The sequence below is a fragment of the Salvelinus fontinalis genome, chromosome 7 (assembly GCF_029448725.1).
Source record: "Salvelinus fontinalis isolate EN_2023a chromosome 7, ASM2944872v1, whole genome shotgun sequence".
NCBI classification, from domain to species: Eukaryota; Metazoa; Chordata; class Actinopteri; order Salmoniformes; family Salmonidae; genus Salvelinus; species Salvelinus fontinalis.
This window is the reverse complement of record NC_074671.1, coordinates 59,294,826-59,421,702: the sequence shown is the minus strand read 5'-3', so window position 1 is coordinate 59,421,702 and position 126,877 is coordinate 59,294,826. Positions and strand designations below refer to the sequence as shown.

The 126,877-nt window shown below is 44.0% G+C and overlaps 4 protein-coding genes across 4 annotated transcripts in view; 2 read left to right on the top strand and 2 right to left on the bottom strand.

The window, feature by feature from the left end:
* The window catches only part of LOC129859912 (sodium/potassium-transporting ATPase subunit beta-233-like), a 10,087-nt gene extending 1,828 nt beyond the window's left edge, over positions 1 to 8,259 (top strand). Inside the window, exons 2-6 of the mRNA XM_055930145.1 lie at positions 3,474 to 3,602; positions 5,521 to 5,676; positions 6,018 to 6,202; positions 6,453 to 6,536; positions 6,805 to 8,259. Coding sequence (XP_055786120.1) covers positions 3,474 to 3,602; positions 5,521 to 5,676; positions 6,018 to 6,202; positions 6,453 to 6,536; positions 6,805 to 7,065 — 815 coding nt within the window. The 3' untranslated portion in view covers positions 7,066 to 8,259. The remainder of the gene's footprint in view (positions 1 to 3,473; positions 3,603 to 5,520; positions 5,677 to 6,017; positions 6,203 to 6,452; positions 6,537 to 6,804) is intronic.
* Positions 8,260 to 57,016: 48,757 nt separating this feature from the next.
* Positions 57,017 to 88,213, bottom strand: tmem131 (transmembrane protein 131). Its single transcript, XM_055930144.1, has 35 exons — positions 88,010 to 88,213; positions 86,759 to 86,820; positions 85,490 to 85,530; positions 79,679 to 79,747; positions 77,407 to 77,527; positions 76,381 to 76,497; positions 75,871 to 76,074; positions 75,509 to 75,659; positions 75,252 to 75,308; positions 74,938 to 75,108; positions 74,712 to 74,820; positions 74,395 to 74,548; positions 73,994 to 74,164; positions 73,400 to 73,510; positions 73,048 to 73,182; positions 72,498 to 72,602; positions 72,135 to 72,221; positions 71,791 to 72,019; positions 71,435 to 71,688; positions 70,249 to 70,358; positions 70,007 to 70,073; positions 69,745 to 69,899; positions 67,239 to 67,381; positions 66,752 to 66,938; positions 66,432 to 66,617; positions 66,007 to 66,165; positions 65,443 to 65,852; positions 64,967 to 65,246; positions 64,337 to 64,476; positions 63,984 to 64,148; positions 63,511 to 63,790; positions 63,139 to 63,263; positions 61,093 to 61,284; positions 58,878 to 59,038; positions 57,017 to 58,101 (listed from the first exon to the last, which is right to left on the bottom strand). Exons 1-35 carry the CDS (start codon positions 88,131 to 88,133, stop codon positions 57,811 to 57,813), a joined length of 5,523 nt encoding a protein of 1,840 aa, XP_055786119.1. The 5' UTR covers positions 88,134 to 88,213; the 3' UTR covers positions 57,017 to 57,810.
* A 9,132-nt stretch (positions 88,214 to 97,345) lies between these two features.
* LOC129859910 (cyclic nucleotide-gated channel cone photoreceptor subunit alpha-like) lies at positions 97,346 to 100,085 on the top strand. The gene is made up of 4 exons (XM_055930143.1): positions 97,346 to 97,750; positions 97,858 to 97,959; positions 98,039 to 98,145; positions 98,248 to 100,085. The coding sequence occupies exons 2-4, from the start codon at positions 97,892 to 97,894 to the stop codon at positions 99,600 to 99,602; spliced, it is 1,530 nt and encodes a 509-aa protein (XP_055786118.1). The 5' UTR covers positions 97,346 to 97,750; positions 97,858 to 97,891; the 3' UTR covers positions 99,603 to 100,085.
* A 1,810-nt stretch (positions 100,086 to 101,895) lies between these two features.
* LOC129859909 (ubiquitin-protein ligase E3A-like) lies at positions 101,896 to 109,483 on the bottom strand. The gene is given in 13 exon segments (XM_055930142.1): positions 101,896 to 103,809; positions 104,060 to 104,203; positions 104,398 to 104,471; positions 104,566 to 104,721; positions 104,891 to 105,055; positions 105,294 to 105,499; positions 105,686 to 105,830; positions 106,005 to 106,571; positions 106,699 to 107,375; positions 107,562 to 107,800; positions 108,383 to 108,427; positions 109,152 to 109,183; positions 109,185 to 109,483. Coding segments are annotated over 13 exon segments (2,616 nt in total). The 5' UTR covers positions 109,230 to 109,483; the 3' UTR covers positions 101,896 to 103,688.
* Between the last annotated feature and the right edge of the window lie 17,394 nt (positions 109,484 to 126,877).

Below are 126,877 nucleotides of genomic sequence, written 5' to 3'. Positions count from 1 at the left end.
GTAATTGATTGAAAGGGAACTGCTGTCTCCTATAAGATGTGACCTTTTGACATTGTCTGATGCAGCACTAGGCCTATACAGTACTAGCTCTGCAGGTCTAGTGGGTTGGGGGACCACTAGGCCTATACAGTACTATTTCTGATGGCTGGTGGGGGCGGCAGGGTTGGGGGTGACTTGAGGAGATTCTAATACTGTACTAGTACTATGGCTGGACTCGGGGCGGCAGGTAACCTAGCGGTTAAGAGCGTGCGGACAGTAACCGAAGGTTGCTGGTTCAAATCCCGAGCCGACTACGTAAAAATCTGTCAATGTGCCCTTGAGCAGGGCACTTAACCCTAATTGCTCCCGTAAGTCGCTCTGTATAAGCGCCTCTGCTAAATGACTAAAATGCACTGTACCTGCAGGGCTGGCTTAATGCAGGGGCTTACCGGGGCTGAAGTCCCTGGGCCCAAGCCCGTGGGGGGGCCCAAGAGGAAGCAAAATAATATTAAATTGTTTTACAAAAAATAATATTAAAAGATATATGTGTGTGTGTATATCTTTTTACTGCCAACCACAGAACTCAAGAGCCCGCTCTCAATGAGTGTAGACAGACTGCTGCTGCCTGCTGCCGCTCTACTAATCATCAGATGGTGGGAGGAGACGCGGTATGGGGCCCACGTGGGTAACTGGGGGGGGGGGGGGGGGTAACTGATTAATACAAATAAACTGCATAATAAATAAATGTGATTGGTCAATTGTGAGCCAGGGGCAGGGTCCAAGATGCTTTAAAAAACATTTATTTGTATAATAAAAAATCCAACCAAAGGAGCCCCACACTCAATGTTTGAAATCCACCAGAGAGCATAATTTAGCCCCAGAAAATGTATAGTTTATTAAAAAAACAACTGTGGATTATGTTTTAGCACGAGCACAGACCACAATAAAGGAAACGCCAACATAAAGGGTGTTGGGTCACCACAAGCTGCCAGAGCAGATTCAATGCGCCTTGGCATAGATTCTACAAGTGGACCTAAACCATTCCAGGATTATTATTTTTTTTTAATGTAGGTTGCAGGGACGTTCTGTGAATGCTCTATGGTTCCCTGAAAGTTTTCCTGGAAGGTTTTATTAATGTTCTGAGAATGTTATTGGAAGGTAATTAAATAATGTTCTAAGAACATGTTTCAATAACTGTTTCGAACTCCAAACACAGATGGACACATGTAAATTCATTTTCTTAGGCATTAATCATTCAAACGCATAACTTTTATTTTTTATTGTGGCACGGTGTCAGTGAGATTTGATACTATGATCTTCTGTTTTCTATCCATGGAATTAGACCACTGCGCCACCAGGATGCAGCTAGCATGCATTTTCTTTTTTTTACTCATACAAAGTTGTTCACTTTAGTCTATTTAAACAAACCTCCATTTTATAGGAAGCGAGCACTCATTTAAGACCAGGTGTGGCCAATTAGTGAGCGTGATCAACACACTTAACAAGATAGAGGATAGTTTTGGTGATGCTGAGAATGGAATGTATGTTTTTTTTATTTTTAAATAACTTTCTTAGAATGTTTACTAATGTTGCCTTAATGTGCCGAGAACATGACTTAACATAGAACTGAGGAAACCTGTAGAAAACGTTTTATTCACTTTTATAAGTACTTACATTTCCACAGAAGAACGTTGTTTCTGGAAGCTGCGATATGTAACTTTTTAGGCGACCTGACCAAATTCACATAGATCTGTCATTCTCATTGAAAGCAAGTGTAAGATGTGGTATATCTGTTCCATGTGCGCTATTTCTATGCTTTCTGTTTTTAAGTTTTGTTTTGCTGAAAATATAGTCTTTTTGGTTCTGGAAAATCTATTTCAGTTGTTTAGATGGTACAATGATTCTCTACACTATGCTTGCTTGTTTTTGAGAACATTACTTTTAATAGAACCACGAGGAAAAGTTAAACTGAGGTACTGAAATTCCCACCTAAGAAACATATGGTTCTCAGAATGTTATGTACTAGCAGGGTATCCTGCACCATTCCCAGAATGTTGTGGGAAGGTTGTATGCAAAATAACCATAGCACATCCACACTCTGACCAAGCTCTTAGAAACATACTGTATGGTTCTCAGAACGTTATGTGCCAGCTGGGTAGTATCTAGGTTTTGTATAAAAGCTGAGCACACAGACTGCCCCCATTGTTATTGGGACCTGAATGTATTCATTTATTGGTCTTATTTGCAATGTGGGCACTATTTTTAGAGGAACCTAGTCTCTTGTGACAGGCCTAACAATTAAAGCTGAGTAGCTGGCTTGAGATTTGTTTCTGGGTGCTGAGTTTAAGAGAAACTAAAAGTGATTTGACAATTTTATTTACTCTGAAGCCTGAAGTTGTTGTTCTCCTGGCTACTACTGTATGATCTACTGGTTACACTTCATTTTCCTGCCCTCAGTGAAGAGGCAAGACAATGTCTACTCTTATAGGTGGATTACTATTTGGAACAGTAGCTTTGTGGTTAGGTCACCTCCTGCTCCCTCCATATGAGACACGGGTTTCTCTGTCTGCATGCATTCTACCTGTATAGGTATCACTGAGCCCAGGGGTGCATCCCAAATGTTCCCCTATATCGTACACTTCTTTTGACCATGGGGAATAGGGTGCCATTTGGGACTCATTCCAGTTATGGATAGTATGTGTACAGACCAGGAAGCTTAGAGTAGAAAACCAGGTGGGCTTGGATTAGTAGTAGAGCCAGCCAATCTATTTATCCAATTTTTAATATGTTTGATAGTGTTGTGGTGCAATGGGCAATGACTGGGCAGTCTATTGAGGTTTGACGATAGGATAGACACGCATGAGATTGAATTGGAACACTGAGAAAACACTCGTCTGACGACACAATAGGCAGACTTGCTGTTTCTCTTTCTTAAGCTGTACCCTTCTTGCCTCACTTTGTGGTGCAAGACATTGCTTGTGTATTTATATTAAAATGGTATGCATTTTAAGTCCCCAACTACACAAACACTACAGTCAAAAATGAAAGTGGGGATCCACAGTCTACATGTCTGTGGTGTTTGGTGTACTGTACACACTGGCTCTGCAGGGCTGGTTAGGGTGGCAGGCTGGTTAGGGTGGCAGGCTGGTTAGGGTGGCAGGGTTGGGTTGACTTGAGCAGATTTTTAACTACTGCAGCAATACTACGGTTGGACTTGGGACTTCATTATGGGGAATGTTCATTGTTTTTCAGAGCAGATTTAACATTCTACAATTGCGGAATGCTGGAGTTCTGTATGTGGCTTTTTGTGTGACTCAATTGAATGAGTGGAAATGGACCTTGTCAGCAACATAACAACCAAATCTTAATTTCATGGCATCACTGGTGTTTGTAGTTTTTTTTAATAAGAAGGGGAAAAAGGCGTATGTCACAATCATCTGTCCTCCACATCTTTAGCATGATGATGACCCATTTCTCTCCCTCTTCTTTTACAGTTAAAATTCTAGGGTTCTACTTAATCTTCTATGCTTTTCTGGCTGGAGTATTCATCGGCACCATCCAGGCCTTGCTTCTCACCCTCAGTAACTACAAACCCACCTGGCAAGACAGAGTTGCTCCCCCAGGTAAGGTATCACTGAACACTAGACACTGAGCCACTACTGCTGCCTGGGGATAAGAGATGGTGTCCAACCACAGTGGCTTTGACTGAAATGGCACCCTATTCCCTACCCACTGGTCAAAAGTAGTGCACTATGTAGGGAATAGGATGCAATTTGGGCTGCAGACAGAGTCTAACATGCATGTTTGTATATCTCAGAGGGGTGGGTTATGTCTGTCAAACATCCTCTTATTGAATTTCACACTTTAACTCGTTAAGGGAGTCCCACTGCGAGATATCAGCTGAATTGACATTAGCACTATATGGGCCAGAGAGCAGGCCGGCATTTTGAGGGCAGACACAGAGGACTCTTGCCTTTCAAGTAAACGGTGGGTGTTATCCATGCATGCAGCATGTGGAACTATTTTGTTACTGGTTCAGTGTCTATTGCCCTGGCTCATTTAGGCTAGCTTGTACAGTAGTATGCTTACGTCCAATAACAAACTGGTGAAATTAGATTTTTGGCAAAGATGTACAGAAGTGCTTCTGTCAAAATGAACTCTGGTCTAGTAGTCAAGGATTCAGTTCACGTGTTATTCCAGTTACTGCAATCCTACTGTTTAAATGCTCATGTCGTATTGGACATTTTGGTGTAGGTAGTGGGTCAGTCAAGTGTCGCAATTAATTCCTCTAAAGGCCTCCTACATGGGCGGAGACCTCTCTTCCCAATTTGTTAGGGAGTGTAGTGTTTAAAGAACGAGAACTGTTCCCGTTCCCCATTATTGGACGTTGCATTTTTCATGTCTTTCTCCACAGCTTCCTTTTTCTGAGCGGTTTAGTCAGTTTCACTGGAGTCTGTTCTGATCACGTGGGTGTGAAATGGAGGGAGAAGTGCTAATCGTGAACTTTACAGTGTGGTCTCCTAACGGAGCTCTCTCCTGATGTCTTTGACTAGAGTTAAAACAGACCGTGAAGTTCTGGTAGTCATTGCTTGCTTCCTTTACAAGTGAGAGCTCTGTGGTAAACTGTCAACGGCAGATGCTATTCTCTACTTTATTTTCTCCCCTTACACAACACAACCCAATCCCCCAGCACCAGTGCCCTTCCACAGAGCATTAACCCTTTCCTGTTGGTGTTTTCAACCATGACATTGTCGAAGACATGTAAGCTGCATTTGAATTAGGTCTAAAGCCAGTATCCCAGCCCAGTCATTTGTCTGTCCGGGTATATATAGCCATGATCTGCTCAGGGAACCTCCATGAGGAGAGGTAGCTAGGCATTGATAGTGCGTTACTTTCCACAGGAGGCCTGATAACTGGGCCAGGTCGTCACAACCAAGAGGACACCTGATGGCTCTAACAAGCAGAAAGAGAAGAGTCAGACTATTTCTTTATCTCACAAGCTGACAGAGGAGAGAAGCGTTACACTCTTCAGACTCCTCACCTCACTCAGTCCAGTTAGAGTTCTCTTCAGTTTTCTGGCCATGAAATATGAAACTTAGTGTGTGGGCTGGGATGGGCTGGTTGTAAATAAGGAAGTAGAAGAGAATAGGGGTGGACGTGTTTTAGATCTTGTGCCGTAGCGTAGAGACAGTTGTCTTTTGTTTGAAATGGGCTTTTCCCTTTTACTGACCCGTCTTTCCTGCTAAGAACAATGACAGGGATTCACCTTGTCTTCCTCTTCAAGACTGTTTTCCAAAGTGTGGACTCTTCAATGGATGACTGCCTCACTGAAAGACTTCATTAGAAAGCAAATTACACTGACTGTTCTAAACTGGTTTCATACTCAGTAAGGTTATCTCTAACTGCAGTACTATTGTGAGTTAGTGTGAATAGAATGGTCAGAAGTCCACTGAAACATTATTGTCCTATTATAAAAGTGTGTATTGCTAATAGTACTTTACTTCTGTAACATTGAAACTGATGGTGACTGTCTGTTCTCAGGCCTATCACACACCCCACGCTCCGACAAATCCGAGATCGCCTTCAACTTGAATGATGTGGAGACCTACTTGGCTTACACTAAGGCCATGCGAGAGTTCCTGGTGATGTACGACGACGACAAACAGCGGGACCAGATGAAATACGAGGATTGTGGAGGTACAGGAAGTGTTCCATTCCGCTCTCTACCCCCTCCCCCTAGCTCCTAGTCCTACCCCCTGCCATGACACAGACCTAAGAGGTGCTCTGTGTGGTGGAAGCCCTACTTGGATGGAGGTGGTACCATCATCTTCTAGCCTTTTGCTTATTGAATCCTTTCTGACGTTCTAACATCAGGTGGGATAGGAACTAAGTGGCCAGGACATGGAATGGAATTGTGTATTGGCTTCTTCAGAGAAGGTGTTTTTTTTTGTAATTTGTTTTTGATGAATTAGTTGAAGCGAGCAGCTGTGGCTTCCTGTGCTCAGTTGTTTATTTGTGATTTCTCCTCCTGCCTTCAGAGCAACCGGATGACTATAAGAACCGTGGCGACCTGGAGAGTGATGTGGGGATCAGGAAGGCCTGTCGCTTCCAGAGGAGCTGGCTTGGGCCTTGCTCCGGCATGGACGACAGAGACTTCGGCTTCAAGGAAGGAAAACCCTGCCTGATCGTCAAGCTCAACAGGATCGTCAACTTCAGGCCAAGGGTAAATATCCTCAGGACATAGCTTTCAGGCCTTATCAACCAGGACATATGAAAAGTTGACCTCGGGTACAAACTGGTCACTTTGATATTTCCAGTGGCCCCTGGTTGTTAGTTTATGCATATTTCCCCCAAAGTAGTAGTACATTATTGAATACAAAATCTACATAAACTTTCTTAGGTAGAAGTGTTACTGTTTTTAGCAGATTGTTTTGCCTCTTCGCTCACTGTGTACCTGTCCTCCATTCTTTCAGCCCCCCAGCTCCAATGAAAGCATCCCTGAGGGAGCCCAGACCAAGGTCCAGCCCAACGTCATGCCCATCTTCTGCACCAACAAGGTACAGTACGCCAGACATAGAATTAGATGGAACCACATCGAATCACAATTGATCATTCCAATGTTGGTTGACAGTAGTCAGTAAAGCAACATTGAAGCCTAAGGGAATGTTCATTCTAGCAATTCTATAATTGCTTTCGAGGAATAGTCCCCATTCTGTCACTAAACCAGCTATTGTAAATGTGTTTCTGGGTGAAGGTCAGACGTCAGAATGACCAAAAATAGCACCGCCTTTCTCCTTTTGACTCTCTCACCCAATCTCTTTGCAGAGAGAGGAGGACGCCGGTAAGATCGGTGAGGTGAAGTACTACGGCATTGGTGACGGTTTCCCCCTCCAGTATTACCCCTACTACGGCAAGCTGCTTCACCCCCAGTACCTGCAACCCCTAGTGGCCCTCCAGTTCGTCAACCTCACCATGAACACCGAGCTGCGCATTGAGTGCAGAGCCTACGGAGAGAACATTGGCTACAGCGAGAAGGACAAGTTCCAAGGAAAATTTGATGTTAAATTCACTGTCACCAACTTATGACCACAGTTAGGTTCATAGCACTTTTTCTCTCCAGCCCCCTCTCCCTCCCCAACCATTTCTCAAAAGTAACAAAATAATTTAGGAAAGGGAGTTGGGGTGGAAATAGGAAGTTAAGTAAAAAAAAAAATCACAACTAGTCTTGAACAAAACTCCTAACATACGGGACGACACTTCATCTGTCTGCTTTACACTGGCTTCTCTGCTTCTGTCTAGGGTTAGAATGTAAGTCGCAGGAGGAGTAGCAATAGCATAAAGTATTTATTCTACTGTAAATGAAGAATATTCCTTGAGCCATGGGGACATGTTTCATTTATGACTGTAAATTGTAATTCCACTACTGATGTGTAGCGAGCAGTGTTTTGTCCCCCTCCGTATTGCTGCCTTGTGTGGTTTCTATACATATTTTTGGAGTGTACAGTGCAGTAGTCGCATACATTGGTCCTTTCCAAGCCATGTTGTAACCTGTTTACTTATGTGAGCAAGCTTTAGCAGTCCAAGATGTGTATATACTATATATGAATACTTAATCATTTAAAAATATTGACACGGTACTCTCTGATCTCTTCTGACCCGTGTGAGGGGAAGGCTGCACTCCAGGGAACTAGGCCTACTCTTTCCTTATTTTTGCCTTTTATCTGATTGATTGTGGGAGAATTTTTACATCGCTTTTCTTTTAGAATCCCTTAAATGTGGGATAAGGGTTTTATTACGCTATTGTTTCAGGCTTTTACTTCCTTTCGTTCTGTTTGATTCACTCTTAATGTCGAGTTGTGTCTCTGCGTTGTTAGGCTACTTTTGCCTTTTGTACGGCAACGGTGCTAACTCTGCTTTTTAAAGATGATTGTTTTGCTCAATTACGTCACGTAATCTCACAACGTGGTGTAATTTTCTGATGAATGTTTCAGCCATTTTACATGGTGGAAGGAGTTTTATATTTATGCGGTTGTACTTTTTTTATTTAATTTTTTTCTGCAGAAAAGTGTAATGTATAAATACAATACCAAAGTCACTGGTCCAAGTTGAGAATCTTATCAGAAGCAGTGCTGTACCCCGTGTTGTTAGGATTTCTTGTCGATGTTAAGTGCTGAACGTCAATGTCTAACATCAGTCACGTTATCAGGAGTTCTCATCCGCTCTTGTCATTTATTTAATCCCAGTAAGAAAAAAAACTGAAATAAAATGATGAAAACACAACTTTCTTTATTCCAGTTTCTCTCAAACAAGACCAATACCCCGCTGTAAGGACACACCGCTCTAGTCTAAAGTGGAGTCCTCTCCTTGTCTCATTTCCTTTCAATAAGCACTGATCTGAAAGAACAGGACAGGTAAAAGGACAAACCCCTACCTATAAGCTCTGCTTTATTGCTGTGACTTTCCCTGTCATTTCAGATCAGTGACAATGGAAATGGAACCACATCAGACCGTTGTATTCCTAGTCTTTGATTGTTCACTGAAACATTCTGGTCGTATCTAGTGTTCAGAGAATAGTGAGGATTGGCAAGGAAAGGGTTGTTTGTTTATGCATTTTGAACCCTGCAAAAACACTTGTTAGATTTGAAAAGCCCTTAATTAAAAGGAGACCATCTTCATCCAAACGGACTCCTTATCAACTCTAACCAGATGCTTACAGATCAAGGAGGAATAAGTGCTGCCAAACCAGCTCCCCTTGGTGCATCTGCCCGTCCTCTGTTTTCCTACAGCTACTGACTGTCAAGGTCAACTCGGTGCATTTCAAAAGATTTGATTTGACCAGCTCTTTTTTTTTTTTTCAACAATGTGACAATAGAGAAACCGCTTGTCAAATGATTATTTTTTTTATTACATTGACGGCTTGGAAAAAACTACAAACCACCTAGAAATCAAGGATGTTACAGAGAGCTGTCAATGCTACATAAAGGATATTATATGGGTTTTTTAGCTACTAGCCTCAGTTGCCATGGTTACCACAGCTCATCTCCTGAGAGACTACTGCCATGCTTATCGCAGCTCATCTCCTGAGAGTCTACTGTCATGGCTACCACAGCTCAGCTAGCCTCCAGGCTTGTGACACATCACCTGGGTGACTCTGACCATGCTGCTCGTTCTTCAAAAAATATAAAGTTTTATTTAACCAGGCAAGTCAGTTAAGAACAAATTCTTATTTACAATGACAGCCTACCCCAGCCAAACCCTAAACCAGACAACACTGGGCCAATTGGCTACCAATCACGGTGAAACAGCCTGGAATCGAACCCGGCTCTGCAGTGACGCCTCTAGCACTGAGATGCAGTGCCTTAGACCGCTGCACCACTCGGGAGCCCATGTGGAAAGGACTAGTCCTTGATCATGACTCTCAGGTCTGTTTCTTTACACATAAGAGTCATTGGACGAAGGCATCTTCTGTATTGGGGAGTTTTAAGAGCCCCAACACTCGGTCTGAACATTAACATTCATCAGGACCTCATCTTTCATATCAGCAAGAAATCATTTTATTAAAACAACGTTCCAACCATTATTATGAGCCGACCTCCCCTCAGCAGCCTACTGTGATGTACAGTAATTCAATATTTTGTATTTGTGAAATTAGTAAGTAAATGGCTTAATGTTTCTAGAACCGGATCGCTATCACATTTAAATTGAATATTTGGCTGTTTTGAGCCAGTCTAGCTCAGAAGATAACAGAAGGTCATTGGACCTGAAGTAGGCTCCTTAAGAGTTCATCTTGGACTGCAGTAAGGCGAGCTTTCAACTGAGGGCTCTATTCAATATGGAAAGCTGAAGCGTTATTGAATCCGCGATAGAAATGTGAAGGTCATTTCCGATTGAGCCTACGTGCAGCGTTTCCCGACAATGCAGTCTCCGCTAAAGCGGGACCATTGCCTTTAAATTTTAATCACGCTACAAAGCTGCACTTTGCGGACTGACTAGGGCCCTGATACAGTTTGGCTCTGGTTCTAGTTTTATCAGAAGGGATATAGCTTGTCTTAAATAAACATTAAGGTTGTTGTGAGCAATCGTCAAGTCAAGTACAACACAGTAATCTGAGGGATGACAGCCATATTGAGTAGCTGAAGTGGTTCCTTCCTCAGGACTACCTGCCTCATTTGTCAGTTACTCCACCACCGCAGGTTCCTCCTCTTGGAGTTTGTCTCTAACACACGCAGCAGCTGAAACTTAATCCCAGCAACTCGATTTGGGTTTTCCATCAGAAAGGCTTTTATGAATGGGAGCCCTGTGTGTTTGCCACCGGGACCTCAAATAAGGAGGAGTGGAGTGACGGTGCATTTTCCAACCGTCTCAGTAGTGCTGTGACAGGGCCAGGGTGAGGGTGTCCAGGCAGCGTAGACTGACTGGTGGACTGACTGCCTGTTTGCATCTGAAATTGTACCCTACTACCTATATAGTGCACTACCCCTGGTCAAAAGTAGTGCACTGTATAGGGTATAGGTTATCATTTTTAACATAGTCCCTGACCGCATGTTGAGACCTGGCTAGCTTCCCTTTCTGTAATTACATTAAGTAGCCGGGGTGACCAGGACAGGAAAGGCAGCGGCCCAACAGTGGGGTTCTGTTTCAGGCTCCTGTATGGGGATACATCACGAGACAGAGACATATCTTGTGACTGGTGGCGGGAGCAGGCGCTAGCCTCGGGGGCATGGCGGACGGAGGTCCCAGCACAGTGTCAGCCAACTAGGCAACGGGCAGGCGGGCAGGCAGGTGATAGCTTAATGAGACTGTGTGTGAGATGAGTGGCCGGGGAACCTGTTGTGGGCCAGGAGCCAGGGCACTACAGAGAGGAGTGGCCTTTAGAGGACACTGGGAGAAGAGCAGAGGGCACAGAGGACAGAGCCATGACAGACAACACTAGAGTTTAGCTAACCTGAGGCCCATGGTCTTGGGTTGGGAAACTTTCTGGATTTTCATTCCACCACAACACAACACACCCTCTCTCTAACACCACAACACACACTCTCTCTAACCTCATCACAACACACACTCTCTCTATCCTCATCACAACACACACTCTCTAACCTCATCACAACACGCACTCTCTTTAACATCATTATCACAGCACACATACTATTCACTGATGCACATACAGTAGGCTACAGCACTTGTAAATACACACACACACACACACACACACACACACACACACACACACACACACACACACACACACACACACACACACACACACACACACACACACACACACACACACACACACACACACACACACACACACACACACACACACACACACATCTCAGTACACACAAACACCTCTCAGTATCCACACACACATCTCTCAGTGCAGTGTTTCTGATGTTGAACCTGACTCCAGGGGCCCATATCTGGCTGATTATTGCTACCGTATTGCGTCTGTCTATCATCATGACTTATTCATTGACTGCTACACTGAGACCTGGTCCCCAGAGAGAACTGAGAACGGCAGACATATGCAGCAGCAGCACTGGATTCACTTTCTCACCTGGCTCTACTCCCTGTTTCTAGACTACTGACTCAAAGACTATGGGGTGGTGGAAACCTTTACACACTGATAGACAACTGACAATCATCATTACTGTACAACCATCCTAGGTTCTATTGAGACAGAGAGCACTGTCTGCATTGAAAGGCTCGGCCTCGTTCCCACAACTTGGTTTTAAGTACTGCGCTTTGTGTTTCAAAGGAAGGTGTTCTGTGCCAGAGAAAGAGAGAGAGAAAGAAGCCCAGTTGATACCTGGTTCTAACATGCACCCTTTGTCCTGATCTTGTCCACATTCTGATTGTACCCACATTTTTAGATCGTAGTCAGACACGCATTGTTTCAGGATATTAATCAAGTGTAAACAGATCTAGCTGGTCAAACCATTTACACCGGCCATCATTACACCGGCCTATCTGGCACCAGCTAATCTGGCCACAATGCGGACACAGTGGACAGAAAAGAGACACATTTTAATACAATGTGTAGACGCGACAAACCTTGATCAGATAGTGATTGGATCACATTGATCAGATCACGAAACTCACATGTTAGCGCAAGATGTGAACGAGGCTATTCAGAGAGAGAAAGAGAGAAGGAGAGGTTAAGAGAGAGAGAAGGAGTCTTATAAAGAGTTGGGGTCTTATGCGTAAAATGAAGCAGAGAGAGAGGGAAAATAGAGAGAGCATGAGAGAGTAAATAAGAGGGAGGTCTATTACAAGAGAGTGTAATGGCACATAGGCCTACATTTCATCACAACACTGACAGCTAGGACACCTTGAAGAGAGAGGACATTGACATCAACAGACGAGGCCCCATGTACCTGCAAGTCAATACCCTACTACCGTTACGTAAGAACTGCATCCCTGCAGAGAGAGTTGAGAGGAGGGGCTGCAAAAGGAGTACACACAACCTGATTGGCCGAGAAGATGAGAGTTGTGGGGTCTCTGGGAAGACCACCTTCACACTGAGGTGTCATCAGTGTTCACCAGGTGCTGAAGGGTTTTCAGATTTTCTGTCTGAGCTTCAAATTAGCGTCCTTCTCAGGTTAGTATGTAACAAATACTGGAGGAGGAACAGAACAGTCCCACGTAATAACCTGTTAGGGACATGCCTATGTCATGAAGTGGTTTGTCAAATGTGTACAGAATGGTGTAAACGTATAAGTGGAGAATAGACACTCATTTTCTGGGGTAGGATGGGTTTTACACTGTAGGTTCACACATGGAGCATTTATGGAGAGAGAAGCATTATTGTATCTACTAGCTAGCTCTAGTTTGGGAAAGGTAGAAGAGTGGGTCTGTGTGTCCCATCCCTCAGCGAAGCCTGAAACCAGGAGAGGAGAAGAGCAGCCCGCCTCCCCACAGACCTATCAGACAGGAGCTAAATAGGCGCCATGGCAACAGGCCAGGCTGGCTGCACACATGCCACATAAGGGTGAATGTGCTACACTGGTTCCCTCCCACCTATCCCCCCTCACGCATAGCCCCTAGACCTACTCCCGGCCTCCCAGCTTCGGGGATGGGTCTCCTACAGCATCACTGGTCATGTGACCTCCTACAGGTGCTAGTAGTAGCAACATGGCTGGGAGATCTCTGCGGTCCCTGGCCGTCACAGGAGGGGGGGGGGGGGGGATGTCTGATGACATCACTGGGCTCGGCAGGGGAGAGGCTCCACCTGATTGGCCAATTGGCTTTTATCACATCTGAGCAGAGCTAAGAATAAAGCCAGCCAGGGAGCATGATAATAACACGGATGCTCCTCAGAGTCTGCATAGAAGAGAGGCAATGTTGGCTGACATGAGATGGTTGGAGGGGGGTAGGGGACGGAATGTTTAAAATAGGATGAAGCGTTACGTGGCAACAAGCAATCTCAGTTTTAGAGTGGTACTTAAGGGGGCTTAGAGCTTTGAGAGTGAAGGCTGGTAGAGATACATGCACACATGAATTGTATTTGATAGAGAGTAAACGTCCAGCTGCAAGACATCTCAAGGTGAAACATAAACCGCCCTTGTGTCAGCTTGGCCCAGGAGTATGACAAAGTTGCCACTATATGCTGATGTAAGGACAGTTTCACATCTCCCTCCCTAGTGATTAAGGTCAGGTTTGGGGGGAGACTAAACTGATTTCAGACCTGTGCCTATGGGGACCTTCCAACTGGAAATCCTGCTGCTCTTTGTATCCTATAGATGCTGCTGTGGCTTGGAATCCTAGAAGTGTCAGAACTGGGGCTTGGATTCCCAGTAGTGTTAGACCTGGGGCCTATCCGGCATGTTGACGGACAGCGGATGGACAGGGGGCAGCTGTGAGTCGTTGCTGCACTACTTTGTGGTGAGAAAAATCCCTCCTGGGTGTAGATACAAACAGTAAACCACACTAAAAGTGAGAACTCCCACACCAAGATTATCCCAGTGTGTTATTTGACAAACCCATAAAGAGGACTAAAATGACATCCATGCCATAATGGAGAAAGCTAGTGGGGGTATTGTTGTTTTATGTATTTATAGTTTTATTGTATCTGTAGTTTTATGATATCATGTGTTTCGTGAAGAGGGAACTTGAGGAAGCCACATGAGAGCTGTTCTGTGAGGAAAAGGGTGGATTGGAGCAGTGTGACCTCTGTGTGTAGTAGGAAGAACTAATCTATGAAATACAGCTAAACAGAAGAGATAACCAGAATAAGGTCATCCCTGCTGATTAGAGGTTATCATGTGACCCACAGACATGATGATAGCCCATCTTCAGTTGGTTGGAAGGGAAGGGGGAAGGGCAGAGCGGGAGATGTACTGTCTGTTACCGTAGAACCTGTACAATGTTAACAAGCTGTCAGTTTCAAATAAGATGGGGGGGGGGGGGGGGGGGGGGGGGGTGGTGAAGAACTACCTCTACAGCAGAGCAGTTGAGTTTCCCCTAGCTAGCTGCAAAAAAAACTGTGTCACAAACACGCACCCAATGCCAAGTGCTATGTGACAGAAGTCATTTTAGAACACCCCGAAATGAAACACCATCAGGATGATAGCAATCATTGTCGCCCTGGCAACTATCTCCATGATCCCTGGTTAGACGGCATAGTGTTTCACTTTACAGATAGTGCCCTGGAGGACGTCCATGTAACCTAAGTACAGATATAAGATCTTCATTTGATCACCCTGTTGTTGCAGGAAATGTACTACAGCAGGAAATGCAACTTGTAGTGTATTCAAGGTTTTAAAAGGACTCTAAAGTCTGTAATTTCCACTTTAAATGTCTGACTTGATTTGCCCTAACTAAAAATGTATCAACCCTTTCAAAAATGTCCATTAATTATAATCCACACAATAATTCACATTTCCTGTTGCTGCAGGATTATTTCCCTGCTGTTAGAAACTGGTCAAATGAAGATCTAACATCTGTAGCCTACTGTGTGAGGTTGTTTTTGTACATTGATGGTGTTCTTCCATCAAGGCTTTCTCAACATGTCGCCCTTCAACCCCTATATAAATCTATACGGTGGCTGTGTACAGTAGATACAATGAAAATGTAAGCTAACTTTCCTGGCCTAGTGTTTAGAGTCATATCTAAGCTACAGCTCTCTAGTGGGCCTGTGGTTACTGGTGTTGATGCAAAGCTTTGGCTTGTTTCGGAGGAGTCAAATTAAGCTGTTGCAGTTTTGTGGTTCTTGAAACCACCAGTTGGTTTATTTCCCTCACCACTCCCTTCCTATAAGTCCTTCAAATGTAACTTGTATATCCAATTCAGAGGAGTTTTAATTACAACTCGTTTCTCAAGCACTCATTTCGAAACCAGTCATTTGATTTTAACAGAGGGATTTTTAGACTCAAATGCTATTTCAGAATCCCTGTTTTTATTCCTTCCAGTCCGTCACCCGATCGCTTGGTGTTTAGTTGTTGTTGGTGGGGGCATTGCTCTGGTCTGGCGTCTGCAGGGATAAAGCCTTTATTGTGCCCTATAAGGAGGAGTTGGAAAATCCCTCAGGTCAATCTGCACTGGCCCGTAGCTGTCCCATTCTGCTCCAAACAAAAGCAGGGATTAGGAACTCAACACAAACCCTGTGATCAACAAGGAGGGAACTACCCAGAGCAGATCGGAGGGGTATACTACAAAGCAAGATCATGTCCGTACTGTGAGACGCCGAAGACAGCGCTACAGGGAGACAGGATGGACAGCTGGTTGTCAGACCCTGTGTAACTACACCTGCACAGGATCAGTACATCCGAACATCACACCTGCGGGACAGGTACAGGATTGCAACAATAACTGCCCGAGTTACACCAGGAACGCACAATCCCTCCATCAGTGCTCAGACTGTCCGCAATAGGCTGAGAGAGGCTGGACTGAGGGCTTGTAGGCCTATTGTAAGGCAGGTCCTCACCAGACATCACCGTCGCCTATGGGCACAAACCCACCATCACTGGACCAGATAGGACTGGAAAAAAGTGCTTTTCACTGACGAGTCACAGTTTTGTCTCATCAGGGGTGATGGTCGGATTTGCGTTTATCGTCGAAGGAATGAGCGTTACACCGAGGCCTGTACTCTGGAGTGGGACCGATTTGGAGGTGGAGGGTCCGTCATGGTCTGGGGCGATGTGTCACAGCATCATCGGACTGAGCTTGTTGTCATTGCAGGCAATCTCAACGCTGTGAGTTACAGGGAAGACATCCTCCTCCCTCATGTGGTACCCTTCCTGCAGGCTCATCCTGACATGACCCTCCAGCATGACAATGCCACCAGCCATACTGCTCGTTCTGTGCATGATTTCCTGCAAGACAGGAATGTCAGTGTTCTGCCATGGCCAGCGAAGAGCCCGGATCTCTATCCCATTGAGCACGTCTGGGACCTGTTGGATCGGAGGGTGAGGGCTAGGGCCAGGGCCATTCCCCCCAGAAATGTCCGGGAACTTGCAGGTGCCTTGGTGGAAGAGTGGGGTAACATCTCACAGCAAGAACTGGCAAATCTGGTGCAGTCCATGAGGAGATGCACTGCAGTACCTAATGCAGCTGGTGGCCACACCAGATACTGACTGTTACTTTTGATTTTGACCCCCCCTCCCTTTGTTCAAGGACACATTATTACATTTCTGTTAGTTACATGTCTGTGGAGCTTGTTCAGTTTATGTCTCAGTTGTTGAATCTTATGTTCATACAAATACTTACACATGTTAAGTTTGCTGAAAATAAACACAGTTGACAGTGTGAGGACGTTTCTTTTTTTGCTGAGTTTATATACAAATATTTTTTTTATATACTTTCCTTTATTAATCCCCACTAACCCTACCACCCCTCCCCTAATCGGAGTAAACTAATGAATAACAAAACTTTGGCTTCTACTTCCAGCTTATGCAAACTATATACATTTTACAGACACAATCTATTTTACAATAGTTATATTTATATTATACTACCCTCAACCTCATCTATATCTGATGTCCATCCAGTTTGATTTCTATTTGCCATACATTTTTTACTGTTATGTTTAACATAAGTTCTGAATCTATATACATTTTACAGACAGTATATTTTACATGTTATCTTGTTATTAGTCCCACCCTCCAGCTCCATTCAACCCCTCCCATCTATCTCTTAACACCATCCATATTGGATATCTATTTGCCATATATGTTTCAACTGTGCTGTGATGTTTCACATTCTCAGAGTTTCTCCAGATTGTAAATTAGAGATAGCATTTTTTGCTAAAAGTATTATCTTATTGAGCAATTGACTATGTGTAATGAACACGAAGGGAGACGGAGCTGGTTTCAAGCGCAGGGCGCAGCAGGTGTTTATTGTAAAGGACCACAGGAGGAGGCAGGTAGCTGTGTCCAGGGGCAGGCAGAAGGTCATACACAGGGGGTCCAAAAAAGCAACAGTACAGGCAGGGAAAGGGCTAGTAACTTTGTCCGGGAGATCAGGCAGTAGGTTGATAACAGGAAATCCGATAGGCTAAAGTACAGGCAGGGAATAGGCAAAAGGCATTGTTAGTGAGGCAGGCAAAAACTATCATACACGGGAGGAGTAAAATACGGAAAACCCAGCGCTTCGAACCGCCGTGTATCACAAAACAAACAATACCTCACAATGATGGGGTGCAAAGAACTGAACTAAATAGGTGTGATAATGACATACAGGTGTGTGAACAGGTGATCAGAATTCAGATGATTGGTATCTGGAGAGTGAGTGGCGTTCAGGGGACCTACGTGTTTGAGAGTGTGAGTTGGAAGCAGACGTTACGCTATGACTTTTCAAATCACCCAGTAGCTCACCCAGTAGTGTTGTCTGTAGAGTTAGCTCCAGGTAAATGTTGCAATTCTTTAGCCATTCCTGGACCTGTGACCAAAAACAAGCTACGTATGGACAGTACCAGAATAAATGATCTAATGACTCTGCCTCCTCGCAGCAAAATCTGCAGAGCTGGGAAGGTTGTATCCCCCATATATATAACATTATATTGGTTGCAAGAATTTTGTATAATTTAAATAAACATTTCTACGTTTTGAATACGGCGTCGTTTTGCGTATCAGATCATGAACCATGTGCCATGGAATCGGTACATCGAAAATCCCTTTTGCAATCTATATGGCAGTTCTTTTTTTGGTCCTTAAATGAAACTGGTATACTTTTTTATTTATCACAATTTTCTTTAACCAATTTTGTTTTTTAATGCAGAGCTGAAAGACAAGTTCCTTTTCCCCCCTTCCACTTACATCTTCCATTTTTTGCGGTAATGCTGCAATTAGGTTTGGTGGACAGAGACTAGGTTTGGTGGATAGACAAGACAGGGAATCAAGATTGATGCAGCAGGGTTCTCATCGTGCTCTCTTTACAGTCCAGCATATTGGCAATTTGCGCTAGTAATATTCTATGACACAGCTCAGTGAGTATGACAGCTTGTCCTGGACAGACTCGTCTTCTCAGAGATATTAGAGCAGAAAATACATCCTGCTAGTCTGTCTCCCTGCTGCTGGACGTTTCAAATAATGACCCATAAACGTCATATCTCAGGAAATGTCACAGATATAATCGTTAGACAATATAAAGGCAAACAAATGTTTCTCTGAAGGAACATCTGACAATATGCTGGATAGCTTTACCAATTGTGCCAGTAACCAAAAGGTTGTCATTCTGCCCCTGAGCAAGGCAGTTAACCCACTGTTCCCCGTGCTCCGAAGACATGGATGTCAATTATGGCAGCCCCCAGTGTAACGGATGTGAAATGGCTAGCTAGTTAGCGGTGGTACGCGCTAATAGTGTTACAATCGGTTAAGTCACTCGCTTTGAGACCTTGAAGTAGTGGTTGCTCTTGCTCTGCAAGGGCCGCGGCTTTTGTGGAGCGATGGGTAACGACGCTTCGTGGGTGTCAATTGTTGATGGTTCGCGCCCGTGTCGGGGCGAGGGGACAGACTAAAGTCAAACTGTTACACCCGCACCTCTCTGATTCAGAGAGGAAGACATTTCAGTTGAATGCATTCAGTTGTACAACTGACTAGGTATCCCCCTTTCCCAATTCACACACTGGGCACATACAGCTGCCTGCTTCAATCGGTAATGCAGCACCTCCTGAAACATAATCTAGTCTCTACTGGGATGGACTTATCTGATGATGTCATGAGGTTTCTGATTAAGTTCCACAGGTCATTTTAATGGTCATTTAGATTCCTTATAGGATGTTTCAAACCTTGTGATGTGGGCTCCAGCTTCAAGCCCACATTGACTTGAAGCACCTTGGCTCAGAGCAAAGCATCGTAGATGGCAACCATAAGTGGGTAAATCCTGTGTGGAGATAATCACTGTATGACAAAAATAAATAATGGAAACGTATGTAGCTCGACATGGCTGCTACAAATCCAGCTCTCATAAATCCACTTGCAGCACAGCAGGGAAGGGCAGATACATTACATTAGACTCTAGTTGTGGATTAGTCTAGAAAAGGGCTTAAGCAACAGGAATGGGGAAAGTGAGAGGTTTCAGATGTGTTACAAAGAGATTTGGGAACTTGAAGGGTAATCTTCACCCAGAACCACATTTTGCGTCCATGCTAGCCAGCTACTCGATTTATGTCAAAAGATGGTACACATAGCCCATATAGGTACACATAGCCCATATGGGACCAGGTAAGGCTCTTGTCAAAAGCAGTACACCCAACAGTAAGGAAGCGGGTGTCATTGGGATTTAAAAGTGGTGTCATATCACCAGATTTGGTTTCCCATTTCAACAGTGGATATTCAAATCTATGAACTGGTTCTCTTCTTTTCTCTGCAGCAAGTGGAACAGAAGACTGAGGGGAAGGAGACATCACGCAGACACATCCAAGATCCCAATGGAGCGGAGAGGTCAGCACTATCGACACAGACTCATCCAAGATCCCAACGGAGCGGAGAGGTCAGCACTATAGACCCAGACTCATCCAAGATCCCAACGGAGCAGAGAGGTCAGCACTATTGACACAGACTCATCCAAGATCCCAACGGAGCGGAGAGGTCAGCACTATTGACACAGACTCATCCAAGATCCCAACGGAGCAGAGAGGTCAGCACTATAGACCCAGACTCATCCAAGATCCCAATGGAGCGGAGAGGTCAGCACTATAGACCCAGACTCATCCAAGATCCTAACGGAGCAGAGAGGTCAGCACTATTGACCCAGACTCATCCAAGATCCCAATGGAGCGGAGAGGTCAGCACTATAGACCCAGACTCATCCAAGATCCCAACGGAGCGGAGAGGTCAGCACTATTGACACAGACTCATCCAAGATCCCAACGGAGCAGAGAGGTCAGCACTATTGACACAGACTCATCCAAGATCCCAACGGAGCAGAGAGGTCAGCACTATTGATACAGACTCATCCAAGATCCCAACGGAGCAAGAGGTCAGCACTATTGACACAGACTTATCCAAGATCCTAACGGAGTAGAGAGCTCAGCACTATTGATACTGCAGCTCCTCTAATGCGCTGAGCATAAGCTGACCTCCAATGATTTCACTTTGCTATTCTTAGAGCTGCTGCATTGTCCTCAATTCACACCGAGGAAAGTACAAGTGAGATAAAGGAATCATGCCTATCCTCTTGAGGATGGTTTCTTAAACCATGAGTGGACCCAAAGTGGCCCTGGGCATCTGAGGTGAGTCGCGAGTTACAGGAATAATCTATAATCACACACTATTTGTATATCTCTTCTTAATTTAGGTCATTGGAGAACGATTAGGGTCACAGGGGACGGTCATTTTGGGTCACAAGTTTAAAAATTTAGAAACCCCTGCTCTAGTGTAGTAATAGTAACCTATTCGAACAGATAGTAAATTGACAGAGGAAGTAGGCCTTAGCCCCTCTCTGCATCCCCACTCATATGGCATCATATCATATCCCTTTAATCAAACACAGGATACAGTGTCCAATGCACATCCAGTGATCTAAATATGCTCAGCATGAGGACAGGAGCACCAGAACTATTTTTGTAAGAAATTATTCCCTGGCATCCCAGCTGCTGCTAAGCTTTACAGTACTGGATCAACAAAGAGATGTCTCCCTGCCACTGCCACTCCCTACCGCCAGCATCCCTAGTCCACCTTCATGTGTCCTTCCTCTCCTCTGCTACTTCCTCCTCCCATCTCATTCAGCGTTGCTGCGGTGATGTCGTCATTCCCTGCTCCAGCCGAGCCAGAGATTTTGTCCTGAGCTCTCATCACATGGGCCTCACCACTGCACCCCCCCCCCCCCCCCCCCCCCCCGCCGCCGCCGCAGGTAGCTCAGGTTGCTAGGAGACGCTTTCCCTGGCTGCCTAGCAACAGATAAACATTGTGTTTCTTCCTCTGATGGATGAGGCAGGACTGCTTTAACACCTTCACTTTGGCTGCTCACCCACCCTCTGGACAGTGCAGTGGGACTCTGGACAGTGCAGTGGGACTCCGGGCAGTGACGTGGGACTCTGGGCAGTGACGTGGGACTCTGAACAGCAAGTCTATAATGACACTTTTGGTCATTTAGAATGATGATAATGGACTTAATTTACAGGACATTAAACTGTCTGTTCAAGCTTGGTACTTAATGTAATTTCCAATTGAAATAATTTTAAAAAGTAGAAGTGACATTCAATTTAATGGGAGGTAATCAAAAAATATATAAAAAGTTTCATTAAATGTAACCATGTTTGAACTTCCAGGAAATGTTCTGTTAAAGGAATGAAATACTAAGAAAATAGTTGTTTTGTAAAATTCCTTAAATGTTTTGACAATGTTGCAGAACCAAGCAACTGTCCTGCACCATTCCCAGAAAGTTGTTAGGTTGTTTACAAAATAATCAGAGCACAACCTCACTCTCACCAAGCTCTAAGAAACATATGGTTCTCAGAAAGTTATGTGCTAGCTGGGTAATGTATTTCGAAATGTGACTTAGTTGGAGTCAGAAACATACTAAAGTACTGTTGTGTGTGTGTAGGCACGTCAAGAGAACTCTGTAGATCTAGTGGCCTGATGAGTCCTAGTGGTTGGGGCAGCAGAGCAGAGAGCCCATTAAACAAACAGACTACTCATCCATCCCACAGAATATGAGGAGAACCACACACACTGAAGCCTTCAGTGTACTGCCACACACCCCCACAGGTCAAGCTGGATATCAGGGAAGAGTAGAGCACTTACCTCGTCTTCTCCAGACAGAGATGGTACCCAGCCACTGAGACCTTCTATAAATAAACTCTGCTGAAGAGCTGTGTGAGTCAAATCCACTTCTGCCCAGCGGGTGTAAGCACTGTGTAGCTCTTCAACTTTCCACCAAAACTTTGTTGAGTTGAGGTGCTGAGTTCTGCTCCATCTTTCTGATGACGTACTACAACAAGACTAGCAAGGTAAAGATATCTTTCTGATGACGTACTACAACAAGACTAGCAAGGTAAAGATATCTTTCTGATGACGTACTACAACAAGACTAGCAAGGTAAAGATATCTTTCTGATGACGTACTACAACAAGACTAGCAAGGTAAAGATATCTTTCTGATGACGTACTACAACAAGACTAGCAAGGTAAAGATATCTTTCTGATGACGTACTACAACAAGACTAGCAAGGTAAAGATATCTTTCTGATGACGTACTACAACAAGACTAGCAAGGTAAAGATATCTTTCTGATGACGTACTACAACAAGACTAGCAAGGTAAAGATATCTTTCTGATGACGTACTACAACAAGACTAGCAAGGTAAAGATATCTTTCTGATGACGTACTACAACAAGACTAGCAAGGTAAAGATATCTTTCTGATGACGTACTACAACAAGACTAGCAAGGTAAAGATATCTTTCTGATGACGTACTACAACAAGACTAGCAAGGTAAAGATATCTTTCTGATGACGTACTACAACAAGACTAGCAAGGTAAAGATATCTTTCTGATGACGTACTACAACAAGACTAGCAAGGTAAAGATATCTTTCTGATGACGTACTACAACAAGACTAGCAAGGTAAAGATATCTTTCTGATGACGTACTACAACAAGACTAGCAAGGTAAAGATATCTTTCTGATGACGTACTACAACAAGACTAGCAAGGTAAAGATATCTTTCTGATGACGTACTACAACAAGACTAGCAAGGTAAAGATATCTTTCTGATGACGTACTACAACAAGACTAGCAAGGTAAAGATATCTTTCTGATGACGTACTACAACAAGACTAGCAAGGTAAAGATATCTTTCTGATGACGTACTACAACAAGACTAGCAAGGTAAAGATATCTTTCTGATGACGTACTACAACAAGACTAGCAAGGTAAAGATATCTTTCTGATGACGTACTACAACAAGACTAGCAAGGTAAAGATATCTTTCTGATGACGTACTACAACAAGACTAGCAAGGTAAAGATATCTTTCTGATGACGTACTACAACAAGACTAGCAAGGTAAAGATATCTTTCTGATGACGTACTACAACAAGACTAGCAAGGTAAAGATATCTTTCTGATGACGTACTACAACAAGACTAGCAAGGTAAAGATATCTTTCTGATGACGTACTACAACAAGACTAGCAAGGTAAAGATATCTTTCTGATGACGTACTACAACAAGACTAGCAAGGTAAAGATATCTTTCTGATGACGTACTACAACAAGACTAGCAAGGTAAAGATATCTTTCTGATGACGTACTACAACAAGACTAGCAAGGTAAAGATATCTTTCTAAGACCTTTCCAAAGCTTTGCATCTAGAAGCTCGCAAACATACCGGCCTTCAATTTGAATTTTCTGCTTCAAGTTTGGTATTTCTTTAGCTGATAAGCAATAGCTTTGAACAGACAATGATTGTGTCCCAGACACTAATCTATGTATCTATAGTTCAAGTAATGCAGCAGCAATTATTAAAATGATTACAAAATCCAACATTATCACAGCCTCTAGACGTTTCTACTAAACAGCTCAATGACAGCCCATAACCATCACATATATGATCCCAGTGACCTGTGTGTGTGTGTACCTTGCCCTCCACTGCACTGTGACAGACACTACCCAGCTGCTGTAGCTTTAAAGTTCATAGGAGACAGATCTCATCAGAAGAGGACAGAACGGTGGCGGCCTGGCAGGACGGGGTCATGTGTTTAGCACACACACACACACTACACACACACACACTCCACAAACACTGTCCTGTCTCCTCAGTGTCTCGCGGTCATAGCTATACACTGGATTTGGGATTTCACAGGTCGCTGGCCTCGTGGTATGCTCCGAGGCGGGGGGGGGGGGGGGGGGATCAGGTCTCAGGGATTTGGAACAATCCGAAAGGGACGTGGGTCAAAAAAACTCTGTGGCTTTAGCACGTAAGTGACGCACATCGGCATAAACACACACACACACACACACACACACACAGAATAACAATAGGATATTCTGGGCCAGTAGTGACATAACTACGGTATGCTGTGCTGTGCTGTTGATTGGGAGCTAACATAATGAGAACATCTCTAATGTCTTGTATGCATCAGAGTATGAAAATCACCATAGCATCATATTATATACAGTGGGATCACAGGACCAATTAACGGAGAGCAATAAGAACACAGGACCAATAAACAGAGAGCTATAAGAACACAGGACCAACTAACAGAGAGCAATAAGAACACAGAACCAATAAACAGAGAGCAATAAGAACACAGGACCAATTAACGGAGAGCTATAAGAACACAGAACCAATAAACAGAGAGCTATAAGAACACAGGACCAACTAACAGAGAGCTAGAAGAACACAGAACCAATAAACAGAGAGCTATAAGAACACAGGACCAACTAACAGAGAGCTAGAAGAACACAGAACCAATAAACAGAGAGCAATAAGAACACAGGACCAACTAACAGAGAGCTATAAGAACACAGAACCAATAAACAGAGAGCTATAAGAACGCAGGACCAATTAACAGAGAGCTATTAGAACCAGTGGTGGAAAAAGTACTCAATTGTCATACTTGAGTAAAAGTAAAGATACCTTAGTAGAAAATAACTCAAGTAAAAGTGAAAGTCACCCAGTAAAATACTACTTGAGTAAAAGTCTAAAAATATTTGGTTTGAAATATACTTAAGTATCAAAAAGCAAAAGTATAAATCTCGATTTTCTTGTTTTTAAAATGTATTGATAGCCAGGGGTACACTTCAACACTCAGACATAATTTACAAACAAACCATTTGTGTTTAGTGAGTCCGCCAGATCAGAAGCAGTAAGGATGTTCTCTTGTTAAGTGCGTGAATTGGACCATTTTCCTGTCCTGCTAAGCATCCAAAATGTAACGAGTACTTTTGTGAGTCAGGGAAAATGTATGGAGTAAAAAGTACATTATTTTCTTTACGAATTTAGTGAAGTAAATGTAAAAGTTGTCAAACATATCAATAGTAAAGTACAGACACCCCAAAAAACTACTTAAGTAGTACTTTAAAGTATTTTTACTCAAGTACTTTACACCGCTGATAAGAACACAGGACCAACTAACAGAGAGCAATAAGAACACAGGACTAACTAACAGAGCACTATAAAAACACAGGACCAACTAACAGAGCACTATAAAAACACAGGACCAACTAACAGAGCACTATAAGAACACAGGACCAACTAACAGAGCACTATAAGAACACAGGACCAACTAACAGAGAGCAATAAGAACACAGGACCAAGTAGCCTGTGATACGTTCAAATTCCTCTAATATATTTCCAACACACACACACACACACACACGTGTTAACAGTACAGACACACACACACACACACACGTGTTAACAGTACAGACACACATACAAGACAGACACATTGTCTCAAACACACATGATTACTCAGCACTTCCTTTAGATGTATTTTTTCTGACGGCTCATAATCACACTGATTTCACAGCAAAAGCTTTGGGGCAGCACTTTGCCTTTCCTGCTCTGGCTAGCGTTGTGTAACCGTACTGCAAAGTCACTGCAATGTCGCAGGAAAATGCTGATGCCAGTAGCCTACCTCTCTTCCTCTCTCTCTCGCAGAATTCTTGAAACACACAACCTCCAGGCTGAACGCAACTGTCAGTCATTCAACAAGGAGAGAGAGAAGAGAGAACATGGCTCTGATGTGATCTCAGAGATCCGGGACCTTTCCCGAGTCCTCTTTCAGGAACAGTGTGCTGAAAACTCAGACAGGTAAATGACAAAGATATGAACTCTGCATGGTCCGTCAGTGCCTAGTGCTGGTCGACTCTGCACCGCTCATAGATCATTTAGTACAGTTAAGGGAAGTAGAGGTGACCTCTGGGCATCGGGTGACACTTCCCTGCTTTCCCAGCTCTGTACCCACCTCACATCAGCAGATTCCTTGGAAATATGTTCTAGGCATGATTCCCCTAACATATGTTCTAGGCATGATTCCCCTAACATATGTTCTAGGCATGATTCCCCTAACATATGTTCTAGGCATGATTCCCCTAACATATGTTCTAGGCATGATTCCCCTAACATATGAGAGAGGCATGATTCCCCTAACATATGAGAGAGGCATGATTCCCCTAACATATGTTCTAGGCATGATTCCCCTAACATATGAGAGAGGCATGATTCCCCTAACATATGTTCTAGGCATGATTCCCCTAACATATGAGAGAGGCATGATTCCCCTAACATATGAGAGAGGCATGATTCCCCTAACATATGAGAGAGGCATGATTCCCCTAACATATGTTCTAGGCATGACTCCCCTAACATATGTTCTAGGCATGATTCCCCTAACATATGTTCTAGGCATGATTCCCCTAACATATGTTCTAGGCATGATTCCCCTAACATATGAGAGAGGCATGATTCCCCTAACATATGTTCTAGGCATGATTCCCCTAACATATGTTCTAGGCATGATTCCCCTAACATATGTTCTAGGCATGATTCCCCTAACATATGTTCTAGGCATGATTCCCCTAACATATGTTCTAGGCATGATTCCCCTAACATATGAGGCATGATTCCCCTAACATATGAGAGAGGCATGATTCCCCTAACATATGAGAGAGGCATGATTCCCCTAACATATGAGAGAGGCATGATTCCCCTAACATATGAGAGAGGCATGATTCCCCTAACATATGTTCTAGGCATGATTCCCCTAACATATGAGAGAGGCATGATTCCCCTAACATATGTTCTAGGCATGATTCCCCTAACACTATCATAGGTGTCGGATCCAGAACCACTCACCAGTAATGTAAAAAATGAGAGAAGAGAGAGAGAGCTTTTTGACCTTGACTTGTAATGAGCAGTGTTGATGAAACAGCAAACAGCAAAGAGGATGGATGCTCCTTTAAGACTCAATGACCTCCGACGTGTCTAGAGAAAGAGGGTATGTGAGGTAGCGCTTCCTCTGGTTCATTATGTTCCGATCTACATCGTCCAAGGAACTCAGATACCCTTCCTTAACGCTTTGATTATCAGGAACTCAGATACCCTTCCTTAACGCTTTGATTATCAGGAACTCAGATACCCTTCCTTAACGCTTTGATTATCAGGAACTCAGATACCCTTCCTTAACGCTTTGATTATCAGGAACTCAGATACCCTTCCTTAACGCTTTGATTATCAGGAACTCAGATACCCTTCCTTAACGCTTTGATTATCAGGAACTCCTATATTTAAGCATCACTAAAAGTGGGTCATTCACAACCTGCTGTATCCAATAAAAGATGAGTAATAATTACTCAATTTCACTTCCCATCAAACTATTTAACTGCTATTGTATGATACCACCTTACACGCATTACAACTACAATCAGCACTTTTCATGTTAAGCTTGACTAAGTAGATCTAGTGCTGATAAATTCCTCACAACACAGCACATTTAGTCAACCGTGGAACGACAATGAAAGAGGAATGCACCATTATATGAATAGCACAGAGGATCAGTTATCTTTAAACATGACTGTAGCTTGTCCATAGTAACAGGTTATGCTAGGAACTACAGTATGTTCATTGATTATATTACTCTACTAATCTTGTGCTGTTCATCATTAACATTTAAACTCTATACTGCTAACCACCATTAAAAAAAGAGGTGTGCCTGCTTTAAGATAACAATCTCCAAGTTAAGGATAGATGGATTCGGGCTATTTACTGAACATGCAAGATGGGAGAATTTAAACCACAACAGTCTCCCAAGGGAGGCGGAGTTAAAAAGCTTTTTATTGTCTAACATGATTAAATACCCTGTTCCCACTCTCTCCCACCCTCTCTCCTTCTCTATGCCAAGGAGTTTCTTTGAACACAAGTCCTTCCTTTCCACATCACTGTCTGCAAAGGCTCCAGTCTCTAGACGTCTATGACATGTACATTGAGTGGGCTGGTGCTGCCACCATTTGTTTCCAGCTATTAACTGAGGTGAACTCCGCAGCCACGGGAGTGTTGCCATGAACTCTCCGTCTGCCAGTTCAGTGAGAGGCTGAGCTGAAGGAGCGAAAGAGGGGGACTTGAGGACGAGAGAGAATGTATGTGAGATAATCCATGGCTGAGTAAGGATCATGTCTGAGCTGTAATGTCTTCCTCCCTTTGTAATAATCTCTGATGGATGAAATCAAGAATCCTCCTGAATCCTGGTGCAGAGCTTTATTTAAACAATCCTGTCATGTCCGATCTCTGAACGCATCAACAAAAGAGGTAGAGAAGGAAGGATGCATCCCATCCACATAGTGATTACCCAGGGTAGAGGAGAGAGGGGTAGGCAGGGCAGAGGAGAGGGGTAGGCAGGGCAGAGGAGAGAGGGGTAGGCAGGGCAGAGGAGAGAGGGGTAGGCAGGGCAGAGGAGAGAGGGGTAGGCAGGGCAGAGGAGAGAGGGGTAGGCAGGGCAGAGGAGAGAGGGGTAGGCAGGGCAGAGGAGAGAGGGGTAGGCAGGGCAGAGGAGAGAGGGGTAGGCAGGGCAGAGGAGAGAGGGGTAGGCAGGGCAGAGGAGAGAGGGGTAGGCAGGGCAGAGGAGAGAGGGGTAGGCAGGGCAGAGGAGAGAGGGGTAGGCAGGGCAGAGGAGAGAGGGGTAGGCAGGGCAGAGGCGAGAGGGGTAGGCAGGGCAGAGGAGAGAGGGGTAGGCAGGGCAGAGGAGAGAGGGGTAGGCAGGGCAGAGGCGAGAGGGGCAGGCAGGGCAGAGGAGAGAGGGGTAGGCAGGGCAGAGGAGAGAGGGGCAGGCAGGGCAGAGGAGAGAGGGGCAGGCAGGGCAGAGGAGAGAGGGGCAGGCAGGGCAGAGGAGAGAGGGGTAGGCAGGGCAGAGGAGAGAGGGGTAGGCAGGGCAGAGGAGAGAGGGGTAGGCAGGGCAGAGGCGAGAGGGGCAGGCAGGGCAGAGGAGAGAGGGGTAGGCAGGGCAGAGGAGAGAGGGGCAGGCAGGGCAGAGGAGAGAGGGGCAGGCAGGGCAGAGGAGAGAGGGGCAGGCAGGGCAGAGGAGAGAGGGGTAGGCAGGGCAGAGGAGAGAGGGGCAGGCAGGGCAGAGGAGAGAGGGGTAGGCAGGGCAGAGGCGAGAGGGGTAGGCAGGGCAGAGGAGAGAGGGGCAGGCAGGGCAGAGGCGAGAGGGGCAGGCAGGGCAGAGGAGAGAGGGGCAGGCAGGGCAGAGGAGAGAGGGGTAGGCAGGGCAGAGGCGAGAGGGGCAGGCAGGGCAGAGGAGAGAGGGGTAGGCAGGGTAGAGGCGAGAGGGGCAGGCAGGGCAGAGGAGAGAGGGGCAGGCAGGGCAGAGGAGAGAGGGGCAGGCAGGGCAGAGGAGAGAGGGGCAGGCAGGGCAGAGGAGAGAGGTGCTGGCAGGGCAGAGGAGAGAGGGGCAGGCAGGGCAGAGGAGAGAGGGGCAGGCAGGGCAGAGGAGAGAGGTGCTGGCAGGGCAGAGGAGAGAGGGGCAGGCAGGGCAGAGGAGAGAGGGGCAGGCAGGGCAGAGGAGAGAGGGGCAGGCAGGGCAGAGGAGAGAGGGGCAGGCAGGGCAGAGGAGAGAGGTGCTGGCAGGGCAGAGGAGAGAGGTGCTGGCAGGGCAGAGGAGAGAGGGGCAGGCAGGGCAGAGGAGAGAAGTGCTGGCAGGGCAGAGGAGAGAGGGGCAGGCAGGGCAGAGGAGAGAGGGGCAGGCAGGGCAGAGGAGAGAGGTGCTGGCAGGACTGTTTAGTATACACAGCAGTGGTGTAAGCAGCACTCTCAGACACCGTGACTCATCATCGAGATAAGACGCACCAGTGCTTCCAGACCTACAGCCCCTCAGAGACATACAGCTCCTCTCTCAGAGACATACAGCTTCTCTCTCAGAGACATACAGCTTCTCTCTCAGAGACATACAGCTTCTCTCTCAGAGACATACAGCTCCTCTCTGAGACCTACAGCTCCTCTCTGAGACATACAGCTCCTCTCATACATACAGCTCCTCTCAGACAAACAGCTCCTCTCAGACAAACAGCTCCTCTCAGAGACCTACAGCTCCTCTCAGAGACATACAGCTCCTCTCATACATACAGCTCCTCTCAGACATACAGCTCCTCTCAGACATACAGCTCCTCTCAGACATACAGCTCCTCTCAGACATACAGCTCCTCTCAGACATACAGCTCCTCTCAGACATACAGCTCCTCTCAGACAAACAGCTCCTCTCAGACAAACAGCTCCTCTCAGAGACCTACAGCTCCTCTCAGAGACATACAGCTCCTCTCAGAGACATACAGCTCCTCTCAGAGACATACAGCTCCTCTCTGAGACATACAGCTCCTCTCAGAGACATACAGCTCCTCTCAGACATACAGCTCCTCTCAGAGTCCTACAGCTCCTCTCAGAGACATACAGCTCCTCTCAGAGACATACAGCTCCTCTCAGAGACATACAGCTCCTCTCAGAGACATACAGCTCCTCTCAGACATACAGCTCCTCTCAGACATACAGCTCCTCTCAGAGTCATACAGCTCCTCTCAGAGACATACAGCTCCTCTCAGAGACATACAGCTCCTCTCAGAGACATACAGCTCCTCTCAGACATACAGCTCCTCTCAGACATACAGCTCCTCTCAGACATACAGCTCCTCTCAGAGACATACAGCTCCTCTCAGACATACAGCTCCTCTCAGACATACAGCTCCTCTCAGAGACATACAGCTCCTCTCAGAGACATACAGCTCCTCTCAGAGACATACAGCTCCTCTCAGAGACATACAGCTCCTCTCAGACATACAGCTCCTCTCAGACATACAGCTCCTCTCAGACATACAGCTCCTCTCTGAGACATACAGCTCCTCTCAGAGACATACAGCTCCTCTCAGAGACATACAGCTCCTCTCTGAGACATAGTCTCTCAGAGCCTCTCTCAAAGTACAACAAATAGCACTGCACACTGACTTCCAAGGCAGTCACGACTTACTATAGCTGCACGTCCCTGAATATCCAGTACCCATTCTCACACGCACACTCTCACACGCACAGATTCTAGCTCAAACCTGACAGTCAGCAGCAGTACAAAGGAGCAGAACGGGTAATTACATCACAGGTTGGTGGCACCTTAATTAGGAAGACGGGCTTATGGTAAAGGCTGGAGCAGAATAGGTGGAATGGTATCAAATACATCAAACGCATGGTTCCATTCGCTCCTTTACAGACATTATTATGAGCCGTCCTCGTTCGTACTGAATGACATGGAGCAGCAGCACAATGCAGCAGCCACCACGATGCCTTCACTGCCTGACAGTCTTGACCTTCACGGCTAACAGAACGGGTGATTGATAAAGCCAAGACAATTAGCATCCCCGTATCAGGCTAATGAGCTTGTTACCTTACAGCACAGCACAGGTAACCTGCTGTTGGGGTTCAATAATAACTTATTCTTGTGCGTCCCAAACGGCACATAGCCTATTCCCCTATTCCCTATTCTCTGGTCATAAGTGTACTATAGAAGGCTCTGGTCAATAGTGTACTATATAGGGCTCTGGTCAAAAGTGTACCATCTAGGGCTCTGGTCAATAGTGTACCATCTAGGGCTCTGGTCAAAAGTGTACTATAGAAGGCTCTGGTCAATAGTGTACTATATAGGGCTCTGGTCAATAGTGTACGATATAGGGCTCTGGTCAATAGTGTACTATATAAGGCTCTGGTCAATAGTGTACCATATAGGGCTCTGGTCAATAGTGTACTATATAAGGCTCTGGTCAATAGTGTACCATCTAGGGCTCTGGTCAATAGTGTACCATATAGGGCTCTGGTCAATAGTGTACCATCTAGGGCTCTGGTCAATAGTGTACTATATAGGGCTCTGGTCAATAGTGTACCATCTAGGGCTCTGGTCAATAGTATACTATAGAAGGCTCTGGTCAATAGTGTACCATCTAGGGCTCTGGTCAATAGTGTACTATATAGGGCTCTGGTCAATAGTGTACCATCTAGGGCTCTGGTCAATAGTATACTATAGAAGGCTCTGGTCAATAGTGTACTATATAGGGCTCTGGTCAATAGTGTACCATATAGGGCTCTGGTCAAGAGTGTACCATCTAGAGCTCTGGTCAATAGTGTACTATACAGGGCTCTGGTCAATAGTGTACTATATAAGGCTCTGGTCAATAGTGTACCATCTAGGGCTCTGGTCAATAGTGTACTATATAGGGCTCTGGTCAATAGTGTGCTATGGAAGGCTCTTGTCAATAGTGTACTATATAGGGCACTGGTCAATAGTGTACTATATAGGGCTCTGGTCAATAGTGTACTATATAGGGCTCTGGTCAATAGTGTACCATCTAGGGCTCTGGTCAATAGTATACTATAGAAGGCTCTGGTCAATAGTGTACTATATAGGGCTCTGGTCAATAGTGTACCATCTAGGGCTCAGGTCAATAGTATACCATCTAGGGCTCTGGTCAATAGTGTACTATATAGGGCTTTGGTCAATAGTGTAATATATAGGGCTCTGGTCAAGAGTGTACCATCTAGAGCTCTGGTCAATAGTGTACTATACAGGGCTCTGGTCAATAGTGTACTATATAAGGCTCTGGTCAATAGTATACCATCTAGGGCTCTGGTCAATAGTGTACTATATAGGGCTTTGGTCAATAGGGTACTATATAGGGCTCTGGTCAATAGTGTACTATATAAGGCTCTGGTCATTAGTGTGCTATCTAGGGCTCTGGGCAATAATGTACTATATAGGGCTCTGGTCAATAGTGTACCATATAGGGCTCTGGTCAATAATGTACTATATAGGGATCTGGTCAATAGTGTACCATATAGGGCTCTGGTCAATAGTGTACCATCTAGGGCTCTGGTCAATAGTGTACTATATAGGGCTCTGGTCAATATTGTACCATCTAGGGCTCTGGTCAATAGTGTACTATATAGGGCTCTGGTCAATAGTGTACTATAGAAGGCTCTGGTCAATAGTGTACTATAGAAGGTTCTGGTCAATAGTGTACTATATAGGGCTCTGGTCAATAATGTACCATCTAGGGCTCTGGTCAAGAGTGTACCATCTAGGGCTCTGGTCAATAGTGTGCTATGGAAGGCTCTTGTCAATAGTGTACTATATAGGGCACTGGTCAATAGTGTACTATATAGGGCTCTGGTCAATAGTGTACCATCTAGGGCTCTGGTCAATAATGTACTATATAGGGCTCTGGTCAATAGTGTACTATATAGGGCTCTGGTCAATAGTGTACTATATAGGGCTCTGGTCAATAGTGTACTATCTAGGGCTCTGGTCAGTAGTGTACCATCTAGGGCTCTGGTCAATAGTGTACTATATAGGGCTTTGGTCAATAGTGTACTATATAGGGCTATGGTCAATAGTGTACTATAGAAGGCTCTGGTCAATAGTGTGCTATATAGGGCTCTGGTCAATAGTGTACTATATAGGGCTCTGGTCAAGAGTGTACCATCTAGAGCTCTGGTCAATAGTGTACTATACAGGGCTCTGGTCAATAGTGTACTATATAAGGCTCTGGTCAATAGTGTACCATCTAGGGCTCTGGTCAATAGTGTACTATATAGGGCTCTGGTCAATAGTGTGCTATGGAAGGCTCTTGTCAATAGTGTACTATATAGGGCACTGGTCAATAGTGTACTATATAGGGCTATGGTCAATAGTGTACTATAGAAGGCTCTGGTCAATAGTGTGCTATATAGGGCTCTGGTCAATAGTGTACTATATAGGGCTCTGGTCAAGAGTGTACCATCTAGAGCTCTGGTCAATAGTGTACTATACAGGGCTCTGGTCAATAGTGTACTATATAAGGCTTTGGTCAATAGTGTACCATCTAGGGCTCTGGTCAATAGTGTACTATATAGGGCTCTGGTCAATAGTGTGCTATGGAAGGCTCTTGTCAGTAGTGTACTATATAGGGCACTGGTCAATAGTGTACTATATAGGGCTCTGGTCAATAGTGTACCATCTAGGGCTCTGGTCAATAGTGTACTATATAGGGCTCTGGTCAATAGTGTACTATATAGGGCTCTGGTCAATAGTGTACTATATAGGGCTTTGGTCAATAGTGTACTATATAGGGCTCTGGTCAATAGTGTACTATATAGGGCTTTGGTCAATAGTGTACTATATAGGGCTCTGGTCATTAGTGTGCTATCTAGGGCTCTGGGCAATAATGTACTATATAGGGCTCTGGGCAATAATGTACTATATAGGGCTCTGGTCAATAGTGTACCATATAGGGCTCTGGTCAATAATGTACTATATAGGGCTCTGGTCAATAGTGTACCATATAGGGCTCTGGTCAATAGTGTACCATCTAGGGCTCTGGTCAATAGTGTACTATATAGGGCTCTGGTCAATATTGTACCATCTAGGGCTCTGGTCAATAGTGTACTATATAGGGCTCTGGTCAATAGTGTACTATAGAAGGCTCTGGTCAATAGTGTACTATAGAAGGCTCTGGTCAATAGTGTACTATATAGGGCTCTGGTCAATAGTGTACCATCTAGGGCTCTGGTCAAGAGTGTACCATCTAGGGCTCTGGTCAATAGTGTGCTATGGAAGGCTCTTGTCAATAGTGTACTATATAGGGCACTGGTCAATAGTGTACTATATAGGGCTCTGGTCAATAGTGTACCATCTAGGGCTCTGGTCAATAATGTACTATATAGGGCTCTGGTCAATAGTGTACTATATAGGGCTCTGGTCAATAGTGTACTATATAGGGCTCTGGTCAAAAGTGTACTATCTAGGGCTCTGGTCAGTAGTGTACCATCTAGGGCTCTGGTCAATAGTGTACTATATAGGGCTTTGGTCAATAGTGTACTGTATAGGGCTATGGTCAATAGTGTACTATAGAAGGCTCTGGTCAATAGTGTGCTATCTAGGGCTCTGGGCAATAATGTACTATATAGGGCTCTGGTCAATGGTGTACTATATAGGGCTCTGGTCAATAGTGTACTATAGAAGGCTCTGGTCAATAGTGTGCTATATAGGGCTCTGGTCAATAGTGTACTATATAGGGCTCTGGTCAAGAGTGTACCATCTAGAGCTCTGGTCAATAGTGTACTATACAGGGCTCTGGTCAATAGTGTACTATATAAGGCTCTGGTCAATAGTGTACCATCTAGGGCTCTGGTCAATAGTGTACTATATAGGGCTCTGGTCAATAGTGTGCTATGGAAGGCTCTTGTCAATAGTGTACTATATAGGGCTCTGGTCAATAGTGTACCATCTAGGGCTCTGGTCAATAATGTACTATATAGGGCTCTGGTCAATAGTGTACTATATAGGGCTCTGGTCAATAGTGTACTATATAGGGCTCTGGTCAATAGTGTACTATCTAGGGCTCTGGTCAGTAGTGTACTATATAGGGCTCTGGTCAATAGTGTACTATATAGGGCTCTGGTCAATAGTGTACCATCTAGGGCTCTGGTCAAAAGTGTACTATAGAAGGCACTGGTCAAAAGTGTACTATATAGGGCTCTGGTCAATAGTGTACTATATAGGGCTCTGGTCAATAATGTACTATATAGAGCTCTGGTCAATAGTGTACCATCTAGGGCTCTGGTCAATAATATACTATAGAAGGCTCTGGTCAATAGTGTACTATATAGGGCTCTGGTCAATAGTGTACCATATAGGGCTCTGGTCAAGAGTGTACCATCTAGAGCTCTGGTCAATAGTGTACTATACAGGGCTCTGGTCAGAAGTGTACTATATAAGGCTCTGGTCAATAGTGTACCATCTAGGGCTCTGGTCAATAGTGTACTATATAGGGTTCTGGTCAATAGTGTGCTATGGAAGGCTCTTGTCAATAGTGTACTATATAGGGCTTTGGTCAATAGTGTACTATATAGGGCTCTGGTCAATAGTGTACCATCTAGGGCTCTGGTCAATAGTGTACTATATAAGGCTCTGGTCAATAGTGTACCATCTAGGGCTCTGGTCAATAATGTACTATATAGGGCTCTGGTCAATAGTGTACTATATAAGGCTCTGGTCAATAGTGTACTATATAGGGCTCTGGTCAATAGTGTACTATCTAGGGCTCTGGTCAGTAGTGTACCATCTAGGGCTCTGGTCAATAGTGTACTATATAGGGCTTTGGTCAATAGTGTACCATCTAGAGCTCTCGTCAATAGTGTACTATACAGGGCTCTGGTCAATAGTGTACTATCTAGGGCTCTGGGCAATAATGTACTATATAGGGCTCTGGTCAATAGTGTACTATATATGGCTCTGGTCAATAGTGTACTATAGAAGGCTCTGGTCAATAGTGTGCTATATAGGGCTCTGGTCAATAGTGTACTATATAGGGCTCTGGTCAAGAGTGTACCATCTAGAGCTCTCGTCAATAGTGTACTATATAGGGCTCTGATCAATAGTGTGCTATGGAAGGCTCTTGTCAATAGTGTACTATATAGGGCACTGGTCAATAGTGTACTATATAGGGCTCTGGTCAATAGTGTACCATCTAGGGCTCTGGTCAATAATGTACTATATAGGGCTCTGGTCAATAGTGTACTATATAGGGCTCTGGTCAATAGTGTACTATATAGGGCTCTGGTCAATAGTGTACTATCTAGGGCTCTGGTCAGTAGTGTACCATCTAGGGCTCTGGTCAATAGTGTACTATATAGGGCTCTGGTCAATAGTGTGCTATGGAAGGCTCTTGTCAATAGTGTACTATATAGGGCACTGGTCAATAGTGTACTATATTGGGCTCTGGTCAATAGTGTACCATCTAGGGCTCTGGTCAATAATGTACTATATAGGGCTCTGGTCAATAGTGTACTATATAGGGCTCTGGTCAATAGTGTACTATATAGGGCTCTGGTCAATAGTGTACTATCTAGGGCTCTGGTCAGTAGTGTACCATCTAGGGCTCTGGTCAATAGTGTACTATATAGGGCTTTGGTCAATAGTGTACTATATATGGCTCTGGTCAATAGTGTACTATAGAAGGCTCTGGTCAATAGTGTGCTATCTAGGGCTCTGGGCAATAATGTACTATATAGGGCTCTGGTCAATAGTGTACTATATAGGGCTCTGGTCAATAGTGTACTAAAGAAGGCTCTGGTCAATAGTGTGCTATATAGGGCTCTGGTCAATAGTGTACTATATAGGGCTCTGGTCAATAGTGTACCATCTAGGGCTCTGGTCAAAAGTGTACTAGAGAAGGCTCTGGTCAATAGTGTGCTATATAGGGCTCTGGTCAATAGTGTACTATATAGGGCTCTGGTCAATAGTGTACTATAGAAGGCTCTGGTCAATAGTGTACTATATAGGGCTCTGGTCAATAGTGTACTATATAGGGCTCTGGTCAATAGTGTACCATATAGGGCTCTGGTCAAGAGTGTACCATCTAGAGCTCTGGTCAATAGTGTACTATACAGGGCTCTGGTCAATAGTGTACTATATAAGGCTCTGGTCAATAGTGTACCATCTAGGGCTCTGGTCAATAGTGTACTATATAGGGTTCTGGTCAATAGTGTGCTATGGAAGGCTCTTGTCAATAGTGTACTATATAGGGCTTTGGTCAATAGTGTACTATATAGGGCTCTGGTCAATAGTGTACCATCTAGGGCTCTGGTCAATAGTGTGCTATGGAAGGCTCTGGTCAATAGTGTACCATCTAGGGCACTGGTCAATAGTGTACTATATAGGGCTCTGGTCAATAGTGTACCATCTAGGGCTCTGGTCAATAATGTACTATATAGGGCTCTGGTCAATAGTGTACTATATAGGGCTCTGGTCAATAGTGTACTATATAGGGCTCTGGTCAATAGTGTACTATCTAGGGCTCTGGTCAGTAGTGTACCATCTAGGGCTCTGGTCAATAGTGTACCATATAGGGCTTTGGTCAATAGTGTACTATATAGGGCTCTGGTCAATAGTGTACTATAGAAGGCTCTGGTCAATAGTGTGCTATCTAGGGCTCTGGGCAATAGTGTACTATATAGGGCTCTGGTCAATGGTGTACTATATAGGGCTCTGTTCAATAGTGTACTATAGAAGGCTCTGGTCAATAGTGTGCTATATAGGGCTCTGGTCAATAGTGTACTATATAGGGCTCTGGTCAAGAGTGTACCATCTAGAGCTCTGGTCAATAGTGTACTATACAGGGCTCTGGTCAATAGTGTACTATATAAGGCTCTGGTCAATAGTGTACCATCTAGGGCTCTGGTAAATAGTGTACTATATAGGGCTCTGGTCAATAGTGTGCTATGGAAGGCTCTTGTCAATAGTGTACTATATAGGGCACTGGTCAATAGTGTACTATATAGGGCTCTGGTCAATAGTGTACCATCTAGGGCTCTGGTCAATAATGTACTATATAGGGCTCTGGTCAATAGTGTACTATATAGGGCTCTGGTCAATAGTGTACTATATAGGGCTCTGGTCAATAGTGTACCATCTAGGGCTCTGGTCAAGTGTCTATATAGGGCTTTGGTCAATAGTGTACTCTATAGGGCTCTGGTCAATAGTGTACTATAGAAGGCTCTGGTCAATAGTGTGCTATCTAGGGCTCTGGGCAATAGTGTACTATATAGGGCTCTGGTCAATAGTGTACTATATAGGGCCCTGGTCAATAGTGTACTAAAGAATGCTCTGGTCAATAGTGTGCTATATAGGGCTCTGGTCAATAGTGTACTATATAAGGCTCTGGTCAATAGTGTACCATCTAGGGCTCTGGTCAAAAGTGTACTAGAGAAGGCTCTGGTCAATAGTGTGCTATATAGGGCTCTGGTCAATAGTGTACTATATAGGGCTCTGGTCAATAGTGTACTATAGAAGGCTCTGGTCAATAGTGTACTATATAGGGCTCTGGTCAATAGTGTACTATATAGGGCTCTGATCAATAGTGTACCATCTAGGGCTCTGGTCAAAAGTGTACTATAGAAGGCACTGGTCAAAAGTGTACTATATAGGGCTCTGGTCAATAGTGTACTATATAGGGCTCTGGTCAATAATGTACTATATAGAGCTCTGGTCAATAGTGTACCATCTAGGGCTCTGGTCAATAGTATACTATAGAAGGCTCTGGTCAATAGTGTACTATATAGGGCTCTGGTCAATAGTGTACCATATAGGGCTCTGGTCAAGAGTGTACCATCTAGAGCTCTGGTCAATAGTGTACTATACAGGGCTCTGGTCAGAAGTGTACTATATAAGGCTCTGGTCAATAGTGTACCATCTAGGGCTCTGGTCAATAGTGTACTATATAGGGTTCTGGTCAATAGTGTGCTATGGAAGGCTCTTGTCAATAGTGTACTATATAGGGCTTTGGTCAATAGTGTACTATATAGGGCTCTGGTCAATAGTGTACCATCTAGGGCTCTGGTCAATAGTGTACTATATAAGGCTCTGGTCAATAGTGTACCATCTAGGGCTCTGGTCAATAGTGTACTATATAGGGCTCTGGTCAATAGTGTACTATATAGGGCTCTGGTCAATAGTGTACTATATAGGGCTCTGGTCAATAGTGTACTATATAGGGCTCTGGTCAATAGTGTACTATCTAGGGCTCTGGTCAGTAGTGTACCATCTAGGGCTCTGGTCAATAGTGTACTATATAGGGCTTTGGTCAATAGTGTACCATCTAGAGCTCTCGTCAATAGTGTACTATACAGGGCTCTGGTCAATAGTGTGCTATCTAGGGCTCTGGGCAATAATGTACTATATAGGGCTCTGGTCAATAGTGTACTATATATGGCTCTGGTCAATAGTGTACTATAGAAGGCTCTTGTCAATAGTGTACTATATAGGGCACTGGTCAATAGTGTACTATATAGGGCTCTGGTCAATAGTGTACCATCTAGGGCTCTGGTCAATAATGTACTATATAGGGCTCTGGTCAATAGTGTAGTATATAGGGCTCTGGTCAATAGTGTACTATATAGGGCTCTGGTCAATAGTGTACTATCTAGGGCTCTGGTCAGTAGTGTACCATCTAGGGCTCTGGTCAATAGTGTACTATATAGGGCTCTGGTCAATAGTGTGCTATGGAAGGCTCTTGTCAATAGTGTACTATATAGGGCACTGGTCAATAGTGTACTATATAGGGCTCTGGTCAATAGTGTACCATCTAGGGCTCTGGTCAATAATGTACTATATAGGGCTCTGGTCAATAGTGTACTATATAGGGCTCTGGTCAATAATGTACTATATAGGGCTCTGGTCAATAGTGTACTATCTAGGGCTCTGGTCAGTAGTGTACCATCTAGGGCTCTGGTCAATAGTGTACTATATAGGGCTTTGGTCAATAGTGTACTATATAGGGCTCTGGTCAATAGTGTACTATAGAAGGCTCTGGTCAATAGTGTGCTATCTAGGGCTCTGGGCAATAATGTACTATATAGGGCTCTGGTCAATAGTGTACTATATAGGGCTCTGGTCAATAGTGTACTAAAGAAGGCTCTGGTCAATAGTATGCTATATAGGGCTCTGGTCAATAGTGTACTATATAGGGCTCTGGTCAATAGTGTACCATCTAGGGCTCTGGTCAAAAGTGTACTAGAGAAGGCTCTGGTCAATAGTGTGCTATATAGGGCTCTGGTCAATAGTGTACTATATAGGGCTCTGGTCAATAGTGTACTATAGAAGGCTCTGGTCAATAGTGTACTATATAGGGCTCTGGTCAATAGTGTACTATATAGGGCTCTGGTCAATAGTGTACCATCTAGGGCTCTGGTCAAAAGTGTACTATAGAAGGCTCTGGTCAAAAGTGTACTATATAGGGCTCTGGTCAATAGTGTAATATATAGGGCTCTGGTCAATAGTGTACCATATAGGGCTCTGGTCAAGAGTGTACCATCTAGAGCTCTGGTCAATAATGTACTATATAGGGCTCTGGTCAATAGTGTACCATCTAGGGCTCTGGTCAATAGTATACTATAGAAGGCTCTGGTCAATAGTGTACTATATAGGGCTCTGGTCAATAGTGTACCATATAGGGCTCTGGTCAAGAGTGTACCATCTAGAGCTCTGGTCAATAGTGTACTATACAGGGCTCTGGTCAATAGTGTACTATATAAGGCTCTGGTCAATAGTGTACCATCTAGGGCTCTGGTCAATAGTGTACTATATAGGGTTCTGGTCAATAGTGTGCTATGGAAGGCTCTTGTCAATAGTGTACTATATAGGGCTTTGGTCAATAGTGTACTATATAGGGCTCTGGTCAATAGTGTACCATCTAGGGCTCTGGTCAATAGTGTACTATATAAGGCTCTGGTCAATAGTGTACCATCTAGGGCTCTGGTCAATAATGTACTATATAGGGCTCTGGTCAATAGTGTACTATATAGGGCTCTGGTCAATAGTGTACTATCTAGGGCTCTGGTCAGTAGTGTACCATCTAGGGCTCTGGTCAATAGTGTACTATATAGGGCTTTGGTCAATAGTGTACCATCTAGAGCTCTGGTCAATAGTGTACTATACAGGGCTCTGGTCAGAAGTGTACTGTATAAGGCTCTGGTCAATAGTGTACCATCTAGGGCTCTGGTCAATAGTGTACTATATAGGGCTCTGGTCAATAGTGTACTATAGAAGGCTCTGGTCAATAGTGTGCTATATAGGGCTCTGGTCAATAGTGTACTATATAGGGCTCTGGTCAATATTGTACTATATAGGGCTCTGGTCAATAGTGTACCATCTAGGGCTCTGGTCAATAGTGTACTAGAGAAGGCTCTGGTCAATAGTGTGCTATATAGGGCTCTGGTCAATAGTGTACTATATAGGGCTCTGGTCAATAGTGTACTATAGAAGGCTCTGGTCAATAGTGTACTATATAGGGCTCTGGTCAATAGTGTACTATATAGGGCTCTGGTCAATAGTGTACCATCTAGGGCTCTGGTCAAAAGTGTACTATAGAAGGCTCTGGTCAAAAGTGTACTATATAGGGCTCTGGTCAATAGTGTACTATATAGGGCTCTGGTCAATAGTGTACTATATAGGGCTCTGGTCAATAGTGTACCATATAGGGCTCTGGTCAAGAGTGTACCATCTAGAGCTCTGGTCAATAATGTACTATATAGGGCTCTGGTCAATAGTGTACCATCTAGGGCTCTGGTCAATAGTATACTATAGAAGGCTCTGGTCAATAGTGTACTATATAGGGCTCTGGTCAATAGTGTACCATATAGGGCTCTGGTCAAGAGTGTACCATCTAGAGCTCTGGTCAATAGTGTACTATACAGGGCTCTGGTCAATAGTGTACTATATAAGGCTCTGGTCAATAGTGTACCATCTAGGGCTCTGGTCAATAGTGTACTATATAGGGTTCTGGTCAATAGTGTGCTATGGAAGGCTCTTGTCAATAGTGTACTATATAGGGCTTTGGTCAATAGTGTACTATATAGGGCTCTGGTCAATAGTGTACCATCTAGGGCTCTGGTCAATAGTGTACTATATAAGGCTCTGGTCAATAGTGTACCATCTAGGGCTCTGGTCAATAATGTACTATATAGGGCTCTGGTCAATAGTGTACTATATAGGGCTCTGGTCAATAGTGTACTATATAGGGCTCTGGTCAATAGTGTACTATCTAGGGCTCTGGTCAGTAGTGTACCATCTAGGGCTCTGGTCAATAGTGTACTATATAGGGCTTTGGTCAATAGTGTACCATCTAGAGCTCTGGTCAATAGTGTACTATACAGGGCTCTGGTCAGAAGTGTACTGTATAAGGCTCTGGTCAATAGTGTACCATCTAGGGCTCTGGTCAATAGTGTACTATATAGGGCTCTGGTCAATAGTGTACTATAGAAGGCTCTGGTCAATAGTGTGCTATATAGGGCTCTGGTCAATAGTGTACTATATAGGGCTCTGGTCAAGAGTGTACCATCTAGAGCTCTCGTCAATAGTGTACTATACAGGGCTCTGGTCAATAGTGTACTATATAAGGCTCTGGTCAATAGTGTACCATCTAGGGCTCTGGTCAATAGTGTACTATATAGGGCTCTGGTCAATAGTGTGCTATGGAAGGCTCTTGTCAATAGTGTACTATATAGGGCACTGGTCAATAGTGTACTATATAGGGCTCTGGTCAATAGTGTACCATCTAGGGCTCTGGTCAATAATGTACTATATAGGGCTCTGGTCAATAGTGTACTATATAGGGCTCTGGTCAATAGTGTACTATATAGGGTTCTGGTCAATAGTCTACTATCTAGGGCTCTGGTCAGTAGTGTACCATCTAGGGCTCTGGTCAATAGTGTACTATATAGGGCTTTGGTCAATAGTGTACTATGTAGGGCTCTGGTCAATAGTGTACTATAGAAGGCTCTGGTCAATAGTGTGCTATCTAGGGCTCTGGGCAATAATGTACTATATAGGGCTCTGGTCAATAGTGTACTATAGAAGGCTCTGGTCAATAGTGTGCTATATAGGGCTCTGGTCAATAGTGTACTATATAGGGCTCTGGTCAAGAGTGTACCATCTAGAGCTCTCGTCAATAGTGTACTATACAGGGCTCTGGTCAATAGTGTACTATATAAGGCTCTGGTCAATAGTGTACCATCTAGGGCTCTGGTCAATAGTGTACTATATAGGGCTCTGGTCAATAGTGTGCTATGGAAGGCTCTTGTCAATAGTGTACTATATAGGGCACTGGTCAATAGTGTACTATATAGGGCTCTGGTCAATAGTGTACCATCTAGGGCTCTGGTCAATAATGTACTATATAGGGCTCTGGTCAATAGTGTACTATATAGGGCTCTGGTCAATAGTGTACTATATAGGGTTCTGGTCAATAGTCTACTATCTAGGGCTCTGGTCAGTAGTGTACCATCTAGGGCTCTGGTCAATAGTGTACTATATAGGGCTTTGGTCAATAGTGTACTATATAGGGCTCTGGTCAATAGTGTACTATAGAAGGCTCTGGTCAATAGTGTGCTATCTAGGGCTCTGGGCAATAATGTACTATATAGGGCTCTGGTCAATAGTGTACTATAGAAGGCTCTGGTCAATAGTGTGCTATATAGGGCTCTGGTCAATAGTGTACTATATAGGGCTCTGGTCAAGAGTGTACCATCTAGAGCTCTGGTCAATAGTGTACTATACAGGGTTCTGGTCAATAGTGTACTATAGAAGGCTCTGGTCAATAGTGTACTATATAAGGCTCTGGTCAATAGTGTACCATCTAGGGCTCTGGTCAATAGTGTACTATATAGGGCTCTGGTCAATAGTGTGCTATGGAAGGCTCTTGTCAATAGTGTACTATATAGGGCACTGGTCAATAGTGTACTATATAGGGCTCTGGTCAATAGTGTACTATCTAGGGCTCTGGTCAGTAGTGTACCATCTAGGGCTCTGGTCAATAATGTACTATATAGGGCTCTGGTCAATAGTGTACTATATAGGGCTCTGGTCAATAGTGTACTATATAGGGCTCTGGTCAATAGTGTACTATCTAGGGCTCTGGTCAGTAGTGTACCATCTAGGGCTCTGGTCAATAGTGTACTATATAGGGCTTTGGTCAATAGTGTACCATCTAGAGCTCTGGTCAATAGTGTACTATACAGGGCTCTGGTCAGAAGTGTACTGTATAAGGCTCTGGTCAATAGTGTACCATCTAGGGCTCTGGTCAATAGTGTACTATATAGGGCTCTGGTCAATAGTGTACTATAGAAGGCTCTGGTCAATAGTGTGCTATATAGGGCTCTGGTCAATAGTGTACTATATAGGGCTCTGGTCAAGAGTGTACCATCTAGAGCTCTCGTCAATAGTGTACTATACAGGGCTCTGGTCAATAGTGTACTATATAAGGCTCTGGTCAATAGTGTACCATCTAGGGCTCTGGTCAATAGTGTACTATATAGGGCTCTGGTCAATAGTGTGCTATGGAAGGCTCTTGTCAATAGTGTACTATATAGGGCACTGGTCAATAGTGTACTATATAGGGCTCTGGTCAATAGTGTACCATCTAGGGCTCTGGTCAATAATGTACTATATAGGGCTCTGGTCAATAGTGTACTATATAGGGCTCTGGTCAATAGTGTACTATATAGGGTTCTGGTCAATAGTCTACTATCTAGGGCTCTGGTCAGTAGTGTACCATCTAGGGCTCTGGTCAATAGTGTACTATATAGGGCTTTGGTCAATAGTGTACTATGTAGGGCTCTGGTCAATAGTGTACTATAGAAGGCTCTGGTCAATAGTGTGCTATCTAGGGCTCTGGGCAATAATGTACTATATAGGGCTCTGGTCAATAGTGTACTATAGAAGGCTCTGGTCAATAGTGTGCTATATAGGGCTCTGGTCAATAGTGTACTATATAGGGCTCTGGTCAAGAGTGTACCATCTAGAGCTCTCGTCAATAGTGTACTATACAGGGCTCTGGTCAATAGTGTACTATATAAGGCTCTGGTCAATAGTGTACCATCTAGGGCTCTGGTCAATAGTGTACTATATAGGGCTCTGGTCAATAGTGTGCTATGGAAGGCTCTTGTCAATAGTGTACTATATAGGGCACTGGTCAATAGTGTACTATATAGGGCTCTGGTCAATAGTGTACCATCTAGGGCTCTGGTCAATAATGTACTATATAGGGCTCTGGTCAATAGTGTACTATATAGGGCTCTGGTCAATAGTGTACTATATAGGGTTCTGGTCAATAGTCTACTATCTAGGGCTCTGGTCAGTAGTGTACCATCTAGGGCTCTGGTCAATAGTGTACTATATAGGGCTTTGGTCAATAGTGTACTATATAGGGCTCTGGTCAATAGTGTACTATAGAAGGCTCTGGTCAATAGTGTGCTATCTAGGGCTCTGGGCAATAATGTACTATATAGGGCTCTGGTCAATAGTGTACTATAGAAGGCTCTGGTCAATAGTGTGCTATATAGGGCTCTGGTCAATAGTGTACTATATAGGGCTCTGGTCAAGAGTGTACCATCTAGAGCTCTGGTCAATAGTGTACTATACAGGGTTCTGGTCAATAGTGTACTATAGAAGGCTCTGGTCAATAGTGTACTATATAAGGCTCTGGTCAATAGTGTACCATCTAGGGCTCTGGTCAATAGTGTACTATATAGGGCTCTGGTCAATAGTGTGCTATGGAAGGCTCTTGTCAATAGTGTACTATATAGGGCACTGGTCAATAGTGTACTATATAGGGCTCTGGTCAATAGTGTACCATCTAGGGCTCTGGTCAATAATGTACTATATAGGGCTCTGGTCAATAGTGTACTATATAGGGCTCTGGTCAATAGTGTACTATCTAGGGCTCTGGTCAGTAGTGTACCATCTAGGGCTCTGGTCAATAGTGTACTATATAGGGCTTTGGTCAATAGTGTACTATATAGGGCTCTGGTCAATAGTGTACTATTGAAGGCTCTGGTCAAGAGTGTACCATCTAGAGCTCTGGTCAATAATGTACTATATAGGGCTCTGGTCAATAGTGTACCATATAGGGCTCTGGTCAATAGTGTACCATCTAGGGCTCTGGTCAATAGTGTACTATATAGGGCTCTGGTCAATAGTTTACCATCTAGGGCTCTGGTCAATAGTATACTATAGAAGGCTCTGGTCAAAAGTGTACTATATAGGGCTCTGGTCAATTGTGTACCATATAGGGCTCTGGTCAAGAGTGTACCATCTAGAGCTCTGGTCAATAGTGTACTATACAGGGCTCTGGTCAATAGTGTACTATATAAGGCTCTGGTCAATAGTGTACCATATAGGGCTCTGGTCAATAGTGTACTATATAGGGTTCTGGTCAATAGTGTGGTATGGAAGGCTCTTGTCAATAGTGTACTATATAGGGCTTTGGTCAATAGTGTACTATATAGGGCTCTGGTCAATAGTGTACCATCTAGGGCTCTGGTCAATAGTGTACTATATAAGGCTCTGGTCAATAGTGTGCTATATAGGGCTCTGGTCAATAGTGTACTATATAGGGCTCTGGTCAAGAGTGTACCATCTAGAGCTCCCGTCAATAGTGTACTATACAGGGCTCTGGTCAATAGTGTACTATCTAGGGCTCTGGTCAATAGTGTACTATAGAAGGCTCTTGTCAATAGTGTACTATATAGGGCACTGGTCAATAGTGTACTATATAGGGCTCTGGTCAATAGTGTACCATCTAGGGATCTGGTCAATAGTGTACTATATAGGGCTCTGGTCAATAGTGTGCTATGGAAGGCTCTTGTCAATAGTGTACTATATAGGGCACTGGTCAATAGTGTACTATATAGGGCTCTGGTCAATAGTGTAACATCTAGGGCTCTGGTCAATAATGTACTATATAGGGCTCTGGTCAATAGTGTACTATCTAGGGCTCTGGTCAATAGTGTACTATATAGGGCTCTGGTCAATAGTGTACTATCTAGGGCTCTGGTCAGTAGTGTACCATCTAGGGCTCTGGTCAATAGTGTACTATATAGGGCTTTGGTCAATAGTGTAGTATATAGGGCTCTGGTCAATAGTGTACTATAGAAGGCTCTGGTCAATAGTGTGCTATCTAGGGCTCTGGGCAAAAGTGTACCATATAGGGCTCTGGTCAATAGTGTACCATCTAGAGCTCTGGTCAATAGTGTACCATCTAGAGCTCTGGTCAATAGTGTACTATAGAAGGCTTTGGTCAATAGTGTGCTATATAGGGCTCTGGTCAATAGTGTACTATATAGGGCTCTGGTCAATAGTGTACTATATAGTGCTCTAGTCAATAGTGTACTATATAGGGCTCTGGTCAATAGTGTACTATAGAAGGCTCTGGTCAATATTGTACTATATAGGGCTCTGGTCAATAGTGTACCATCTAGGGCTCTGGTCAATAGTGTACTATATAGGGCTCTGGTCAATAGTGTACCATCTAGAGCTCTGGTCAATAGTGTACTATATAGGGCTCTGGTCGATAGTGTACTATAGAAGGCTCTGGTCAATAGTGTACTATATAGGGCTCTGGTCAATAGTGTACCATCTAGAGCTCTGGTCAATAGTGTACTATATAGGGCTCTTGTCAATATTGTGCTATGGAAGGCTCTGGTCAATAGTGTACCATCTAGGGCTCTGGTCAATAGTGTACTATATAGGGCTCTGGTCAATAGTGTACCATCTAGGGCTCTGGTCAATAGTGTGCTATGGAAGGCTCTTGTCAATAGTGTACTATATAGGGCTCTGGTCAATAGTGTAACATCTAGGGCTCTGGTCAATAATGTACTATATAGGGCTCTGGTCAATAGTGTACTATATAGGGCTCTGGTCAATAGTGTACTATATAGGGCTCTGGTCAATAGTGTACTATCTAGGGCTCTGGTCAGTAGTGTACCATCTAGGGCTCTGGTCAATAGTGTACTATATAGGGCTTTGGTCAATAGTGTAGTATATAGGGCTCTGGTCAATAGTGTACTATAGAAGGCTCTGGTCAATAGTGTGCTATCTAGGGCTCTGGGCAAAAGTGTACCATATAGGGCTCTGGTCAATAGTGTACCATCTAGAGCTCTGGTCAATAGTGTACCATCTAGAGCTCTGGTCAATAGTGTACTATAGAAGGCTTTGGTCAATAGTGTGCTATATAGGGCTCTGGTCAATAGTGTACTATATAGGGCTCTGGTCAATAGTGTACTATATAGTGCTCTAGTCAATAGTGTACTATATAGGGCTCTGGTCAATAGTGTACTATAGAAGGCTCTGGTCAATATTGTACTATATAGGGCTCTGGTCAATAGTGTACCATCTAGGGCTCTGGTCAATAGTGTACTATATAGGGCTCTGGTCAATAGTGTACCATCTAGAGCTCTGGTCAATAGTGTACTATATAGGGCTCTGGTCGATAGTGTACTATAAAAGGCTCTGGTCAATAGTGTACTATATAGGGCTCTGGTCAATAGTGTACTATATAGGGCTCTGGTCAATAGTGTACTATATAGGGCTCTGGTCAATAGTGTACCATCTAGAGCTCTGGTCAATAGTGTACTATATAGGGCTCTTGTCAATATTGTGCTATGGAAGGCTCTGGTCAATAGTGTACCATCTAGGGCTCTGGTCAATAGTGTACTATATAGGGCTCTGGTCAATAGTGTACCATCTAGGGCTCTGGTCAATAGTGTGCTATGGAAGGCTCTTGTCAATAGTGTACTATATAGGGCTCTGGTCAATAGTGTACTATATAGGGCTCTGGTCAATAGTGTACTATAGAAGGCTCTGGTCAATATTGTACTATATAGGGCTCTGGTCAATAGTGTACCATCTAGGGCTCTGGTCAATAGTGTACTATATAGGGCTCTGGTCAATAGTGTACCATCTAGAGCTCTGGTCAATAGTGTACTATATAGGGCTCTGGTCGATAGTGTACTATAGAAGGCTCTGGTCAATAGTGTACTATATAGGGCTCTGGTCAATAGTGTACCATCTAGGGCTCTGGTCAATAGTGTACTATATAGGGCTCTGGTCAATAGTGTACCATCTAGGGCTCTGGTCAATAGTGTGCTATGGAAGGCTCTTGTCAATAGTGTACTATATAGGGCTCTGGTCAATAGTGTAACATCTAGGGCTCTGGTCAATAATGTACTATATAGGGCTCTGGTCAATAGTGTACTATATAGGGCTCTGGTCAATAGTGTACTATATAGGGCTCTGGTCAATAGTGTACTATCTAGGGCTCTGGTCAGTAGTGTACCATCTAGGGCTCTGGTCAATAGTGTACTATATAGGGCTTTGGTCAATAGTGTAGTATATAGGGCTCTGGTCAATAGTGTACTATAGAAGGCTCTGGTCAATAGTGTGCTATCTAGGGCTCTGGGCAAAAGTGTACCATATAGGGCTCTGGTCAATAGTGTACCATCTAGAGCTCTGGTCAATAGTGTACCATCTAGAGCTCTGGTCAATAGTGTACTATAGAAGGCTTTGGTCAATAGTGTGCTATATAGGGCTCTGGTCAATAGTGTACTATATAGGGCTCTGGTCAATAGTGTACTATATAGTGCTCTAGTCAATAGTGTACTATATAGGGCTCTGGTCAATAGTGTACTATAGAAGGCTCTGGTCAATATTGTACTATATAGGGCTCTGGTCAATAGTGTACCATCTAGGGCTCTGGTCAATAGTGTACTATATAGGGCTCTGGTCAATAGTGTACCATCTAGAGCTCTGGTCAATAGTGTACTATATAGGGCTCTGGTCGATAGTGTACTATAGAAGGCTCTGGTCAATAGTGTACTATATAGGGCTCTGGTCAATAGTGTACCATCTAGAGCTCTGGTCAATAGTGTACTATATAGGGCTCTTGTCAATATTGTGCTATGGAAGGCTCTGGTCAATAGTGTACCATCTAGGGCTCTGGTCAATAGTGTACTATATAGGGCTCTGGTCAATAGTGTACCATCTAGGGCTCTGGTCAATAGTGTGCTATGGAAGGCTCTTGTCAATAGTGTACTATATAGGGCTCTGGTCAATAGTGTACTATATAGGGCTCTGGTCAATAGTGTACTATATAGGGCTCTTGTCAATATTGTGCTATTGAAGGCTCTTGTCAATAGTGTACTATATAGGGCTCTGGTCAATAGTGTACCCTATAGGGCTCTGGTCAATAGTGTATCATCTAGGGCTCTGGTCAATAGTGTACCATATAGGGCTCTGGTCAATAGTGTACCATCTAGGGCTCTGGTCAGTAGTGTACCATATAGGGCTCTTGTCAATAGTGTACCATATAGGGCTCTGGTCAATAGTGTACTATATAGGGCTCTGGTCAATAGTGTACTATATAGGGCTCTGGTCAATAGTGTACTATAGAAGGCTCTGGTCAATAGTGTACTATATAGGGCTCTGGTCAAGAGTGTACCATCTAGGGCTCTGGTCAATAGTGTTCTATAGAAGGCTCTGGTCAATAGTGTACTATATAGGGCTCTGGTCAATAGTGTGCTATGGAAGGCTCTTGTCAATAGTGTACTAAATAGTGCTCTGGTCAATAGTGTACTATATAGGGCTCTGGTCAATTGTGTACTATATAGGGCTCTGGTCAATTGTGTACTATAGAAGGCTCTGGTCAATAGTGTGCTATATAGGGCTCTGGTCAATAGTGTACTATGGAAGGCTCTGGTCAATAGTGTACTATATAGGGCACTGGTCAATAGTGTACTATATAGGGAATAGGGTGCCATTTGGGATGCAGACACAGCCTTCTTGAAGAACAGCATCAGATCCTCCATAGCATATTGTATCTGTTGTATAATTTAGCAATAAAGCCAGAGGGGGTGTGGTATATGGCCAATATGTCATAGCTAAGGGCTGTTCTTGTGTGTGACGCATCGCGGAGTGCCTGGACACAGCCCTTAGCTGTGGTATATTGGCCATATATCAAACTCCTGAGGTGCTTTATTGCTAACGTAGTTAGAGCAGCAAAATAATTGTTTTTTATTTATTTAACCCTTATTTTACCCGCTAAGTTGACTGAGAACATTGTCATTTACAGCAACAACCTGGGGAATAGTTACAGGGGAGAGGAGAGGAGATGAATGAGCCGATTGGAAGCTGGGGATGATTAGGTGACCATGACAGTATGAGAGCCAGATTGGGAATTTAGCCAGGACACCAGGGTTACCACCCCTACTCTTACAATAAGTGCCATGGGATCTTTAGTGACCACAGAGAGTCAGGACGGACACCTGTTTAACATCCCATTCGAAAGACAGCACACTACATAGGGCAATGTCCCCAATCACTGCCCTGGGGAAATGGGATATTTTTTTAGACCAGAGGAAAGGGTGCCTCGATCTGACCACTTCCAGCAGTATACGGTCTCCCATCCAAGGACCGACCAAGAGAAACGCTTCTTCGCTTCAGAAGCAAGCCAGCAGTGGGATGCACAGTGGTAGGCTCATACCCGTGGTATACAGTCTGATATACCACAGCTTTCAGCCAATCAGCATTCAGGGCTCGAACCACCCAGTTCATAAGCCTGGATATGATTCAGAGCACCATTTCTGAACCAGCGAAATAATCCTCAACAACTTGAACCCTTTCAGAATTGACAGTTCAGTTTGTCCCCCACTGCATCATAGCCATGTCCTCCACACACAGCCACGATGAGGTCATCTCCCAGAGCTTATCTATTGTCCGCAGCCATTTCTCCTGCGATGGAGCAGGAACAAGGTTGTGTTCAGTAGGGTTGGGTTTTAAAATGGGTTAAAGGGATAATTCAGAATTTTGCAAATGAGGCCATTTATCTAGTTCCCCAGAGTCAGATGAGCATGTTTATGTCTCTGTGTCCAGTATGAATGAAGTCAGAGGTCATGTATTTTAGTGAGCCATGCTAAGTAGCGTTAGTGCAATGACTGGTAGTCTATGGGTATCTGTTAAGATTCAGGGTCGTGTTCAAAAACATGGGTTAAGATTCAGGCTTGTGTTGAAAACATTTTACAACAGTACAGGTAGAACCTCTCCGTTTCATAACGTTTTTCTCTCTACTGAAGAGGATCCATGCATAAGGGTAGTAGGTAATGAGATGAGGGGGATCCCTTTACAGAGGCCTATCAGACGTAACAATAGGCTCATCCACACCCCATTACAGAGGCCTTTCAGACATAACAATAGGCTCATCCACACCCAATTACAGAGACCTATCAGACCTAACGCTAGGCTAATCTACACTCTATTCCAGAGGCCTATCAGACCTTAGGCTAGGCTAATCTACACCCAAGGAGATGGATCATCTGGCTCATCCCACATTTAACAGTCCATTGTGTGGCTATAACAGAACGACATCACACTGTAACTGGGCTCCAATCACCGATCAAGTACAACACAGCTGGGTGATTATTAAAATGTCCGTTTGAAAAAAGATATATACAGTTGTAGCCGAATATATTGGCACTATTGCACTTTTCTTAAATAATTTCCTATTTTTTTAAGAATAAGTTAACAACTTTTGTTCTCCACACCGCACATTTTTATCTTTGCATAACCAATTTTATTTTTATGTTTCTATTATAATTTAGAAAATAGAGACATTGGCACCATGGAGCTAGTACTTGGTTGCGCGGCCTTTGGCCAAGATAACTGCCAACAAATACTTATTGTAGCCATCAATGAGCTTGCTGCACCTTTCTACTGGCAATTTGGTCCACCCTTCAGTAGCAAACTGCTCTAATGATTAAATGCTTGAGGGGTGCCCTCCACCAAGTGCTGTTTTCACCTCTCGCCATAGGTTTTGGATGAGATTCATATGTAGTATCTACTGGTCACTCCAGAACAGTCCAGTATCTCTTCTTGAACCATTACAGGATACTTTTGATGCATGTCTGGGGTTGTTGTCCTGCTGGAAGACCCACAACCTTCAACAGAGACAGAGATTGAAACCCACTTAAACAATCCTAAATCCTGAGGGAAAATGTATTTGGCAATACAAATCAGTACTGTGTTTACAGATGACCAAATGAAGCATTCAATGAAAAGAACACCCTCCCTACAATCAAACGGGGGAGGTTTGATAACGCTGTGAGGTTGCTTTACTGCTCCTGCTACTGGGGGGGCCTTGAACGTGCGCAAGCATCATGAAATCAGCAGATTAGTAGGTGTTTTGGAGTCCAATGTTCAACCCAGTGTCCAAAAATGGGGTCTCCATTGAAGATTGTGGGTCTTCCAGCAGGACTACGACCCCACACGTGCATCAAAAAACATCCCGTTTTTTTTGCATTTCAACTTCATTTAGAAGCAGGAATTATTTCAACTGCAACGGTATATATATATATTCTCATTTAAACCGTTTCAGTTTTATAAACAGCAGCAAACAAACTCAGCAAAAAAAGAAAGTCTTCTCATTGTCAACTGCGTTTAAGGCAAACTTACATTTTTTAAATATTTGTATGAACATAAGATTCAACAACTGAGACATAAACTGAACAAGTTCCACAGACATGTGACTAAAAGAAATGGAATAATGCATCCCTGAACAAAGTGGAGTTCAAAATCAAAAGAAACAGTCAGCGCAGCTGGTGGCCACACCAGATACTAAGTACTGCAGTGCATCTCCTCCTCATGGACTGCACCAGATTTGCCAGTTCTTGCTGTGAAATGTTACCCCTCTCTTCCACCAAGGCACCTGCAAGTTCCCGGACATTTCTGGGGGGAATGGCCCTAGCGCTCACCCTCCAATCCAACAGGTCCCAGATGTGCTCAATGGGATTGAGATCCGGGCTCTTTGCTGGCCATGGCAGAATACTGACATTCCTGTCTTGCAGGAAATCATGCACAGAATGACCAGTATGGCTGGTGGCATCGTCATGCTGGAGGGTCATGTCAGGATGAACCTGCAGGAAGGGTACCACATGAGGGAGGAGGATGTGTTCCCTGTAACGCACAGCATTGAGATTGCCTGCAATGACAACAAGCTCAGTCCGATGGTCTGGGGCGGTGTGTCACAGCATCAAGACGGACCTTCCACCTCCAAATAGATCCCGCTCCAGAGTACAGGCCTCGGTGTAACGCTCATTCCTTCGACGATAAACGCAAATCCGACTATCACCCCTGGTCAGACAAATCCGCGACTCGTCAGTGAAGAGCACTTTTGCTAGTCCTGTCTGGTCTAGCGACGGTGGGTTTGTGCCCATAGGCGACGTTGTTGCCAGTGATGTCTGGTGAGGGAGGACCTGTCTTACAACAGGACTACAAGCCCTCATCCAGCCTCTCTCAGCCTATTGCAGACAGTCTGAGCAGTGATGGAGGGATTGTGCGTTCCTGGTGTAACTCGGGCAGTTGTTGTTGCCATCCTGTACTTGTCCCACAGGTGTGATGTTCGGATGTACCGATCCTGTGCAGGTGTTGTTACACGTAGTCTGCCACCGCAAGGACGATCAGCTGTCCGTCCTGTCTCCCTGTCTTAGGCGTCTCACAGACATTCCAATTTATTGCCCTGGCCACATCTGCAGTCCTATGGCATGTTCACGTAGATGAGCAGGGACCCTGGGCATCTTTCTTTTGGTGTTTTTTAGAGTCAGTAGAAAGGCCTCTTTAGTGTCCTAAGTTTTAATAACTGTGACCTTAATTGCCTACTGTCTGTAAGCTGTTAGTGTCTTAACGACCGTTCCACAGGTGCATGTTCATTAATTGTTTATGGTTCATTAAAACAAACATGGGAAACAATGTTTAAACCCTTTACAATGAAGATCTGTGAAGTTATTTGGATTTGTATTAATTATCTTTGAAAGACAGGGTCCTTAAAAAAAAGAGACGTTTCTTTTTTTGCCGAGTTCAGTACATTATGGATAAAATGGCAGCTGAAAGAACATGTGGCGATGTACAGAATGGATGAACACTAAAAGAAATTACTCGTTATAGTGGAGATAATTAAGCAATAAGGCACGAGGGTGTGTGGTATATGGCCAATATACCACGGGTAAGGACTGTTCTTACACACTACGCAACGCGGCCATTTAACACAAACCCCCAAGGTGCCTTTCTGCTATCATAAACTGGTTACCAACGTAATTAGAGCACTAAAAATAAATGTTTTGTCATATCAGTGGTATACGGTCTGATATACCACGGCTGTCAGCCAATCAGCATTCAGGGCTCGGACAATCCAGTTTATAATACCTGGTATGTTACAGTCACTGATATCTGGATTATTCTCTAGACAGAGAACAGACATGTAAATAGAGACAGTCTCTCCATAGCCCTCAGTCCACCTAGAACCCTGACGTCTTGTCAACATCAGTTCTATAAAGAATCACTCTGGATGTATCTTGCCATACTGTTAATAAAGCAGTCCTCAATCGTAAGAAATACTAAGAGAATTAGGCTACACCCATTGCGGGGAACTTGTTTTATACACTACACAGTAGATCTGATTCTGCATGGGTAAGCATCATAAATTGACAACGATGTAGGCTGTGTGTAGTGGTTGTGGTATAAAAGGTTTGGCTTGGAAGAAAAAGAAATCTGCCTGGTCACAGACAGCTGCACTGAAGTCCACAAGCGAAGGGTAAAGGTGAGAGGAGGAGAGCGTGTAGATTCAAGTAGGAATTATACAACAAGCAAAGTGATGATGCTGTTTGTATGTGGCTGCTATGAAAGTGAACTGTGTGTGCAGGTGATCAGGGGTGTATTCATTTCACATATTGTACAAAAACATTTCTTAAACGGAAGCAAACGGAACAAAAACGGGGATAAACTTACCTGAATTTGACCAATAGAAACTCTTGCATGCAACTGTTTGAACTAATTATTACAACCTTGATCAGGCACCGACCGCCACCAGATACAAGCTGCATTCAATACAACCTGTCTATTCTGTAGTATATTATTATTCTATTCTAAAACTGTGCTGCCACCTAGTGGAGCAGACCTGAAACAACTCAAAAAGGTGAGTTTGGAAGAGGGAGGAGCAGAGGAAGGGAGGTTAGACATTTACATTTTAGTCATTTAGCAGACGCTCTTAAATTGATTTACAGGAGCAAATTAGGGTTAAGTGCCTTGCTCAAGGGTGCAGACAGATTTTTCACGTAGTCGGCTTGGGGATTACTGGCTGAACGCTCTTAACCGCTAGGCTACCTGACGCCCTCAGCTATTGACTCAAGAAGTAGCATTGATTAGATAACAGGAGTTAAAAATGATTAAAAGGCATACATAATACCAAATAAATCACATTTTACACCATGATAACTGTCTCATATGTTTTATATGGAAGCTGTGACAAATGTCCCACATTTCCAACATGTCAGAAAGAGGGGAAGCTTTGTATCCACCAACATTTTTCAAACTGTTAAAAAAGGAAATGAAAACCCTCTCTTTTAACAGACTTTAAAACTTAGCGTGGTCATTAAAATAACTTAAAAAGCATCTCTCGCCAATATTGGCCATGAATGTTGTGAGTTGTTTGACAAATAAAATGTGTTGCAATGGCATAGAAACGTAAAGTCGTGGTCTTCTGAAGCCACTGGCATTGACACAGCAGTCATGAAAATGACAATTTTCACCAAAAAAATCCCTTTACTGACAGTCTTAACTGATTGTAACCCTTAAATAATAATCGCTAATGGAGCGATGATAAGGCTTAAACACTGTGCTTGATTCCAATAAGTAACTCTACTGTAATGCCAAAACAGCAGTACTAAATAATGAACAGAATATTATTTCTCAGGTTTTTCCTGATTGCATTTAGGTCCGTCACTGCTATCAAAAACATTACCGAGGATGTATTGAAAAAAGCAGCCGCATTTAACCATATTATGTCAGTCTGATAAGGATTCTTCTTTGATGATTCTTCTACTAATATTGTTTTGTTGATAAGTTTGCCTTAGTCGTCATAGAAACAGACACATTCTGAGGACATAATTTGCTTAGAAATCCAATGTGTACATTATAATATGAATTTGGTGAAATTCAAAACCGGGGAAAATGCATTCTTCTTCTTCTCAGTCTATCAGTGGGAGGAGACCGCGGTGACATCCCCTTCAGCCGGTGCTGCTGTCCGATTGGTTGGGCCAGGGCTCCGAGCTTCGTCTACTGAAGGTGGGCCTCCACATGCTCCAGGGGTTGTAGGAGGGGCTCAGCTGCGTGGGGGAGGGCTTTGTTGGGGCCGGAAGCTGGGTTCCACTGTCAGTGCTACCCATCAGATCGGTCAGGGGGGAGGCAGAGGAAGCAGAGAAGGAGTGTAGGGGGGAGTCAGAAGGGGGGCTGGTGGACCAGATGGAGGGGCTGAATGGAGGGCTGGAGCCCCACATGCTACTGCTGCCCAGGATGGACTGGATGAGAGAGGAGAGAGAGGCTGACCGTTAGGGACCTGGACTACTAGTACAGTCTGATGTCTTTATGTAACAGACGTTAAAAAAAGGTCCAATGCAGATGGTTTTATCTCAATATCAAATCATTTCTGGGTAACAATTAAACATACCGTACAGTGATTGTTTTAAATTAAAATGGTCAAAAAGACAAAATATCTTCTTAGCAAAGAGCAATTTCTCAAGGAAGAATTTAGCTGTGACTGTCTGGGAGTAGTCTGAGTAGGGAGGGGAAATTGTCAAATAAGTTGTTATTGGCAGAGAGGTTTAGAACTCTTTCTTATTGGTATATTAACTAATTTATCACATGGCGATGTCACCATGGAAGGCAAAAACTCCCTCCTACCAAAACAGGCTGAAATTTCAGGCCTTCTTTTCAAACAGCTTTACACAAAAAAAGTACATTAACATAATCTTCACAATTTCACAGTATTATTCCAACCTCAGTGTGGAAACAATCAAAAATGTGATTTTCTGTTTTCACTAGGCCTTCAACTAAATGAAGAGTGTGACTCCAACACTGAAGACATTTCTGGTGCCCATGTAAACGTCCCAAATCATACCCTGTTTCACCTGGGAAATTGCCTGCGTCTCTCCTGACAGCCATCCTACACTATAGATACTTTCGTATTCCAATGTGGCTCTGGTCAAAAGTAGTGCACTACATGGGGAATACTGTAGGGTGTCAGGAGAGACGCAGGCTATTTGACATAAGTATGGAGCAGTGAAAGAGGTCTTACCGTGGTGGGGGTAGCAGGGGAGCTGGAGCTGGGCTGGATGGGCCAGGGCTGTAGAGGCTGCAGGGACTCATTTGGCCAGACGGACGGGGTGGTATGTCTGAACTCAGGCCAACTCTGCTGGGGCTCCATAGCACTCCTCCCCGAGGTCATCCCACTGAACACTACACAGCACAGTCAAACGTCAACTGCTTTCCATATACAGTGAGTGTACAAAACATTAGGAACACCTTCCTAATATTGAGTTGCACCCCCTTTTGCCTTCGGAAGAGCCTTAATTCGTCGGGGCATGGACTACATGGTGTTGAAAGCGTTCCACAGGGGTGCTGGCCCATGTTGAATACAATGCTTCCCACAGTTGTGTCAAGTTAGCTGGATGTCCTTTGGGTGGTGGACCATTCTTGATACACACAGGGGAACTGTTGAGTGTGAAAAGAAACAGCAACGTTGCAGTTCTTGACACACTCAAACCGGTGTCCAGGTACCTACTACCATACCCTGTTGAAAAGGCACTCACAGTGCCTTCAGAAACTATTCATACCCCTTGACGTATTCCACATTTTGTGTTACAGCCTGAATTAAAACATTTATCAAATATATTTTATTTCTTACCCATCTACACACAGTACCCCATAATGACAATGTTTGTAGAAATGTTTGCAAATATACTGAAAATGAATTTACATTCAGGGGTATGAATGCATACGTAGTCACACCCCTGAGTCAATACAAGTTAGAATCACGTTAGGCAGCAATTACAGCTGTGAGTCTTCCTGGGTACGTCTCTAAGAGCATTGCACACCTGAATTGTGCAATATTTGTCTATTATTCTGTTAAATTATTCAAGCTCTGTCAAAGTGGTTGTTGATCATTGCTAGACAACCATTTTCAATACTTGTGATAGATTTTCAAGCAGATTTAAGTCAAAATTGTAACTCGGCCACTCAGGAACATTCACTGTCTTCTTGGTAAGCAATTCCAGTGTAGATGTGTCCTTGTGGTTAAGGTTATTATCCTGCTGAAAGGTGAATTAATCTCCCAGTGTCTGGTTTTCCTTTAGGATAATCGCCTGTGCTTACCTCCATTATGTAAAAAAATGTATATTGAAAAACTTACAAGCACACCCATAACACGATGCAGCCGCCACAATGCTTGAAAATGGTGGTACTCAGTAATGTGTTTTATTGGATTTGCCCCTAAAAATAACACTTTGTATTCAGGACAAAAAGTTAATTGCTTTGCCAAATGTTTTGGAATATTTTTTATTCTGTACAGGCTTCCTTCTTTTCAATTAGGTTAATATTGTGGAGTAACCACAATGTTGATCCATCCTCAGTTTTCTCCTATCACAGCCATTAAACTCTGTAACTGTTTAAAGTCACCATTGGCATCATGGTGAAATCCCTGAGGGGTTTCCTTCCTCTTCGGCAACTGAGTTAGGAAGGACGCCTGTATCTTTGTAGTGAATGGGTGTATTGATACACCATCCAAAGTGTAATTAATAACTTCAACATGCGCAAAGGGATATTCAATTCACTGCTCGACTGACGGACCTTGCAGATAATTGTGTGGGGTAGAGATGAGGTAGTCATTGAAAAATGTTAAACACCATTATTGCACACAGAGTGAGTCCATGCAACTTATTGTGACTTTTTGTAATTCCGCTGACTATCTGGAATTGTGTGTTGGCCAGTGACCAAAAAATCTCCATTGAATGAATTTTAAACTCAGGCTGTAAGAACATAATTTGAAAAAAATACAAGTAGTGAATACTTTCTGAAGCCACTGTGAAACTTTTGTCTTGTCCGTTCACTCTCTGAATGGCACACTTACACAATCCATGTCCTAATTGTCTCCAGGCTTAAAAATCCCTTTAACCTGTCTCCTCCCCTTCATCTACACTGACTGAAGTGGATTTAACAGGTGACATCAATAAGGGATCATAGCTTCCACCTGGTCAGTCTGTCATGGAAAGTTCCTAATGTTTTGTACACTCAATGTAGTTAATTTAACAGCCTCGTCCAGGGCCATGTTTTTCCTGGACGGTAACATGTCCATGAAAGACTCAGGGACCTACACCATGTAACAGATCACAACACATTGTTCCATGCGATCTTATCTCGAAAGAGAGTGTACAGAGTGCAGGTGTTATTGTGTCCCAGTTAGACATATTCATGCATTTCACAAGGTATTCTGGCTGCTTTTTCTAACTGCTTACCTCCAGACAGGTTGAAGGTGTTGCTGGGTCCGAAGGCTGAGAAGGAGTTGACAGAGTTTAGGCTGGGTCTCCTGCCGTTCCCTACAGGGCTCCACAACCCCGAGCTGTCTGATCCATCACTCTCTACAGAGGAGAGGTGTTGGAGGACATCTCTGTCTCTGCTCCCCACAGCCGCCTTCGCTGCACTGCACCCTGGTGGCCAGAGGAGAGAACAGCAGGTTAGCGCAACAGCTACAGGAGTGGACACATTGAGCTTCTTCATTCACTCCCATATCAACCCCCTAGCCAAATCCCTTCCCCCTGAAAGGACTGGATAGGTAGATGCGATATAGTAAGAACTCCACCTTGGAGGAGCGTGTCTCTTTGTTAACAACAGCTGGTGTGCGATCTATAATATTAAAGGGACACTTCAAGATTTTGGAAAGGAGGCCCTTTCTTTACTTCCCCCCAAATTAACTCACGGATACCATTTTTATGTCTATGTCAGTTTTTTTTTTTTTAATGCCTATAGATAAAACTGGTGTCAAGAAGAAAAAAATCCCATTGCGGAATAATGCTTTTTAGCCTAAATACATTTGACTGGTCATGCTTATCAGTCTATAGGTTAATTTGCATAATTTTGTGGAATTCAATTGCCGTTTGTTACGGTATATTTGTTATGCATCTTATTTGTCACACGCGTACATTATACAGATACAGAGCCTTTGAGAGGAAAATCTGTCAGATGCTGCAGCATCTCAAACGGCAACGGAAGGCAGGCTCCATCAGCGCGTCACACACCACTTTGCAAGGAGCTGAAGGCAGTATGCATTTTGAAAACATATACTTCATTGTTTGAAACCTGAATGTTTTAATACATATGAGGCATGTCTTACCTTGCATCAGAGTAATCCATAAGATCTCCTCTCTTTCTACATTTCTAACATATATTTTCTTCTCACATGTGCGGTGCCCTTTTGGCAACAGTGTTTTGTATGAATTTGGGCTCTCTCGTCCCACAACTGTCATAGAGTCTGTATGGAATAGGCCATTTCTTTCTCTACAACCTGACCAATAGAATGTCAACTTTTCTACTATGGGGGATAGTACATTGACATAGGCTAGTGATTTTGCTGTTCAGTACTCGTCTTGTTGGCTTATTCAAAAATCTTCAAAGTACATATCAGAATTTGAAATGTCAAATTCCACATCACTAAAGATCTACCATGGTCCAAACGCACCAACAGAGTCGAGAAGAGGGCACGCCTACGCCTCTTCCCCCTCAGAAGGCTGAAAAGATTTGGCATGGGCCCTCAGATCCTCAAAAGGTTATACAACCGCACCATTGAGAGCATCTTTACTGGCTGCGTCACCGCTTGGTATGGCAACTGCTTGGCATCCGACCGCAAGGCACGACAGAGGGTAGTGCGTACGACCCAGTACATCACTGGGGCCGAGCTCCCTGCCATCCTGGGCCTCTATACCAGGCAGTGTCAGAGAAAAACTTACTCCACCCACCCAAGTCATAGACTGTTCTCCCTGCTACCGCACAGCAAGCAGTACCGATGCACCAAGTCTGGAACCAACAGGACCCTGAACAGCTTCTACCTCCAAGCCACAAGACTGCTAAATAGTTACCCGTACGATCTGCATTTAACCTTTTTGCACTAACTTATACTAATCACATACGCTGCTGCTACCGTTTATTATCGGTTACTTTATTCCTAGTTTATGTACATATCTACCTCAATTACCTCGTACCCCTGCACATGGACTCGGTACTGGTACCATGTGTATACTGCCACGTTAATGTTACTCATTGTGTATTTATTATTACGCGTTTTATGTTTCTATTATTTCTCTATCTCTCTGCGTCGTGGGAAGGGCCCATAAGTAAGCATTTCACTGTTAGTCCACACCTGTTGTTGCATATTGCTTAGACACATCAGATCATCTCAATTTTACACAGATGATGAGGGTGTAGGGGCTAGAGTCTAGGGTGTAGGAGCGAGGGGTCCATTTGGGACATGAGGGAAGAAGTGGTCAGAGACCGGACATCTGACTGACCTGGGCTTTTGTCGAATCCAGCCGCCACAGCAGCGAAGGTAGGGTTCCCGTTCTGACCAGGTACGGAGACCGACTTGGTCAGCTTGTTCTTTATGCCTGATGCAGTAGACATCAGACCCACCTCGCTGGAAAACACACAGAAACAAAGAAGACTTTGGTATTTAGAAATAACCACTCTTGGATGTAGATTACATTATCTTGGTCTACATATATTTTGGGGTTATTCTTTATGCATTCTTCTTTTCATCACCCCTTAGGTTGTGTATGTTTCATGTCACTCTGGCACAGTTAACTAAACAGATAGTTGTATGACTTCTAGATCAGTTTAAGATGAAGAGCTGTGCAGGTCTCTGTTGTTGTAGGTTTGTTCACCTGGTAGCAGTGTTGACCATGCCGCTATAGGAGTCATACAGAGAGAAGCCAGACGAGGGAGGGGGAGGGGTTCCGATGGTTCTCTTCAGGAAGGGATCAGACGAGGGAGGGGGAGGGGTTCCGATGGTTCTCTTCAGGAAGGGATCAGACGAGGGAGGGGGAGGGGTTCCGATGGGTCTCTTCAGGAAGGGATCAGATGAGGGAGGGGTTTCAATGGGTCTCTTCAGGAAGGGATCTGCGTTCATGGTCTGCAGGGAGATCTGCTGGAGACTGTCCACAGCTGAGAGGAAACGGGGAGATGCATGTCATATAGCTGCCTTTATCACAATACTCAATTGGTTTGTTTTAAATTTGAAAGACTGGATTGATACATGCTTGATTCAGGAAGTTAAAGAGTTAATATGCTAGAAGAGGTGGGGAACCAGGTTTGGAGCAGGTATGAGGGGGTTGTGGTAGTGCACTACGTAACTCACCATTGTGTGCTATGTGGAGGGGTACACAGTCCCACTCCGGGGGAGGAGAGATGTCCTTCTCCCCCTCTGAGCCGCTGCTGTTCCCCAGCTCCTGCACCACCGGTTCGTTGAACAGGAACTTAGCCAGGAGAGAGGGGCGGAAGTCTTCCAGCTTCACACGAGGCACTGGGGTTTGAGAGGAGGGAACGAGAGGGCCACTTACTAGACTCAAACATAACCCTACACAGTCCTGAAAAGGTGTCGCCCAAGTCAGCAGAAAAAAGGCAGGTAGAACCCAAACAAGACATTTGCCATGTCAATGTGAGAAAACAGAAAGGTCAAAAGGTCAGTTAGCTGGAAAGGTAGTAACTGACCTCTTGGTTTAGGAGGTATGGGTCTTGTTATGGTAGTTGTTGTTGAGCTGCTGGCCAGGGCCTGCTGCACCACAACGTTCTTGGAATTGAAGCTCTTGCGCTTGTTTTCCAGTGGGGTAACGTATGGAAGCTCCAGTGAGCTGTGGAAAAACAACATGGAATAAAGTGGTCAATGTCTGGAAGCTCAATCACATCTGAACAATACAAAAGGAATGCTTTATTTGTGAGTGCTGTCCCTCTTTTTCACACAAGTCAGATTACTCCTGGGCTACAGAACCCAAAGATGTACAGAACTTACTAAGAGCTGAGCATGTCAGAATTTGAATTTTGTATCGAGGTCATTGAGAATAATGAGTACAAGCCGGAATAACCAAAGAGGAACCAAACTTAAGACTCTGATCGACGACACGGTTTGTGATAGCTGCAGTTGTTTTCTAAATCTCCAACTGTATCTGTAACTTCTGACACTTTGTCTTGTGTGTATTTTGTATTTTTGGGGTAATATAATGTACACGTTGCTATTGCCCTGTTTTTCCTTCTTGCCAGGTCAGCCTCGCAAAATACGTTTTTAACCTCAAATGGGTCTTACCTGGTTACATAAAGGTTAAATAAAAATTAACTAAACCCCACCTAGACTTTGCATCCATTTGGCTCTTCTCCTTTGTAATGGCTGCTGGCTTCTTGTTCTTGGACTTTGAGTGAGCTTCAGGAGTATCATATTTCTTCTTCCCTTTGTTGTCCTCCATTATGTCTGGGTTGGAGTTCTCTGTGGTGGTGGAGGAGCTGTCATCGTTGTCCTCCCTCAGTTCCTCTCCTCCCTGAGCTCTTCCCTTGTTCCTCTTCTCCCTCTCTTCCTTCTTCTTCGGGGCCTTGGCTTTAGTCTGCTGCACTTTCCCTTTGGCTGCACTGGCTGGAAGGAGGGAAGATGACAGATTCATTACACTGTGTGAACTGAATAAAACCCTGTCAATAATAGGAGTGTTCGTACTGTGTACCCCTGAATGAGTCAGTTGTTAAATAAGCAGGTAATCACATTTTAAGGGCCATCCAAATTCAACACAAAAGCACATGTTTCTCAGGGTTAATACTAATACCCAGGTAGGTACCTTTGGCATGAACGGCATCCTGATTCCCCCCCTCCTCAGCAGACTCTGGTCTGTCCAGGTCTTTATCCATGGTCTCCACCAGGCTCACATAGTCCGAGTCCTCCGAGCTGTGCCGGCGTGGCCCATCTAGGGGATTTCTTCCTGGGGCTGAAGGACCAGCCTGTGAGGGGTGCTGCTGGTTCTCTGGAGCTGGCTGTGGCTGCTTGGGGTTCCGGGCCTTGCGGCTGGCCTGTTGGCCAGAGGAGGGGGTGCTGTCGGAGACTTTGGAGCCTGGCTGGGAGGGGGGGATCGGGGGTTGTGTGGGGCCTCGGTTGTGGCCTCCTCTGGTGTTCCTGCTAGCAGCCCTGGAGGCAGAGCCTGGCATCCCTCGCAGGGAGTTGTGGTTGGCTTCTCCACCGTACCCATTCATACTGGGAGACAAAATACTGAGAAGTTAGTAATTATAGAATAAAACAATATTTACATACTAAACATCTCTGATCTACTCATCAAACCATTTCAGATACTAACGTCAACATATGTCAGACAAAGTTTACACAAAAATTTACATTCAGAAAAACTCACTGTGCATCGCTTTGAAGTCGTACTATTTCCCTGAGGTCAAAGGGCCTCCCTGTCTCCATGGAGGTGCTGGATGTTTCGAAACACATGCGTCTCTTGAACGGCTCCCAGATCCCCAGGGCCTCCAGATAGGCCGCTACAATCACCAGCAGAAACATAGAGCTGGGCACAACAGATAGAGGCAACGTTAGTTATCCTTACAGCCTTAGATACAGGGGAAATATCTGTCCAAGAAATGTAGCTAAATAAATGTATTTTGAACATGTAGAAAGGCTGATGTGCCAAGATAATTCATGATATATGGGGTGCAACCTATGAGCCTAGTTCTGGATACTGGGCCGCTGAACTAATCTAGGGAACACACGGTCTAGGTGGGGTTCCGCCCATAGAATTATAATGTGTTCTATTTGTGAGGCTCCTCCTCTCACCTCATGATGACAGAGATTATGACATAGAGCTCCAGCTCCCAGTTGGGTCTGGGGAGGACAGCAGCACAGGCGGCCAGCATGTGGTAGGGCAGAGAGGCGTTGAGGGAGAACACAAAGTAAGAGCCTCCGGTGGTGATGAACTTTAACTCACGGATCACCCTGGAGGCTGTGAAGTCCGGCGTGAACCTGAGAGAGATGAAGAGACATATCAACGTTGGTCATTGGAGGTACTAGTGATTAAACAAAGCAAGCACAAAACAATTGTAGTGATTCATGGGATATTCATCTATCTTTTAACAGCTAGCTATAGGTTTACTTACAATATCACGATTTCTTTCGAAGCATTGGGTTTTAGTGAAAACTCTTGGCAATTAAGCACTTTAAAGCCGAATCCTTCACAGAGACGTCCGTTTATTTCAGTGGATTGAATGTTAATTTCCAGCTGTCCAGTGTTCTCTAACTTAAAGGATTTTCTCAGAGTGACGTTCGGCTCCTTCAACTTCATTTCTGAAACAAGGTTCACAAAGTGAATTAGTCACATACCTCTGACAACTTCCTCTTTCATTCATATCTATTTTTAGCTGCAGAGGGTTGTGTGTCTAGATATCAAATTTTTAATTTACACAAATACACAAGCATAAACAAATTATCAAAAGGGCTCTGCAAGACTATTCGCGGAGTTCAACCCACCTATTAGTAATGGCTTCCTGTCTGTGGATGCAGGACATCTATAACAAACTAAATTCTAGACCACTCACTGTCTGTGGATGCAGGGATCTACAACAAACTGGATTCTAGACCACTCACTGTCTGTGCAGTCCTTCAGTAGAGACTCAGTCATCTTGAACCTGAGGAACCCCCCTGGTCCCGGGGCCTTGCCCCCTACCTTCAGCCTTTCATAGCTGCCCTGACCCTGCACCACCAGGAACTCCATCACCGTCAGGTTGTTCCTGTAGAGACAGAGAGACATACAGTTAACAATCAGTAGAACAATAAACAGCAGTTTATATTTTATTCACACAAAGATATGATTCAAATTGCAATTCATTCATCCACACAACCACCAATATGGCCAAGTCGACAAATGAACTTATCGAGAAAGTTTAAAAAACAGTCAAAGGCTGTAAAAGATATACAGTGGGGCAAAAAAATATTTAGTCAGCCACCAATTGTGCAAGTTCTCCCACTTAAACAGATGAGGCCTGTAATTCTCATCATAGGTACACTTCAACTATGACAGACAAAATGAGAATTTTTTTCTTCCAGAAAATCACATTATAGGATTTTTAATGAATTTATTTGCAAATTATGGTGGAAAATAAGTATTTGGTCACCAACAAACAAGCAAGATTTCTGGCTCTCACAGACGTGTAACTTCTTCTTTAAGAGGCTCCTCTGTCCTCCACTCGTTACCTGTATTAATGGCACCTGTTTGAACTTGTTATCAGTATCAAAGACACCTGTCCACAACCTCAAACAGTCACACTCCAAACTCCACTATGGCCAAGAACAAAGAGCTGTCAAAGGACACCAGAAACAAAATTGTAGACCTGCACCAGGCTGGGAAGACTGAATCTGCAATAGGTAAGCAGCTTGGTTTGAAGAAATCAACTGTGGGAGCAATTATTAGGAAATGGAAGACATACAAGAACACTGATAATCTCCCTCGATCTGGGGCTCCACGCAAGATCTCACCCCGTGGGGTCAAAATGATCAAAAGAACGGTGAGCAAAAATCCCAGAACCACATGGGGGGGACCTAGTGAATGACCTGCAGAGAGCTGGGACCAAAGTAACAAAGCCTACCATCAGTAACACACTACGCCACCACGGACTCAAATCCTGCAGTGCCAGACGTGTCCCCCTGCTTAAGCCAGTACATGTCCAGGCCCGTCTGAAGTTTGCTAGAGAGCATTTGGATGATCCAGAAGAAGATTGGGAGAATGTCATAAGGTCAGATGAAACCAAAATAGAACTTTTTGGTAAAAACTCAACTCGTCGTGTTTGGAGGACAAAGAATGCTGAGTTGCATCCAAAGAACACCATACCTACTGTGAAGCATGGGGATGGAAACATCATGCTTTGGGGCTGTTTTTCTGCAAAGGGACCAGGACGACTGATCCGTGTAAAGGAAAGAATGAATGGGGCCATGTATCGTGAGATTTTGAGTGAAAACCTCCTTCCATCAGCAAGGGCATTGAAGATGAAACGTGGCTGGGTCTTTCAGCATGACAATGATCCCAAACACACCGCCCGGGCAACGAAGGAGTGGCTTCGTAAGAAGCATTTCAAGGTCCTGGAGTGGCCTAGCCAGTCTCCAGATCTCAACCCCATAGAAAATCTTTGGAGGGAGTTGAAAGTCCGTGTTGCCCAGCAACAACCCCAAAACATCACTGCTCTAGAGGAGATCTGCATGGAGGAATGGGCCAAAATACCAGCAACAGTGTGTGAAAACCTTGTGAAGACTTACAGAAAACGTTTGACCTCTGTCATTGCCAACAAAGGGTATATAACAAAGTATTGAGACAAACTTTTGTTATTGACCAAATACTTATTTTCCATCATAATTTGCAGATAAATTCATAAAAAATCCTACAATGTGATTTTCTGGATTTTTTTTCTCATTTTGTCTGTCATAGTTGAAGTGTACCTATGAAGAAAATTACAGGCCTCTCATCTTTTTAAGTGGGAGAACTTGCACAATTGGTGGCTGACTAAATACTTTTTTGCCCCACTGTATGGTCTGACTGCTGACTTATCTCTGTAACCCTGTAGCTGCTACAGCAACTGGGAGACTATATTGCTCTTCTGCCCGTCCTCCTCAGTCCAACAGAGATATTCATAGCTCAACGTCTCAAATCAGCACCCTGCCCTCAAAGAGGTGCAGATTTTAAGAAGCAACATCAGAGCTTGCCGGAACTTCAGAGTGATCCTGACCTCAAGCAGTTAGCATAAACGGCACCTAGTGGTTAGAGTGTTGGGCCAGTAACCGAAAGTTTGCTAGATCGAATCCTTGAGCTACCACGGTAAAAATCTGTCGTTCTGCCCCTGAACAAGGTACTGTTCCTAGGCCGTCATGGTAAATAAGAATTTGTTCTTAACTGACTTGCCTAGTTAAATAAAATCAAAAATAAATAAACACTGTATATTAAAATGGCACACTATCCCCTATATAGTGAACTACATTTGACCACAACCGCCATAGACGCTGGTCAAAAGTAGTGCACAATATAGGGAACAGGATGCAATTTGGGACACAAACAAGAGACTTATGTAAGTGGACATTTGGTCCTACAGGCTATAGGGTAACATGCCTGAGCATAAGCAGAGAGGAAACAGTGTGGTTGCTGACGGGGGAGAATTTCACACGTAGCGACCTCACTTCCTCTGGCTGCAACATTAGGTTGTAAACGTAGGGTTGTGTCGTCGAGCCCTCGGCAAAGCCTGCGCTGCCTCTGGCCACGGGCGTCTGCAAAGGGGAAGGAGAGAGTCAAGTCTCAAACATTCATTGCGAAATGATTGTATTTGATCAACTGGCACAACACAGGAATAAAAGACAGCGCAAAGTAAACTCACGTGGTGTCTGTGTACCTGGAACTCCATTGTGTCGGGGTTGAAGTGTGGGAGCCTCTCCAGGGAAAACCTGGCGTGAAAGAATAATAAGTTAAGACCATAGAAAACCTTCTAGAATTATTTTCTATTCATTCTAACTCTATGGTGGAGAAACCCCATCAGTGTGACATGAAACATCTTGCCAAAAGGGGTGACAGACAAAATGACTATTAGCAAACTACAAGTACATATTGAAGGCTACTCACATTTGTGCCAGTTTGTGGGTGACGGCCGGGAGGTTGGGATAGAGGGCTAATGGCAGGACTTGGACATAGACAGGAACGTCAGCTGGGTTCTCCAAGACAACCTCTATCTCCTGGCAACAGAAGACTGCTGGTTAGAACAGAAGGCTCAATACAGTAGCATGTACAGGACCCCGAGTTGTTCCTGACTGTGTGACTTCCTGACTGTGTGACTAGCCTTAGTTTAGAGTTGCTCTGGCCACATGGTCAGGGAACCCCCCTGGGCCTGCCAATCTATCCTGAACAAAAATCTAAACGCAACATGTAAAGTGCTGGTACAATATTTCATGAGCTAAAATAAAAGATCCCAGAAATGTTCCATATGCACAAAAAGCTTCTCTCTCTCTCAAATGTTGTGCACAAATTTGTTCACATCTCTATTAGTAATCATTTCTCCTTTGCCAAGATAATCCATCCACCTGACAGGTGTCAGATCAAGAAGCTCATTAAACAGAATGATCATTACACAGGTGCACCTTGTGCTGGGGACAGTCAAATGTGCAGTTTTGTCACACAACGCAATGCCACAGATGTCTCAAGTTGAGGGAGTGCGCAATTAGCATCTTGACTGCAGGAATGTCCAGCAGAGCTGTTGCCAGATAATTGAATGTTAATTTCTCTACCATAAGCCGCCAGAATTTGCCAGTATGTCAAAACGGCCTTGCAACCACAAACCACATGTAACCATGCTAGCCCAGGACCTCCACATTTGGCTTCCACACCTGTGGGATCGTCTGAGACCAGCCACCCGGACAGCTGATGAAACTGATGAGTATTTCTGTCTGTAATAAAGCCCTTCTGTGGGGAAAACATATTGATTGGCTGAGCCTGGCTCCTCAGTTGTCCAGTTACGTGAAATCCATAGATTATTGCCCAATTTAAAAAAAAATCTATTGACTGATTTCCTTATATGAACTATAAACTCAGTAAAATCATTGAAATTGTTGCATGTTGCGTTTATATTTTTGTTCAGTATAGTATTCTAAGCTAGACATAGGAAAGATCTCAATTGCATACTCCTCGCGCCCTGTCCCCTCCTCAAAACCCATTGGAGGAAGTTTGGCTTTCTCATCCAATGGGTTTTGAGAGGACGTGAGGAGTATGGAATTGAGATCTTCTCATAGAACAGATGTTAATGAATCCGCCTCACCGATGAGCTGGTGAGGCTGGTGAGAGGGAACAGGACCTGCTGGGAAGAGTTCATGATAGAAGGCCACTTCAGCTGAGCTGACACTCTGGTCTCAATGTTCTTCTGGAGGTCAGCGTTGGCCTCAAACACCGCCTCCGCTATGTGTCCTGAATTCTCCTTCAGCGCTTTCCATCGCCGACGGAGCATTTGATACAAATCTACATCCACATCCCACATATCCTCCTGCATTGACAGCCCAGGCGGTCTGCTCTCAGCTGAAAGAAGTTCAAGATGTTTTAATTATTAAAGAACAAGTTTGCTAAGTACAGCAGCAAACTAACCAGAAACCATTAAAGAATAACGCCAAAAATACTCACATTTCAGAACAAACGGTACTCCCACATAACAGTGGTCGCCACACTGCAAGCTGGCGTCAAAATAAATCTTGGCGACCTTCGACTTGCGTTTGGGTTCCAGCTCGTCCCGGTTGTTCTTCAGTCTCCTGTAGTAGAAACGTGAGTCCTCAGTCAGAGAGTGGATCTGCTGCAGGGTCACCTTCTGAGAGAACGAGCTCACCATGCTTAGACTCTGCTGCACTACTTTACCCTGGGAGGGACAGAAAACACATAGATAATATTATAGGAGGCAAAATACATTTTCTTTTTTGATACAGTCAAAACAATATAGCAATCTACGACAAGTAAAATATAGTTAGTCTAACCGGAAAAGATGGCGGGAGGACAATATGTTTGGGATAGCTGGTCAACGTGCCCACTGCAACGACTGCTTTCACTGGTATCGTTAATATCTGTTTACAGAAGAGGAATGAAAATCACTAACAATTCTTAAACATCACACAGGAACAATGAACAAACAAATGCATTTTATGTATTGATTTTCCTTTATGTGTGTGTGTCCTTTATTTAACCAGAGAAGTTACGTTGAGATTGACATCTCGATTTCAAGTGAGCCCTGGCCAAATAGAACAATTTCAGAAAACTAAAAAACATATATAGTTGCCGTAGCAACTCAAATAGCAGGACTTGTGACAGTAGCACTTCAACGGGCCAGTTGACAGGTATACCTGGTAGTCTGTTGTGATGTGGATAGCTCCGTCGTAGGCCCCCTCCAGGTCTTTAGCCACCAGGGTGACCCGGAAGGCAGCGTAGTAGCCCGAGGCTAGGATCACCTGCAGGTGGAACAACAGAGCCGTCAGTCAGCCTCCTGATTTCCATCTACTTTACCTGCTGCTCTGACACAAGGCCACTTTGTTGGTGTTTCCTAGCAGATGAACACAGCATTTTGTAGTTATCTATACACACCTCCTTTCTACTCCATCTGTACAGGACCATGAGAGTGCTCACATAGAAAATACGTAGGGGCAGCAGGTAGCCTAGTGGTTAAGAGGTTGGGCCAGTAACAGAAAGGTTGCTGGTTTGAATCCCCGACTAAGTGAAAATATGATTGTCACTCTGGATGACACGAACATGTTTAAAAAATAAACTAATATTTCAAGGAAAAGAAAATGGAGAGAACATATATTTCATAGCAGGCTTTAATGACATCCATTATCTCCAACCAAGTACCGCTAGATTCTGCCAGTCCGGGGACAGTAGTAGTTGTGATGCTGTTACCGTTTTGTGAGGAGAAGCTGAGGCGCTGTGTAGCTCTCTGGTCTTGGACAGCACCGTGGTTCTGTTGCCTCTCTCTATCTTCAACAGCTCCACACTCAGACTCTCTCCTGTCAGCAGCCACGGCTGGATCACCAGCTGTACGAGTGAGTGAGTGAGAAAATGACTCGTGTCCTTTTCCGTCACACTAATCCAATCTGTTTTCAAACAATTTGAGGTGAAGGAGAGATACTAGGTAGCCACCTCTAGTGAAGCATTGAAATAGTTACCCATGGTAACGCATGCATTCAAAAAGAGCTGTACTGCTTTATTATGGGATGTCTACAGAGCAGAGGGGTGTTGAGGGTGAGCCCACCTCGATGGGGTTGCTGTTGACAACCACAAACAGGATGCTGCTGGTGTCTGTAGCGCTGAGAACACCAAAGTCCAGGAAGTTCTCTTGCAGACTGGGCGGCAGGACAAAGGGCTGTTGGGAGGAAGAGAAAAATGAGAGTATATTGTTATGATATGGAGGCCAGGTTAGTATTAGGACATGCACCAACACCCTATCCAGGGTACACTTCCACACACCATTCCTCCAGGGGGCAGCAGGAACCTTGTTCAGCCAGGTTGATAAGCATATCAGGTGATCGTCAGTCAGTGTCCCAGCTTGCAAGACGTGATTCTGCTGGTTGGCTTGGTGGCCCTGGGGCCTTTCGTTTTGATTTGAAATCTTTCCTTTAGGTATGCCCGTTCAGAATTGTCCTTTTTGCACATATTTATGTTTAGTCACCATCTGAACAAATGATAATCTGCCTAGACTGGCGACCAAGAGGTCAAGTTCTAGTTATGGGTTTCGTAACAATATGCATTTGCGGGTGTTTCCCCCACAATGTACTTGAGTGTATGAAGGATTTCATTTGTGTGTGTACACTATTTCCCCAGTGTGTGTGTGTGTGTGTTGCAGTACCTCCAGGAATCCAGTGTAGGCGCGGACGGGGAGGTGGAACTTGGAGGCGTTGGTGACCAGCAGGATGTTGCTGTCGATGTGATTGGAGGGCCGGACGGGCTGGAAGTGGAGGGAGAAGATGTAGCGAGACTCCTGAGGGGGGATCAACACCGGCTCACTGAAGTTCTGCACCTGAGGAGGAGAACACGGGACCATTCATATATACGCTGCCACCTTAGGACACACTCGGAGGACAACAGAGCGGTTCAACACGTTTAATACTTGACAAACCAAAGTCCCCTCAGGGATCAATAAAGTAGCGAATTGTATTTAAGCTGGGTTGGAACAAAAGCCTGCAAGCTTTGAGTTTGCCAACAGCAACAGGCCTCTGGAACACGATACAGTTCATAACAGTTACTCACTAAGAACATGGTCTTGGCTTCATCTGGAAGGGACACGTCATGGATGCGGATGGCAAAGTGGAAGGTGTTGGTGAGGTGGATGGGCTTGACCACTGGCTCTAACACACTGTCTCTGATGTGGAACAATGTGACCGTATGGTCAAACCCCAAATACCTGACACAGAGATGGAGGAGAGTTAGTGGAGACGTTTCAAATGTTCCGAAATGGTGTAATAGTGATTCGTTAAAGTAAAAAAAATATATAAAAATACTTCTCTTTTCACTGGTTAAATAAACTACTTGTCATTGATATTGGTCAAGGAAACAGAAAAACCTACCCATCTAGAACTTCAGCTAGGTATGGGATTTCAAGTTTGGAGTAGCTTTTCTCTTTCGCTTTTACTGTTATTTTACCAGAGGACTGGGAAGCTTTTTGAACTTTCGATGCTGGAAATCAAAAAAACAAAACCGTGTCAAAACAGGTTGAAATAAAAAGGCAGAGGTGCAATATGCAGGAGAAATTCCAGAAGGTATGGGGAGTACTGAGCAATATAGCTCACTTACCATCAAAGCTAATACTGGCGACTTTGGTGTATCTATGTTCTCCAGCTTTTAGCGTGATGGCCTTGAAGTCTATTGTGATGGCATCGTTTGACGGCGTCGCTCGAACGCTCATTATTTGCACATCTTTTGCTCCGGAATTGAGAAGATGCAAATTCAACTGCTTTGGTCGATCTGTAAAACGTTTCAACAGAAAATACAATAAACTAATCAAATCACCCAAGAATCATTTTGAAACGTCCAAATCACTCAAATATTTGACAAAAGCCTGACCCATTGGAGAATGAGGGTATAAACGTGAAGTGAACACAGCACACCTTGTGAGCGTAGCGTTCCAAAGTCCAACATTTCTATTGAGGAGTAGATTCCTGGTGCTGAGGACAAAGACACACAGGATCAGGAGATGTCTCAATCAGCCAGTCACAGATAAGTATAGAAGTATTACTATTGGAAATGTATGGTGAGGCGTTGCTATTGGAAACATTGTTATTGGAAACATATGGTGTGAGGCGTTGCTATTGGAAACATTGTTATTGGAAACATATTGTGTGAGGCGTTGCTATTGGAAACGTACCCGAGGTGACCTCCACCTCTACAGGCAGGATGATGAACTCGTCCTGGTTGGAGGCGTTCGTTTTGATTCTGATGAAGGCCGTGTGGTTGTCTGCGTCTCTCGACGAGAAACTGGCTCTCATCACCCCCTTCGTCTCAAACGGGGGAATCTCCTGACAACCACACAGGAAGAAAGAACAGAAAAGACATGTTTAGTCCTTCTATTCAGGGGTCAAGTAGTTGCCCAATTAAAATTCCGTTCTGGTCAGGTATTTGTCTCAATTCCAATTCCAATGGTTCCAATTCTGCTCAATTCCAATTCTGCTTATGCTCAGTAACAGGATAATAATCTAAAAGCCCCCGACTGTCCTGATCTATACACACCCACAGATGGTGCGTTCCTCCCTGCTGCCCTGTGGGGAGCTCCAGGTGCAGGTCTCCTCCACTAGAGTACATCTCCACTACCTGCAGTGGCTCACTGTGTGGGTTGTGGATGTTTATGAGTGGAGAGAAACTGCTGTTGACTGGGACTCGGGCCCCGATGAACGGACGCAGCCTGTAGGGGTTGGGGATGCCCACACCAAACACCTGCAGGGGATAAGACACCAACAACATGAGACTCATGATCTACAGCAGGGACTAAGACTGAGGATCACAATGTCAACTGGTTTTCAAGTGGCAGGCAAGGGAGAAAAACAGCAGAAAATGCAACCCACAAAGGATCCTTATATACAGTGTCCAGGAACACACCTCCAGTAGAGAGACATATTGCAGAATTATTAGTATACAAAGTGACACATCATGTAAACATACACACCTGACATGTAAACACTCTGTGATTAATTATTAGTATAGATATGACATGATTCTTTAAACATATGTATTCATACACACCTGATATGTAAACACTCCATGATGCGAGGTATTAATAAATAAAGTATTCTCTACATTTCCTACTACTCGAGCGAGGAAGACCACATCAAACGACGTATTCCCCCCTGGTGGAATTATCTACAGGGAGAGAAGAGAAGGGATGGGATGGGATGAATTCACTGGAGAGAAAGAAAACAACAATTATCCAATCAAAAGATTGGAATCAAAAGGTCAAGCTACTTTTGGAACTGTAAATGTAACCAACCGATTAAGATCAGTCTTGGTTGTGATAAAGCAGTAAACATGAAGATTCTTGTCATGATGCCATAGATCGTTTTATAAGATACTGGAAGACAGCCAGACAAACAAATCTCTTTAACAATAAGATTTTTTAAAGACCAGGTGGAAAGAGGGCGTATTTTGCTCCAGCCAACATGCTTCCTTATTTTACTTGATTTTCCTGCTCTACTCTCAGGACTCAAACATGCTGAGCAGCAGTCACACCATTCACCATCTCCTCTGCTCAGGAGTGCACTGGATTCAAAGCTGTCATGAGTTTTACAATTCAGTTAAAAGGCCCAAGATGGCGGAATGTTGACAGTTGAGCACATGCCTCTTGTTTTTCAAAAAGTACAAAACCAGCACATGATACCCATAACAGCCAGGTCACATGGTCAGACTGACAGGCAGGGGAATCGGAATGGCCGGATAAATGAGCCTCTGTCCACCGACAAACACAGGGCTTATTCTTTCAGCCTCTGAACAAGCCATGCGTATGCCTGTAGAAGAGGAGACACCTCAAGACAGGAGACATCGGCTGTGTCCCAAACCAAAAGGAAGCTAGCTGCCTACCTGCCTGCTCCAAAAGGACCTACATTTGTAGGTAGCACTTTCCTCAGTAGGTAACTGACATTTAAGATGAAATTGGTAGGCAGCATTTAAAGGTGCCTTGGGATTGTGACACGCCAATTTTGACATCCTGCCTTGAAATGCTGCATCTTTGTGGAATGGGACACAGCCATAGGGTTATACTTATTAGCTACTCACCCTGTTTTGAAAGAATGATGCATGAAAATGTGCAGTTGTTGCTGATATAGATATCAAGCTTATTTCCTCTGCACTAGGATTGTGCAAATAAACTTTCTCCATTTTTGGCATTCCAACAGGCCTGGGAACAGGAAAAGAAACAATGTTGTGAAAGCTGTCGCACAAACATAGCTGTCGCACCAACATATAGCTGTCAGAAACACAGCCGTCAGAAACATATAGGCCTAATGGGGTCAAATGGAGCCTCAAAGAAAATCTGTTTTATTTCCATTTCCTTGTCTCTCCTAACAGATGTTGATAAAACGATCATGCTCCATGAGGCCTCTTCTCTTAACTGTGGAAATAGCCAGCAGATAAGAGCACGTTTAAAACGTATCAATGCCAAGTTGTCAAATGATCTGAGAAGGTGATGCACAGAATGTAAATCTCAACAAAGTGACAGGAAGAAAATAAACAGAATAGTTGATGGTTGAATTTGTCTGTATTATCAAATTGTATTGGTCGCATACACATATTTAGCAGATGTTATTGCGGGTGTAGCGAAATGCTTGTTAAACTAGGGCTGAGCGATATGACCAAAATATCATATAATATGGTATTTTCCACATTTGACAGTATTTTATGTTTTTGATTAATAAAAGTTCTACATTTGCTTTATAAGTAGTGTGTGACCCTACAGTTGCAACACATATATTCTAAATTATTTCAATAGGTCTTTCTCCATTCTGATTGTTTTATACTGTTCAATTCAACTTCAACCTAAAATAATTTCCTGCATTTCCATCAATTTCCACATTTCCTGGACTAATTTGAGATCATTTCCACACTGCCATGATATGGGCAAAAATACCAGGCCTTATTTTTAACCAAATGTTGCAATTGTGATTTAGATCAAAACACTTGGGTGAACTTTTAGAATCATGGAAAAATAATGTTTATTATAATTATATAGTTAGAATATAAAAGAGTGGGCACTTTGAATACAGTGTTGTTTGACATGACAACAAATGAAAATGCCATGGACGAGTTATTGTGACAGGGTAGGAACCAAAGTGATGTTCAGTGTTTCCTAGGGGACCCTATAATCTTTGGCTGCATTAAATCTTTATTCATATAGCCAACATATTCTTTGCCTATTCCTCTTTGATTTAGAAGATACTGTTGCACAAACAACATGCCGATTTAAGCCTCCACCAGTACTGGTATCAGGCTGTATTAGCTAGCTACGTTTGCTCTGACTCAGTACTTTAATTAGCTGGCTAACACAATTTAGCTTAAGTTGCTAAGAAAATACAAACTAGCTGTTTGCAGATGTAAGAATCAAACAAATAATGTAATTATAGAACGCTTGTGGATTTATATTAAGATCAGTGGCAACATCGTTGCATATGCTGCGTTGACCATGCAGTCTGAACGAAAGTGTTGTGGTCAAGCAATAACAAATGCACTCCTTGAGTGACAGGGGGTGGGACTAGGTCTGTGTGGAAAGCAGCATGGAGAGAGAGAGAGGAGAGGGATGACTCAAGTAGAGGAGTAAACTATAAAAATGGACGTTACACACACACACACACACACACACACACACACACACACATGGCATATCACATTTAACAAACCAAACATTCAAATACAGTTATAGAAGGTAAAGTGAAAACCCAAACCGGTATGTGCATAAATACCGGTATATAGTAAAATACAGTCTACCGCCCAGCCCTATGTTAAACACATGCCTGTCCACGTGTGGAAATTTGTTTTTGTTACATATCCCAACTCTCCCTGAGACACCCTCGGAGAGTGGGGTGAGACACCCTCGGAGAGTGGGGTGAGACACCCTCGGAGAGTGGGGTGAGACACCCTCGGAGAGTGGGGTGAGACACCCTCGGAGAGTGGGGTGAGACACCCTCGGAGAGTGGGGTGAGACACCCTCGGAGAGTGGGGTGAGACACCCTCGGAGAGTGGGGTGAGACACCCTCGGAGAGTGGGGTGAGACACCCTCGGAGAGTGGGGTGAGACACCCTCGGAGAGTGGGGTGAGACACCCTCGGAGAGTGGGGTGAGACACCCTCGGAGAGTGGGGTCACGGCCAGGGTCTGCCATTATCAACGGCGACCCAGGAGCAATTAGAGTTAAGTGCCTTGCTCAAGGGCACACTGACAGGTGGTTCACCTTGTTGGCTTGGGGATTCAAACTAGCTACCTTCACGGTTACTTGCCCAACGCTCTAAGCGCTAGGCTACTTGCAGGTGTATCTGTAGGTAGAGGAAGTTAACTCACTGTTCATGGAAGTCCAGCATTGGCGGCTCAAAGCGTATGGGCCTGCTGTTCCCTCTCTGTAAGGGTGAGCTGTGGGAGAAAAAGAGGAACCATAGTGAGGAAGAGAAGGGAAACAAGGACGACTTTTCATTAATGCTGCAGTCCTACTTCCTATTGCCTAACATGTAAAAAAAAAGTGTGTGTGTGTAACACAAATCAGGTTAACATGTAAAAGCTCAGGGCAACCGCCAAAACAAGACAGGAAACCTGCCAAACCTGCTTTGCAAAAACAAGTGATCTACTGCAAGGTTGTTTCCCCTATATCAATTTGACTGACTATGAGTACATATTGTAATTTCCCCCAAAAATAGTTTTTGCAAAGAAAATTGAAGTCAGAGATATGCATTAAACAGATATCATTGCATGTGTATTCAGCTCAGACAAACAAGATATTTCCATGAGAAACAAGGCACCCAAAAGGGAAACCGCTCCCTGCACACGCCACAGACAGTATGACTTCACTGAACAACACGTATAAGCCGACAGCACACAGGCAAGTCATAAAAAGGTGTCACTGTGGATCCATGACCAATGTTATGCAATGTCAGGAACTCATTTGCTTCTTAAGTAGGAGTGCAACAAGGAATATATGTTTTATTATTCCTTGTATTCCAAGGCCTACACTTGGAATACAAATGAATTCTATGAAGTCATAGTTGTACATTACAACTTAGTTGTGCTACTACTGTGGTCTTGTGTGTTCTAAGAGAGCGAGGCGGAAAAGAACTGCACATGCTCTTAATGTCGCTATGGGAGATTGACCTTCAACTGTGTAAATCACACATACCCCTCTGTCTGTGTGTTTACAGAGGAGCTCTACAACCAACCAGACCTCTCTCAGAATGACTCCTCCACTCCTGCATTTTGCAGCGTTTATAATTGTGTTTGAACATACATTTGCAGGTGGCGAACAATGCAGATGGTGTTCAGCTTATATTAATTGTAGATCATATTATTTAGAATGTAAACAGAGGTAAATTCCCTGTAGTTTTCCCCCTATAGCTTCAGAGTACAAACAAAGCCACATCATGCGTTGTTTAATGGTCATAATGGGCCACTGACTGACTGAAAAAGGCCCCCGTGGAACAGTCAATCACTCAAAATTCTTGAGGTTTCAAAATGCAAATACTAGGACATGGCTTTTCTGCGTGGCGTGCATTGGCCAACTTCTGATGTAGACTGAACGTTTTTTTTTAAACAATGTCAGCAGATAGATAGATGGGAGGCTTGGCGGTGTTAGTTCGCCGTGGGTGGAGAAGAGGTGCGACGTTTAGCCTATAAAAAAAGGAACAGATGCATTGTCAGTCAGCACCGTGACTAAAAAGCCACAAGCCATTTCCTGTTCCAACTAAGCAACTGAACAACGCAAAAGTCTCTTCTGCATATTATAGAGATTGCCTAGAGAACTTTAAACCTGCTGAATGCTGGCCAGGGGATAAAGTGAATCAGATAATGAATCTTCTGCATATTGTAGAGAAATGTAAAAGAAACCTAATGATACTGGCTGCTAGCCAGAAGAGGTGGAACCATGATAAATAGACACCTATTGCATTATATATAATAACTGGTGTCTAAGCCACGCAAAGACAAAAATTAAACGGAGAAAGGTTAATAAAATTAAGAAAACAGATTAACCACGTGTTACTAAATCTAATCTTGGCCTCAACACGATGCTGACTAGACAATGAATAACTACTATTTACAAGCTGAACACTACTCATCATCTGGAGAGAAACTACATACGCCACTGTGTTATTTCATGCTTTTGTGGTCAATCAGTCCTTGGTGTTGTGGACAGAAACCTCAAGTGAAAGTGAAAGGAAAATTGCCAGGCTTGCATATTTAACTTGTCTAGTTAAATAAAGGTTAAATAAAAGTTAACCATGAGGGCTCTTTCAACTGAATCGAAACTGATCTAAATAGCCAAAGCAGAACTTTGCTAAATTGCTAAATCTGTAGTGCTGGAAAAATTGTGTCTTGATAAACCATTTGTGAGATAATCTTCAGAGATTAATGACGAAGAGCAAACACGGCATCTCAGCTGTTAGAAACAGTAGACCAGACACTCCGGTGTAATAGAACAGGCACCTGCAGCCGTACCAGACAATAACCACAACATAAGGCTCTTCTGAGCACCGCCTGCATCCTCATACACACATGCTGCCTTGGAGTCTGGACATTGACCTTCATTATCAAGTCAGACTTTAAAAAAGACACATCCATACACAAGACACAATCCATTCACCACCTTGCTTTTCCATTTGTATTGATCTCTCAATTGAATCCCTTGCTCTTCAAGCAATTCACTTTATGCAGAGAGACCATTCAGTGCCATTTCATTTTATAATTAAATTAATTTCTTTACCTTTGGGACATCACTTCCTTCAACTGGGTTATACCAACTTTCTCCAATCTAAGCACTGGTTTAACCCAACACTTCTAGATAAGAGAGCTATAAACATAATTGCCCTTAGGGATGTTTACACAAACAATGGAGAGGAATCAAGTCAACTAAGAGGACAAAGGTGAACAGAGAGGGAGGCGTGAGGGGACTCCATTGGCATCGATATGAGCTGTTGCTATTAGGGCCTATCAGAATGAATACATAAAAAATAAAATGCAACATGGGGGGGAAAAAAGGTGTTGGTCCCATGTTTCATGAGCTGAAATAAAAGATCCCAGAAATGTTCCATACGCACAAAAAGCTTATTTCTTTCAAATTGTGTGCACAAATTAATTTACATCCCTGTTAGTGAGCATTTCTCCTTTGCCAAAATATTCCATCCACCTGACGTATATCAAGAAGCTCATTAAACAGAATGATCATTACACAGTTGCACCTTGTGCTGGGGGCAATAAAAGACCACTCTAAAACGTGTAGTTTGTCACACAACACCCCAGACATATCAAGTTGAGGGAGCATGCAATTGGCATGCTGACTGCAGGAATGTCCACCAGGGCTGTTGCCAGAAAGAGAAATTAACATTAAATTACCATAAGCGGCCTCCAACGTCATTTAAAAAAAATTGGTAGTACGTCCAACAGGCCTCACAACTGCATTCCTAGTCTGGTGAAATCCATATATTTGGTCCAAATTAATTAATTTAAATGGACCGATTTCCTTAAATTAACTGTAAGTCAGTAAAATCTGAATGTTGTGTGTTGTTCCATTGTTATATAATTGGTACAATAACTATCAACATATGATTAAAATTGTTATCCAGATTGCATTTTGGCAACATGTGTGTGTGTGAGATATATATATATATATATACACACACACATACATACACACAGAGTACCAGTCAAAAGTTGACACACCTACTCATTCCACCTACTCAACAGGTGTGCCTTGTTAAAAGTTCATTTGTGGAATTTATTTCCTTCTTAATGCATTTGAGACAATCAGAAGATAGCCCTATTTGGTAAAAGACCAAGTCCATATTATGGCAAGAACAGCTCAAATAAGCAAAGAGAAATGACAGTCCATCATTACTTTAAGACATGAAGGTCAGTCAATCCTGAAAATGTCAGGAACTTTGAACGTTTCTTCAAGTGCAGTCGCAAAAACCATCAAGCGCCATGATGAAACTGGATCTCATGAAGACCGCCACAGGAAAGGAAGACCCAGAGTTACCTCTGCTGCAGAGGATAAATTCATTAACGTTAACTGCACCTCAGATTGCAGTCCAAATAAATGCTTCACAGAATTCAAGTAACAGACATCTCAACATCAATTGTTCAGAGGAGACTGCGTGAAGCAGGCCTTCATGGTCAAATTGCTGCAAAGAAACCACTACTAAAAGGACATCAATAAGAAGAGACTCTCTTGGTCCAAAAAGCGCAAGCAATGGACATTAGACCGCAATGTCTCTGTGAGACGCAAAGTAGGTGAACGGATGATCTCCGCATATGTGGTTCCCACCTTGAAGCATGGAGGTGGTGGTGTGATGGTGCTTCGTTGGTGACACCGATTTATTTAGAATTCAAGGCACACTTAACCAGCATGTCTACCAGAGCATTCTGCAGCGATACGGCATCCCATCTGGTTTGCGCTTAGTGGGACTATCATTTGTTTTTCAACAGGACAATGACCTAAAACACACCTCCAGGCTGTATAAGGGCTATTTGACCAAGGAGAGTGATGGTGCTGCATCAGATGACCTGGCCTCCACAATCACTCTCTCAACCCAAATGAGGACTGCAGAGTGAAGGAAAAGCAGCCAACAAGTGCTCAGCATATGTGGGAACTCCTTGAAAAAACATTACAGGTGAAGCTGGTTGAGAGAATGCCAAGAGTGTGCAAAGCTGTCATCAAGGCAAAGGGTGGCTACTTTGAAGAATCTCAAATATACTTTGATTTTTTTTTCACACTTTTTTTGGTTACTACATGATTTCACGTTTTTTCATCGTTTTGACATTCTCTATTATTCTACAATGTAGAAAATAGTAAATACTGAGAGGAGATCCCTCTGTGAAACTTACTAAAACTCACATGATCCCATCCACCATTAATAGTCTGTTAGTTTCAGAGCAGATGAAGGAGAGTGAAAAAGGTGGAACGAGACACTTTCCGACCAAATATATTCATGTGAAGGAGCCACTAAAGCCCTGGAGAGAAGCACTCAAATATCCTAATCAAGGCCTGTGCTTTGGCTATTTTTACACTAATAGATTTTTACACCAAAACAGACCTAGGGCACACACAACGTCATGGGAAAGAAACCCTGCTGATGTTGACAATCGCCACGATGACGTGCTGCACTGTGGCCTTCCACCCCATCCATGTTTTCTGATGTGGTTCTCATGATGATCTGACCAACTTATTATGTCACGCCACATGTACTTCTGCCTGATGGGCGTGTGCCGCCGGTGTGGAGTGCACTGTGCAGATTGCGTTACTTTGTGACCCTAGCACAGAGACACAGATTGCCAAACAAGCCTGTTTAGTTCACCTGTGTGTGTGTTTACTTAAGGAAAGAGACAGGCCTCTGATCTGGAGAAACCTCATTGGCTGAGGGTGACGGTTAACCTGGCCTGAGGAATGTAAGGCAGGACACACACTGATTATTCAAGAGGATTAACATGTTTCAGACCGGTTCTTCTAAATGCCACCAAGGTTAAGTGTAGCGAACTGACACCTAGTTTGGCTGAAAACTTCACAACCGAGGTCTTCACAGGGTGAGACTTTATGGAATCCACTTCTCTCTTTTAACGATGATGTCTGTCCACATGCTATGCAAACCCAGTCCCCTCCTGATGTGATCCTAACACTGCCTTGGTGCAGGGGAGCTCTGATTGAGCCTCCTGAAAACTCTTAACATCCCTCCACTGTCTCCATAGTGACTAGGACACACACAGACCCACACCCTCCCGTCGTCTACCTCCAGTGAAACCCAGCAGCCAGTCGGCCAGCTCCACCTCCCAGCAGCCAGCTAACCAGCCCCACCTCCAAGAGCATGACTATGTTGATGGAAATGAGAACAAGGTGTGGCAACCGGAGGATCAGTCTCCTACGAACCCAAGCCGCTACAAATGGAATTGGCTAGCAGCCATAAAAACTCAGGCATAGATAAGCTGAGTATAGATGTGATTCTAATGCCAGGGTTTACCCTCCCATTTAGAGTCTATCTATCTATGTACGACTGGTGTTACATAAGGACGTTTAATGAATTAAGTGTTTACAGTCATTGTGGCCTGCAACAACAAATATTGTTCTCTCAGAGACAGTCATAGGTGCATTCAAAGAAAATAAAAAAATATACATCATACCTTTTTTGATGATATGAACCCAGGTGAAGGTCAGGCTCTATCTGTAAAACAAAGAAAAATCCTTGTCAGGTAACCATCAGATGAGCAGCAGGCGATCTTCATAGCTCTAGTCTGATATGACACGGCTCAAAAAGTAGGAACAAAAAGAAAGTTACCCCACTCCTAATGACATCATCAGAACAAACAAACCAGGTCTAGATGCAGAAAGTCGTAGGCAAATAAGTAAGACGTGCTGGTGCATGCAAATTTGAGCAGTACTGACATGATGTCATTTTGTTTTATAACAGCAGTCAAACTGATGTGTTTCCACCACAAAGGCCTTGTCTGACACCCATCAATTGAACCCAACACTGGTGCCCAATTTGCATTGGATTCAGAATGTGCTGTATTAACTCTATATCCAACTCACTGCTAATTGAAAAATTCATATTTTGCACTACAGTGATTCAAGCATCAAAACCAGCAAAAGCTTAACGTCTCTGACTATGGACCTCCTTCAATCAAATGGGCCGTGGCCATGTTTATGCAGCATCTCTATTTACACAACTACTGCCCTTGTTCATCTAGGACCATTTAACCTGTGAAGTGGTGGCAGTCTACCTGTTGTTTCTTACCATTCCCTCAACTTTTTTGCAATTCGGGGCCTATTTGATCATAGATAAAGAGGGGATGTTTATCTATTATGCAAACACTCCACAGGGGGTTTAAATGAGTTGAGCCCTCAACTGCTCTGTTAAGGCCAATCAGCACAGGTGCTCAGGTGAACAGTGGTGGAGAGAGGAGGGGTGACTGACTTTCAGAGCAGTGACATGTGGGATGGACAGTGGATACAAAGATGTGCTGACCCCGCCGGGCCGACCAGAGCTAGCTAGCCTCTATTACAGTGACATGTTTGTAAACTATGATATCTGGGTAGTATCACTGTCAATAATGTCCTTTTGGACATCTCACAGAAATCCTGTCTGTCATTTGTCTCGTCTGAAACAGTGAACAGCACACGACCAAGGACACCTGATAAACGCTAACCACAGACTATGTGGGTAAAAATACATATAGCAGAGAAAGTGAAAGTACAGCTTTGAGAAGATAGTGACCTCATCTTAATTTTTACAGCGATTATATTTGATTTCAAAGGCTGCTATTCACCTCGTGTTTACGGAGTAACTACATAGTAGCGTGATAGTGTGTTCAGCTGTGCATGTTGTATAGGGAGGGTCATGTGCCTGTCTGTGGTCGCTAGGAGGGAAGTGTAAGGAAACAGTGTCTTACCTGCAAGAGGCCTCCCTCGCCAAAGTGAAGTACCTCTAAGATTGTGTCTGATTGGATGAATGCTGTGGAGATACAATTTGTCAACAGTTATTAAAAGACCCCCCCATAATTACATTCTGCCGGATGTGGCAGAGTTGACTTGACAACTGTAAACAGAGCAGAAAACAGATGAAAATATCCATGTCTCTGTTATTATTTTCAGTGCATTCCTTAAACATGTCATGATTATGTTCAGCAATGCAGGAAACAGCCATACTTTAGACAGGAAGCATTTCAACTGTGGCATTTAAACTCAACCCACTACTGCTTCACACATTGAAACTGCTGGTGGAAACAGTTCTCCTTTTTGCCCTAGCTATAGGCTACATTTTTGTTTTTCAAAGTTACAGTTCATTGGATATGGGAAGGTGTACTAGGAAACGAATGCTTCCCTAAGCAACTGTAGCCATCTAGCTAGCTACTGTGATGTTGAATCCTAGTGAGGAATGGGCTTAATTCTGACTGTATGAAACAACGTTACTAGGATAGCTAGCTAGATAGCTTGTTAGCAAAGCAAACCACTAAGAAAAAACGCTAACCTGCTAAATAAACACACCTATGATGAGTAATCATTTCGTTGCACTGTACTCCAGTCCATGATGTATATCATGTGTAGCTTATATGTAAATGACAAATAAATGAACTTGAACTTGTCGGTCTTGGCAAACTAAAAATACCACTTATTTCCTGGTTTTAAAGAACAGCTAAACCAGTGTGACATGCACTAACGTTAGCTACGTGAAGGTTGATGACAAGTTACTCAGGACTAGCGATAGATATCCAAAATGATTACGTAAGCTACCTAAGTTCAGGATATTCAGTGAAACATGACTGGAGCTAGCAAAACAATTGAGCTAGCTACGTTAGTTAGCTACCGTTACCGCTTGAAATCTCAAAGGCCACTTTAGCTAGCTTGGCTAACGACGTTACCGACACGTTAAAGAAGCGACTGGACTGGTTAGGGATGTGTGAATATATTAGATAGCTAGTTTGGTCATAATGCAACCAAGTATTACATTTAGCTATTGAGCCATGTCCTTTACTAAGCCAGTCCAAATACAAGCCGACACCCCCCTCAATCACTGGACACCTTGGCTCTAGTCTTGAACACAGGCTAACGTTAGGTCGTTAACGGTAGCTAAGCTTGCTAGCTAGCAATAGTACACTTGCTGGCTAAATGTAGCGAAAAAAATGACAACTAAAAATACAAACCTTGTTTATTTGCCTGAGCTATATGAAAAAGTGCAAAAAATAAAACCCGAAGATATCCGAAACAAGACGTTTTTCCCCTCACTGGCAAGTGAAGGAAACTCGGTGTTCTTTCTGCTTGCGCCATTCTTCAGCTCTGACTGCATCACTATGATCGTGTGCTCCTAGCTATAAACACTGAGCGCAAGAACTGGCAAGCAGTGACACGAGGAAACTTTGTGGACACTGTGAACGGTGCAGTTGGCACTTGGCAACAGCGCAAGAACAAATACTTTGGTCTTTGCCCCTCGACCTTATCACACGTTTTAGTGTTTTTACATCCTTCATTTCTATTTTCTATTTCACATGCAACAGTCATAAAAGTTATGTTCCATGTTCATACATAATATTTTTTATCAGCAGTTCCAAACTTCATAGATTTCTCTCTTTTTTAAATTATAGGAGTTAAATGTTTAGTTAAGACTAGACAGGCGCTATGTATAACGTGTCTTTATTATATTAGCAACCACCATCTCTATCAGTTCACATGACAGACAGGAATTTATAGACACAGGTCAGGCATTACTAATCAATTATGAATATCTGATTATCATCCTTACGCTTTGCTTTTCATTAAATTGATGGGTGAAAATCAAGTGGAATAATACATTTCAACTCCAGAGGGCAGCAATGCTACATAATTTCCCACTCAAATTTCAATATCCCAAAATAAGGTTGGCGAGAATGGGGAAAAACACACTCACATATTTGTATGACCCAAATGACACCATAACCCAATGACACCATCAAATCCAAGTTATAATGTATGACACACTTTAATACACTAAGTAAATGTACCTCATATCATTTGCGACTCCTTCCCTGAGTTTATTTGAAGGGAGCAACAATCAGCATGCAGACATTCAATTTGTTTTGCTGATATATGGCCAATTGTTTTCCGTGCAAGGTCCACATGCCCTAGTGCTGTGTCCTAGGGGAGATAATACAGGCCCCCCGGGACACAAAGGTGTTCCTCTACCTTGACAACTGCACAGTTAGTAGGGCAGATCAGGGACCCAGTGGAGTGAATGGAGTGAAGCGAAAGATGGTTAAGCAATTAGAAATGCACATGGGTTTAGCAATTATTGTTGCGTTTACCCACAACACAATAAAATAAACAACTGCCTGGAGACCAGTGGAGGTTGCTGAAGGGAGGACGGCTCATAACAATGGCTGGAATTGAGTGACTGGAATGGTATCAAACAGTGTTTGATACATTCATTCCATTCCAGCCATTATGCTCCATTCCAGTTATTATTATATGTCTCTCAGCAGCCTTCACTACTGGAGACATACCGGATGGTGATGGGTTAGGCTTTACAACACAGGGCAAGTAGATAACAGATTATGTAGATAACAGATTATGAATGTGATTGATCCTCAGTGAAAAAAAGCTCAATTGTTTTGTTCATCAAAATAATTTATATTATGCCACAAATGTTAAACTTTATGACCAGTCATCTGTATAAAATGTTAAAATAAATAAAGAGGTGAGCCAACAATGAAGCACAATATCTAACAAATGGTTGTTGTTTTACAGACACCCAGTACTGTAGCTCTCCGGGAGGACGGTTGGGCACCCCTGACCTACCTGTGGGTCTTTCCATTTTACTAAACCTGCAAAAGTGGATTAAGCCTATGAGATAATATGAAGAAACCCAAAGGAAAAGCCATGCCCTCTTCACTAATCCCTATTTACATCCTCTCATGTTAACAATCCTGTCTAGATCTGGCTGAGGATATGCATTAGATTTGATGTAGGCATTTTAATGTAAGATGTCCATGAGTGTCCTGAAAGGTGTCTGCCAAATCAAATGTATTATTATTATTATATCTGGGGTATTATACAGAGACTTTACTATGAATGTCTTAGTTCCCTGATGTGTGTCCTTTGTGAGTCTTTGAATGTGTGGCTTAGTTAACACATATGGGGTCTTATGTGCGTAGCCCATGTGTAGGGATGTTTATTACGTACACCACCCCATTCACGAAAATGGTTGGCTTCTATAGACAGTGAGTCACGCAGCTGTGGCTTGCTATAAAAAGCAGGCAGACAGGCATCGAGGCATTCAGTTACTGTTCGATTAAATGTAGAATGGGCAAAACTAGTGACCTAAGCAACTTTGAGCATGGTATGATCATCAGTGCCAGGCGCACCAGTTCCAGTATGTCAGAAACGGCCAGCCTCCTGGGCTTTTAAACAGGACAGTGTCTAGGATTTACCGAGAAGGGTGCGAGAAACAAAAAACATCCAGTCAGCGGCAGTCCTGTGGGGGAAAATAACTTGTTGATGAAAGGTCAAAGGAGAATAGCAAGAATCGTGCAAGCTAACAGGCGGGCCACAAACAGAAAAATAAAGGCGCAGTACAGGCATCTCGGAACGCACAACTCCTCGGTTCTTGTCACACACCTGGTTCCACTCCTATCAGCTAAAAACAAGAAGAAGCAGCCCCAGTGAGCACACTATCAACAACACTAGACAATTGAGGAGTGGAAAAGCATTGCCTGGTCCGACAATTTCCCAGTTCCTGTTGCGTCATGTTGATGGCAGAATCTGGATTTGGCGAAAAACACCATGAGTTCATCGCTCATCCTGCCTGGTGTCAACATTACAGGCTGGTGGCAGTGGTGTAATGGTTTGGGGAATGTCTTCCTGGCACACATTAGGTCCCATTGAGCAATGTTTCCAAGCCCCAAATAATTCAGGCTGTTCTGGAGGCAGAGGGGTCCAACCCGGTACTAGATGGGTGTACCTAATAAACTGGAATATATGGAAATACTAGGTAATGCCCCAGGTCATACTAGGAAATGCTCCAGGACAGCAGTGTATGATTTGAATTGGCCTGTTTATTCCAGCACAAAGAGATTTTTAATTGATCCCTCAGCACATTGACAATGACGCCTAGGATGGAGTGAATCATTGGTGTCATGGTTACACACACAATCTCATAAGATCAATGATTTCTCATGTGACAGAAAAGGAAGTGGCTCCTCCATATTAGAATACATTTGGATATCTTGATAAACTGTACTGTGGGAGACCCTGAAGAACACCCCGAAGACTCTTCTTGTTAACTTCTTCCCAACTGACTGCAGTTGTCATTGCCTCTCTCGTGAACGTCCAAATACCATCAAAAGATTAGAGGCAATCTCCTTTGTAAGTACTAATCCCACAGTGACTGCAGTCTGGCCACAAGGAGGCTTTTGGAGTACACAAGGTTCAAACGTAAAGACAAATAAAACACAAACAAAAAGACTTCAAGACAATTTCAGTCTATGGACTCTGAACCTCCATCTATGCCTCTAATATTATATCAGTGTAGATTTAGTCTACTACTTGAAAAGGGTGCCTGGTACGAATGCATGTCCCCCAGTCACACAATCACTTTTGTGGCCCTTTATCTAACGTTGTATGGCCAGTAAACAGCTACATCTCACAACCAACAGGACAGGTTATGCAGTTTTTGGAATTGTTGTTGGACAGAATTAGCCTTTTATTAATGACTGTTAATTGTTTATGGGTTAGGGTTATGTTTATTTCTGAGCCCTTGATAAGTATTTATAGCTGTGGTAGTGGAGAAACACTGTCTGAACAACGAATTAATTGCTTTACTCTCACGTTCATTCGGGTGCCTCTGTGCTTCCTTAAGTCCGTCATGACAAGCACTGACTTAACACTTGGACCAGGGAAACACATTAGTGGATCTAGGGACATGTTGGAGTCTTACATATAAGATTAGAGCTTCTGTTCTACAGATGGAGGATTTCCCCTGTGTCTTCTCCTCTTTTCCCAGGTGGGTGGGGCCTCTGTGGCCATGCAGTAGAGTAGCCTAGTGGGTGAGACATTCTGAACATCGGTGACATCTCACAGGAGCTCATGGCCCAGGCTGTGCTGAAGGAAAGAAAGAAAAGTGCCAACCGTGTCCTACCAAGCTAAGGGCAGAAAAGGGCACTTGGCTCTTCCTGTATTTGTAAACTGTAGGTAAACTACCTGCCTGATACGACACAATACGAATCACCCAGTCCTAAATCGACCCCTACCCACTACCCACAATACACTTGTGTAGATATGAATGGAGAGGATAGGTGTCTGGAATATTATAATATTTTCACCTTGCCCTCTGATAGGCTAGGTGGAATTTACGCCATATTTCGATCACTTATCCAATCCGTTAGGGGACGTTTCTTGTTATCTGTTATTATGCAGGTGAGGAGCAACACATAGCACCTCTTTCAGTCCCAACGGAGGAGCAGTGTTGGTAAGTGGGAGTCTAGGGACTCATTTTCAAGAAGACAGGGAGAGGGGGTGAGTATGAGCTATGCTCTACATTTCTAATGGACTATGAGCTTTTTAGCCTCTTTAAGCCCCAGTTAATCTCATCCTTCTGACTCCTGCTCTATTATTCACTGGGGCCAGAGTAAATCCGTCTCCCTTCTTAATATGCTCTCATGATCATGCACTTATGGCAGACTGGTCTCGAACCTTGTTTAGTCGAACCTGGTGGAAGAGCTGACATCTGGTCCAGGGGTGACTGATATTTAGGGCTCATTGCAACGACTCTGTTGCACTACAACCCTTTATTTCAGATAACATCTAATGATAAATGATATGACTTCACCACCTGAACAAGTACTATCTTACCTAACTGTAGGCTAATGGCAAAAATTCCGACACTAAATGAATACTGCCCTTATCTGGTAGTCGTTAAAAGTTGTAGAAATTTCACTTCGCAACAAGCGGTGGCGCTCACAGACCCCTCCCTTCTCTCTCTTCTGCCCCCCAAGCAGTTAATGACTGTTCATGAAGTTGACGGAAGTGCGGTACGGTTTAAAGAAGGCTGCTTGGGTAATAAAGGACACAGGGGGAGCTGTCCGTTGACCTGGGTGCTGAAATATAATTCCAAATCGTTGTGTCCAGTAGTATATCATTTGAAAGTAATGTAAGGCCGTGTCTACCGAGGAATTAATTATTTGAAAACGTTTGTGTAGCCTATGAAGCGAAGGAGGAAAACATGGGATTATGTCACATCGAGAGTTCCTTTGACGAAGACATTTGCTTGAGGACTATCCTTCCCTAAACTATATTCAGGTACATTTAGACTAGAGATTTGCACAAATTGTGTGGTAGTCTAAAGAAATAACTGATTTATCTGTATTGTTGCAAATAATATAGGATTCATCAAATGTTATAGCTAGATAAAATGTTTTCGTATAGACTAAATTTAATCGGGACCAACAATGAAGGATAGATCCATGCATCTATGCCTACTTGGTAAGGCAATTTGTGAGGACGTTCTGATTAGATCACATTTAAGCAGACTACTGTGTTAAAAATAGGATGAACTAAACAACTAAATTAAGTCACAATGAATTAACTCAAAGTTTGAAAATGTAATGAAAAAAATTACAACTAGGATGTAGGCCTTATTCTAACCTTTTTGGAATATTTTTTTTATTATCACCAGCCATGTTAACATAAATTATAGATACATTGGAAACATCAAACATTCTGAAAGGGGAAAGGTCAATAAATTGGATTTAATTCAGTCTCCTTCGTAATTTTTAACAGTAGAGATGTAGCCTACCCGAAAGTGTTGTAAAATGTGTGGATTAATTAATTTATTAATTATTCCTTGCATGCAGGTTGTAAAATGTTAGATTGAATGCGTGTTAATCCGTTATTTGACATTTTAAAAATAAGTACGAATACATATTCCATTTCAATAGTTTTTTTCTTTCATTTCAAATAAAACATGTTGCGCAGAATACTACAATCATGCCTCACTACTGTATCAGTATTCTTCCTCTAATCTCGTGTTTCATCTAACTGATCAATTTGAGTTTCAGACAGGGCCATTCAAAGACATCACACACGGCATACAATGGGAAGGTCATGTCAATACACCAAACCATTTGCATGTAACGCTTTGGAAAGCAAAGCATTACTTACTTCAGTGGGAGTCTGTAATGCACTTGCGTGCATTGTGGTTGTGGACCAACAAGAAAAATCTTATTTTTTAGATCACATTTTAGTTTTTTGTTGTTGTTATTAATCAAATGTATTTGTCAGTACGGTCCAACACACATTCATCAATACAATGTAGATTCATAAAAATCGTGAATCAGTCTATATGAAGTGAGATTTTGGATGAATTTAAATTGTGAAAATGATTTATGAGTCCATTCACAAAGACAGTATCCAAATAAAAAGGGAATGACACACACACAAAAATACGAATATGTCATTAAATAATACAGCCATTGAGTGTACAAAACATTAGGAACACCTTCGTAATATTGAGTTGCACCCCCTTTTGCCCTCAGAACAGCCTCAATTCGTCGAGGCATGGACTCTACAAGGTGTCGAAAGCGTTCCACAGGGATGCTGGCCCATGTTGACTCCAATGCCTCCCACAGTTGTGTCAAGTTGGCTGGATGTCCTTTGGGTGGTGGACCATTCTTGATACACACAGGAAACTGCTGAGAGTGAAAAACCCAGCAACGTTACAGTAGTTGACACAAGCCGGTGCGCCTGGCACCTACTACCATACCCCGTTCAAAGGCACTTCAATCTTTTGTCTTTCCCATTCACCCTCTGAATGGCACACATACACAATCCATGTCTCAATCGTCTCAAGGCTTAAAAATCCTTCTTTAACCCGTCTTCTCCCCATCATCTACACTGATTGAAGTGGATTTAATAAGTGACATCAATAAGGGATCATAGCTTTCACCTGGATTCACCTGTTCAGACTTTGTCATGAAAAGAGCAAGTGTTCCTAACGTTTTGTACGCTCAGTGTAGGTGAATATCTGTAGATAGATGTAATCTCTGAAACCTATTCAAAGATACAACAATTTGCCCTTCCAAGAGCTTATTTTAAACACTTGTTTCTTAGAAGACAGTGTGGGGAGTTGATCCTGTGTGACATTTAAGACTCAACCATTCCTTATTCTAGAACAGCTACTCAGACCATTGTTAAGTCTGTAAAAATCCCTTCTAAATCCACAGTGAGACATATGGTTCACCATCCCTTAAAATCCCTATTCACGCTTCTCCCCTCTAGGAGAGTCACAGAGTCATCCTAGACCTAGAGTTGTCCTAGAATAGATAGTTGAATCATAGTCATACATTTTATAAAGATGTGATACATTACTATAAAATGTGGGGGTAAATAACTACTGATTTGAACATTGTAGCCTCAATTTCTATGCTTCAACATTGAAATGTCTCTGTTATAGTTGTAGGTATATTTAATATTTAACAAACAGTTGTTCTGACTTGTGAGACTGTGAACAATGTAAATAATCAAACCCTACATGTATCCTACTCTAATGTATCCTCACTATTCTGTTCTGTTCACAGCAGTCCACCTACCTGATGCATTGGGGACCATAGAGTGAACCAAGATGCGTAAGATCAGCACGGAGCAGTCTTATCCCAGCCACGGCCACTGTTCGGTTAACACCCCCAACAACCTGGACCAGATTGAGAGTGGCAGCAGGTAAGAAATTTACAGGATTTTACCAGCTTGGGTTTAGCTTAGGATTTGAAAGCTTTTACTTTGAAGAGCCAACAACACACAGACTCCATTTTTGAATGCCAGTAAGCGTTCTGTGTGATTATGATTTATTGCAGTGTAGTGACACTCCAAACACAAGAAACACAAACGTTGACACGTCCCAAGCTAGTACAATTTCAGTGTATATTTTTAGCCTGGTGGAGGCCTCACTCTCTTCCTGGTGTTCTCTCTACGCTGCAGCCATGAGGACCAACTGGACCCCTCCTTCACGGGGACAGGAGGCATGTCCAGGTCAGTGCAGATGTCTTTTTTCCATGTCATTATTTACATTTATGCTCATTTCAAGGACTAGAATGGAAATAAGTCAATAGACTTTGTTTTTTTTATCCTTCATAATTTATAATGTGTGTATGGTTGTTTCTCATTGTTTTATAATGCATGTATGGTTGTTTCTCATTGTTTTATAATGCATGTCTAGTTGTTTTCTCAATGTTTGAACATTGTTTGAACAACATTACAACGCATTTCTCTCAGGCTGTCTCGCTTCATGGTGTTAGTAAAGGGCTGGTCATCTCACAGTAGTCAGCCCTCAGATGCCGTTCCTTTAGACTCAATCATGAAGTCACACACAGAGTTCAGAGAGGCCTGGAGGGCAGAGAGCATGTCCAACATCAGACTCTCTGACCAAGTCCGCAGGAGGAAGTGAGTCCCTGTGTCTGTGTCTGTGTATGTATGTGTGTGTGTGTGTGTGTGTGTGTGTGTGTGTGTGTGTGTGTGTGTGTGTGTGTGTGTGTGTGTGTGTGTGTGTGTGTGTGTGTGTGTGTGTGTGTGTGTGTGTGTGTGTGTGTGTGTGTGTGTGTGTGTGTCGCTAAATTTCTCTTTCTCTCATGTTGCAATTATTATGACTTAGAAATGAAATAGCTACTTATATTTGAAGCTAACACGTGTATTTATATATTTGTTCAAGCAATGGTCAATGGCCCCTTGCAGGATACAATATGAACAACTGCAACAACAAGGATGAGTAAGTGGACCAACTACAGCGTTCAGATAGTATTCAGACCCCTTGACTTTTTCCACATTTTGTTACGTTAAAACTTTTTATTCTAAAATGTATGTAGTTTTTTCCCCCCTCATCAATCTACACACACTACCCCATAATGACAAGGCAAAAACGGGTTTTTAGACATTTTTGTGGTTTTATAACAAATAAAAAATTTAAATATCACATTTCCATAAGTATTCAGAACCTTTCATTTACTATGTAGGTAGTAACTAATCTAATCAAATCAAATGTTATTGCTCACACACACATATTTAGAAGATGTTATTGCGGGTGTAGCAAAATTCTTGTAAATGAATAGCTGTATATGGTTTTGTTGCCACCCGTCACTCTCCAAAGTATTTTGTGTTACATAATTGTGATCAGACACATATTTGTTTTTCTAAATGTCATACTGGAGGACAAAGAATGACAAATGACAAAGAAATACCAGTAGAAAGCCAAGAGACCTGTCGCTACTCTCTTGACCCGACAGCAGCACGCTGCCCCCCTCTGGTCTTGATAAATCATTGCACATTGTTTCATGCAATGGAAATCTAATTGAAACCAAATAACACCCTCCATGAACATTACAATCCAGTATCACCAAACAAATGTGTAAGAGTGACGTTAGTTCAGTTGATTAGCCTGATCCACCATCCAGACTGCTGCGCTTTTGTTTCTTTTCACTTCGTAACAGTGGAGGCTGGTGGGAGGAGCTATAGGAGGACGGGCTCATTTTAATGGCTGGAAGGGAATAAATGGAAAGGTATCAAACACATCAAACATATGGAAACCACATGTTTAACTCCATTCCATTTATTCCATTCCAGCCATTACAATGAGCCCGTCCTCTCCTCCCACCAGCATCTCTGCTTCATATAGAAAACAGAATGTAAGCTTGCGAGATCAGGATGGTCAAACGAGGCTTGGTTGATTACACCCGCTATAGATAATCCTCTTATTTCCCCTTGTATAATAGTGTGCTGTGCTGTAGTTAGTACACGCTTCATTGAGATTGATAAAATGATGTGTGGAAAAATAATGTGTTCAGCAAAAAAGACGAGAAGAAGGATGAGAAGAAGCCGGATCCCCCGAAGCCACCTGATAAGAAACCGGATGAGAAGAAACCAGATCCCCCGTAAATATATTCAGTTTCTATGGTTATATGGATGTCTTATTTTTATAAACCAAAAAAACAGATTATAAATTAACAGGAAAAATCTTTGTATTTTATGTTTATTTCAGTAAAGAAGTGTGGATCATTGACCCCGCCACAGATATGTACTACCAATGGCTGACAATAGTAGCTGTCCCAGCATTCTACAACTTAATGCTTCTGGTGCCAAGGTGTGTGCTGTTTTAGAAGTCCAGATTTGTTGAGTAATTGTGAATGATCAATACTCTTGTGTTTCTGCTTGTCTCCCAGGGCTAGTTTCAATGACCTGCAGGCCAACTATGTAATGCTGTGGATGGTTCTCGACTACACTTCAGATGTCATCTATTACATTGACACGTTTGTGAGATCTAGGACAGGTAAAACCATTCTTGTTTAGGGTTGTTGAAATAATTTCGACATAACATAGCCTCGTTTAACAATTTATTATTTGCGATAAACCTTTGGAATGTCATCAACAGGTTTCCTGGAACAAGGATTGCTCGTGAAGGACCCAGTGAAACTAAAAGAACACTACCGAGCCCAGAATCAATTTAAATATGACATCATATCGATGATACCTACCGATCTTGCCTTCATTCCATACGGTTACAACAATCCAGAGTTCAGATTCAACCGCCTCGGCAAGATGGCTCGCCTCTTTGAGTTCTTCGACCGAACGGAAACCAGGACAAACTACCCCAACATTTTCAGAATCGGCAACCTTGTGCTTTACATCCTGATCATCATCCACTGGAACGCCTGCGTCTTCTACGCCCTCTCCAAACTCCTGGGCTTCGGCTCAGACACCTGGGTGTACCCAAACATCACTGACCCCGAGATGGGCCAGCTGTCCAGGAAGTACGTCTACTGTCTCTACTGGTCCACGCTGACCCTGACCACCATTGGAGAGACCCCGCCCCCTGTCAGAGACATCGAGTACTTGTTTGTTGTTGCCGACTTCCTCACGGGTGTGCTGATTTTTGCAACCATTGTCGGTAACGTGGGCGCCATGATCTCCAACATGAACGCGGCACGCGCCGAGTTCCAGGCCAAGATCGACTCGATCAAGCAGTACATGGAGTTTCGTAAGGTCTCCAAGGTCCTGGAGGCCAGGGTGGTCAAGTGGTTTGACTACCTGTGGACGGAGAAGAAGACCTGCGACGAGAAGGAGGTTCTGAAGAACCTGCCGGACAAGCTAAAAGCTGAGATTGCCATCAACGTCCACATGGAGACGCTGAGGAAAGTGCGTATCTTCCAGGATTGCGAAGCCGGCCTGCTGATTGAGCTTGTGCTCAAGCTGCAGCCGCAGGTCTTCAGCCCCGGAGACTACATCTGTAAGAAGGGTGACATTGGCCGAGAGATGTACATCATCAAAGAAGGGAAGCTAGCTGTGGTGGCGGACGATGGGGTCACACAGTGGTGTGTGCTGAGCGATGGGGCGTACTTCGGAGATCTCAGTATCCTGGGCATCAAGGGCAGTAAGGCTGGCAACAGAAGAACAGCCAACATCAGGAGCGTGGGTTACTCTGACCTCTTCGCCCTGTCTAAAGACGACCTGATGGATGCTCTCACTGAGTACCCTGACGCCAAGTACGCTCTGGAAGAGAAAGGCAAGGCCATCCTGATGAAAGACAACCTCATTGATGAGGAATTGGGAAACAAGGCCGACCCCAAAGAAATGGAGAACAAAGTCCTTACGATGGAGACCAACATGGAGGTCATGACAATCAAGTTCACCAGAATGATTGCCGAGTGGGAAACATACCAGGCCAAGGTCAAGCAGCGCATCAGCAACATGGAGGCCAGGGTCAAACCCCTCAGGCAGGACAAATAATCAGGCAGGACAAATAATCACATGCAGAATATCTACTCTACATATTTGACAGACACGGACATTAAATGTAAATATATAGCCCATACTCACAATTTAGATCTGGTTAGATCTAAATAGCTTTCCATCCAAGTGGATTATAACCATAAACTGTATTGTTGACTAGTCAAAAGCAGTGGAGGCTGGTGGGAGGAGCTATAGGAGGACTGGCTCATTGTAATGGCTGGAATGCAAAAAATGTAACAGTATCAAACACATGGAATCCACATGTTTGACTGCGTTCCATTTATTCCAAAAGTATACCTAGTTTCAAACATAAACTCAGCCAAAAAAGAAACATTCTCTCACTGTCAACTGCGTTTATTTTCAGAAAACCTTACATGTGTAAATATTTGTATGAACATAAGAAGATTCAACAACTGAGACATAAACTGAACAAGTTCCACAGACATGTGACTAACAGAAATGGAATAATGTGTCCCTGAAGGGGGGGGGGGGGGGGGGGGGGGGCAGAATCAAAAGTAATAGTCAGTATCTGGTGTGGCCACCATTATGTACCGCAGTGCATCTCCTCCTCATGGACTGCACCAGATTTGCCAGTTCTTGCTGTGAGATGTTACCCCACTCTTCCACCAAGGCACCTGCAAGTTCCCGGACATTTCTGGCGAGAATGGCCCTAGCCCACACCCTCCGATCCAACAGGTCCCAGATGTGCTCAATGGGATTGAGATCCGGGCTCTTCGCTGGCCATGGCAGAACACTGACATTCCTGTCTTGCAGGAAATCACGCACAGAAAGAGCAGTATGGCTGGTGGCATTGTCATGTTGGAGGGCCATGTCAGAATGAGCCTGCAGGAAGGGTACCACATGAGGGAGGAGAGTGTCTTCCTTGTAACGCACAGCATTGAGATTGCCTGCAATGACAACAAGCTCAGTCCGATGATGCTGTGACACACCGCCCCAGACCATGACGGACCCTCCACCTCCAAATCGATCCCACTCCAGAGTACAGGCCTCGGTGTAACGCTCATTCCTTCGACGATAAACGCGAATCCGACCATCACCCCTGGTGAGACAAAACCGCGACTCGTCAGTGAAGAGCACTCTTTGCATGTCCTGTATGGTCCAGTGACGGTGGGTTTGTGCCCATAGGCGACGTTGTTGCCGGTGATGTCTGGTGAGGACCTGCCTTACAACAGGCCTACAAGCCCTCAGTCCAGCCTCTCTCAGCCTATTGCAGACAGTCTGAGCACTGATGCAGGGATTGTGCGTTCCTGGTGTAACTCGGGCAGTTGTTGTTGCCATCCTGTACCTGTCCCGCAGGTGTGATGTTCGGATGTACCGATCCTGTGCAGGTGTTGTTACACGTGGTCTGCCACTGCGAGGACGATCAGCTGTCCATCCTGTCTCCCTGTAGCGCTGTCTTAGGCGTCTCACAGTACGGACATTGCAATTTATTGCCCTGGCCACATCTGCAGCCCTCATGCCTCCTTGCAGCATGCCTAAGGCACGTTCACGCAGATTAGCAGGGATCCTGGGCATCTTTCTTTTGTTGTTTTTCTGAGTCAGTAGAAAGGCCTCTTTAGTGTCCTAAGTTTTCATAACTGTGACCTTAACTGCCTACCGTCTGTAAGCTGTTAGTGTCTTAACAACCGTTCCACGGGTGCATGTTCATTAATTGTTTATGGTTCATTGAACAATAATGGGAAAGTGTTTAAACCCTTTACAATGAAGATCTGTGAAGTTCTTTGGATTTTTACAAATTATCTTTGAAAGACATGGTCCTGAAAAAGGAAGTTTCTTTTTTTGCTGAGTTTAGTTATTTGTCCTGCTTGTTTGATAGGTTTAAAGTGATACCAAAATGTTTTTATTTTGTAATAAATACAGATTATCCAAAATCGGTCTGTATTTGAATATTTCTGCTGGTGTGCTTTTGAAATGTCTAGGTCAGCTGCAAGGGACATTACCTGAAAATAATTGGATGTCATTTTCACTTCAACTCAGATTGTACTGTACTTGTTATTAAAACTAAGAAACTTAAAACTGTAAAATCAAATGCAAACATATTTATTTGAACTTTCAGTAATATGTTCTCTTTTCAGTGGTTGAACATCTCGGCTCTTTTAAGCCAATCGACTGAATGTATGGTGTTGAATAAATTAACATGTCTTGATTAACTTCACTGGGGTACGAGACAGTAAAAAAGTACTTCAGAATCATAAATGACACATACAATCCTCAAAAGTCTTACAAATCCATCTGTTTGCATATGTTTAAATTAATTCTTCACAAAGTACAAGTTGGAAAAAAGCAGTCACTTTTATTTAGCATGTTTTCACAACACTTGATTTTAAGCCTTTTTATCATACATTTTTAAAGGTAACAGTTAATTCAAACCAACCTATAAACTGACTGCTTCCATTCCAAGATCAGGGTGAAAGTTTTCCATTCTCTGGGCCCTGGAGTCCTTTTAAATGTACAGGTGAGCAGCAACTTCAGCAGTACAAAACAGAGATACAAATAAATGAGGTACAGCAGAAACCCAAAGAAGCGATGGAGGAAGGGAAGGCTCAGGGCGCAATATCTGAAAACGTATTTGTTGGGGCAGGTTCTTCACAAGCAGCCCTGAGCACCGTTGTTAAGTGGCATTACTGCGAGCTGGCTGACTGCTTACGCCCCGACAGACTGAAAGACGGCATCAGGATCCATTGATATTCCTAAGCAGTGATTACATCCCTATGGAATTGTCCAGAAACTAAAAGACAAAGAAACAAATCAACTGTTTACTGTGCCAGTGCAGAAGGAATTTTCACAGCTAACTTTTCCAAATCAAAAATTAACAATTTAAAAAAAGGTCTGTCGTAAGTTATTTTTCTACACAGAGACAAATCTTCTAGATTGCTGAAGAAGATCACTGGAGAGCAAAGATTTGTCAGTAACACTTGGCAAATGTCTGTAGACATTTCATTTAGTACAAAATGCCTTGATTCTAAAAGGAAGATACCCTAGCTAAACCTGGGACATATTTGGGGTTGGTCTTCTAGAAGTGTAGACAACCAGAATAAATGCTATTCTGATTGTATAAATGTACTGAGGATTACAATATAACACCGGTTAGACAAGGGCAACACAGGAAGCCTTCAGAAAAAAATATTTGAGAACAATCATGTACTTGTGGCAAAAAAAAAAAATAAACATTCTGAAAATGTCTAAGTGCACTTACAACAGCTCCGACAAAGTTTCAGTCTACTCTCAGTGCTCCAATGGTGAGTGTCCCAAATGGCTCCCTAATGGGCCCTAGTCAACAGTAGAACACTAGATAGGGAATAGGGTGTCATTTAGGACAGAACCTCAAGGTAAACATTTTCTGAAGATGCTGTCTGAATGAAATTACTTTCCAAGTTCCAAACACTTCCATGAAAAACGGAGTCTGGTTCGATTGGATAAATAATATGGAAGATGTGTGGGGGGGGGGGGGGGCAGGACATTATATAAACTCCAAGAGCTCATGGTTTCCCTCGTCACACCAGCTTCTGACTACAGCGATGCAACCGAACAGTAGCAAAGTAACAGACTGCAATGAGGACTGCGATGCATGAATGGATGTAGCCTTTTCTGACTCACAAATGGTAAAAGGTTTCTACATTGTCATTGTCACAATCCAGATTATTAAATAATCCCAGGCCTCCCCTTTCCCAACAAGAAAAGTTGTTCATCCAGTCAAGCATCAAAATAACCGATTTCAACCTTAAAATAAATAGTAAGGGGAAACAATCCTCTGTACATAAAACATGAAATAAGATAAAGAATGTGTTCAGAACACATTCACACAACATGGGGAAGGAAACGTACGTTTGATCACATGAAGTTCAATGAAGCTGCTCCAAGAGATCGAGACGCTGGCACGGACAAACTCCACTACTAGAGCGCTCTACCTTTAGATTAACCATTGTGTTGGTTTTCGGCTTTTATCATCTCGAATCTTAAACGGATTTGTGTTGGTTGGTCATCTTTCGTTTATTTTTTCTGATATGGGGGAAGGAGGGAGATTGTGAAAATGAGTCCTTTTTCAGTGTGGCAGCCATGGCCTCAGAGCATGCCAAACCCTTTGGCATAGAGGATGGCTTTGAGCAGTCTCTCTCTCAGCTTCTCCTTGGTGTCGTACTCCGGGAGCAGCAGCACGTTGAAGCAGGTGTGAGATGTGGGTAACCTGCAGAAAGGGGCAGAGGAGAGGGAATGGGTCAAAGGCCATTCCAATTGTCAAGGTCAACAGGCGATTCATTTGGAATGGGATTACATTGAACTGTAACCTGAAGACAATTCATCAATTTCCCCTCAAACCAAATGCATGCAAAGTACATGGTTATTTTTATATACACAATTGCACACATTTGCTAGTTGCATGTTTCCAAAGTGATGTGAGTGAGCTCTGTGGGCCTGCAGAAGGAAGACATCCTCACCTGTCTGTGTCGGGGCCGTTCTTGGCGATGATCATCTTGAGCTTTCCCAGGCCTCCGACAGGGGCTCTGTCTGTGCCCGTGGTGAACTGCAGGAACAGCCTCTTCTGCTCCTCAGCAAACGAGTGCAGCGTCTCCCAGAACTCCCTGGTGGGTCAAGTACAGACAAGGCTTTATATTAGTGTCATATTCAGGGTTTTGGGTCCCTGTCCCTGATGTCAGCAGCAAATCAAACCGCTGAATTTCAACATTTTTGGACGGTCCTTTCTGCAGTCAAGTCCCTTTTGAAGTAATGATTCATCACCTCCACACACACACCCTAAAATAAAGCAATTCCTTACTTAATGATGCGTGAATCTCTGCTGTAGCCGCCATCGTATTCTGTCGTTTCTTCAAGTGCTTGAAAGTCTAGATTCTGTGTGTGATACACACATTATGGAGTTAAAATCATATTTAAAAACCACTAAAAAAGAAATACAAACGACAATATTCTCTTTTCTACAGCTTACCCTGCTTCCACAGATGAGCAGCTCGATTTCCTCCGGGCGGAATAAATATTTCAGCGGGGACTCATTGGTGACCATGTGAAAACCTCTTCTGAAGGCTTTGAACTGCTTCTCAACGCTCTTATTCAGCATGTACTCCGCATACTGAGCTACAAACTCCTGTCGACCACAAGATGAAACAACGACATGATTCTCTGGATGGAACGCTACCTCATACTCTATTCAACTGGTAAAATAAGCTACATCTAAAACAGAAAAACCCTAACAATTAAAATGTCTAAAAGCATGATTTTGAGTGAAATCATTTTCACAAATTCTTGAAACTCACTTTTCTGTTCTCGTTGGTGACTGGAATTTGATCACCATTTTCCCTTAAGTCGTACATGAGGGGGTTTCCGAACAGGTCCGTCTGGGATATCTGGAAGGTGATCATCATGTCCTCCTCCACACTACCCTCGTACTCTAACAGCTCCTTCAGACTCTGGTACAGAACCTGCACACAGACAACAGGGGAGAGCAGACAGAAACACGTTATCAATAACACCTTCGTACATACCACCATTTCAATGGGATTTAGCTGTTAAGGTATTTATTACCCTGAAAGAAAGTAAAAAGAAATGTAACACCATAGGAGTCGACAGCCATGTCGCAGCACATTGATTTAAATACCACTCTGGAGATGAAGATCATTAAGCTCATTTTATTAATAAAACAGGACATCACATACTAACCGGATTGGAGTCTGCGAGGTCCCGGAAGGTTCCTTTCTTGCCCATGAGCTTTCTGTAGACCACCATGGGGAAGTGAACGTCCAGGATGCAGTTGTTGTAAATGGCCAGGCCAAGGACGATGCCGATCAGCGTGAACTGACCCTCGTTTTCAAACGACGACGGGTTGAACCAGAACATCTTGGTGTGCTCGTCGTACGCAAACATTCCTGAGAAGGAAGCAGTGTTAAGGACAAGGAACAACCTTTACGATATACAACACAAACCAACCACATCCACTGCAGTAACGACGAGAACCTTTATAAAACACAACAGCAACACAAATCAACCACATCCATTCCCAGTCTCACAGTGACGGTTCAGCAACGTTTCGACCGACTGACTTGGTTTCTCACCAATATCTGGGTTGAAGATCTCCTCCACGACGAGCTGAAAGAACTCTTTGGAAACCCCTCCTTCATCTACACCTTGCTCTCCTTCAAACTCCACATACAGCTGCTTCTTCAAGTCTGCAGGATTCTCCATGGCGATCATCTCAAGCTAACAGGAAGAATAGAAGTAAAAGAATGATCTAAGACTAGTGTGCGGAATATAGTGGACACTCTCTCCAGTCAGTAAAAACACCACTCCAATGCTTTTAAATCCTTGAGGGGGAGTAGACAAAACAAGTGCACACTTCGGGGTGGGAGAAACTAAACGGGGCCTTGGACTTACCCTGACGAGGGCATCATCGATGATGTGGTCTCGGCGTACTTTAAGCCTCAGGTAGGGGTTGAGCTGCTGTCCCTGCACCAGGCTGTAGAGAACTGTGATGCGTCGCTCGCTGTACATGCGGATGCGGTTGTCGTAGTACAGGCCCAGGTTCTTGGTCACGGCGTTGAGGATGAACGGACACGTCATGAAGGAGAACTTGTTCTCCGTCTCCACTTTAAAGAATGTGTAGTCCTTGTCCATCTCTAGGACTTCATTCAGGGGCTCGTTGACAAACTCCTCGAAGGGGATGAGGGGCCGCCGGCTGTCGGACGTCCGGATGGTAAGCTCAGTCTCCAAGGGGTCTACCCGGGGGCCCTTCTTGTTTCTCCTCTCCTCGCCCAGCAGCTCCTGCAGCGTCAACTCGCTGGACTCAGGGATGGGCTCCTCGTCCTCCTCTTCATTGTGCTCCGTGTCCACCTCCCCTCCCATGACATTTGCATAGTAGACGATCTTCAAACACTTGGTGGCTGCCACCACAGCATCATCGTCGTTCACCAGGTTGCGACTGTTGAACTCGTTGCTGACCACCTTAGCAATTAAGATAATAATACATTTAATTTGTATAGCGCTTTTCATTACAGAGGAATCTCAAAACTCTATGTAGGCCAACAAAAAGAAACAAAGAAAATACAAAATATCAAGAGAATCTAGCTACCTTGTAGGTGATGAGCTGCTGGAAGGTCTCCATTATGCGGTGGATCTGCTTAGCACTGTAGTGAGACCACAGGCGGGCCAGCTTGGCCAGCGCAGGTAGGGGCAGCTTGCTCATGGCCCTGCAGAACTGGGGCAGGGCGATCTCCAGGTAGTCTGGGCTGTGGAGGTTACTGTTCTCCATCACCACCACAAACAAGTTCAGGTAGTTGGGGTCCCGGGAGTAGACGTTGTGGTACGTCAGGTCACATTCCACGTTGGGCGACAGGTAGACCAGTGCGTTGAGGAAGGCAGCTTCGATCTTATCGTTGGACAGCAGTCTCTGATAGACCCTCCTGACCGCGTCGATGTCCACAGACACCTCGTCAGGACCCAGCTTCCCCACACTGTCCCCTGATGCAGCGCCGTCTAACCGGGATGAGGAACCGGGCGAGTCCTCCTCCATAGCAGCAGCGGAGCAGGCGGCCGCTTCCTCCTCGTCCTCGTCTTTGTCCTCGTCCTTGCTCTGGAGGGACTTGAGCTCCTCCTTGGTGGGTGGTTTGGACCGGCGGAAGCTCTGCACCAGGCCCTCTGCGCTGGAGAACACCCGTCCTATGACCCGGATCAGAGGGGAGTAGTCCTCCTTTTCTCCACAGATGTGTAGTATCTCATATACTTTCTCCTCTGTTAGGTAATTCACATCTGGAAACACATCAATGTAATACAGTTAATTAACGCAACACATGTAATATCCAGTTACGGCTAAAAAGTTAACCGTTTCAGTTAAGTGTTCAGTCAAGATCGACGATCTGATTCTGAAATTCTGCACTACAATTGAAACACTCCGAAAAGTATTGATGCATGAATGAGTCACTTATGCCAACACACCTTTGAAGTCGTCCCTTACACAATGATTCATTGTGGTGCCTTTCTTGGAGGGGTGTGGGTCGCACAGTTTGGCATTGATCTTGTACAGCTCCAGGGCCTTGACGGCGGCTGCATTGTTGTCCAAGCGGTGGGAGCCCCGGGACGAGGAGCACCACGCGTTCCAGCAGGAGTCATTTCCACAGCCCTCCGTTAACTGGTGGTAGTAGCGCTCTATTAGATGCTTGGCGGCTGCTCTCTTCCTGAATTGGAGGCCGTTCAGATTGGAAGCATGTAGAGTTATGAAACTCATGGCTGCAGTCTCAATCAAAACAGCACTGAAAAAAGTCATATCAACATCCAAAGTGGTAACCATTAAAAAAACCACACAAAAAAACAACAACAAGGGGAACTTAATGTCATATATAAAATATCAATACATAGGAAATGTGATAAGACCCTAAACATTTAAGAACAAAAACGTTTATTTTCATTGGGAACTTGTGGACTCAGCATCCACTGTGTGCCTGCTGCAGTCAGCAGACCATGCAGGAAGGGATGGTGTGTGGAAGCCAAAGAGGAAAATTATTAATATTAAGGTGCATTGATGGTGACACTTAGACAGAATGGCTTTGGACTTTCATTGGTTAGTGAAAGGAGGGAGATATTATTAAATATTAGCATTCCATAGATAGAAAAGGACATTCCATAGATAGAAAAGGACATTCCATAGATAGTCAATTAACATGTTCTGAGGTAGGTGATTAAATTAACTTACTGTACTGTAGCTAGCTACTGTATGTTAATCACAGAATGACATGACTGACAACTTAAAATAAACTTACATTCGGCTTGCTTCAGTGTTTTCTATGTCAGACTCCTCTTGTATTCTAAACAAACAAACACATCAATAGCTTAGGTCAGGAATATGTAGCTAAATCTGTTGACAGGACCATCTAGACTACCTACTACAGCAGAGAAATGAACTAACTTGTCTAGCGAGTGACACGAATTTTACTGCTGTAGCGTTAGCTAGTTAAGATAGCCACAACTATCAGTAAGTGAACGCTAGTTAATCTTAGGTTAATATAAACACACTTGACTGATGATGAAATGGCTATAGGAACAGCGAATATAAATCTGCAAAGACCGATACAAGTAGCTAACGTTGGCTAGCTAGCTAACGCAGACAGAGTGATGACCGTGCAGCTTGCTTGCTAAGTAGCTAGGCAAAGTCGTTCAGGCGATAATGTTTTAGGTAACATAGTTACAATTCAGCAATACATCGTCGTAACTGTACGTTAACGTGAAATCAGAACAGCAAACGAACTAGCTACCTAACAGTTATGTTAATAACTAGCTAAGTAGCATTGCTAGCTAGCCAACTAGCGGTTGCTAAATCCACTTTTCAGGCCTAGCCTAACTGGAGGGCAACATTAACTAGCTACCTACATACCTGGAAATCTGCAGGAATGTTGCACTTTTACTTCATTTTACATGTCAGGTACATAGCTAGCTAGCCAGAAACCATACGTTGGGAAACATTTTATTGCTACGATACAAAATCATGCATCCTTCCCCAAACCACGACACTCTATTTATCTCCATGCCGACCTGTCGTATCCTCCTGCAGGGGATGTCTCTCTCGGCCTGTGGTAGCGCACACTCACAGTCCCCGTCGTCGGAATTCATACGAGACTTTCTCCCGCAGTTGCCCGTGATCCTGTGTAACTGTATGAATGAACACTTTCTCCACAGGTTGGATAAATTTTCGACAAAAAGTTATGTTACTGCTAAAGGCTCTTGACGGTAATGGGCGATTTAATTGAATAAGGAACTTCATTTAAGGCCTATTTCATGCTCTAGTCTCTGTTTGGTGTTTACAGCCATCTTGACTTCAACAACCCGAACTGGGGACACGTCCCAGAATGCAATGTTGCGGTAGGAATGTTTTGTTCAAAAGCCTTTTCCCTAACTTTTGAGCTCAGTTCAGTCATTGAGCAACAGCAAAAATAGTGCCGCCTTTGTATGCCTGTTACAAACGCCTCCAAAATACATAGCTATCCCTATTAAAATTGTTCATTGAGTCAGGCAACCCGGTTTCCGCCACTAATTACTACACCGGTGTCAGAAGTGGGACATATGCACTAACGTTTTAATTCTTAAACGTCTAAGCTGTATACCCCTTTAGGTATATAACATTTTTGTTTAATTATTTGATAAAATATAGAATTTGGCCTTTACTACTATAGCCTATAGTAACGCATTAAATAACACATTAATAAATGGCAACAAAAAAAAGACAGTAAAAAAATAAATCATAAATAAGGTTTTGAAGTGTCTATACTATATCTAAGAGATATAAGAAAACTCAGGAAATATATATATTTTACACACAGTATTTAACTCCTTATTTTTGTTACTTAGATTAACGCATAGACTCTATGGTATAACCAGTGATGTTGAGACTCATACCCTTCCACAGATCCTGTTTCTTCTTTATTTTTTTCCATATTATTGTTACATTGATACAGCCAGGCCTAATTCCATACATCACCACTGTAAATGATCTGTACTTTCTCAAGTAGGCCTAAATTACATGCAATTAAAGGTGTAATCCATAAACATTTTTCTCTAAGGGAATTGATAATCACTTTTACAGAAATCACACTAAATATTATCACGTATTCATGGTTGGGCCAAAAGTGAATCGTCTTCATTTCTGGAATGAGGTCTTGCAGAGTGATGTGGATCTTGAAAGGATTAGGAAACATAAAACACAAGATGTTAGTGCTGATTTGACCTGTGATGATTACTGTAATTACAATGACAATATTAATGAATGCTTAAACCTACTGGAACCTACTTTTGTCTGATGGCTCTTTCTTGCAAGGGCAGATGCAGCATGAAGACAGTAACCTCTGGAAATAAAATAATGATTTGAAAGTGACCTGTCTGCTTCAGAGATACGCTGCAGTTCTGACTTTTCTTTAAATAGTTACATTATGGAACATGTATCCCCAACACTAGACAGGAAGATATTTAATAAACACTGAACAAAAATATAAACGCAATATGTAAAGTGTTGGTCCAAAGTTTCATGAGCTGAAATAAAAGATCCCAGAAATGTTCCATACGCACAAAAGGCTTATTTCTCTCAGATTTTGTACACAAATGTGTTTACATTCCTGTTAGTGAGCATTTCTCCTTTGCCAAGATAATCCATCCACCAGGCATTTCAAGAAGCTGATTAAACCGCACGATCATTACACAGATGCACCTTGTACTGGGGACAATACAATTTCACTTTAAAATGTCCAGTTTTGTCACATAACACAATGCCACAAATGTCTCAAGTTTTGAGGGAGTGTGCAATTGGCATGCAGACTACAGGAATGTCCACCAGAGCTGTTGCCATAGAATTGAATGTTCATTTCTACGTGTAACCACGCAAGCCTAAGACCTCCACATCCGGCTTCTTCACCTGCGGGATCGTCTAAAACCAGCCACCCAGACAGCTGATGAAACTGTGGGTTTCACAACCAAAGAATTTCAGAAACCATCTCAGCGAAGCTCATCTGCGTGTTCGTCGTCCTCACCAGGGTCTTGATCTTACTGCAGTTCAGCGTCGCAACCGACTTCAGTGGGCAAATTCTCACCTTCGATGGCCACTCTGTTCACAGTGTAAATACAGTGCCCCATGGTGGCGGTGGGGTTATGGACAGGCATAAGCTACGGACAACAAACACAATTGCATTTTATTGATGGCAATTTTAATGCACAAATTTACCGTGACGAGATCCCGAGGCCCATTTTGTGCCATTAATCCGCGGCAATCACCTCATGTTTCAGCATAATGCACTGCCCCATGTCGCAAGGATCTGTACACAATTCCTGGAAGCTGAAAATATCCCAGTTCATCCATGGACTGCATACTCACCAGACATGTCACCCATTGAGCATGTTTGGGATGCTCTGGATCGACGTGTAGAACAGCGTGTTCCAGTTCCCGAGAATATCCAGCAACTTCGCACAGCCATTGAAGAGGAGTGGGACAACATTCCACAGGCCACAATCAACAGCCTGATCAACTCTATGTGAAGGAGATGTGTTGAGCCTCATGAGGCAAATGGTGGTTACACCAGAGACTGACTGGTTTTATGATCCACGCCCCTAACTTTTTTAAGGTATCTTTGAACATTCATGTAAAATCCATAGATTAGGATTTAATGAATTTATTTCAATTGACTGATTTCCTTATATAAATTGTAACTCAGTAAAAATGTTGAAATGGTTGCATTGTTTATATTGTTTTTATTTTTGTTCAGTGTAGTAGTTGCTGATGTATAGTTACTTTTATAATTTGCAATGATTTGACATACCATGACTAAGTTTTGAATCCAAGCTTTAAAGCCACGATTTCTTGCCTGTAAAAAAAGGAGAGGAACAATGAGTAAATGAAATACAGAGATACTGTATTTAAAATGATGATTAATTGACATCATACCATGTCAAGCTTCTGCCTAATCTGTTTGACTGCTGCATCATTGTGAGGACAGTTCAGTAGTCCTCCCTGGCTCTCATGGAACAGACAGTCCACTGTGAGTATTACATCACTTCTGGTCACTAGTCTGCTGCTGTCAGGTATAGTGTAGTCTGGGTTGAAGGTGTGATGCAGTACTACCATAATGACATCTTTACCAGCTGTCAAGAGAATAAGGGAATATGGCAAAATAAACCAATAAGCCTCTGAAATAAACTATTTAGTCATGTAATTTATGCCGTTGGTACATTTTGAGTAAATCTGGTGTGGGAAGAGAATATCTGGTATAGAAGGAAATAACATTGCTTGGGAAGTCATATTTGGGATAAGTTACTGTACTTTGAATCTGTGGCAGTGCTGCATCAATATCAGTCCCGGCGCGGGAGACGATGGGACAGAAAGCCATGATGACATCACTCTCCACTGGCGACTTCACTTCTGTAAAACATCTTGTGGTGTTGTTGAGTCGTCTCATAAACTGAATATGAGAATCCAAAGTATTGCCAGTCTCAACTGTGTAGTATTTCATCTCGTGTGCTACTTAGACAAGAAAGATAAATCAGAAAGGTCATTGATAAAAGTATTAATGTTGGTGTTAATTGGAACAATGTTCATAGGTCAGTCAACTATAATAGTATTTAGGTTTAACATTTTAATTTATAATGCACCCCTTCATCAAAATATTACATTATACAAAAGAGTCCTGTTGAAAATTACCTCTCCGTTCCAACGTGGATCTATAGAAAGTGAATGAACAGACAAAGGGGTTTATTAGTCTAGATATATACATTCAGGATAGGGAAACATGTACAACAACCAGTGTGCAAACCATCTGTCTTATATATTTCTTAATTCCATTATTTTACTTTTAGATTGTCGTGAATTGTAAGATATTACTGCACTGTTGGAGTTAGGAACATAAGTATTTCGCTACACCCGCAATAAAATCTGCTAAATACATGTATGCAACCAATAAAATTTGATTTTATCTTTCTCCATGGTGCGAACTGCATACATCAGCGTGAAGCTATTTCACATTCTAAACTTTCACTTTCACTCTCTAATCTTTCACAATATCCAGCTCTAGAGTACTTTACCACCTCAGTCCTTCCACTGGACCACATGATTTCTTGGAATTAGAAAGTGAAAGCAATGTGTTATTGTAAATGTACTTACTGCCTCTGTTCTATTCTACATTCATAGAATTACTCATCTAAAAAACATTACATTCAATTCTGCACTACCAGTTTCCACTTAACCATGTGTACTGTTTAATTCCTGTTGTAGACATAATTTAATATTCTATCACAAAACCTTTCATGACACCTACCCAACTGTAAATGATAGTTATGGTGTTCATATTGAACATGAATTGTCAAATGAAATGAGGAAAATAGACTTACCCTGCAGCTATGGGATTATTTTCTGTTGACTGTATTGCAGTTGTGGCTTGAAGTGATTTGTTCTAAGAGCAAAGAGAAAGTGAAACTAAACAGGATGAGATAATAAGGGGAGGGGGCAATTTTTTCAGAAAGTCACAAATGCTGAGTTTACACAGGCAGCTGCATTCTGATTTTTCTTCCACTAATTGGTCTTTTGACCAATCACTACAGATCTTTTTACATCAGATCTTTTTACATCAGATCTTTTTCAGAGCTGATCTGATTGGTCAGAAGACCAAATTGGTGAAAACATTTTCACACCGGTTACACTCACCCCCATTTTGACCTCCTCCTTTTCCGCAGCAACCAGTGATCCTGGTCAACAGCATCAATGTTTAGTTTCCGTCCCTCACCTCGCCCCTACCTGGGATCGAACCAGGGACCCTCTGCACACATAGACAACAGCCACCCTCGAAGCATCGTTACCCATCGCTCCACAAAAGTTGTGGCCCTTGCAGAGCAAAGGGAACAACTACTTCAAGGTCTCAGAGCGAGTGACATCACCGATTGAAACGCTACTAGCGCGCACCCCGCTAACTAACTAGCCATTTCACACCGGTTACACGAGCCGGCTGGAGATCACGCTGCCCCCCATTCCCTCCAACCCGGAAGTGGATATGATGGAGGGCGGCCCCTACTCTAGACCAAGAAGGGCGGTGGTGCCACTGGCACCAGCCATGCCCTCGCTCAATAAATATGTGGAGGGATCATGGGGGTCACCTTTGACGGCCAGAGAGCCGACAAAAGCTTACATTCCATTCACCAAAGTGGACGGCAGACAACCCCAGGGGATCCCCAGGCTCGAGGACACCATGGCTGCGTATCTCGTCCCGGGTACGAGCTCCTGACCGTCGCCCAGAAAACCAACTCTACCTACGACAAAGGACAGGCTCACAGCTCAGCTGGTAGAGAAGTCCTTTGCACTAGAGGTCCAGGCTGTAGCAGCAGCGACTAATATTGCCCTCCTGGCAGCCTATCTGTCCCTTCTTACCACGGGTAAGACTGAGCTGTCAGGAGAGGAGATATAAGAGGCGTCGAGAATTTCCGGCGCCATACTTCATCTCCCGCAGGCGCCGGCTGTGTGCGCGGGGAAGTCCACGGCCACTTCAGTGGTCGTGGTGTGACACCTCTGGCTGTCTTTGACGGCCATGAAGGAATCTGACAAAGATAAAGGATAGAGGAAGAGAGGAAGCAGCTATCTAGACACCTGCCATTGGCAGGAGGGTCTAGATCACTTCCCAGAGAGCCCCCCAGCTTCACCGTCTCTAGTAGACCTGGGTCTACAGCCAGACGGAGAGCCCGTTGAACCACAGCATCCGGCCTACCAAGGGTAGCCCCCGCCCCCTCGGGTCCTTAGCTGAGCACACACATGAGGACGCTGTGAGTGGGAATGATAAGAGGGCAGCAAAGAAGACGCTCAAGACAAACCGCCATGCTATACCTCATAAAAACCCTACACCGCAGACTCCTAGGAGTAATGTGGCTCAGGGTTTAAAGAACAGCCTGTGTATACAACCCCATGTTGGGTCATGAACCTCTGTTTGGTTCAAGCCAAGATTCAGAATTCCTCATTGCTCTGCGCAATTTGATCGATTAAAAAGCAGACGTTTCTAGATAAAACAAAAAGGTAAGAGCAATCACTCACCTGTACATGACAGATGACATTTGCCAATCTCGTTCTCACTCTTGACCGACTAGTTGGCGACCCCTTCAGCGATGATCTGGAATATCTTGGGAAGATTTGCATTGTCTGGTCCGAGGACAATAGGATTGTTGCTGTTGGGAGGAAAATACATTATTAACAAAGAGAACAACATCTATACCATAGACATCAACTGCAACACTTGGGTCATGTTCATTAGGCGACACAATGTAAAATTTCTAATCGCTTAGCAACTGAAAGCTAAATAAAAAAAGTCCAGGTAGCCTCTCCTTGTTTGTCAGTTAACTACTGTTCAGAGCCTACTGAACACAACCCAAGTAAGTAATTTTAAAGTCTATCCCCCACCTTTCGATTAGCTAGATATTTAGGCTTGCCATAACGCTATCTAGCTAAGTTCAGGAGTAAACATGTGCTAAACAAGTCACATAATAAGTTGCATGGACTCACTGTGAGCCATAATAGTGTTTAACATGATTTCTGAGATGACGCCCTCATCTCAGTACCCCACACATGCAAATAATTCTAAGGTGCCTCAGTCGAGCAGTGAATTTCAAACACAGATTCAACCACAAAGACCAGGGAGGTTTTTCAATGATTTGTAAAGAGCACCTATTGGAAAAAAATAGGAAAATAAGAAACATTGAATATCCCTTCGAGCATGATGAAGTTTGAATTACACTTTGGATGGCGTATCAATACACCTAGTCACTACAAAGATATAGGCATCCTTCCAAAGTCAGTTGCCGGAGAGGAAGGAAACCAAGAGGTCAATATTGACTAAAACAGTTACAGAGTTTAATGGCTGATATGGAAAAAACTGAGGATGGATCAACAACATTGTAGTTACTCCACAATACTAACCTAAATGAGAGTGAAAAGAAGGAAGCCTGTAAATAATGAAAATATTCCAAGACATGCATCCTGTTTGCAATAAGGCACTTGTCACGCGGGACTAGGTGAGCGAAAGAACCAGACGCAGAGAGAGAGAGCCGCTTGGGAAAAATATTCATTATTTTTACTTTTAACAACAAACTGAATAAGCCCGAACATCCAGGGCGCAGTGAAAACACTTGGCAAACACCCAACATACACACACGTAACAAAAACAATCCCGCACAAAACAAGGGCGGGTCAAACTCCTAATTATAGGGAAGCTCATAAAGAAATAAAAACAACAGGTGCAACTAATAAGACAAAACAAACAGGCAAACGAAAAAGGGATCGGTGGCGGCTAGTAGGACGGTGACGACGACCGCCGAGCACCGCCCGAACAGGCAGGGGAGTCAACTTCGGCGGAAATCGTGACAGTACCCCCCTCCTGACGCGCGGCTCCCGCAGCGCGTCGCCACCGGCCTCGAGGACGACCCGGAGGGCGAGGTGCCGGGCGATCCGGGTGGAGGCGGTGGAAGTCTCTCAGTAGAGTAGGATCTAAAATGTCCCCCACCGGAACCCAGCATCTCTCCTCCGGACCGTACCCCTCCCAGTCCACGAGGTACTGTAGGCCCCTCACCCAGCGTCTCGAGTCCAGAATGGCACGTACTGTGTACGCCGGGGACCCCTCGATCTCCAGAGGGGGTGGAGGGACCTCAGGCACTTCACCTTCTTGCAGGGGACCAGCCACCACCGGCCTGAGAAGAGACACATGAAACGAGGGGTTAATACGGTAATACCTAGGGAGTTGTAACCTATAACACACCTCGTTTATTCTCCTCAGGACTTTAAACGGCCCCACACACTGCGGCCCCAGCTTCCGACAGGGCAGGCGGAGAGGCAGGTTTCGGGTCGAGAGCCAGACCCTGTCCCCCGGTGTGAACACGGGTGCCTCACTGCGGTGCTGGTCAGCGCTCCTCTTCTGCCGTTGTCCTGCTAACTTTAGCGATTCCTGGACGGCTTTCCAGGTGTCCTTGGAGCGCTGTACCCATTCCTCTACCGCAGGAGCCTCGGTCTGACTCTGGTGCCATGGGGCCAGGACCGGCTGGTAACCTAACACACACTCAAACGGGGACATGTTCGTTGAGGAGTGGCGGAGGGAGTTCTGAGCGAGCTCAGCCCAAGGAACATACCTCGCCCACTCACCAGGCCAGTCCCGGCAATATGACCGCAGAAACCTGCCCACATCCTGGTTTACGCGCTCCACTTGCCCATTACTCTCGGGGTGAAAACCCGAGGTCAAGCTGACCGAGACCCCCAGTCTTTCCATAAACGCCCTCCAAACTCTGGACGTGAATTGGGGGACCCGATCAGAAACGATGTCCTCAGGCACCCCATAGTGCCGGAAGACATGGGTAAACAAGGCTTCCGCAGTCTGCAGGGCCATAAGGAGACCGGGCAACGGGATGACGGCAGGACTTAGAAAACCGATCCACAACGACCAAAATCGTAGTACTTCCCTGGGACGGGGGAAGATCGGTAAGAAAGTCCACCGATAAATGTGTCCACAGCCGTTGTGGAACGGGGAGGGGCTGTAACTTCCCTCTAGGCAAGTGCCGAGGAGCCTTGCTCTGAGCGCACACCAAGCAGGAGGAGACATAAAATCTCACGTCCTTAGCCAACGTGTGCCACCAGTATCTCCCTCTAAGACTCCGCACTGTCCTCTCGATGCCCGGATGACCCGAGGAGGGGAGAGTATGAGCCCAACGGATTAGCTTATCCCGGACCCCTCCCGGCACGTACTGAACCCCCGCTGGACAGTTAGGAGGGGTCTGCTCTAACCGTGAGGCTCTCTCTATCTCCGCGTCCACCTCCCATACCACCGGTGCCACGAGACATGAAGGTGGAATGATGGGAGTTGGCTCAACGGACCGCTCCTCGGTATCATAGAGACGGGACAGAGCGTCGGCCTTGGTGTTTTGGGAGCCTGGTCGGTATGAGATGGTGAACTGAAACCTGGTGAAAAACATGGCCCATCTAGCCTGACGCGGATTTAGTCTCCTCGCTTCCCGGATGTACTCGAGATTACGATGGTCAGTCCAGATGAGAAAAGGGTGTTTCGCCCCCTCAAGCCAATGTCTCCACACCTTCAGAACCTTGACTACAGCTAACAACTCCCGGTCCCCCACATCATAGTTTCGCTCCGCCGGACCGAGCTTCCTCGAAAAGAAGGCACAAGGGCCGAGCTTGGGTGGTTCGCCCGAGCGCTGGGACAGCAAGGCCCCGACCCCCGCCTCGGACGCGTCCACCTCCACTATGAACGCTAAAGAGGGGTCCGGATGCGCCAACACGGGCGCATTGGTAAACAGCTCCTTCAGACGACTGAAAGCTCTGTCCGCCTCTGCTGACCAACGCAAGCGCACCGGTCCTCCCTTCAGCAGTGAGGTAATGGGAGCAGCCACCTGACCAAAACCACGGATAAACCTGGGAGTCGGCCAATTACGCACGGCTGTAACGCGGTCATCCTCCATCACCACCCCGTAGGTGGAAATACGATAACCCAGGAAGGAAACGGCCTGTTTGAAGAACTCACATTTCTCCGCCTTGCAATACAGGTCATGCTCCAGCAGTCGCCCAAGTACCTTACGCACCAGAGACACATGCGCCGCGCGGGTGGCAGAGTAGATCAAGATGTCATCAATGTACACTACCACTCCCTGCCCGAGCAGGTCTCGGAGAATCTCATCTACGAAGGATTGAAAGACAGCTGGAGCATTTTTCAACCCATATGGCATGACGTGGTACTCATAATGGCCAGATGTAGTACTAAATGCGGTTTTCCACTCATCTCCTCCCCGGATACGCACCAGATTATACGCACTCCTCAGGTCCAATTTTGTGAAGAAGCGTGCCCCGTGAAATGATTCCACCGCCGTAGCGATGAGAGGCAGTGGGTAACTAAACCCCACTGTGATGGAATTTAGACCTCGATAATCAATGCACGGGCGTAAACCGCCATCCTTCTTCTTCACAAAAAAGAAGCTCGAGGAGACAGGTGATGCGGAGGGCCGAATGTATCCCTGTCCCAGTGATTCAGTAACATATGTCTCCATAGCCGCTGTCTCCTCCTGGGACAAAGGATACACGTGACTCCTAGGAAGTGCAGCGTTCTCCAGGAGGTTTATCGCGCAGTCCCCTCGTCGATGGGGTGGTAATTGGGTCGCCTTCTTTTTACTGAAGGCGATAGCCAAATCGGCATATTCAGAGGGAATGCGCACGGTGGAAACTTGGTCTGGACTCTCCACCGTAGTCGCACCAACGGCAACTCCTATACACCTGCCTGAACACTCCTCTGACCACCCCTTAAGAGCCCCCTGTTGCCAGGAAATCACCGGGTTGTGCTGAGCTAGCCAGGGAATTCCCAACACCACTGGAAACGCAGGTGAGTCGATAAGGAACAGACTAATCTGCTCCTTATGACTACCCTGCGTTACCATGTCCAGTGGTACCGTGGCCTCCCTGACCATTCCTGACCCTAATGGTCGGCTATCTAAGGAGTGCACGGGGAAAGGTAGGTCTAACGACACAAGGGGAATCCCTAGCCTTAATGCGAGCCCCCGATCAATGAAATTCCCAGCTGCGCCTGAATCGACTAGCGCCTTATGCTGTAGAGAGGGAGAAAACCCGGGGAAATAGGTTGACACATACATATGACTGACAGGAAGCTCTGGGTAAGTCTGGTGCTGACTCACCTGGGGTGATCGAGTAGTGTTCCGCCTGCCCTCCCGACTCCCAGAAGAGTTCCTCCAGCACCGGTCGGCCGTGTGCCCTCGCCGACCACAACTGGTGCAGGAGGACACTCCTCCTCCGGTCCCCCTTGATGCTGCCCCCCCTAACTCCATAGGGATAGGAGCAGGAGGGCTGGGATGTGGAAATGACAGGACCTGTTCCGAACGTCCGCGGGCAGCCAGCAGGTTGTCGAGACGGATGGCCATGTCAATAAGTTCGTCCAGCGTGAGTGTGGTGTCCCGACACGCTAGCTCCCTGCGGACATCCTCCCTAAGGCTACATCGAAAATGGTCTAATAAGGCCCTGTCGTTCCACCCTGCTCCTGCAGCCAAGGTCCTGAACTCCAGGGCAAAGTCCTGTACGCTCCTCGTCTCCTGACGCAGGTGGAACAGCCGTTCACCCGCCGCACGACCCTCTGGTGGGTGGTCAAACACAGCTCGGAATCGGCGGGTGAACTCAGGGTAATGATCCCTCGCCGAGTCTGGGCCATTCCACACTGCGTTGGCCCATTCAGGAGCTCGTCCAGTCAAACAGGAGACGAGGGCGCTCACGCTCTCCTCTCCGGAGGGAGTAGGACGAACGGTCGCCAGGTAAAGCTCCAGCTGGAGAAGAAACCCCTGACACCCGGCCGCCGTTCCATCATACTCCCGTGGGAGCGCCAGCCGAAGAGCCCCGGAGCCGGATGCTGTAACAGGAACAGGAGGTGTTGGAGGAGGGGGTGCTGGAGATGAGGTGGGAAGGCCACTCCTCTCCCATCGATCCATCCTCTCCATCATTTGGTCCATAGCCGACCCAATTCTGTGGAGAACACTGGTGTGATGGAGGACCCTTTCCTCCATCGATGGGAGAGGAGACGCGGCTGCTCCTGCTGGTTCCATTGTTGTGGTGCGGGATTCTGTCACGCGGGACTAGGTGAGCGAAAGAACCAGACGCAGAGAGAGAGAGAGCCGCTTGGGAAAAATATTCCTTATTTTTACTTTTAACAACAAACTGAATAAGCCCGAACATCCAGGGCGCAGTGAAAACACTTGCCAAACACCCAACATACACACACGTAACAAAAACAATCCCGCACAAAACAAGGGCGGGTCAAACTCCTAATTATAGGGAAGCTCATAAAGAAACAAAAACAACAGGTGCAACTAATAAGACAAAACAAACAGACAAACGAAAAAGGGATCGGTGGCGGCTAGTAGGACGGTGACGACGACCGCCGAGCACCGCCCGAACAGGCAGGGGAGTCAACTTCGGCGGAAGTCGTGACAGCACTAAAGGAAAACTGCAAACATTGTGGCAAATAAATGAACTTTATATACAGACTAGTGTCATGTTTGGGGCAAATTCAGCACAAAACATCATAGAGTATCACTCTTCATATTTTCAGGCATTGTGGTGGCTGCATCATGTTATGGGCAGTGCTTGACTTGGGCAGGATCTCACCCGAGCTGAGTACCGGAACGTTACAATGCTCTACTGCTTGAGCTCCTTTTCCTTTTATAGAATATAAGCGCAAAAGTATTGTGGAGCTCCTGAACCTAAATATAAACAGTACCGGCACCAAAAATGTATGCTGGTCATCGGCAAGGACCAGGGAGTCTTTTAGGATGAAAATAAACAATAGAACTAACCACAGGCAAAATCCTAGAGGAAAACCTGATTCAGTCTTCTTTCCAACAGGCACTGGGAGACAAATTCACCTTTCAGCAGGACAAAAACCTAAAACACATGGCCAAATATACAGTGGAGTTGCTTACCAAGACGACATTGAATGTTCCTGAGAGGCCGAGTTACAGTTTTGACTTGAATCTTCTTGATAATCTATGGCATTCACATGTAGGTTTATTACCAACCAAAAGCGTCTGACACACCACTGTGATCTCTATAGTGCTGTTGGCTGGTTTTCGTTGACTCTACGTAGGCTTTAACATTGGAATACTATGATCTAGAAGGCCACTTTGTGAAACGACTATCGCTGTTCATCTTTAATGAGGACAGAAAATAAATACCAGTCATGGTTTCTGTCCTACTTCCTTTTAACGGTTCCTAAAATCAGAATGGATCATGGCAAAAGTATATTAGCTTCTCAGCTCCGTGGTCCTGGAATTCTCTCCAAATCAGCTTTAAACTCCTGGATCTTGTTTCCTTGGAGGAGTTTAAAAGTTTGGTTGACTCACATGTTACTGAGGAATGTGAATGTCATTAGGACTTGATGCAGTAGTACATAAACTCAGCAAAAAAAGAAACGTCCCTTTTTCAGGACCCTATCTTTCGAAGATAATTCATAAAAATCTAAAAAAATAAAAAAAAAAAAAAAAATTACCGTTATTTTACCAGGTAAGTTGACTGAGAACACGTTCTCATTTGCAGCAACGACCTGGGGAATAGTTACAGGTGTCACGATCGTGTGGAGGATTGATGGACCAAAACGCAGCTTTAGGAAAATAAGCCATCTCCTTTTATTGACGAAGAAGGCAAACGAAACAAACACACTTATGAACTAAACAAAACAAGAAAACGATCGTGAAGCTAAACAACGATGTGCACACACTGGCTACAAACGTATCACATAGACAACTAAACATACATAGACAACGCTAGACACAATACTCAACACAAACCCATATACTACACCCAACAACCCCTTTACCATAGAATCACCCAAAACCAACAAAACACAAACATTCCCCATGTCACACCCTGACCTAACTAAAATAATAAAGAAAACAAAGAATACTAAGGCCAGGGCGTGACAACAGGGGAGAGGAGGGGGATGAATGAGCCAATTGTAAACTGGGGATTATTAGGTGACCATGATGGTTTGAGGGTCAGATTGGGAATTACTTCACAGAGCTTCATTGTAAAGGGTTTAAACACTATTTCCCATGCTTGTTCAATGAACCATAAACAATTAATGAACATGCACCTGTGGAACGGTCATTAAGACACTAACAGCTTACAGACAGTAGGCAATTAAGGTCACAGTTATGAAAACTTAGGACAATAAAGAGGCCTTTCTACTGACTCCAAAAACACCAAAAGAAAGATGCCCAGGGTCCCTGCTCACCTGCGTGAACGTGCCTTAGGCATGCTGCAAGGAGGCATGAGGACTGCTGATGTGGCCAGGGCAATAAATTGCAATGTCCATACTGTGAGACGCCTAAGACAGCGCTACAGGGAGACAGGACGGACAGCTGATCGTTCTCGCAGTGGCAGACCACGTGTAACAACACCTGCACAGGATCGATACATCCGAACATCACACCTGCGGGACAGGTACAGGATGGCAACAACAACTTCCCGAGTTACACCAGGAACGCACAATCCCTCCATCAGTGCTCAGACTGTCCGCAATAGGCTGAGGTTGGACTGAGGGCGTGTAGACCTGTTGTAAGGCAGGTCCTCACCAGACATCACCGGCAACAACGTCGCCTGTGGGCACAAACCCACCGTCACTGGACCAGACAGGACTGGCAAAAAGTTGCGGTTTTGTCTCACCAGGGGTGATGGTCGGATTCGCGTTCATCGTCGAAGGAATGAGCGTTACACTGAGGCCTGTACTCTGGAGCGGGATCGATTTGGAGGTGGAGGGTCCGTCATGGTCTGGGGAGGTGTGTCACAGCATCATCGGACTGAGCTTGTTGTCATTGCAGGCAATCTCAACGCTGTGCGTTACAGGGAAGACATCCTCCTCCCTCATGTGGTACCCTTCCTGCAGGCTCATCCTGACATGACCCTCCAGCATGACAATGCCACCAGCCCTACTGTTAGCAGATACTGACTGTTACTTTTGATTTTGACCCCCCCCCTTTGTTCAGGGACACATTATTCCATTTCTGTTAGTCACATGTCTGTGGAACTTGTTCAGTTTATGTCTCAGTTGTTGAATCTTGTTATGTTCATTCAAATATTTACACATAAACGCAGTTGACAGTGAGAGGACATTTATTTTTTTGCTGAGTTTATATTTGACTTGGCTTTCCTCAATGACCGTATAGATGATTTGGCTTTGCTCAATGACTGTATATCTATGACTTGGCTTTGCTCAATGACTGTATATCTATGACTTGGCTTTGCTCAATGACTACCTACCAAAGGTTGCACTATGTCCATTACAATGGAGAAAAACACATCTCTTTTTGAAGATGCCCAATCTTCAGAGATAATTGATTGTGAAGTCAAAGATACTGGTTTACATCTGTGGCAATGCATTTCCCTAAATGCTTATGACAAATCCAGCTCCAGAATAGCCTAGTCTTTTGAACACGGTGTAGTAAAAAAAAAAACGGCAACAACAGATAACATTAGCTAGCTAAAGTTAGCGTGCTAGCTAGGTAGCTACACTAACAGCTGCCAGTTACCTATTTGTTTATGTTTGTCCACTCCACATGGAATTCACCAGTCACCACATTTCTTCCCTCCCACAATTCATGAATATGTAGGCCTGTTAGTAGTCTGCGTTAGGTGGAACCTAAACAAGCATTTCCGCTATTAGGCAGGAATTACATCGAAATGAGGGCAGCATTGCTCTCTGGAGGGTCCTTTAATATAACGTAAAGTACAGGTAGAACAACGGCCAAAGAAAAGGAAACACCAACATAAAATGTCTTAATAGGGTGTTGGGACACCACAATCTGACAGAACAGATTTAATGCACCTTTGATAGATTGTACAAGTGTCTGGAATCTTTTGGAGGAATATGACACCATTCTTTGGGAAGGAATTCCATGATTTGGTGTTTTGTTGATGGAAAACCCTGCTCAGGCGCCACTCCAGAATCTCCCATAAGTTTCCAAATGGGTTGAGCCTGGTGACTGAGACAGACACAAATACTCTTTAAACCCACCATAATCCTCTGAGACCTCTCTTTTAAAGCAGAATATATATCTGTATATAATGAGATGTTCTTGTCTCCGCCCTAACAATGGGAGTCGATGTCCTAAAGGTGAGAAGGCAGGAGGTCTGCTTAATAAACAGAAGGTAGTATTCCCACATGGACAGATTTTGATGGGATTGGACCCTTTCTCTTCACTTCTTCCTCTCTGATCAAAATCACTGAGATCTCTTCTTCTAGCCATGGTAGCCAAAATAATGGGCAACTGGGCATTTCTACACATGACCCTAAGCATGATGTGATGTTAATTGCTTAATTAACTAAGAAACCACACCTGTGTGGAAGCACCTGTTTTCAATATGCTTTGTATCCATGTTTAACTCAGGTGTTTCCTTTATTTTGGGAGTTACGTGCACATACCAGTTCATACAAGACTATCCCTCAGTTGTTGGTGATCCTGTGTATCAGACATCTGTATGAACGTACACTTCCTACTCAGGCTGGATAACATTTCAGCAAAACATTATGTTACTGCTGAACACTCTTATTGAACAAGGAACTTCATTTCAAGGGCAATTCCTCCACATATTCATCATCACCAAACCAGTGGTGAAAACAGTGTTTCTATGATCTAGAAAGATAAGGCCCTAAAAATAGCTAGTCTGTGACATCACAGGGTAGGATTAAAAGTAAAAAACTGTGATTTTCAAAACCTGCAGTGAGTTTCTAGCCCAAGGGAGTGTATTTTCTTGCTCCCCACGTCACAGCGAATCAGTGTTTGAAAATCAGTGTTTTTAAAATGTGCTTTATGATGTCATCAGGTCTAACTTTTTAATGTTATATTTTTGCATACAAAACGTACACATGCGCCGTTTTAACATACACTACATGACCAAAAGTATGTGGACAACAAACAACAGTACCGATCTCGACAAACCATTTCTGTATGGACCTCGCTTTGTGCACGGGGGCATTGTCATGCTGAAACAGGAAAGGGCCTTCCCCAAACTGTTGCCACAAAGTTGGAAGTACAGAATCGTCTATAATGTCATTGTATGCTGTAGCGTTAAGATTTCCCTTCACTGGAACTAGGGGGCATAGCGCGACCCATGAAAAACCCAGACCATTATTTCTCCTCCACCAAAATTTACAGTTGGCACTATGCATTGGGGCAGGTAGCTTTCTCCTGGCATCCGCCATACCCAGATTTGTCCGTTGGACTGCCAGATATGGAAGCATGATTCATCACTCCAGAGAACGCCTTTCCACTACTCCAGAGTCCAATGGCAGCAAGCTTTACACCACTCCAGCCGCGCTTGGCATTGCGCATTGTGATCTTAGGCTTCTGTGCGGCTGCTCGGTCATTGAAACCCATTTCATGAAGCTCCCGACAAACAGTTATTGTGCTGATGTTGCTTCCAGAGGCAGTTTGAAATTCGGTAGTGAGTGTTGCAACCGAGGACAGAGGGATTTTTACCCGCTACGCGCTTCAGCACTTGGCGGTCCCATTCTGTGAGCTTGTGTGGCCTACCTCTTCAAGGCTGAGCCGTTGCTGCTCCTGGACGTTTCTACTTCACAATAACTGCACTTACAGTTGACCAGGGCAGCTCTAGCAGGGCAGACATTATACAAATTGGCTTGTTGGAAAGGTGGCATCCTATGGTGGTGCCATGTTGAAAGTCAGTGAGCTCTTCAGTAAGGCCATTCTACTGCCAATGTTTTCCCATGGAGATTGCATGGCTGTGTGCTTGATTGTATACACCTGTCAGCAACGGGTGTGGCTGAAATAGCCGAATCCGTTCACTTGAAGGAGTGTCCACATACTTTTGTATATATAGTGAATGTTGACACTGGTATTGTGTTTGTATTGTGCTAAAGATAATGAAAATGAGGTTGAAAAGCGGTGGAGTTGCCCTTTAAAACCTGTTAAGGCTAGGGGGTGCTGTTGTCACTATTTATGGAAATCGTGTAATTTTTGAAACGGCTTCCTACAAAATTCTTGATCGTACAATATGCATATTATTATTATTATTGGATAGAAAACAGTCTATAGTTTCTATATCCGTTGAAATTTTGTCTCTGAGTGGAACAGAACTCATTCTACAGCAATTTCCCTGACATGGAGTCAGATTTCACACATTTTGGCCCCTGTTCTGGAGTCAGTTTTAAGGCCACTGTTATTGCTATGAGTATACGGACACT

Coding starts and splice junctions, on each gene's coding strand:
- tmem131 (XM_055930144.1), bottom strand. CDS start 88,133: ATGGCGCAAGCAGAAAGAACACCGAGTTTCCTTCACTTGCCAGTGAGG. Junction 86,821..88,009: donor AGCTCAGGCAAATAAACAAG/GTTTGTATTTTT, acceptor GTATCTCCACAG/CATTCATCCAATCAGACACA. Junction 71,689..71,790: donor AGTACCGTTTGTTCTGAAAT/GTGAGTATTTTT, acceptor AACTTCTTTCAG/CTGAGAGCAGACCGCCTGGG.
- LOC129859910 (XM_055930143.1), top strand. CDS start 97,892: ATGTACTACCAATGGCTGACAATAGTAGCTGTCCCAGCATTCTACAAC. Junction 97,960..98,038: donor TTAATGCTTCTGGTGCCAAG/GTGTGTGCTGTT, acceptor CTTGTCTCCCAG/GGCTAGTTTCAATGACCTGC. Junction 98,146..98,247: donor GTTTGTGAGATCTAGGACAG/GTAAAACCATTC, acceptor TGTCATCAACAG/GTTTCCTGGAACAAGGATTG.